This window comes from Pongo pygmaeus, chromosome 11 (assembly GCF_028885625.2).
Source record: "Pongo pygmaeus isolate AG05252 chromosome 11, NHGRI_mPonPyg2-v2.0_pri, whole genome shotgun sequence".
Classification (NCBI taxonomy): Eukaryota; Metazoa; Chordata; class Mammalia; order Primates; family Hominidae; genus Pongo; species Pongo pygmaeus.
The window spans coordinates 104,353,936-104,498,114 of NC_072384.2; the positions used below are offsets into that span (position 1 = coordinate 104,353,936).

The 144,179-nt window shown below is 40.2% G+C and overlaps 1 long non-coding RNA gene across 1 annotated transcript; it reads left to right on the forward strand.

Annotated features, from left to right (window-relative positions):
- The first annotated feature begins 35,458 nt into the window (after positions 1 to 35,458).
- Positions 35,459 to 118,057, forward strand: LOC134737759 (uncharacterized). Its single transcript, XR_010122975.1, has 3 exons — positions 35,459 to 35,547; positions 54,800 to 54,906; positions 117,938 to 118,057. It is a non-coding gene; the product is annotated as an uncharacterized LOC134737759 (long non-coding RNA).
- The last annotated feature ends 26,122 nt before the right edge of the window (positions 118,058 to 144,179 follow it).

Consider the following 144,179-nt stretch of genomic DNA (forward strand, 5'->3'; position numbering starts at 1 on the left):
ATAGATTTTACAAGTTCTCAGTTAATAAAAAAATGATTCAGGCCTCTAGCACAGGCCCCATTAAAGATGTTACCTTCTCACCTAAGCTTTGGTGTCACATGACTTCCACATAGCTACTATGAGTTGAGAGAGAGAAATGGAGGTGAGGAAATAAAGAAGTCAAGATTGAGAACTGCATCTAGGAAAAAAGTCTGGTAGACTATTAGACTATGAAATGACTGGCAGCAAATAGACCAGTAGTCTAATGATTTTTTTTTTTTTTTTTTTTTTTTGAGACAGAGTTTTGCTGTTTTGCCCAGGCTGGAGTGAAGTGGTGCAATCCTGGCTCACTGCAACCTCTGCCCCCCAAGCTCAAGTGATTCTCCTCCCTCAGCCTCCCGAGTAGCTGGGATTATAGGTGCCAACACCATGTCTGGTTAATTTTTGTATTTTTAGTAGAGATGGGGTTTTGCCATATTGGACAGGCTGGTCTCGAACTCCTGACCTCAGGTGATCTGCCTGCCTCAGTGTCCCAAAGTGCTGGGATTACAGGCATGAGCCACCATGCCCAGCCTGGGAAGTCTAATGAATTTTTTGAGGGAAGTGTATTGTCGAAGACAGCTTAAACTTAACCTCAAAAGCCTTTTGACTGTTCTGTAAGTCTTGAAGCAAACCCCTAGCAGAAAGCGTACTGTTAGAATCCACCCAGTTCTCGGGAAAGGCAGACACCTCAAAACCCACTTCAATGGAAAATAACATACAAGGAAAAATTTCCCAGAGGGAAGATTCAGGAGCCATTGAAGACAGTGGATAGGAAACTTCTTCCCCAGAACTGAATCTGAGTCTAAGCATGGAATTTGCCAATACCCAGGAGTTGAAATCCTGCTCACAGGATTCCATCATTGCTATGTGACCATGACTGCTTCTGTCCTTCAGTTGTCCTGCTCTCCCGTTGCCTATTGAGTGTGTGTGTATGCTTTGGGGGAGCGGGGACAGCAAATTACTTGTTTGTTTAGTTTGTAGGTTCTTGGGCTTGAAGAGTCATATCTAAACCTGAGAGAGAGGACTGTGTATTACCTATGGATCTCAATTTTGATGGAGAAGCAGTAGCTCTGGGGCTTGGGGTTATAGCCCTAGTGAAAGAACTGATTATGGTAGGCCTGTGGGAGGAAGAGTAAAACACATATATGCTGACTGGAATGACAGAGACAGCACTATGTTTATCCAAATTTTTCTTTTCTTTTCTTTTCTTTTTTTTTGGGATGGAGTCTCGCTGTGTCCCCCAGGCTGGAGTGCAATAGGGTGATCTTGGCTCACTACAAGCTCCACCTCCCGGGTTCAAGCCATTCTGCCTCAGCCTCCCAAGTAGCTGGGACTACAGGCGTCCGCCACCACATCTGGCTAATTTTTGGTATTTTTAGTAGAGATGGGGTTTCACCATGTTAGCCAGGATGGTCTCGATCTCCTGACCTCGTGATCCGCCTGCCTCGGCCCCCCAAAGTGCTGAGATTACAGGCGTGAGCCACCGCGCCCGGCCCCAGATTTTTCTATCCACTAACATAGACACCATTTCTAATCTTCCTTGCAGCTAGGTTGTGCTGCATGCCTTGAATTCTGACCAGGGGGCTATGAATGGAAGGTACACACACCACTTCCAACCTATCTCATTAAAACATCACTCTGGCCTCTCTGCAGATATTGAGGATCCAACAGGGGACTCCAAGGCCCTGGGGGTAGAGAAGCATCAAGGTGGGAGGTGCATGGGGCCCGAATCACCCCATAAAGGGTCTCCCACCAAGTGAAAACATCTGTATTGGATCTCCTATGTGTAAGAAGTAAACATTTACTGTGTTAAGCCAGTGAGATTTGGAGGTGTCTTTGTGACAACAACTAGTAAACTTACTAAACATAGAGGAGGAAAGTACAAAAATTATTAATATCAGGGAAAACAAAAAATTTTACAAGAAAAAATTGTAATCTTAGTATGCTATACAAAATAGATGTGAATAAAGCAAGTACAAATGATTGATTCAGCCAAAATTTCTGCTATAATTTATGGGGAGGATGAGGGAAAAAGGAAAGGAAGAGAAGACAGAGAGATGAAGAGAAAGTCTGTTTTGCAGGAAGAGAAAATATAACAGATTTAAATACTCATCTTCCTAAGTTGGAAATCAAAAGATATATCAAAAATGAAAAAACCCAGAAATAGCATGCTATTTAGAAATATAGAGATAAATACCAGAGCAAACACCTTAAAGAGTAGGAAGAGGAAATCAAGGGTGGAATCAGAGGCTGTGATTTTTTTTCGTTATAAGCTTTGTAGAACTATTTGTTAAAGCTCTGCATGACATAACTTTGATAAAAATCAAAATGAAATAAAAGAAAACAAAGTAAAACCTGACAAACGACTTCAAAGTAAAAGCCATTGAAATTGGAGAAAAGCAGTGGGCTGCAGTCCCCTAAAAACCAAGAAGAGAGTATATTTGGAGAAGCAGATGGTTATGGGAATGAAATGCTGTTGAGATGTTAACGAAGAGGAAAACTGAAAAGTGCTCATTGAATTGAGTGAGAGTCATTGGTGACCTCAGTGAGGGAAGCTTTAGTGGAGTAGTAGGGGTGGGAGCAAGGAGGTGAGAAAACGAAGGAGTATATTTGAAACTGCTTTGGAAAGAGCTGCACTTTATGTATATAATGTAATTTAGATTATTGATTTTCTAAGACTCATGAGCTGTTTCTGCATATGAACCTCACACTGGTGTGTAAAAAGGGAAAAGAAGATAAATGAGCTTGCTTAACATTACATGAATCTTCTCCCATACTTCTGGAACACAGGCTCAAAGGGGCTTGTGCAGTCCTGAATGCTTAACCAAGAACCTTGAGAGCAAAACCACCTGGAAATCTGGGTTTGAATGGTCACAAGACTTCAGGGATGAAGCTTCACTGGGTATTCCCATCTAGTGATTATTTCTTTCATTTTCTACTTAAGTGAAGGGAAGATGGAGCCACTTAGAATGCATTATCCTTAACAAATAAAATATGATTAGATACCAAAACATATCATCCACCTTCACAGTAATTAGTCCTTATGCGTATTAGCTCTGATTGCTTTTCATAGTAAAAAAGATTTTCTAATCACTTCCTAAATTTTACACACACATCAGAAGAACAGAAACTCAGGGGAATCCCTGCTTAACATGGAAAAAAAGAAAATTAAAAATTCAAAAGTAAGAAGAAAGTTTGCATATACTCACAAGGGAGAAAATAGAACATAAGCTATCTCATTATTATTATAAAATATGATACATTTCTGTGGGTTTATAACTCATAATTAAGGGCTACACTTTTTTTCATATAAAATAGCACTACTTCCCATTCTCAAGAACAGAAAAGGTAAAAAGGACTTTTTTTGTTGTTTTTTTTTAATTGATAAAGTCTCACTGTGTTGTCCAGACTGGTCTTGAACTGGCTTCAAGTGATCCTCCTGCCTCTGCTTCCCAAAGTGCTGGGATTATAAGTGTGAGCCATCATGCCCAGCCAGTACAAAGAATTTTTAAAAAGAAAGGAGAATGCATGTTTCAGTTAGCAAGAACATGAACATAATCTCTGGTTTAAAAGGTAGACTCTCAAGAAGAGAGAGCCTTATGCAAATGAGTTTGCAGAAGAAAGGCTATTTTGGAAACATAAGTGGAATCTGAATGTCTGTCTCTCCAGGTGGCCTGTTCCCTTGACATAAATCTACTTGCTTTGAGTAACTTGTCTTTTCATAGATAGCCTGAGAATTACTTTCTCTGGGAAAAATCTTACATTAGATATTCCCCTGGGATAAGTTCTCCATAAAATCTAGTGCAATCTGATTGAGCACACACTATGTGTTAGGAATGGTAAAAGGCACCTTACATACTTCCTTCTATTGAATTAGCCCAACAACCTAATGAGATAGGTGCCACCAGGCTCATTTTTCAGAGTTCACATTACTTTACCAAGGTCAAAGTATTTGTAAGTGGTAGAATCAGGATTCAAACCAGGCCCCACAGCTCTTAAGTCGGGACTTGGAAACTTCATGGGATAGTGTCCTCACTCCTGGGTTATCCCATTTGGTGTGTCTCTAATCCCCATTAGAAGCAGCAACTACTAACAACTAAACTCATCTGTTTTCCTTTTCTCCACTCCACTCAAACATATTTCTACATACCTCAAAATACTTCCTTTTATAAAAAGTTTAATATCAGGATATCCCTTCAGCCGCTGCCTCATTGGAGGTCCCATGTGATCTTCCATAAATGTGATCTCTCCTGTGTGTGTGTGTGTGTGTGTGTGAGAGAGAGAGAGAGAGAGAGAGAAAGAGAGAGAGAGAGGCAGAGACAGAGAGAGAAAGAGAGAGAGAATATCTACAGATGTAGGAGGTATAGTAGATTTAGACACACACAGATTCATACACAGAGAACTTGTGATGTCCAGCTCTTGCCTGCTTAACATTGTCTTCATACATATGCTGTAGATTAGCAGTTCCCAACCTTTTTGGTGTCAGGGACTGGTTTCCTGGAAGACAGTTTTTCCACAGCCATTGGGGTGGGGGAGGTGGAAGGGGCTGGCTTGGGATGAAACTGTTCCACCTCAGATCATCAGGCATTAGATTCTGATGAGGAATGCTCAGCCTAGATCCCTCACATGCTCAGTTCACAATAAGGTTCACACTCCTATGAGAATCTAATGCTGCTGGCCAATCTGAAAGGAGGTGGAGCTTAGGAGGTAATGCTGATCACCTCCTGCTGTGCCGTCCAGTTCCAACAGGCCACTGACCAGTACTGGTTCGTGGGCCAGGGGTTGGGGACCCCTGCTGTAGATTACCAGCCCCCTCAAGTCCCTGAGCTAATGAGAAGAGCCTCTTACTCTTCTCCCCAGAGCTCTCTCTGGTTGGCACACTCCCTGTACACCATCTTGCCTTCTGCTCACCTTTTCCTCCTCTGTGCTCTACCTCTAGACACAATGCACTCAAGACCTGGCATGTCTGCTACCTTGCCCAGCACCTTGCAGAGAATCTGTCCATGCAACTCTTGCCTTTCTGCCCCAGAGTTTGGGAGGGAGCCTGAAGCTAAGGAGGAAATACCAGAGTGCTCTCTGGAGCAAGTAAGAATCATTTTTTGGTCTCATCTCTCTCTCTTTTTTTTTTTTTTTTGAGACAGGGTCTCGTTCTGTCGCCCAGGCTGGAGTGCAGTGGCATGATTGTTCACTGCAGCCTCGATTCCCCAGGCTCAAGTGATCCTCCTGCCTCAGCCTCCCAAGTAACTGGGATTACAGGCATGCACCACCACACCCGGCTAATGTTTGTATTTTTTGTAGGGACCAGGTTTCATCATATTGTCCAGGTTGGTCTTGAACTCCTGAGCTCAGGCAATCTGCCTGCCTTGCCCTCTTAAAGTGCTGGGATTATAAGCATGAGACACCACATCTGGTTTCATCTCATTCTTTAATTTCAGCAGTACTGAAGCTCAGTCTTGAACCTTAGTCAGCTTTGCTGGGGCTCCACCCATCAACACAATCTTATGAGGCCTCTTTCTCTCACATTCTGTATTTAATTCCAGTACCCTCCATGCCACCTACTGGGTCCTGCTTCATCTTTGATGGATCATTCTTGAGCTAATGTGCTGTAATCCAACTGCCTTTGATTTTTCCACTATCCTAAAATTTGCCCCTACCACTAGATGAACATCTTGGATAGCAAAGCAAATTTGATATTAACATTAGTTAATGTTTAATGAGCTTCTATTCTAAGCATTTTACATCTATTATCTTAAAGTCCATACAACCCTATGTGGTAGGCTCTATTACTATCCCAATTACTTCATATTTTAATAATTATAATTACCCTAATATTTTATATTAATTTATTTAATCATTTGACAAATATTTGTTGAACACCTACTGTTTGAGGCATTGGGGAGACAGCAGCGAACAAACCATATAAAGTTCCTACTCTCATGGAGATTATCATTTAGTAATGGGATATAGACAGTTAACAAATAAACATGTATATATCATATGGAGTGCCAGGAAGTACAAAGAGAGGAGATGGAGCCTGCTGGGGGAACAGATGATGTCTTATTTAGGAGAGTTGGGGAACCCTCCCTCTCTAATAAGGTGACATCTGAGCAGAACTTTGAAGGAAGTGAGTTAGGATTGTAAATATTTAAAGAGGGTTCAAGGCAGAGGGAAGAGCTTCCTTGGTTTGTTCTAGGAATAGCAAGATGGCAGTGTGGCTGGAGTAGAACAAGTCCAAGGGATAAAGGGAGGAGTTGAGGTTACAGAAGTAGGAGGGGTCATCTGGTAGCGTCTTGTAGGTCACGGTGAGGATTTAGGGTTTGACGCTGAGTGAGATGATAAGTCATTGGGAAGAAAAAAAGAAAGTCAATGGGGCTGTTGGAGTAGGAGCCTTAGGATTAGAAAGAACACACTAGATATTCTGAGGAGAAGGGACTGTTAGGGGACAAGGGTAGGAAAGGAGGGACCATATGGGAGGTTACTGTAATAGTCCAGGTAACAGAGGGTGGGGACTAGGGTGGTGGACATAGGAGTGTTTGGAAGTGGTCAGATGGGAGATGTATTTGTAAGGCTGATCCAACAGGATTTAGCTGACATCATGGATGTGGGATGTGGCTCATGCCTGTAATTCTAGCACTTTGGGAGGCCAAGACAGTCAGATTGCCTGAGGTCAGGAGTCTGAGCAGCCTGGGCAACATGGTGAAACCCCATCTCTACTAAAATACAAAAAATTAGCCAAGCATGGCGGTGTGCACCTGTAATCCCAGCTACTCAGGAGGCTGAGACAGGAGAATCACTTGAACCCAGGAGGCGGAGGTTGCAGTGAGCCGAGATCTCGCCACTGCACTCCAGCCTGGGCGACAGAGCGAGACTCCAACTCAAAAAAAAAAAAAAAAAAAAAAAAAAGAAAGATGCATCAAGGATGACTCCAAGAGGCTTTTAGTGGAAGGAAATTTCCTTTTACTGAGTTGTGGGAGACTGGGTGAAGACCAAATTTAGGAAGGGGTTGGGAGGAATTGGAAATAAAGAGTTTAATTTGGGGCATGTTAACTTTGACATGTAGGTGGAGTTTCTGAGTAGGCAGCTGGATGTATGAGTCTGGAACCAAGACACAGAGAGTTTACATAACTTACCTAAGGTCACACAGCTAGTAGTAGGAGGGTGAGATATGAACCTAGGCCATCTAGTCATTGTGGTCTTGCTCTTAACTATTAACCACATCCTGCATCACAACCCTCCGCTTTCCTTTATGAAATGTTTTTGTGTTGTTGGGGACACTTCTTATGGGTCAGCCCTGTATTTTACCTCATTCCTGCAGTCCACATGGTCTCAGTTTTCTTGCTTCTCATTGCGGGTTTACTGTTGAGATCAGTTTACCTTCTAAAAATAAGTAGGATGATCTAATAATGGCTATATGCTGGAAAGAAAAAATTGTTACAGAAAAACGAAAATATCTCTTCTTCTACTCTTGGACCCTGGCTCAATTTGGTAGATCTGCAATAAGTACAATGAAGAAACAAAGGAATCTCTTAGGAAGTCATTGACTGACATTGACACCTTCCTTCCGCATTGCCTTAAAATTCTGTGTAATTGTATTTTTTCAATCCTGTTTTATTTGGGCTGAAATAAGTAGTACAGAAGACAATAGTATTCATAAGAAATATTAAGAACAGTGATCACGCTGTTTGGGGAGATAACCTTAGTGCTTACTTTTATGCCATGTATCCACTGTGATAAAAATACTGTGAATAGTGCTGTTACTAGCATATAACTATTCATACAGAAGATATTTAATAAATGAGTGACTCTTTCTTATGCTTTCCTATAACAGTGATTAAAACTCAATTTTCCTAGAGCTATTTTATCAAAGAATAGAACACTAGAGTGGGCAGAGACTTTAGAGTTCTTCCAGTCCAGGACCTACATACATATTGTAGATGAGAAAACTGAGGACAGTTGGTGGCCAGGCTGGGAGAAGAGCCCAGACTCCCTAAGCCATAGCCCCACTATGCTGAGGGGAATATAGATTGTCTTTTGGTTATTAGCTGGGCCTGCTGCTAGCCAGGCTTTGTTTCATGAACTCCTCTGTCTATTCCTTCACCAGGCTTAATGGCACTTCTGGATGTTCTCCCACCTCCACGTTGCTGAAACCTTGCCACATTCCCAAGCTGTGGCTTGTTTTGCGGCTGTTTCAAATTGGGACGCCATACAGAGAAGTAATACCTCTGAGCTGCCTTGTGCTTTTTCTCTGACCCGATCATGTGGACATCCCCCCTGGGTGTCCCAATCTGGGAGTTTCAATGAACTGCTCTCCCAATCCATCCAGCTCATTATGTCCTAAGTATTCAGAGGCTCAGCTTCGTTTCAGTCCATCAAGAGTTTATGTTCTATGAGAGAGTTTGAGATTGACTTCATCCCTATTACGCTCACTGTGAAAAAGTGCCAGTGGAAATAAAAGAGCTCATACATCTAAATGATTTAAATTAAGTAAAATAAAATTTTCCGTTCTTTTGAATTAGGCCATTAAAACTATAGCTTAGTCTAAGTACAGTATTAATGAGCAATATCGCAGGAGAGTATTAATTCTGCATTTCCTGACATAAAAATTTAAAACATGCAATTTTAGCTTTGCTTTAGGTAATATTTTGTATTCCCATGACTTTTATTTGGAAACCCCAGAAATTAGGGTAAAAATGGGATAGTTCAAAATCAGATGCACTGAATTCATATGTAAGTACATGCTACCTTCTCATCTCCATGTTATATTGCAGACTTGAACCAGATATAGGATCATGTGGCATTTCATACCATCAAAGCATTAGTGGTAAAGGTTTATGTGAAATAGACCTTTTAGACCTGTTGGTTTAATATATTCTGCATTCCCACCTTTAATAAAAGGATATTCTAATAAAGATAGGCAAGGGTACAAAGATTGGGACCCCTAGTGGTTAGATGGATAGCTTATTTGCAGCCCAATGCTAATGGGGTAGCGATGTTGAGGCAATACGCCATCCATGCAGCTGGGGCCACTCTTCTCGTCCTAAGTCGTGGTGCAGGCGCTTTGAGAAGTCTCATAGTTTTCCTTTGGCTTTAGACACTACAAATCACATCAAATCAGAGGTGTAGAATTATACGCCGAGGGCTTTTCAGCCACCAGAGCAACCCTGTCCGGCAATTGCTATCTTGGAACAATGGCCATGTCCTTAATCAGGCAATCCAATTAGCCACACACAAATTATGAAGTCGATGTACCTAAAGCAATTTGTCTGCAAAAAATTTAAAACCTCCCCTAAGAATTTGCAATCAAGGAAAACCCTTTTCTCCTTCATTTTTTTTTTTTAAATTGAAAGTTGGACACAGAACAGAATAAGGCAAACATTTCCAACGTTGAGTGTTACCTAAGAGACTCTAAAGTATCAGCCAAAATTTTGTTTGAGTAAGTTGTGAGTGAGAGAGGAACACAGAGGGTAAGATTGGTGGTTTAATTGCATCATGTTCCTTAACGAGAGAGGGCAAATATTGTATTTGATAAAAAAGACGATGTCTTATTTCCATTGTTATCTAGTCATGTAATGAAAGATTGCTTGTCATAGCCTGCAGCACTGTCAGTCACAAAGGAGCAAAGTTAACCCTCATTTTCCTGATCTTTGCAGCACTCAGCTTCTCTGAGAGTAAAAGAATAACTAGGAAGAAGCCTGTGTGGCAGACATTTGTGCTTTTTTAGTTTTCCATTTAGTCCATGCACAATAACCATTTGTGTATTGTTCTTGACCAGGCACAAATCACCTTATATTTAAAGATGTCTAAGAATTCTCAGGCTGGGCGTGGTTGCTCATGCCTGTAATCTCAACACTTTGGGAGGCTGAGGAGGGCGGATCACGAGGTCAGGAGTTTGAGACCAGCCTGGCCAACATGGTGAAACCTCGTCTCTACTAAAAATATAAAAATTAGCTGGGCATAGTGGCGCATGTCTTTAATCCCAGCTACTGAGGAGGCTGAGGCAGGAGAATTGCTTGAACCCAGGAGACAGAGGTTGCAGTGAGCCGAGATCGTGCCACTGCACTCCAGCCTGGGCAACAAGAGCGAGACTCTGTCTCGAAAAAAAGAATTATTTTGTACTCCAACTCTTTAGCAAAAAGGAAATCTGCTGCCTGTCTTACAGGGTTTTCTTGCTAGATATAGTTTTAGAGATGGAAGAGAGTTCCTAAAGTCAAATCCAAACTTCATTTCACACATGAAGATTCTGTGGCTCAGGAGGTAAAATGATGTGGTTAAGATTATACATCCAGTCATTAGAAGACTAGGGATTAAGTTTCAGGGTGCCTGACTCCATGGCCTGTGCTTTAATACTGCTGTGAACCAAACTGGACAGGAAAATTGGTCAGGGAGGAGGGCACAACTTCCAGGAGCCTGGATTTATAGACACCTGTGCATAGAAATGAAAACATTTCTATTTATGTCTTCCTTACGCTGAGCATTCATAGGTCCTCAACAACAAAACCCTTATGAGAGCTTTGGAATTTATTTTATAGTCAGATAAAGCATATAAATATGAGATTTTTTATAGGTTAGACCCAGATTAATCAAGTCCAGCATTCTCTCTCTCTGTGGAATACACCACAAATCACCACAGCTCCTCTTAATCATTTATGAATCTCTTATACATAGATTTTTTGAAATTAACTTTACTCTTGCTATATAAAGTATAACTGTCTTTTGCTGTACCTAAATATGTCCCTTGCAAATTCAGTCTGTGTCTCTTAGTACCCTAGAATTTAAGGCACAAATCAGTTTCCAACTTATCCACTACCACATTTACAGATTGAAGGTCCTAATATTTAAGTCTTTATGCAGTGGCCTCTCATTGCCAAATCGGTGTGACTGTCCTATTCTGAGCTATTTCTAGCTCCACTTTTCAAAGGATGGGGAAAATAAAATCAAGTGAAATGATGGCTTTTCCAAATTCTGCTGAAAGTCACTGGCAAAGCCAAGAACAAAGGCTTCTGATTCTCAATTAATTTCCACCTCCCAGTCACAAATGTCCTATTGTAAAAAATGTGCTTTTTGTTTGCTTGGCAATTTGCTAGTAAAGGAATCCAAGACAAAAATCCAAATGTCAATAACCTCAGTATTCAATGGCAGAGGTACAACTTCTGATATGAATGGAAATTCATTTTGGGATATGGTGGTAGACTATCAAAGCATGACTGAAAGGGGAATGTTTCTACTGATGTTGAAAGCCAGTGTGCGCACCTAATGATTGAGCAGGAAAATTCAAGAAGAGAGTGAAGACATCAGATCACTATTTTTCTATTGTTCAGGGTAGTGCCTTCGGTATGCAGTCATTGAAAGCCCTCCATTTTATGTGAGGAAATACATTTTTTTATTTCCCTCAATGTCTTAATATTGGTGCTGCTTCTATCCGAGTTGAGGAGGCTGGATATTCTACCAAATGAAATGTTGAGTGGCGATGAGAAAGGAAAAAAAAAAAAAGCAGTGTTGTTGCTGACAGGGATATTTTAAAAATCAACACAGTTCATATGTATTTATTAAGTGCCTACTATGTGCCAATTACCAAGCTAGGCTCTGGGGAAATAGAATGAGTAAAACGCAGATGCCACCTATGTTAGATAGGCTATTTGGTCACAAGTGGTCAAAAACCAACATAACTGGCTTGAGCAAAAACTCAGTTAAGTGGTTCACATAACGTAAAAATTCAGGCCATTGCTTGACCAGAGTTCAAACAATGTCACCAGGTCTCAACTTGTCTTTTCCACCTCTTAGCTCTGCCTTCTAACACGTCCACTCTATTTTAAAGGAAGGATTGTGTGTTGCAAGATGTCTTCATCGATCCAGCACATCCCACAGGGAAGGTGCAGAATTTCATGGTATCTTGTTGGCGAACACTGGGTCACATTCCCATACCGGGGGATGCAATGCTTTGATTGATTTTTTTTCTAGCTCCATCCAAACTCCATGGGCCCTACAGGAGGAGATTGTTCTTCAGAAGAAAATTAGGATACCATTACCATGGGATGAAAGGATGTTGAACAACCAATTTCTGTTCTACTTTCCTTGAAGAACATATGTTCTAGTGGAGATCAGTTAGTTATCATTTCCACCGCCCTGCTCTTGGGAAACTGTGAAGCATACAGGAGAGCAAAAAGGGTTATGGTAGCCAGGTGTGGTGGCTCACGCCTGTAATCCCAGCACCTTGGGAGGCTGAGGCAGGCAGATCACCTGAGGTCAGGGGTTCGAGACCAGCCTGACCAACATGGAGAAACCCTGTTTCTACTAAAAATACAAAATTATCTGGGCGTGGTGGTGGCTGCCTGTAATCCCAGCTACTTGGGAGCCTGAGGCAGGAGAATTGCTTGAACTTGGGAGGGGGATGTTGCAGTGAGCTGAGATAGTACCACTGCATTCCAGCCTGGGCAATAAGAGTGAAACTCTGTCTCAAAAAAAAAGAATAAAAAGGTTATGGTTATTAACAACTTAGAAAGATCCATCAGCAGATTGTCATCTGCTGACTGGAGACTCCCCCAAAGTGGACACACACACAAGATTGTGACGATCTTATATTTGTTTTAATCATCCCACCAAAATTAGCATTGTGTCCATTGAGTAATCATTGCTTTGTCCCTATGTATACAAACATTTCTTTTCCTGCCGTCTTTCACCTCCCTGACTTCTCATTTCTTCAAAAATATTCACATTTTATACTTTCCTCTGAACTTCTGCCTCTCCTTCCCATTCAGGTTTTAGTCATATTGCATACCTAAATTTTGCAGAGCAGAATTTTCAACAAATTAGAGTGCATTGTTTGTTCCCTTGTTTTAATTCTTGGGAACATTTTGGGAGACAGGCTATACAAAAGACCTGATGTGCCTCAAAGCTGTAATATATTATCAGGTTTGAAATGCTAATAAGAGTCTATAGAAAGAACACTTAATTTAAAAGAAATAGTGAGCTTAAGTAGAAAAAAAAGTAAATTTTGAAGAGATGTGAAAGGTATTCCCAAAAAAAGGGTTACAGTTTAATAATACTGGGACAGTCCATTATGGAAAATAAAGAAGTATTTAAGATTCAGCTGGGGAGGCTATAGACTCAATGTTATTTCCAATAATAAAAAACCCCATAGGGTTGTTAAACTAGCCTTGTAGAAGAGTGTCAGTGGCCTGGAGAACAATAGCAAGCACAGATGTGTGAAATACATACACAGCTCGCCACAGCAAGGCATCCAAAGTGGGTCACAGCACTGGAACCATTATTAAACATGTTAGGGGGTAGATTGGAACTCATTTTGGGGTTAATATAAACTTTTTTTTTGACCATCTTACTACTGTGGGGTGCTTTATAGACCTTGGCAGCAAGTTTTAATGTGTGGCTCATTAGAAGAAATGGAATGTTGGGATTTACTGGATAATACTTGAGAGAAATCTCTCCTGGGGAAACTTTGTGCTTTGCCCAGAAAGACAGTTCTTTGATAAGAATAAAAATAATAACTTGTTCCAGCACCTTCCTCCAGGACAATAATATTATCTTGATTTAAGTCATGCTTTTTTCTTTGTAGGAGCTCAAACTGAGTTTTATGTGGAACATTATTTCTGTTTATCATCACAAATTCCCTTTGAGGAAAGTAAGGGGTAGGTATTACTATTCCTATTTTAAAGCTGGGGAAACAGAAGCTCAGAGAAGGACAAATAAATCCCACTGCTTTAATATGCAGGTGATAGCTTAGTGCAAGTCCAAATATCTGTCATTAATCTAAAGAAGCTAAACCAGCTCCCCAAAGCTATATGATAATTCTTTTTCTTTCTCTCTCTGTCTCTCTTTTTTTTTTTTTTTTAGAGACAGGGTCTTCCTCTGTCACCCAGACTGGAATGCAGTGGCATGATCATAGCTCACTGCAGCCTCGAATTCCTGAGCTCAAAAGATCCTCCCACATCAACTTCCCAAAGTGCTGGGATTACAGGTGTGAACCACCACAGCTGACCTGTACGATTATTCTTAAGAGACTGCGCTCTAGTTCACAGGAGGCTCGAGAACCCTCTCCTGCTTTGGAGGCCATGCAAGAGAAATCTGAGCTATCTTTCAGTGTTGGATATGATGAGTTTGTGTCTAGTTTCCCAGCTGCGCATCTGTGGTTTTGGTCTGATTTGCAGGTTGGTTCCTTCTTTTTACCCAAGTGGGAGTATGTGCCCCAGTTTGGACTTTACCTTAGAACTCCAAACTCTTAGCTCTCTGATTTTTCATTTTTAAAATTAAGGAATAGGGAGGTTACCTCCTATTTGCACCCACTCCCTTCTCTCAACTCTCAGGGAGCCTTGTTGCCCTACTCTGTGATGCACCCACTGAAGATTTACCAGCTCCAGGTGTGAGTCAAATTGAAAACCATTCTCCCAGAACTAGGCCCACACCCTGTATGGCCTGACAGTCTTAGCAGAATCCCCTGCGGACCAAGCACACAACTCATGATTGCTATTAGGTCCTAAAGACACAACCAACAGAGTCCAATGCATCAGCAGTTCTCAATCTTGGTTGCTCTTGAGAATCACCTGTGGAGCTTAAGAAATATATTGAGGCCTAGGCCCTGTTCTCTAGTAATTGTAATTTAACTGGTCTGAGGTAAGGCTGAGGCCTTAGTAGTTTTGTAAATGCTCTCTAGGGTTGAGAGCCATGGACCTAAGTCCTGAATGTGATAGTCTGTATCTGTGCCATCACGAACAGTCCATCATCCTTTGTAAGTGCAAGGGAACATAATGAAATATAGAGCATTGTGGAGCTGGTCCTATGTAATGCACTCCACATACATTCCCTTATTGATTCTCATGATAACCCTGTGGGATAGTTACTTTTATGATCTTCATCTTTCAGATGAGGAAACCGAAGCATAGAGAGGTTGAACAAATTGCCTAAGATCACACCTCTAGAAGTGACCAAAAGTGACTCTTTGGCTCCGAAGCTGAGGTACGTTAGCCCCTACACTACAAAGTATTTGCAGCCACATAAGCTCTGTGTCTCTAAGTTACAACTTGTGTTGCTTCTGGTATTCTCAATTCAATAGTTGTAATCTCTCCAACTCCAGGCAGAAACAGCAAGAAGACACTAAAGCGAAGAAAACACTTAGGGAAAAATATTTTTTTATCTACATTACAGAAGCCGAGCTATACATGCCTCCAGCCTATCTCTAAAGAGGAACAGAGAGAACAAGACTCACTGACACTGTAAGTCCTGTTCTCCAGTGCAGCCTTTCACAGTACACTCCCAGTTTCAGGTCCTTCCTCAACCATAACTCACATGGTAAGAAATGGGAACCTTCATAGGAACAAATTCAATCTTCAAGACTGCATAGGATATTAGTTTCTGAGTTTTAATGTTTCTGTGGCATGCAGTACCTACTCAGAGCATCAAAAAGTATAAAGGTGGACCCTGGCTTTCACTAGCACCCTGACCCCAAGGATATATTTATTGTCCCATTTGACGGATAGGCAAGTGCAAGATGACAGTGGACTAGGTCATTGCCTGAAAAAGAACAAGTAAGGGGGGAAGAAATCTTAACCCAAGAGCTTTGAATCCATCTTCCTGCTAAACTGTTCCCTAGTCAATGTCAGATGACTGTATGCTGGAAGTTCAGGGATGGGGAAACCTTAAGATCATCTCTGTCAGGTACCTTCACCAACATTTGCATATGACACTTAGTTGAATTGGAAGTCAGGCTTCCAGGAAAAAGTGTAGCCTGACACTAAGAGTTGAAAGAGAGGGAGAGGGAGGGGATGGCCGGGGCACTAGGGCAGTTTATGGACTAATTATATTTAAATAAATATTTTTATTTTAATTTTTTAAATGTAGCATGGCCTCTTTCTTCTCCTGAAATACTGACCAGTACTTTCCCCTGTGCCCGACTCCTAATAGTTTTCCCCACTCCTAGCCCCAATGCCAAAATTTAGGATCCCAGGATATCCCCATTTTCTACAGCAGAAGAGCAGCTTTGTAACTAAGTAATGCTAACTCAGTAGGCTCAAAATACATGTAATCAGAAATGGACAGGTCTTACTGTCAAGGTTAGGGCAATCAAGTGTCCTGATTTGCCCCATTCTGTCAGTTTTACGATGGAAGATCCTGTTCCCAGGCAACATTTCTGTTCAGGGCAAACTGGGAGGGGTTGTTGTCACCCTGTACTGACAAGCTCCCTAATTTTATGGTGAGACTCCATAGTAGGAGAGAATACTTGCTGCAGTTTATTCATAAGTATTTGCAGCTTCCTTTTCTAGTTGTTATACAAATGCTCATTTGAAACTTGCTCTGATCCCAGAGGGGCTCCAGGGGTCAGGCCCTTCTGGCACATCTATGAATTAGGTGAGGAGAGAATGATTTTCTACAGCCAGTTTTGAGTCAGGGCTAATTTTCAAAATAGCCCATTCTCCTGCCTCCTGAGACATTTATGTAGCCGTCTGGTTTTCATGAATGCATTTGTGTTACCCAAGAGTGTAAACAGCCGTTAGTTCTCAGTGAACATGAGTTGTGAAAAACCTTGCATTGCGACTGCAGGAGATCGTGCTGCTATTCCAACTCTTCCTAATGTAATGCAGAAATTATTGTTGATATTTAGTGACAAGGTCTTTCCCGAGGAAGAATAAAGATCAGAAATCCCACTTTCCTCTTCAGCATCTTGCTTTCCTTTCCTTCCAAAATATGTAATTCCACAAAGGTAATTTTTAAAAATCTCTCTTCTGAGGCAAAAGGGCATTATTATATTTAAGAGTCAAAATGTAACCCATTGAAATCTGCTGTTTTCTGCTCAGAGAAAAAAAATATGGGTTAACCCAGAATTTATATTTGTATTTTAACAAAAATTTGGGTTTAGCCAGGCACGGGGGCTCATGCCTATAATCTCAGCACTTTGGGAGGCCAAGGCAGGCAGATCACTTGAGGTCAGGAGTTCGAGACCAGTCTGGCCAACATGGTGAGCCTCCCATCTCTACTAAGATACAAAAATTAGCTGGGCATGGTGGTACGCACCTGTAATCCCAGCTACGTGTGAGGCTGAGGCAGGAGAATCGCTTGAACCCGGGAGGCGGAGGTTGCAGTGAGCTGAGATCACGCCACTGTATCCCAGCTTGGGCAACAGAGTGAGACTCCATCTCAAAAAAAAAAAATGGGTTTATAAAGATCAACACTATTAAAGATAATTACTGAACATATTTCATTTTAATATAAATTTTTTCATTCATGGCTAACTTCTTCTTTCTTGTTTTGGGGGTAAGGTGTAATCAGTGTTTAATACTCACTCTTTCTTATGGGACTAGACTAAAGCAACACTTTTAAAAAAGACCATTACTGTTTCTACAACTTCATCCTCGATGTTCAAGTTACTCATTTTTAGTGTTGCTGAATGTTAAAAACAGATGTAAGAGCACTAAACATAAAGTTAAGGGTACAGGATGCAGAGGGGTGATACAGTTGAGTCATTTGAATAAGAGTCATTGAGCACTTACTGGGTACAATGTTCTGAGCTTGGGCTGCTCAAGATTATAGAGCTTGGAAAAATGTGTGTTCTTCCTTGTTTACCGAAGGCAGGAATAGCAATGATGCACCACCTAGGCTTTAGAGTGAAAGCCAATTTTGTTGTTGTTGTTGTGAAGTGATTTTATGTTTAGAATCTTATATTTTACTGTTAGGCACATTTAAAAATTAAGTCCCTTAAAATGTTTCCCTACTGTGAAAATTGGCTGGGACTAAGATACCCAGTTGAAGAACACAGCAGATTCAGGGCAGAGAGACAGTGCTGGCGTGCCACTTGATTCTGGCTCACCTCCGATTAGGCAATTAGTCGCACATTATTTGAGGACTCAATTTACTTTTACATTTTAAAGTTGTAAAATGCAAAATGATTTTTTTTTCACTTCTTAATTATGAGTAATAAAAATTTAAGGGAATATAAAGTTTAACTTGTCTGTTAATTGAGGGGAAAAAGCCATGCTAAATCAGTCAAGAACAGAATGGTCACTGAAGAAACTCAGAAGAAACTGCCCATGAGGATCCCGTTTGCTATTTTAATTAGCATCTGTCAATTAGAAGCAAATGACAGCAGGGAAGGAATCCTGATTAATAAAATCATCATCCCAATTTGAAAGAGAAGGTCAAATAGAACACAATGTCCCATTTGACATCGTTTTGAGGGTCTTATACACCTACATTTCTGGAATCCTCTTTTACAGCTCATGAGACCAGTCTGTTAATCTGACCACTCAATTAACTCTGGGTATAATTAACTGCCTGCATGGCCCTGACTGGTACTAAAGCTCACTGTCAGCAAGATTAGCCTCTGGCTCACGTGAGGAGGGTGACATGGTTTCCTCTCTTGCATACTGACTGAGGGATAGGAGGGAGGGGAGGTTATGAGTCCCTCCCTGATTCCCATGTCTCTAGAACACGGCTGTTCCTCTATGAATTTCTCCAGAGCATGCAGGGGACCTATGAGAATATTAGCTGGTTTGTGAACAAATTTCACAGTGCAGTAGGACCAATTTCAGCGACTAGTTTGGCAGCGAAACTATTCTAAGTCATAAAAGAAAGGCTTCTAAGCATAAGTGACATTTAGTCACTGAGAAGCAGCCAACCTAGTTTCCAACCACTCCTGTGAAATTAGTAAGCAGGGCATCTGTCTACATCTTAACAAACAAGGTGCAGATGCCAATCAGCGCTCAGCAAGGCTCTGTCAAATGCTGGCTGGTAAGCCGCTGCTTCCAAGGCCCTCCTTTCTCCAGGCTCAGCACAAAGTAGAATCTCAATTTACTGGCCAAATTTAAATTTTATAGATCCAAACTTTTGCTATTGAAGCAATGCTCTGGCTAGAGGACTTGATTTCAATGACAGTGGATTATGACAATAGCCTCAGCCTGCCTCTCACACACTCCTTGCCAGACCTCCCCACCACATACAACTTTTTCTTTTCTTTCTTTTTTTTTTTTAAATTTTACTTTAAGTTCTGGGATACATGTGCAGAATGTGCAGGTTTGTTACATGGGTATACATGTGCCATGGTGGTTTGCTGCACCCATCAACCCATCATCTAGGTTTTAAGCCTCGCATCATTAGGTATTTGTCCTAATGCTCTCCCTCCCCTTGCCTCCCACCCCCCAACAGGCCCCAGTGTGTGTTGTTCCCCTCCCTATATCCATATGTTGTCATTGTTCAACTCCCACTTATGAGTGAGAATATGAGGTGTTTGTTTTTCTGTTCCTACACATACACCTTTTTCTATGAAGGTAATGGGGAACAAGGAGGCTCACCAGCTGTAAAATAACATTAAAATAGGAACCATGTGAAAATATCCAGATGAATGATGAACCTAAGAAATCTGTTTTGAAATGTGAAGATAGAATTTACTCTAGTAGTAACTGATGGGAGAAATTGACATCATTTCTGAAAACTTCACAAATTCCAAGAGCTCAGTTGACTCAGGAAGCCTGGTGGGGCTAAGTCTAGAAGTAAGGGTATGAAAACCTAAGAAAGAAAACTGTTCTTCTCTAAAAATTTTCTCATAAGTACAGCAAAGTCTATTAGACTAATTTTTTAAAAAGTGGCAAAATTCACGTGACTGGTCCTGATCCTGGTTCCAAGCTTGCCAGCCACGGAACTCTGTGCTACTGCTTTCTACCCTGTAAAATAGTGGTGACACTAATAGTACCTACTCCATAAGCTTGCCAAGAGGACTCCATGGGGCAATACACATGAACCACTGAGCACAGTGCCTAGCTCATAGTAAGTACTCTGTAAATGTTAGCTATTACAGTATTTCAATCTGGGACACATGAAACCTTGTAAGGCCTGAAACCTAAAATTCAACACATATGGTGATGGTTGCACAACTGTGAATATATGGAAAACCATTGAAATTATTCATTCTAAATGGGTGGAATTGTATGGTATGTGAATTATATCTTAATAAATATGTTACAGGGGAAAAAAGCAGAGAAAGAGCTTTTCCTATTTCCTTCCTTCCTTCCTCCCTCCCTCCCTCCCTCCCTCCCTTCGTTCCTTCCTTCCTTCCTTCCTTCCTTCCTTCCTTCCTTGCTTCCTTCCTTCCTTCCTCCCTTTCTTCCTTGCTATCTCTTTCTTTCTCTCTCTTTCTCTCTCTCTCTCTCTTTCTCTCTTTCTCTCCTTCTTTCTGACAGAGTTTCCCGATGTCATCCCGGCTAGAGTGCAGTGGCGCCATCTTGGCTCACTGCAACCTCCTCCTCTTGGGCTCAAGTGATTCTCGTGCCTCAGCTTCCAGAGTAGCTGGAACTACAGGTGTGCATCACCACACCTGGTTAATTTTTTTGTATCTTTAGTAGAGATTGGGTTTTGCCATGTTGGCCAGGCTGGTCTGGAGCTCTTGGCCTCAAGTGACCCACCTGCCTCAGCCTCCCAAAATGCTGGGATTACAGCCGTGAGCCACCAGGTGTGGCCAGTTTTTCCTTTTTCTGATAAGAATTTTCTTCTTTGTCTGATATGAGGGTAGTACAATATGAATGACAGAGTTCTATTTCTTTACAGAGCAAATGTAGTTTTCCTAAATCTGAACTTTAGTGTTTCCTTCAGATGTGAGGGATACCCAAGATTGAAATATTTTGAACAACTAGGGTTTTAATTTGTGGAAATGAACAAATAAAGAAAGAATGGAATTGCAGAAATAAATAAGAGGGAGAGAGAGAACAGTCTATTAATTTGTAGCTTGCTATATAGCAAGGGAGTTAGTCACCGTCACTTGCATTTTGGTAGAGAGACTCACAGGCAGTCAGGGGAATGGAAAAGCTTTACAGTGAAAAAAGGGGCTTTAGGTATTGATGGGATTCAGGACACGCTACCCCAAAATATGGCACCTTGGCATTTGAGGGAACAGCAGAAGCAGGTCATGGAACCCAGGAGGGCCACTCTCACCTTCCTTTCATCCTTCTCCTGTGAAGCAAGTCATAGGACCCTAATTCAAGAGGGATCCTCCCCATACCTGGAGGAAAGGAACATCCTTATCTCTGAAGACACAGGGACACAGAGAAGAACCTGAATAAACAGGCCTTGCTAAGTCCCCCGACTCACCCCCTGCAGTGTATTACCATTAGAACAAACCCCTTTGTCCAATCATGCGTCTCTGTGACTATTCAACTCTTCATCAAACCTAAGCATAAAAATACATGTTTATCTGTTTCTTTGGGTTTTTATCTCTTTGTGAAGACTTTTGTGTCATATAAAACTTATATTAAATGAACTCGTATGGTTTTCTGTCTTTAATCTGTCTTTTGTTAAAAGAGTCTCAGCCATGAACCCAGCAATTTGGAGGAAAAGATATTTCTTTTCCCCTGGGGCAGGGGTCCTCAATCCCTGGGCCACAGATAGGTAGTAGTCTGTGGCCTGTTAGGAATTGGGCTGCACAGCAGGAAGTGAGCAGCAGGCGAGCAAGAGTGAGCAAAGCTTCACTGTATTTAAAGTCGCTCCCCATGGCTTGCATTACCACCTGAGCCCTGCCTACTGCCAGATCAGTGGCAGCATTAGATTCTCATAGGAGCATGAACTTTATTGTGAACTGTGCACGTGAGGGATCTAGGTTCCGCGCTCCTTATGAGAATCTAATGCCTGATGATCTGTCACTGTCTCCCATCACCCCCAGATGGGGCTTCCCAGATAGTTGCAGGAAAACAAGCTCGGAGCTCCCACTGATTCTATATTCTGGTGAGTTGTATAATTATTTCACTCTGTATTACAACGTAATAATATTAGAAATAAAGTGCACAATAAATGTAACGTGCTTAAATCATCCAGAAACCATCTTCCCACCTCCGGTCTGTGGAAAAATTGTCTTCCATGAAACTGGTTCCTGGTGCCAAAAAGGTTGGGAACCACTGCCCTAGGGTATGTTCTGATTGGAGGTCATTAGCATAGGGATGCAGGAGGCTGGCTAGCTAGAAGCAGAAAATTTTATTTTATTTGGTATGGAGATCATATTTGGCTTTCTTTGGTTGATCCTGAGTTGGAAGCAGAGGGAACCAAAAATAGGGCAGCTGGCAGTCAATGTGTCAGTCTTGATTTTTCTGGGCCAATTGTTGCAGAGATTAGGATTTCGCCTCCTGAAATGATGTCTGCAGAGGTTATGGGTCAGAGTTCTATTGGCATAGATGGTCTGGCTACTCTCCATTTATGTATTCAGTCTCTCAAAAACAGATCCCAGGCCAGGTGCGGTGGCTCATGCCTGTAATCCAGCACTATGGGAGGCAGAGGCAGGTGAATCACCTGAGGTCAGGAGTTTGAGACCAGCCTGACCAACATGGTGAAACCTCATCTCTATTAAAAATACAAAAATTAGCCAGGCATGGTGGCAGGTGCCTTTAATCCCAGCTTCTTGGGAGGATGAGGCAGGAGAATCACTTGAACCTGGGAGACAGAGGTTGCAGTGAGCCAAGATCATGCCATTGCACTACAGCCTGGGTGACAGAGCAAGAGTCCATCTCAAAAATAAACAAACAAACAAATAAATAAATAAATAAATAAATAAAACAAATAAAAAAACCAGATCCCATATTTGGCTAAGGATTCTTACTAAATAAGGATGAAATATCTTAGCTTAATTCTTTAACTATAACAGCTTTCTATAGTTCTCAAGAATAATAAGAGTTAATAAGGGTATTGATAGAGGAGGAGAATAGAACAAACAAAGAGAGAGATACATTTTAAAATCTAAGTGGTAATGGAAGGTTTTAAAGCCTGTCAGCTGCTCTGCCAGCCTGAGTGGCACAGGCTTTTCTCATTTGACTTCAAATTGAAGGTGGCCTCAATTCACCTTTTTCCCTCTCCCTTTTGGATTGCATGGCTTATGCCCACAGGAATGTCCAGAAGCTTACGCCAGGAAATGGACGTAATGGTCTTTGAGGATGTGGCTATGAAATTTACTTAGAAGGAGTAGGCTTTCCTGGCTCCCGCTCAAAGGAGCCCCTACAGAGATGTGATGCTGGAAAAATGCTGTAGGAATCTGGCCTCAGTAGATTGTGAGATTCAACTTAAAACCCATGAGTCAGTTGTTCAGCAGGATATTCATGAAGAAAAAAATTCCAATGAACAGAAAGTAGTAAGAATAACAAGGAATAACTCCTGGTTCTCCATTTTAGGAGAAAACTGGGAATATCATGTCATTAAAATTCAGCACAGAACAAGGAGAGACATTTGAGAAGTCATATGTAGATAGCATCTATAAAAGTAATGAATGTAATCAGTGTGGAAAAACCTTCAGGCATTTTCCAAACCTTAGTGTGCTGAAGAGAACCCCTGTTGGGGTCAAAGCCTATAAAAGTGTATGTGGAAAAGCCTTTACGGATCATTCCTCCCTTAAGAATCATGTCAGATCTCACCTACACACAAACTCTATCATTGTAAGGAATGTGGACAAGCCTGCTGTTGTCGCTCATATTTAAGGATTTCTCTAAGTAGTCACGATGGAGATAAATGCTATAAATGCAAGGAATGCTGGGAAGCCTACTGTTGCCCCGATCTTTTATGGCACATGTCAGAGGTCCATTGGAAAAGTGCAACATATATGTAAATAAAGAATATGGGGAAGGCTTTAGTCATTTTTTGTATGTGGCAGGCAGACTCTAAGATATCCCCCAAGGATCTCTGCTTCCTGGTATTTACATCGTTGGGTAATTGCCCTCCCTTGAGTTTTGGCTGGCCTAATAATTTGCCTGTAACCAGTAGAATATGGCAAAGGTGATAGGATTTCACTTTCATTATTTGGCTGCATAAGATTGTGACTTCCATCTTGCTAGCAGACTTTCTCTGATGCTGGCTTTGATGAAGCAAGCTTCCATGTTGGAGAGGTCCATTTGGCAAGCAACTGAAGGTGGCCTCTAGCCAACAGCTATCAAGGAACTAAGGTTCTCAGTCCAACTATCTGCAAGGAACTAAATCCTGCCAACAACCATGTGAGTTTATAAGCAGATTCTTCCTCAGTTGAGCTTGCAGATGAGACCCCAGCCCTGTGATATCTTGAGGCAGGCTTTGAGAGGCCATGAAGCAGAGGACCCAATAAGTCACGCTCAGACTCTTGACCCACAGAAACTGTGAGATAATAAAAATATGTTGTTTTAAGCTGATAAGTGTGTGGTCATTTTCTATGTGACAATAGGTAACTAATGCATAGTCCTTTCACAACAATTAAGGCTTCACAGTGGAGAGAAGGCTTATGAATGTAAAAATTGTAGAAAGATCCTTAATGAGTTTTTAAAATTTACAAGTGAGAACATACAATGGAGACAAACTGTCAAGCTTTAAGGAATATGACCAAGATTTTGTTTTGCTATTTACCTTGAGACATGTGAGAATTCACACTAGAGAAAACACACGAGGGAGAGCCTTCACTAATTGCTTATTTGTTGTTGTACATGTGAGAGGTCACACTGTAGATAAATCATGTGACTGTAGAGTTGAAATTTATCTATAAGTCATTTTCAAATCTTAGGTAACATGTGAGATCTCAGGCTATGGAGAGACCCTATAAATATGAAAAACATAGGAAAGTCTTTAGTTGTCCATTATTCCTAGGACATAGAGAGAACTCCACTAGAGAGAAAGCCTTCACACACAGCGTTTCACTTATTGTGTGCAAGAAAATGCCAACAGAAAAATCTTATAAAATAAAATCTTTTTAGACTACAAATATGGTGCAGTATATAATGCTCAGGTGAGGGGCACACCAAAATCTCACAAATTACCACTAAAAAACTTACTCATGTACACTTTGGGAGGTTGAGATGGGTGGCTCATGAGGTCAAGAGATCGAGACCATCCTGGCCAACATGATGAAATCCTGTCTCTACTAAAAATACAAAAATTAGCTGGGCGTGGTGGCACATGCCTGTAGTCCCCAGCTACTTGGGAGGCTGAGGCAGGAGAATCGCTTGAACCCGGGAGGCGGAGGTTGCAGTGAGCCAAGATTGCGCCACTGTACTCCAGCCTGGCGATAGAGTGAGACTCTGTCTCAAAAAAAAAACAAAAAACAAGAACTTACACATGATGTAACCAAATGCTACCTGTACCCCAATAACTTATGGAAAGATAAAATTAAAAAAAATTTAGGTACTCCAAAAAAAACACATATACCCCCCCAAATATGTACATATATTATGCATTAGTTTTTAAAGATGCTTTATTGTTAAAAATGCTAATGAAATGAGCATATACTGTTGGAAAAAATGGCACTAAGAGAGTTGACACAAGGTTGCCACAAACCTTCAATCTGTAGAAATCACAATATCTGTGAAGCACAATAAATTAAAGTACAATAAAACAAGGTATCCTGTACTCATAAAAAAAAAATCCTTTTAAAATATGGATTTCCTTTATCAATACTCATCCTTAAAAAAATTGATTCCTAGCTCATTAATTCCCACTTATGTTCCAATATAAAGAATAAGATGATAAATATCCCTTTAAGAACCTTTCAGCAGTAGCATATAAATTTTGATATTCAGTGTTTTGATTCTGTTTGGGTTATATAGAGATTATTTTATTTCTGTTAGAAAATCTTTTGAATTTACAGGTGATTGTGTGTTTTTTTCATTATCTCACTTTTTATGTTTTTTTCAGATTATAAAAGAATATTAATTTATTGTAGAAAATTTATTTTTAACATTGAATATAAAGTTAAATTCATTTGGCATCCCCCCATTGTTAATATTTTGGGTTATTTATTTTCAGCTTTCTTTCTGTGCAAAAGGAAAGGTTTTAAACAGGGGAAAAAAGCAAATATAGGGAGAATTCATTGAAAGGAAGGAAAGTCTTTTCTTTTATGAATAAAATAAATTATCCCTTGCAGATGATGGTGGTAAATGGTAATAGAGGGCAGAGACTGAATATGTACGGTGAGACACATGGACTGTGCTCCTAGAATACTAAAAAAATCACGTTTAGTTACGTTTCGCCTTGTGAAAGCAGTTTTGAATTTTTTTTTACTTATTTTAAGGCCTGGGATGGAAATATCATATCATTTTTCTTTCCCATCATTGTGGTTCCTGCATCAGCATAAACAACTTACCCTTGCTTAGCCCTTCAGAAACTATATTTCAGTCTAGGAAAGTGGAGCCCCAATCCCAAGTGTGGCAAATATCTGTTGTGCCTCCTCCTCAGCCAGTTAGGGACCTATTTTAGATGCACAGTCCTCTCCATGCTTTATAATTTAAAACAGATTATTTGCTTTTCCAAGTATAATAATGACAGAAAAATGCTAGTATGTTGGCAGTTACTATAGTAACCGGGAACAACTTAACTTCTTTTAAATGGGAAATGGACATTTACCTCTAAGTTTTTACCTCATTTTCGGAAGCCAAGATGCAGTCATATGCTTTGTAAAGATTCCACACCTGAATAGTATACCATAAGTTGTGTGTGTTTGTGTGTGAGTGTGTGTAATTTGTGCATGCATACATATGCATAAATATTAATACAAAATCCATATGAGACACCAATCATAGCTCATTTTTGAACTAAATTACTTTCTGACAGACATGTGAAATTAATTGAAATGCAAACAATATCCAAGAGATAGATTTAACACATGGCTTCTTTTTATTATGATTTTTTTTTAACTTACAGAAAACAGTTCTTTCTCTTAAAGGACTAAAGGATGCTTGATAACTTTGAGTCATGCAAATGCATTTCTTTCAGAGAAAAAGAATGAACTCTCATTAGTGAAATGACTGCCAATATTTACATTATTCTGGGCAGCCTGAACTGGAGCACGGAGGATAAGGGTGAATGGGAAGAAGTCAGGTATTTTTAATCAGGACCAAAATAAACATCAAGAGACAACCTGAAATGTGAGATAAATCTGATAGCCAAGTATGTCCAATCTGAACCATAGATGAACAGGTTGAGCACAGCAAAGTAATTTGGTTCTTGGAAAATGCACTTTGAAATAGACAGCTTTATAATGTAGAATGATTGAAAGACTTTGAAATTCCAGGCAAAGTCATAAAAATATTCCTGCTTTTAAAAAAATATTCCTGCGCAAATCTATCATGGCATTTTAAGGAGTGCTGACTCCATAAATTCTCACTTTTATCAACAGCACTTCAATAATGTTCAGAAAATAAACTTCACAGGAAAAGCTCGGGTGTTCAATTAGTGTTAAACGTTTTAGGGCAGAAACTGAGATAATGAAATTATGAGGACAACGGCAGCTTAACGTTTTGTGGCTCACAAGAGATTTATGCATTCCAATATAACCTCAAGCTACGCATATGGCATAATAAAAAAGAATGGATTCCTGACAGGGCAGGGAATTTGACTGTACTTGTCTTAATACTAGTTCTTTGTCTTAACGGAAAGACTAAAAAAACCCTGCCCCTAACTTACTTCCGGTACAAATTCAGGCTTTACTTCTCCCCAAACCCCCCACCATTATTACTCAGATGACATTTGAATGGAATATAGCTTCTTTCACAAGAATTATTTTCTTTTTAGTGCAAATTGCATTAGGCTCACAGTGGGTCCTATGGAAATTGCTGGTCTAAAAAAAAATCAGTAGAGAAATGCCTAGCCTCTGTACTAAACAAGGGCAAGTGCTCACCCTTGCACAAGATTTCTAGAACTTTAGTGGGAAGCTAAAACCGAATCAGTGGTGGTAACAGTCTGTGACAGCATCATCTGGCTGCCCTCTCACCCTGCTTGCTAGGCCCGGTGTGGATATATTTTTTTGGGGGGGTGGGTGTGGTCCATCTTGGAGTGCCCCTGTGGACCTTTTATGATTTCTCTCAAGGCCAATTAGGTTGGAGGACTGCTGGGAAAATTGCAAAGCCCTAGGAAACATTTCCATGTCTGACTATCAGGCATCCCCTAGTAGTCTGCAAAAATTCAAGAACTGCATGCAGCCAGATGACCAGAGGGCTTGTTCCTAGTGGACATCTGAAATGACTTAATAGAGTCCAAAATGATAATTTGGAAATGCTGGTTGACTTTTCTTTTGTTGGCTAAGTGTACTCTTCCAAGGTTAAGGGGTTGTGTCAATAAGCTAGGGTAGTGCCTTCGTTGTAGAAGATTACCCTTAGGTAGAAATTATCTCTTGATTACAGTGACCTTGTTAAAGTCTAGACTTCTCTTTTGAATAACTGTTACTATGCAAGATGAAGTTCACATTCATATATTGACATGCATGGTCCATCATCCAAGCACAAGTTCTTATAGGGGTAGAGGAATTAAAATTTACCAGAGGCAGGTTCTCTGAAATTCTACGTCGAATGAAGGTTTGGAGTCATGGAGACCTGGGTCTAGATCTGGCCTGCCACTTGATCTTGGGAAAGTTATTTAACTTCTTTGAGCTTCAGTGTCCTCTTCTATAAATGAGGATAATGGCTACTTAAAATGATGGTTGTGAGGGTTAAATAAGGTTGTATAAATAAAGTACTTAGCACAGTGGTTGGCACATAGTAAAAATTCAATAAATGACTTTTTTTTTTTTTGAAACAGAGTCTCGCTCTGTTGCCCAGGCCTGAGTGCAGTGGTGCAATCATAGCTCACTGCAGCTCCAAACTCCTCAGCTTAAGTGATCCTCCTGCTGTGCACCCCCTCAAAGTGCTGGAATTACAGGTGTGAGCCACTGCACCTAGCCTGCATCTTGTGTTGTGAAACTCAGTTGAAAGGGTAATCTGTAGAATCAGCAGCTGACAATGGTAATGCACATATCCCTAAAACTCTTCACTCTTCCTGGAAAGTGATGGTGGGGTACCTCCTCTACCTCTCCTGAGTTCTTTTTCTCCCCAGCAACTATGCATCCAGGATCCCACTTTTAGTGTCAGGCTTTTAATAAAGATAGGAAGAGGCATATAATGACAGACATGAACAGAATCTCAACAGACCATTTTGCTTCTAGAAATATAAAAGACAATAATAATGACTACCTTCCTATATGATAGGAAACCTAACTGCATTAAATCTCATGGAAGCTTCTCAACAACAGATGAGTCTCACTGTATCCCCATTTTACAGCTGAAGAAACTGAGGCATAGAGAGGTTATCAGGCAGCTCATGGAAAAATGTAGCACTCAATCCCAGGTTCACCTGAAAGCAAAACCCATTGTCTCAATCATGGTATAATGCTGCCTTGTAGCAATCTAGGTAGCTATCCATTTCCTTTTGAAATATCTTTTTTTTTTTTAGATGACGTCTCGCTCTGTCACCCAGGCTAGGGTGCAATGGCACTATCTTGGCTCACTGCAACCTCCCAGATTCAAGCCATTCTCCTGCCTCAGCCTCCCGTGTAACTGGGGCTACAGGTGCATGCCACCACACCCACCTAATTTTGTATTTTTGGTAGAGATGGGGTTTTGCCATGTTGGCCAGGCTGGTCTCTAACTCCTGACCTCAGGTGATCCACCTGCCTTGGCCTCCCAAAGTACTGGGATTACAGGCATGAGCTACCGCACCCGCCTCCTTCTGAAATATCTTTAAGGATGGGAGAGACAGCTTCAGTGTTTAGAAACCTTTACAATCAAGAAGTCTTCCTTGTATTTAGTTGTGATTTTCATCCCTATGTGGTTCATTTGTTTTGATAGGTAGTCTATAGAAATTGGAATGGTGAAAACTTAGTGTGTTCCTGATCATAGAAACTGTTTTCAATTACATGAAGTTTAAGCCACCTATTAGTCTCCTTTTCTATCAGTGAAATTATTCCCAATACTTCAGTATATAAGCAGAATGTAGGAAAATAGGTGGTACCTCGAAGGCAAGGAGGCCAAAGAAAGCCTCGAGAGAATAATTTTGACTCAATCCAGCAGGGGGCACCCTCGCGTCAGTGTGGGTAACCCTTAGGGTGTCCTGATCAGGGAGAAGCAAGCAGGTATTTGTATCTCCAGACCTGTCAGTCATTGGTTAAGGATTACCCCAATGGGGACATAAATTTCCAAGCACTTTGAGCTGTCCATGTGCACAAAGCAGCCTAAGTGCAGCCCCCAAAGAGATGCAGGTGCCGGCTATTGGGAGCTGGTGTGCTTAAAAATGGAAAGACACCTGAGGGGTTAGGGGCCAATTGGGGACAGCGCCTGCCATGCTGACTAATGCTGGGGTAGTAAAAGGATTTCCTCTTGATGTGGGCATTTCACATTCTGTTCGTACTACCCAGGGCTGCATTTACTTTCTCTCCTCTCAAGCAAGGAGAGAATCCTGCCTCTATTATAGAAACAGCAGAGTAGGGTTGGAAGACCATGAATTTTGTGGCAGAATCATTGGGTCATAATCTGGCACTTCCTAGCTGTGTGATCTTGGGCAAGTTGCTTCACATTCTGAGACCTCAATCTCCTCATCTGTTAATTAGTGATACAGCACTTACCAGATAGGTTTGTTTTAAGGATGAGTTACAGAATGTATATAAAGTGCCTAGCAGAGCCCAGCACATAGCAAATACACAGAAAACTTTCTTTTATTTCTATTGCCTTCTCCCCAAACTACCACAAAGGAAAACAGATAAGATGCTTCCTTTAAATAATCTCCAACACTGTCAAATTAGAGAACACCATTATTGAAGAGGCAGCTCCTGAGTGTCCCTACCAGAGATACATTACCCTGCATGGAAACAGTAAGTCACTGTTGAGCATATAGGTATAACATTTTTTTTTCTTGACTTGTGTCAAAATTGATCATTGAGCCTAAGATCAAAAGCACTTCCAAAAGGTCACCCATATTCCACAATGCTGCGGAATGCTCCTATGTGCAGGCAGACCAATTTTACAACATGGGCTGCAGACATACAAAGACTTGTCATTAGCTAAGAAGCTGCATACTGCCACATGCCAGGGCCTCCAACAATGGAGGTCTGCACGTGTCTTCCTCAAACCAGGAGCTGATTTTTCTTTCCCTTGATAGAGCATGGCTGTCAAGGCTGCTCATGAAGTGTTTTCTAATTTGAAAATAACAGCATGACCTCGTAACTGTTAGTAGCCTTATTGGTTAGCATCGGTAGAGAAAACACAAATGAAAATGTTACTTTGTAAGTGCCTGCCATGATCAAATGCAAGAAGAAAAGGGCTCCTACAGACTATAACCATTTCAGTGGCTGTTTACCCACTGGATCCAATCTTGACCAGAGGATCCATGGGCTCAGTTTTTATTGAGTCTAAAGTGCGTCCTGATCCCAACATACTCTTTCTGGAATAGATAAAAGGGACTTGCAAGTAATAGCTTTGTTTGGTCAAATCCAATAATTTTATGGTTAGAACATGTTAATTTCTGTCTTTGCTTTTTGTACATAAACTCATAATCTTGCACTGTATTCGCGCATAACACACACACACACACACACACACACACACCTCCTTTCCTCATTGCACATTCATTTTGTCCCTTCTATTTTACATGCACTACATGCAGGTCTTCCCGGGCACTTATCATATAAGTACATACATACATATGAATGAGTCCTGCAAAGCGATCCTCATTCTATCATTTTCTCCAAGTTGGGTAATCAGAATAGCCCCATGCTCTCATCTCACAAGTTGCCAGAAATTATGTTCACTTATGGCTCACTGTGGGGTCTCTAATCTTCCTCCGTGTGCACATGTTCCTCTCACTGATGATAATGGAAGTTATGAATGCGCGTTATGGGGAGAAAGAGCCCTGTGGATGCTCTCTCCCACATACAGATTGAAAGGCTGGACTGAAAACCAAAATATCACTTTACTGTTTATTTTTATCACACCAGTTTTTATTAACCAGATCTCATATGATGATGTCCAGGCATCTCACCAGCATGATTATGCTGATGGGGAACATGTGTAGCTAATCTCCTATCCTCTGATTCATAGACTGGGCTTGGGAAAGCTGGTATGTGGGCAAGACTTCTGAGCCTTCCACATCCACAGTGAATGTGGAATTGTAAAGATCAGTTTTAGATTATTTGCCCCACACTGGGATTTTCTCTGTAATTGATGAGGATCATAAGGGACTTTTTGCTGGAAAACTGCAAAGATCTCGATATGTCCTCAAAAAGCCTCTTGTACTTCCACAGTCCTGAGAGGAACAGTTTCCAAAAGGAAACTATAAAATATGTTCACTAACTTTTCCCTCTGAACGAATTTTAAAAATATTTTTTCACTCTGTCTCTCTCCCCTCAAAAGTTGAAGGAACACTTAAACAAGCTGAACTTTTTGTAGTAGAAAATTTGATCACTAACATGGTCTCAAGAGTATAGATTATTAAATCATTCAACCAATTAAAGAAAATCAATAACTTCTTGATTTACCTCTAAGTTCCCTAAACACTCACATCCCATAATACTACCATTATTCAAGCTACTAAGGACACTCTGTTTATTGCTTTTCAAGGAAGACACTTAAACAGCTGTGCATAATATGGAAAAAGATACCTTTCTAGTCAGGTGGGAGTTATTTGTATTTCTATCTCAATGTATGATTAAATATGATTAAAGATATTGTGTTGTAATAAGGTAACCTTGAAAAGTCACCTTGGGGGAAACTATAGCTGACAGATTCATTAGTTTAAACGTAGGAAGTGGATGCAGCTGGTAAGCTGAATCCAATGAATGAAAAATGGTTACATTGGTCACTTCAGCGGATGCAAGGCTTTGTGACAAATTCTGCATTTGTAACCAAGCACAGGGGTGAGGAGAGTGGTGGTGTGCAGCAGCTTCGGTGGGAAAACTAAGAAAATATTAATAGCAGAGTCAAAAGCCTAGAGAAGGACCTATGTGAGGGACTGAAGTGAATAACAGTTTAAGAGCAAGCCCAAGAATCAAGGCTCTCCTGGGCCCAAAGAGGGTAGAAGCCATGGATGAGCTGAGTATGCACTCATAGCACAGCAAACATTTACGGAGTGCTTATACTATGCACAGTACCTTGTCCAGGCGTTTTACATCAGCCTGTTTAATTCTTAAAATAACTCTTAGAGGTAGGTATTACTGGTTGTCATCCCTTTGTTCCAAGTGAGAAAACTGAGGTTTGGAGAAGATATGAAGAACTTTCCCAAGGTCACAGAGCTAATAATAGGCATTTGCATAGCTGATTCAAATTCAGGTAGGTTGATTTCAGGACCTTTCTTTTTACTACTCTGCAGTAGGACTTCATTGATTCAAAGGGATAAATGGCAGCACTAACTTGACTATATAGAAGCTCTAGAAATAAATCCTGTATAGGAACATAGCACAATAAGGCAGGGACAACATAATTTTGTGTGCCTTGGAATCATCTATTTTGCACATCAAGGTGTCAAAAGAGAGGCAGCCGTGATATACTAAGAAAGTTGGGCTTGTGCACTGTTCAGCTTACCCAGCATAGTGCCTGGCGTCAGCATGTTCTCATTTAGACACTTTTTTTTTTTTTTTTTTTTTTTTGGTGAGAGTTGCTATTCCTAAGTTTTTTTTTTTCTTTTATTATTATTATTATTATTATTATTATACTTAGGTTTTATGGTACATGTGCGCAATGTGCAGGTAAGTTACATATGTATTCAGTCTTGAGATCTCTTGGGGTCTGGCTCTGCCACTTTCCAGTTATAAAGACCATAACATCCACTTCCCAGAGTCGTATATAAAAGTGTCTAAATGTTATGGTCTTTATAACTGGAAAGTGGCAGAGCCAGACCCCAAGAGATCTCAAGACTGACTAGAGGGCCTTAGGGAACAACGACAGAAGGGCATATCTTGAGACCTGGCTACAGTAGCCTGAGTAAAGAAAGAGGTAATGTGGAGCCCACGTGTGAGACCCCGAAAGGAAGTCACTCTTCCCCCTTCAAGAGCAAGGGATCAAGGCATGACTAGGAAGGTGATCAGCAGATTCAGACTTCAGATCGTTGCCAACTTCTAGATCCTTTGAGCACTCTTCTTTTTTCAGGCTGTACTCATTACCTAGGTGGTTTCCTCTTTTTCCATGATTCATTGCTATCTCTATACTGATATCTACAAGATTTATATCTCTAGCCATAATCTTTCCCTTGCCTGCATAATGTCAACTTATATAAAATATATAATATGAAATGCCTAACAGGCATCTCAAAAATTTCCTCATCTAAAACTGGACTCCTGATTCTAATGTCCCCTACCCCAAACCTGTACCTTACTAGGTCTTCCCACTTTTGGTCACTAGTGCAACGTCCATCCAATTGCTCATTTCATAAACCTAGGCAGCTTCATCAGTTATTTTCATGTACCTCTCCACCTCCCATTCAGTCTGTTAGTAAGTTCTGTGAGATATGTCTTCAAAATACCATGTATCAGTGGTTGCCAAAATTGTCTGCATGTTGAAATCAGCTGGGGAGCCTTAAAAATTGATACCTGTGTCTCACTCTCAGTGACTGTGATTTTATTGGTCTGGGGTGTGGCTTGGGTTTTGGAAAATTTACAAAATCTCCACCCTAGTTGATTGTAATGTGCAGATAAGTTTGGTAACCATTGACGTATATCTCAAATCATTATACCATGTACTTCTTCATCTCTACTGCTTGAATAATTGCAGTACCTTCTAATTGATTTCTCAGTTTTTTCACTCTTTCCACCCACCATCCATTTTCTACATGGTTGCTGGAGTGAATTTTTAAAATAGGTCCTAGCAAGTCACCTCTCAGTTTAAAACATCCTAGGGACTTTTGTTGCAGTAAATTTTAAACCCTTTATGAAGCCCTCAAGGTGCTATAGGATTTGGTTCCTTTGTTCCCCTCTGACTGCAGCTTTTCCACCTGCTTTCATTCTTGCTCTACTATATCCACACCGGCCTTCTTTTTGGGTTCTCTAACATGCCAAGCTTATTCCCATTTCAGAGCTTTTGCATTTTTCTTCCTTCCATCTGAAGCCTCTTCTCCCAAGTTTTCACATTGCTAACTTCCTTGTCATTTAGATATCAGCCTGACTGTAATTTCCTCAGAAAAGCCTTACATAAAATAGTATCCTCCGTTCCCCTCATTTACTCTCATATTTTCCTCTTCATTTTCTTTATACCGCTGCGTTAACACATTTGTTCTCTCTCTCTGGGGTGTGTGTGTGTGTGTGTGTGTGGTGTGTGTGTGTGTGTGCTAGATCTACATCCCACTACTAAATTGGAAGCTTGATGAAAGCATAGCCTTTGTTTTTTTTTCTTTTTTGTTTATTTCTGTGTTGTCAGTATTTAGTACAGTTCCTGCCTTGTAGTGGTTTCTTATTAATATGTGTTGACCGACTATCTGAAGGACTGAATATATTATTCAGAAAGATCGCTCTGTCCTGGAGCTTATATCATTCAAGATTTGTGATTCAGACAATCATGCTAGGACATGGTGCTTGTGTCCATCAGTAGAAGGGCAAGTTAAGACCCCACATCTGATTTCTATGTTTTCTTTCTAGTGAGGAATGTCCTTAAATCTTTTATGGGACTCATGTGTGGGAACTGGTTAGGGAATAGATGAATAGAAAATTATAGGATGGGGGGGAGGAGCCAAGATGGCCGAATAGGAACAGCTCCGGTCTACAGCTCCCAGCGTGAGCGACGCAGAAGACGGGTGATTTCTGCATTTCCATCTGAGGTACCGTGTTCATCTCACTAGGGAGTGCCAGACAGTGGGCGCAGATCAGTGGGTGAGCGCACCGTGCGCCAGCCGAAGCGGGGGCGAGGCATTGCCTCACTCGGGAAGCGCAAGGGGTCAGGGAGTTCCCTTTCCAGGGGTGACAGACGGCACCTGGAAAATCGGGCCACTCCCACCCGAATACTGTGCTTTTCCGACGGGCTTAGGAAACGGTGCCCCAGGAGAGTATAGCCCGCACCTGGCTCAGAGGGTCCTACGCCCACAGAGTCTCGCTGATTGCTAGCACAGCAGTCTGAGATCAAACAGCAAGGCGGCAGCGAGGCTGGGGGAGGGGCGCCCGCCATTGCCCAGGCTCGCTTAGGTAAACAAAGCAGCCTGGAAGCTTGAACTGGGTGGAGCCCACCACAGCTCAAGGAGGCCTGCCTGCCTCTGTAGGCTCCACCTCTGGGGGCAGGGCACAGACAAAAAGACAGCAGTAACCTCTGCAGACTTAAATGTCCCTGTCTGACAGCTTTGAGGAGAGCAGTGGTTCTCCCAGCACGCAGCTGGAGATCTGAGAACGGGCTGACTGCCTCCTCAAGTGGGTCCCTGACCCCTGACCCCTGAGCAGCCTAACTGGGAGGTACCCCCCAGCAGGGGCAGACTGACACCTCACACGGCCGGCCAGGTACTCCAACAGACCTGCAGCTGAGGGTCCTGTCTGTTAGAAGGAAAACTAACAGAAAGGACATCCACACCAAAAACCCATCTGTACATCACCATCATCAAAGACCAAAAGTAGATAAAACCACAAAGATGGGGAAAAAACAGAGCAGAAAAACTGGAAACTCTAAAAAGCAGAGCGCCTCTCCTCCTCCAAAGGAACGCAGTTCCTCACCAGCAACGGAACAAAGCTGGACGGAGAATGACTTTGACGAGCTGAGAGAAGAAGGCTTCAGACGATCAAATTACTCCGAGCTACGGGAGGATATTCAAACCAAAGGCAAAGAAGTTGAAAACTTTGAAAAAAATTTAGAAGAATGTATAACTAGAATAACCAATACAGAGAAGTGCTTAAAGGAGCTGATGGAGCTGAAAACCAAGGCTCGAGAACTACTTGAAGAATGCAGAAGCCTCAGGAGCCGATGCGATCAAATGGAAGAAAGGGTATCAGCCCTGGAAGATGAAATGAATGAAATGAAGCGAGAAGGGAAGTTTAGAGAAAAAAAAATAAAAAGAAATGAGCAAAGCCTCCAAGAAATGTGGGACTATGTGAAAAGACCAAATCTACGTCTGATTGGTGTACCTGAAAGTGACGGGGAGAATGGAAACAAGTTGGAAAACACTCTGCAGGATATTATCCAGGAGAACTTCCCCAATCTAGCAAGGCAGGCCAACATTCAGATTCAGGAAATACAGAGAACGCCACAAAGATACTCCTCGAGAAGAGCAACTCCAAGACACATAATTGTCAGATTCAGCAAAGTTGAAATGAAGGAAAAAATGTTAAGGGCAGCCAGAGAGAAAGGTCGGGTTACCATCAAAGGGAAGCCCATCAGACTAACAGCGGATCTCTCGGCAGAAACCCTACAAGCCAGAAGAGAGTGGGGGCCAATATTCAACATTCTTAAAGAAAAGAATTTTCAACCCAGAATTTCATATCCTGCCAAACTAAGCTTCATAAGTGAAGGAGAAATAAAATACTTTACAGACAAGCAAATGCTGAGAGATTTTGTCACCACCAGGCCTGCCCTAAAAGAGCTCCTGAAGGAAGCGCTAAACATGGAAAGGCACAACCAGTACTAGCCACTGCAAAATCATACCGAAATGTAAAGACCATCGAGACTAGGAAGAGACTGCATCAACTAACGAGCAAAATAACCAGCTAACATCATAATGACAGGATCAAATTCACACATAACAATATTAACTTTAAATGTAAATGGACTAAATGCTCCAATTAAAAGACACAGACTGGCAAATTGGATAAAGACTCAAGACCCATCAGTGTGCTGTATTCAGGAAACCCATCTCACATGCAGAGACACACATAGGCTCAAAATAAAAGGATAGAGGAAGATCTACCAAGCAAATGGAAAACAAAAAAAGGCAGGGGTTGCAATCCTAGTCTCTGATAAAACGGACTTTAAACCAACAAAGATCAAAAGAGACAAAGAAGGCCATTACATAATGGTAAAGGGATTAATTCAACAAGAAGAGCTAACTATCCTAAATATATATGCACCCAATACAGGAGCACCCAGATTCATAAAGCAAGTCCTGAGTGACCTACAAAGAGACTTAGACTCCCACACATTCATAATGGGAGACTTTAACACCCCACTGTCAACATTAGACAGATCAACGAGACAGAAAGTCAACAAGGATACCCAGGAATTGAACTCAGCTCTGCACCAAATGGACCTAATAGACATCTACAGAACTCTCCACCCCAAATCAACAGAATATACATTTTTTTCAGCACCACACCACACCTATTCCAAAATTGACCATGTACTTGGAAGTAAAGCTCTCCTCAATAAATGTAAAAGAACAGAAATTATAACAAACTATCTCTCAGATCACAGTGCAATCAAGCTAGAACTCAGGATTAAGAATCTCACTCAAAACCGCTCAACTACATGGAAACTGAACAACCTGCTCCTGAATGACTACTGGGTACATAACGAAATGAAGGCAGAAATAAAGATGTTCTTTGAAACCAACGAGAACAAAGACACAACATACCAGAACCTCTGGGATGCATTCAAAGCAGTGTGTAGAGGGAAATTTATAGCACTAAATGCCCACAAGAGAAAGCAGGAAAGATCCAGAATTGACACCCTAACATCACAATTAAAAGAACTAGAAAAGCAAGAGCAAACACATTCAAAAGCTAGCAGAAGGCAAGAAATAACTAAAATCAGAGCAGAACTGAAGGAAATAGAGACACAAAAAACCCTTCAAAAAATAAATGAATCCAGGAGCTGGTTTTTTGAAAGGATCAACAAAATTGATAGACCGCTAGCAAGATTAATAAAGAAAAAAAGAGAGAAGAATCAAATAGATGCAATAAAAAATGATAAAGGGGATATCACCACCGATCCCACAGAAATACAAACTACCATCAGAGAATATTACAAACACCTCTATGCAAATAAACTAGAAAATCTAGAAGAAATGGATAAATTCCTCAACACATACACCCTCCCAAGACTAAACCAGGAAGAAGTTGAATCTCTGAATAGACCAATAACAGGAGCTGAAATTGTGGCAATAATCAATAGCTTACCAACCAAAAAAAGTCCAGGACCAGATGGGATCACAGCCGAATTCTACCAGAGGTACAAGGAGGAGCTGGTACCATTCCTTCTGAAACTATTCCAATCAATAAAAAAAGAGGTAATCTTCCCTAACTCATTTTATGAGGCCAGCATCATCCTGATACCAAAGCCTGGCAGAGACACAACAAAAAAAGAGAATTTTAGACCAATATCCTTGATGAACATTGATGCAAAAATCCTCAATAAAATTCTCACAAACAGAATCCAGCAGCACATCAAAAAGCTTATCCACCATGATTAAGTGGGCTTCATCCCTGGGATGCAAGGCTGGTTCAATATACGCAAATCAATAAATGTAATCCAGCATATAAACAGAACCAAAGACAAAAACCACATGATTATCTCAATAGATGCAGAAAAGGCCTTTGACAAAGTTCAACAACCTTCATGCTAAAAACTCTCAATAAATTAGGTATTGATGGGACGTATCTCAAAATAATAAGAGCTATCTATGACAAACCCACAGCCAATATCATACTGAATGGGCAAAAACTGGAAGCATTCCCTTTGAAAACTGGCACAAGACAGGGATGCCCTCTCTCACCACTTCTATTCAACATAGTGTTGGAAGTTCTGGCCAGGGCAATTAGGCAGGAGAAGGAAATCAAGGGTATTCAATTAGGAAAAGAGGAAGTCAAATTGTCCCTGTTTGCAGATGACATGATTGTATATCTAGAAAACCCCATTGTCTCAGCCCAAAATCTCCTTAAGCTGATAAGCAACTTCAGCAAAGTCTCAGGATACAAAATCAATGTACAAAAATCACAAGCATTCTTATACATCAATAACAGACAAACAGAGAGCCAAATCATGAGTGAACTCCCATTCACAATTGCTTCAAAGAGAATAAAATACCTAGGAATCCAACTTACAAGGGATGTGAAGGACCTCTTCAAGGAGAACTACAAACCACTGCTCAAGGAAATAAAAGAGGATACAAACAAATGGAAGAACATTCCATGCTCATGGGTAGGAAGAATCTATATCATGAAAATGGCCATACTGCCCAAGGTAATTTACAGATTCAATGCCATCCCCATCAAGTTACCAATGACTTTCTTCACAGAATTGGAAAAAACTACTTTAAAGTTCATATGGAACCAAAAAAGAGCCCGCATCGCCAAGTCAATCCTAAGCCAAAAGAACAAAGCTGGAGGCATCACACTACCTGACTTCAAACTATACTACAAGGCTACAGTAACCAAAACAGCATGGTACTGGTACCAAAACAGAGATATAGATCAATGGAACAGAACAGAGCCATCAGAAGTAATGCCACATATCTACAACTATCTGATCTTTGACAAACCTGACAAAAACAAGAAATGGGGAAAGGATTCCCTATTTCATAAATGGTGCTGGGAAAACTGGCTAGCCATATGTAGAAAGCTGAAACTGGATCCCTTCCTTACACCTTATACAAAAATCAATTCAAGATGGATTAAAGACTTAAATGTTAGACCTAAAACCATAAAAACCCTAGAAGAAAACCTAGGCAATACCATTCAGGACATAGGCATGGGCAAGGACTTCATGTCTAAAACACCAAAAGCAATGGCAACAAAAGCCAAAATTGACAAATGGGATCTAATTAAACTCAAGAGCTTCTGCACAGCAAAGGAAACTACCATCAGAGTGAACAGGCAACCTACAAAACGGGAGAAAATTTTCGCAACCTACTCATCTGACAAAGGGCTAATATCCAGAATCTACAATGAACTCCAACAAATTTACAAGAAAAAAACAAACAACCCCATCAAAAAGTGGGCGAAGGACATGAACAGACACTTCTCAAAAGAAGACATTTATGCAGCCAAAAAACACATGAAAAAATGCTCACCATCACTGGCCATCAGAGAAATGCAAATCAAAACCACAATGAGATACCATCTCACACCAGTTAGAATGGCAATCATTAAAAAGTCAGGAAACAACAGGTGCTGGAGAGGATGTGGAGAAATAGGAACACTTTTACACTGTTGGTGGGACTGTAAACTAGTTCAACCCTTGTGGAAGTCAGTGTGGCGATTCCTCAGGGATCTAGAACTAGAAATTCCATTTGACCCAGCCATCCCATTACTGGGTATATACCCAAAGGACTATAAATCATGCTGCTATAAAGACACATGCACACTTATGTTTATTGCAGCATTATTCACAATAGCAAAGACTTGGAACCAACCCAAATGTCCAACAATGATAGACTGGATTAAGAAAATATGGCACATATACACCATGGAATACTATGCAGCCATAAAAAATGATGAGTTCATGTCCTTTGTAGGGACATGGATGAAATTGGAAATCATCATTCTCAGTAAACTATCGCAAGAACAAAAAACCAAACACCGCATATTCTCACACATAGGTGGGAATTGAACAATGAGAACAAATGGACACAGGAAGGGGAACATCACACTTCGGGGACTGTTGTGGGGTGGGGGGAGGGGGGAGGGATAGCATTGGGAGATATACCTAATGCTAGATGACAAGTTGGTGGGTGCAGCGCACCAGCATGGCACATGTATACATATGTAACTTACTTGCACGTTGCGCACATGTACCATAGAGTCTAAAGTATAATAATAATAATAATAATAATGAAGGAAAAAAAAAGAAAATTATAGGATGTATTAGACAGAATAGTCTAGTTTTGCTGAGGTAACAAATAGCACCAACATTTCTAGTGGCTTAACACAATGAAAAGGTTCATTTCTGACTCACACGAAGTATGCTGTGGGTCTGGGCAACTCTACAGGAAGCTTTCCTCCTTCATATTGACAGCTCACCATTCCAGACTACTTTGCTTTTGAGACAGCTGCCTATCAACATGGCCACAAGAGAGAAGTTAGACAATTGCACACCAATTCTTAAGTACTTTTGTTTACATTGAATGGCCAAAACAAGTCATGAGACACTCCCAGAGGGGAGGAAAATTATAAATCTTGGTGAGTGAGTAGGCATGTCCACCACAGCAGGTACAGGTCAGGGTGGGGCAAAGAAAAGAAACAAGGAGGAAGCATTTGTAATGTATGAGCCTGGTGAAGTGCTGCAGTCTCCACTTCTGGTCAATGCTAGGAATGTAGTGGTGACACTGCATTTCCAAAACCAGATAAAAATAACAGAAACAAGAAGCTCTAGTAGAAATCCGGTTTGACAGCAGTCATTCCACATACCTCTCCATTAATTTTCACATTCCTTAGATTTCAGGCATTAAGATCGTAAATGCTCAATCCTTTAGAGAGCCAGTTAGCTTTGTGAAGGGAAGATATTTTAGTTAGCTTTGTGAAGGGAAGATATTTGCGGCCTCCTGACTTATAAATCCATTTTTCTACTCATTGGGTAACTGTACCAAGGTTTCCCCAAAAAGTATACTATGTATAGCAGAAAAACAAACCAAATAGACTCTTATCAGACTTCTCAGAAAAGTCCCAGACCTTAGTGGCCTCAAAATTGAATTATTACAATGTTTGTGATCAGGGTCTCCCTTGATCCAGCCGTTGATAATTCAGGATGCAGTTGAACCGTAACCTAATTGGCATGCCATATAAAGGTTGTTATATCTGTGTTTGAAGACTAAACTTACTGTCATCTTGCTCCAGGTGCAATTCAACTCAATAACTTTGATCTTTCAACTCACTTAATTTTATAGACTAGTTTCTTCCTTGGTCCTACTTAACTATTGAAATAAACAAAGGACCCTTGGCTGCCAATATTACCTGGAAACCTTAGGATGTACTTTAATCGAAATAAATGGCTTTGGAATCATGATTCTCAAACAGAAGTTTACATTTTCTGAGCATTCTCATGGCTCAGGGCAAAATTTTTCTGTCTCTTAGGTCCACATAATTTTTGCAATATCAGAAAATTTTCACTTGGTGACTTACTTTAAAGTTACTTGAAAGATATAGGCAAATGAAAAGAGAAGAAAATGATGACAGCTGATGGTTTCAAGACGATAAACTACTGTTTGGGTAGCATTAGCTTTGGCAGCCACAGAAATGTCATTTAGTGAATTAATTCACCTATTCAGTGCTGCCTTGAAAAGGAGCACAGTTTCCAGTATCCATTCTTCACCCCAGGAACACATTCCTTACCCAGCAAGATGAGCTACCCTGAGACAACCAACATCTTTTTGTATCTATAAAAGACTAGGTTGAACTATGATGTTGAGAATATTCTGTTCTACTTCAATATCTACCTGGATGTTTCAAAGACATAATAAACACTGCAGGATGCTTCTCATGTATATCCTACACATTTCCTATTTCCTATTGCAGTAAGCTGTGTTTCATTCATCCAAGTATCCCTTGTGCCTAATGCATTGTTTCATATATGTTTATGGAATGAATGAATGAATACAGATTTTGATGATATTGAAACTCCATGATATTATAACTTTATTCTGGAAATATTAATGGTGTTATTATAGTCATTTGCAGACTTGTAGAACAAGATGATCTAAAGTTAGTTTCCTGGCTTTTTTCTCAGTGGCCTCCTAACCCTTAAGTGCTTTTACATGCAATTGTTGTGTGGATCTGTAAATGCAGAGTATGCATACATTCCTGTATTTGTTTTATAGCTTCCTACTCAAGAGATAAACTGTATTTTCTCTGTAAGATACAGAAAATTCTCATACCGGTGTTGCATAGTGCCAAACACAGCAAGTATAGGTGCCCCATGTATTTTTCCCTGCTGAATGGTATATTTTGAAATGTGTTTAAAAAGAAATACATCTATAAATATGCATAAGTGTAAACTTTCTAAAGTCTAGTTTTTGTGTCTATATTTGTTTCTTTGTAATTTATGTGTGTGTATCATAATGTGCAATTCAATTAAAAATAAATAGTTGAGGAAATAAGAGAAATAAGAAAATAAGAGCAGTTAGGGGGGAAAAAAGATAACACTATCAAAGAGGCTGGGGCACAAACATATGTGATGAGGTACTACTAACTTGCTCCAAGCTCTTTAATAGGCAATGTATAAAGTGGAATTCAATCCTCCTACACTTTATAAGATAAAACTAGGTGCTCAGGAGTGGCCTAGCTATTCCTGGCACTGAAGCCTGAAAGAAACTTGTCACATAGGTCCTCAAAGAGGAGACATTGTGCAATCCAGTTGATAACACCTTCAACAACATCCTCATAGATGATACAGTGAGCTTCACAAGTCTGCTTCTGATAATGCCCCTCCTTTTAGGCTGGTGACATTGAACTTAATGTTAAAGCAATCCAACAGAGGACCAATTTGATGAGGTCTTAGGGAAACAGCTTTCTGACATCTAGCTTAATCTCAAGATAGATTTTTAAAGAGTCAGAGGCATGAGTGGACACCAGGACACTTCCATAAATTGTTTCTTCCAATTAAGCTTTGGGTAACTATTGGCTGACACTGAGTTCAAGGTGATACTGTTATTGATAGGGGGAATGACCTTGGGAGCCATGGACTCCTGAGATCGCGGGATATGTTGTAAAGATAGAGATGAATCAGACTCAGGGATTCTAGAAAACTTGCTGTTGGATGTCCTCCAGGGTCAAATATAACATGTGACTCAAATATAGCTCTATTTATGTAAAAAAAATTCTATGTGGAAAAGAACAGTCAATATAGTATCCACTGAATAACTTTTAAATTTCTTTTTTTTTTTTTTGTTTAGGCATATACACAAATCCTAAGTAGATGCACTGAAAATTATAGGAGATTAATTAGAAAAATGAAGATCTAAAAAGCCAGAATTTGGTAACTTACTTTTACTGATTCTGAGATCAAGATTACTTAGCTAAAACATGAATTCAGTCAGTAGATTCACAATAGAAGCCCAAAGATTTATAGTTGATGAAATAATCTAATCTCTGAAGCCATAACCCAGAAGAAAATTGTATTCTAAATGGGTAACATTCATTTTATTTTTTATTTTATTTCTTAGAGACAGGATCTCACTGCATTGCCCAGGCTGCAGTGGTGTGATTATGGTTCGTTGTAACCTCACACTCCTGGGCTCAAGCGGTCCTCCCACAAAGTGCTAAGATTACAGCTGAGACCCAGCAATGTGTAGCATTTAGAATACACTTTCAGAGCAGTTTATGTGCTTAACTAATAGAAGAATCCTGGGAAATATACCAGGATTGGATGACTACATAAGCAATTCAGCATCTATAGCATGCCCACTGAATGCGTTGTGATTGGGGGAATCACAAAGAGCAGACCAGTGGGGTCCATGACAATGGAGAGAGCATCAGTGTCATTTATACTGGCCTTGCTAAATCTACACAAAACTCTTCATAGTACTTACGATTTAAAAAATCTGTCCGATGGCACCACAGCAGGCTAATGTGGTGGCATGTTCTGAAGGCATTAATTTGCTTTTTTTCTCTTGCTAAATAGTGGAAAAAAGTGAATTTTAGTAATTAATAGGCACTTACCCTTCTTTCGTCATATTGTCAGCTTCAGTTGGTTTCTGTCTTGCCATTAACGTGTCTAATGCATATGTCAAGCGGAAGCCTGACATGCTAGTGGCAAACAGAATATTATGTAAAGGCGGCAATGTGTTAAAACAATTGAGCGAGCAAGCACTAAAGTTTGCTGCTCAGGCCATATGTTGTAGTGTTTAATTTCCCGTAGTGGAGAAACATGGTTGTCAGAGAAAAAGATGATGAATACATTTACTATGGGCAACTTATTACAATGAAGAATGACTTTCCAGAGGAAGGGAACAGAAGAATTAGGCTTGCATCGGGAGCATATGGGAGGCATTCAGACATAGGCAGGATAGCCAGGACTGCGTGTGCTTTCAAATGAAAGACATTTAATCAATGTATGTGGCTGGTGTTGACATATGGAAGTGAGAAATGGGTTTTGATTTGGAAGACAGGAAGAAGGTTAACGGTAGTACAGGTGGTTACAGAATGATTGATACTTTGAGTAACTAACAGAGAACGAAAATGTGACTTTTTTAGTTGGGCAACAGACTCCAGAGAACAATGTAATTTAGAAAAATACAGAACGTGAAATGATCCAGGGCAGGTCACCTGGCTACAACAAGAGCTGACAGACAGAACAAGCTGATGATCCTGTGGTGTGAGCCAATGGTGGTAAAAGCCGACATGCTGGGTAAGAAGCAGAGGCCAAGAGCTCTAATGGGACAAATCAGAAAGTGCTGAGGCTGTGGGAGAAAATTTATCCACACCCCACGGGAGATGATGATGGGAGACAATTTTCCCAGGCTTAACTTGGTACAACTTTGATTTGCTCACCTAGAGCAGACTTGGAGCATCCGAATTTCTAACTAAAGTTGGGGAAAACATCTGCTGATATCAAGGTCCTATGGAGGGGACCTGATAGACAAATAAACATTGTTTGTATGTTTTCCTCCCTACAACAATGATTTCTAGGTAAGCCTATGCACTCACTTTCTTTTCTTTAGTTCCAAAAATGCATAGGAGAGGTTTCTTCAATTACCGTTATGCAAGTGGTATTTAATCCCATCTTTCAGGGGTCAAAGGTTGGCTCGTGTACTTGGTAAAGCAACCTATGATTTAATATTTCAATCCTGCATTCTCCACTTGTTTTTAGTTACTTGGTTAGTGGGGATGGCCTTGGGGAGATAATGTTTCAGGAGAGGTGATTTTGATCACTAATGATTATTACAAAGTATATATAATGACCAGATCCTACTCAAAATACCATAAATACCTACAGTTAGGACTTGCTGTGTTCGCTAAGACATGATACTAAATTGGTGCCTCATAATGCTTCATTTAGAGTGGATTAGAGTAATGGGTTTAACAGTCAAAGGCAGCATGGTGGTGTTTTATAAACTGAAAGCACTTGCCAGACACTTGAAATGTTGATTTAGCTAACAAAATCTTTTTTTTTTTTTAACTTAAACTTCTCATGGGTCAAAGAAGTTAGAAGTCTCCCTTTGGATGTTTCAAGTATGAGACTTTAAAATAAATACTGAACCCAAGCAACTCTTTTCATACTAGTCTTTAACTGGTGTGAGGAGGTGTGAAGAGGTGAGCTGAGAGAACAGGGAGGGACTATTAAAAATGGAATATGGAGATTTTTGAAGTACTGGTATTTGCCTGCAAGTCAAAGAGTAGCCCATCTGATTCCATATTTTGTTTATGCTCTGTTAGTCCTTACATTTTTCTGAAAATTTAGTTTTAGACAAGGAGAGCCTATGAGTTGCAGATGGTATTGATTAAATTCTATGAGTCCAAATTGATCTAACATAAATTACCCTTGAAACCAAAGCATAAGAATGAGTGATTAAGGGAAATGCCAGAAATGAGGATAATTAAGTTAAACTACCAATTCTCTTACAATTGTGAACAAACAGTGCCTCAGTTTCCTGTATCAGAAAATGAATTGAACACTTCCCCTTCTCATCAAGTACTGTGAGGCTCAATTACTCCCTGAAATCTACTTGGAAATCTTCACACAAAAGGCATTATGGATGTGAAATGAAACGTTAGCATTCAATATCAGATAGTTCCCACTCTCTTTATTCCTTTTCAAGGATCTCCTCCTCTACTTTCCACAATATGCCTCTTGCTCTGACACCCTGGGTCCCTTAACTAATTCTGTAATGTCTAAAAACTGCACTTGCAGGTAAAGTGACAATAGACCGGGAGATGCCATCACACCCCCTGAAAAATGGTTTAAATCATTTCTTTTTTCTGAACACAGATGCACTCTTGGGAGTGTGATAGATGGTACAGAAAGTAGCAGGGCAAAACAATCACTGTTAGAGTTACCAAAATCTGTATGACCTAAAAATAGGCAATATGAGCTTCATAAATGGCAGAGGTGGGATCATTGTAATTGTTGAAGGTGCACAGGCTCTATGCACATCTGATTTGAGGGAGGAAAAATAAAGTGAGCCCAGTCCTTGTAGGGTCTGAGTACAGTGGGTTAAGCAGGGGGTGGTTAAGTGGAAAATTATTGGAGAGGAATAAGCGACCAGTATGTGAGATCTGATTTTCTGTTTTTCAAGAAAATATAGAAATATGGATTTTTATGTGAACTCCCTCAAATGTTAAATGTTGTTGACAATTTTTAAAAAATAAGATTGTTTGTCAAACAGAACATGTATGCAGGCCACGTGTGATCTCTGGATCATCAGTTTGCTACCTCTGATTTGAAAAATGTCTCAAGGCACAATAACGTACTTTTCAGATAGAGGCTCAGGACTGCATGGGCTCTCTTACCTCCTGGAACAAAAGATCTCTTTTTCATTGACTGTAGCTGAAATCCTCCCCATGTGTAGAATTGTCCTTAAGCCAGTTCAATAACAGTAATTCCTGGAGACCAACCACATGCCAGGCACTGTTGGGAATATAGAATGTGAATGACACAGGCCCTATCCTTAAACTGCTCACAGACTAGGAGGCAAGATTAGACAAATTCACTAATGCCCTCAACATAAGGAGGAATGGAATAAGTGCCAAGACAGCAGCACAGACCAAGTGCCCTGGGGCTCCAAGGAGGGAGTGAGCACAGACAGCTGTGGGTTTCAGGGAAGACAACTTCAGGGAGGGAACGCCTGAAATGAGCCATGAGGGTAGATGGGGTTTTGGCAGATGGAGATGCTGGAAGAGGGCATTTCTGGCAACTGCCTGAGCAAGGACATGAATGTGGGAGAGGCTGGGGCTTGGGAAGTATGCACAGGCTAGTTCGGCTGAAGTGTAAGATGAGTGTGGGAGATTTGTGGAGATAAAGCCTGGGCAAAACAGTGGGCTCCATATTGTGGAGGGCCTTGAATGCTCTGGTGGGGTCTATGCACCTGAGTGTAAATAATGAGGGGGAAATGAAGGAGGTTGAACTGGATAGACTTGGACCTTGTCAATTTCTATTTGCCTGAGTCCATCTATCTAAAGAAACTGACGACTTTCAGTTCTCCAGCATAATTAACTGCTGTCAAGTCTCTGGCTAATATAAGCCCAGGTGGGCTATATATCAGGAGTTCTTTCCCACCAGTGAGTGAGATCTAGAATTAGGTTTACTTTTGTAAATCTGGAATTCATGATGCCTAGGGCTTGTGCTCAGTCCACAAGATGGCATTTTCTCCCATGTTACTGATATACACTCAAGAACTAGAATTCAGCCTTGAACCCAACTAAGCCTGCCTAGAGCTCTAACCAAACCTTCTTCATGCTTGCTGACTTAATGATAGAGTGTGAGAGGAATGCACTGTGCTCTGTCTTATCTCAGAAACTAGCTGGAAAACCTTTCCAATCTGTGTGGACTATCCCTCAAAAAGCAGGACCTTCACCATCTGATTGGAATACTTAAGGCTGAGAGATTCCCACTACCGTGACATTCTCACTCGTGGATACTGCAGTTTGGGTGGCTGACTACTCTCTTTGGAGCCACATTCCTTACTTTCACATATTGTCCTCATCTTGCAAGATTTATAAATTGGTATTAATTTAAATAAAATTAAATTAAAAATACAATTCTTCCTTTGCACTAGCCACATTTGAGGTGCTCAATAGCCACAAGTGGTTAGCAGCTGCCTTATTGGACAACACAACTATAGGACATTTCTATCACTGCAGAAAGTTCTATCAGATAATCCTAAATACTCTGCTTTGTTTATTAACCGAATGGACTCACTCTTGAAACATGACAACGTGGCTATAGATGAACATGCATTCATGCACAAACCCACGCTGAGCTGATATAGCTTTACTGTCAGCTTTCATCTGCCTGAAATGGGGTAGCAGAATAGAGGAAGAAAGAAATACTATTTGAGGGACTGACATGCACACCAAGGAACAGATATTTGACTGGAAAAATTCAACAGAATGGAATGTAAACTAATAAAACTAAGGGAGAAAAGCAGAAAGGAAGGTAAAGTAGTGATACACTGTATAATTCTAGAGCATTAATAAAAATACATCAATATGAATCACAGGAAATTATTACAACCCCTGGATAAGCATCAACAAGGGCCGTATTTGAAATAGTTTCAAATTATAAGGTATTATACACAATAAAAGATATTGTGACACTCTGCAAAGAGGTGCCATTGAGAGAAACCAAAAATGCCTCCAGCCTGTCCACATCTTGTTTGCTCATAAAAATCAAGGATATTGAATTTTTGAACTCTATACCAATGGAAATTTAACATGCTCACACTTAAGATGCTGTCATAAGAGAGTGAAACTTGTTAATATGGGTCCTAGAGTACCTGCATGCTGTTTGGAGACCCCAGACTCCAAACAAAAGAGACCCTGGACTAGCAAGTAGACTTTGTGAAGCAAAGATCTAGTTGGTCGTGTTCTCTAAGTATCCCTAGAATTTAGTACAGTGCCTATTATACAGAACATTGTAAACAAATGTTTGTTAAATGAATGAAGAAAAGGACAAATGAGTAAAGTAAGACTCTGAGCGGCCCCATGTTAATCTGGAGCCTTCACCTTTATCCTAAGATAGTGGTGACTTGTTAGCCTCCTTAGAGTCAAGCATGGGACTCAATTACTTATTCTTTGATTAAAAATATATACAATTTTTGAAAAGATTATATATTCACATGGTTCTAAATATGCATATAGACATAAAGTGAGATATCTTAGATTACTCTACCCTATACCCCTAGTTCCAATGCCCATCTCTTACTAGTAACCACTGTATTTAGTTTCTTATAAATTCTTCCAGTTTTTTAAATGGGTATAAGAATAAATATAAACTCATGTTCTTATTTTCCCTCTTTTTATGTAAAAGGTAGCTTACTTGACATATTGTTCTGCATTTTGCCTTTTTTCTTTCTTTGTTTCTTTGTTTCTTTTTTTTTTTTTTGAGACAAATTTTGCTCTGTCGCCCAAGCTGGAGTGCAGTGATGTGATCTTGGCTCACTGCAACCTCCGCCTCCTGGGTTCAAGTGATTCTCCTGCCTTAGCCTCCCGAGTAGCTGGGATTACAGGCACCCGCCATTATGCCCTGCTTTTTTTTTTTTTTTTTGTATTTTAGTAGAGACGGGGTTTCGCTATGTTGGCCAGGTTGGTCTTGAACTCCTGACCTCGTGATCCACCCCTCCTTGGCCTCCCACAGTACTGGGATTACAGGCGTGGGCCCCTGCGTTCAGCCCGCATTTTGCCTTTTTTCATTCAACATCTCTTGAGTATCTTTCCTCATTGCTATGGAGGCAGCTCACTCTTTTATTTTATTTTTTTAACTTTTGTAGTATTCTGTTGTATCAATGTATCATAATTTACGTAAACTTTATTTTAGCAATGTACTGGATTGAACAATGTAGGTTATTTCAAATTTTTGATCTTGCAAACAATACTGCTGTAAATACCTTAAACATATGTCCTTTCATTCATTTGCAAGTACATTTGTAACATAAATTTCCAAAAGTAAAATTGCTGGGGTGAAAGATATATGCATTTGTAATTTTGATGGATTTTGCTAAATTGCTCTCCATATGGGGTTATGCTAACATATACTCTCACAAGCAACGTACGAGAGAGCGTTTCTTACAGCCTCGTCAGTGGTGTGTATTATCAGACTTTTGGATTTTTGCCAACCTGATAGGAGAAAAATGGTATCTCAATATAGTTCTAATTTGCATACATTTTATTATGAGTGAAGTCGAGCATCTTTCCAAATGTTTAAGAGCTATTTGTATTTCATTTTGTGTGAACTATGTGTTTATATCTTTTGCCTAGTTTTTCCTATTAGCTTGTTAGGCTCTCAATTTTGTACTTGTAGAAACATTTATTTTTTTATTTTTATTATTTTTGTAGAGCCAGGGTCTTGCCATGTTTCCCAGCCTGGTCTTGAACTCCTGGCCTCAAGCATTCCTCCTGCCTCAACCTTCCAAAGTGCTGGGATTACAAGTGTGAGCCACTGTACCTGGCTGAAAGTTTTTATCTATAAATAGACATTAGCCATTTGTTTATACATGATTTGCAAATTTTTTTTTTAGTTCATTGGGTTTTCTATCTTTTGCATTTGCTTATGAGTGTGTGTGTGTGTGTGTGTGTGTGTTTGTCACACAGAAGTTTTAATTTTTATGTATTTGGGTTTATCAACATTTCCTTTCATGGTTTCTAAATTTTGAATCAATTTTTAAAAATATTTCCATTCCAAGAATTAAAATTTTACCATGTTTGTTTAGTAATTTTATGGTTTTATTTATACCATCTAAATTTTTGATCCATTTAGAATTTATCATTGTGTAGGATGGGAGGTAAAGATTCAACTTTATTTTTTCCAGATGCCTACCCTTCTGTCTCAACACCATTTATCAGATAGGCCATTGTTTCCCCTCTGGTTTGAGGTGCCATAATGTATACCAAATTTAGGAATGGTGATTGTTGAATTGAGTAGATATTGACAAACATTTTACTCGAACATTTTACTTGCCTGTCGTGAAAACTGTTGGGGCTGCTTTGATAGGACAGGGAAGAACTTCTGTGTCTTCTAGCTTTGCTACATATCTCCAGTAGGCCCTCTTCTGGCTCCATAAACTATGGACAAGAAAGGCAAAGTTCCTTTCATATAAACTTATGAGGGTTTAAGGTCTCTGTAGTCAATGCTTCTTGCACTCCAGATTATGGCAGGAGTACAGGCTGTACATTCTTAAAGAGATTACAGGAGCAGACATTCTAGATTCATGTGCTATGATTTAAATGTGTTCCCCAAAGTTCATGTAATCTCCAATGAGAAATGTAATCTCCAATAAAAAGTGATTAGCTCATGAGGGTAAAGCCCTCATGAATGGATTAATGCTGTTATTTCAAGAGAGGGTTCATTATTGCAGGACTGGGTTCCTTATGAAAGGGCAAGTTCAGCCTCTTTTTCTCTCTCTCTCACCCAGGATGACATAAATAACTACTCCCGACATTTGGTCCTTCCGTCATCTTTGATCATGTCATTATGAAATTTGCCCTAGCAATGAGCAAGTCTTAACTTTCTCATTAGAAGAGCTCATACTATATTTGAAAATGATGCCTTCTGCTATGTTATGATGCAGCAAGAAGACCCTTACCGGATGCAGCTCCTTGATCTTGGACTTCCCAGCCTCCAGAAGCAAGAACCAAGTAATTTTCTGTTAATTATAAATTACCTAGTCTCTGGTGTTCTGTGATGGCAGCACAATAAAATGGACTAAGACAAATAGAAATAGAAAATAGTCTTTGATGGTAAACTGCTTTGCCCAAGTGTTTCCTTTATCTGAAAAAGGAGGAAACTGAAGTAGGTGCACTCTAAGATCCCTGTAAGTGCTGACATTCCACAAATGGTAAGCAGAACAGTCTGATATGAACATTTCAGCCTCACGTCAAGAGGGCTGGATTGTATTCCACACTCAGTCACTGGCTCCACTACATAAATCGTGCCCTCCAATGAGGTCAGCACCAGGGCTCTGTGTGTAAATCTGAGAAGCGGACCGACCACTTGTGAAATGGCTAGAGAATGGGAGCACAGATATAGAAAGATTTATGATGTAGCAAGAGATTTGCAAGACTATGAGGGAATGAGAGAAAGCATGTATGCACTCTCTCATTGTAATTTCTAAGCCTGTAATAATCCATCTATCTGCAAACTTTTGAACCTGTCCTATTGCCCTCCTAGGGCTTATATACTTTGACATTTTCAAATATAGTATGAACTCTTCTAATGTGAAAGCAAAGACTCTTGCTCATTGCCAGGGCAAATTTCAAGATGACATGATCAAAGATGGTGGAAGGACAAAATGTTGGGAGTAGTTATTTACATCATTCTGGATAAAGAGCCCCATGGGTACCATATCAAAAGCTCCGTTTATGACATTCAAAAAAACCTAGCCAACTAGCAGCAGGAGGTGTTGGATGGGCTGGCAAACATTCTTTTTTTTATGTAGATGCTAAAAGCATCACAGATTTAAATCATAGATCGGAATAACATATCTAAGAATGGCTGGAAGGCAAACATATTTGAGTTTAAACAATATGCATTAAAAATACGAATAACCATCTTCCTGTATTAATCACATCAAATGATTTTGTTTTTCTACACTATGCAGATGTCTCTTGCTAAGCAAAGTAACACATTTCTATTTCAAGGCTATTAACAGTGGAGCAGCTGTACACTACCAGAGAATTTTTAGAAATCATAATGAAATTAAACAGCAGATACAAAAAGAAAAAAAAGATGCCTTCTTTAGAGCTGTGCTGGTTGATGGCATTATCTTATTAAATATATATTTCAAGTACATGATACATTTCCATAGAGTGATATTAGATCAGTAAATTGTAACTCATTAGGACAGAACCTCGAGGTTCACAAAAAATCCCCACATTAAGAGAACAAAGTGCTTTCATCTAAAGGATCAAGACAACCATTTATTCATATAGTATGACTCTCTGTTAAATGTGTAGAAGATGTTCTGTAGGTGAAGCACCAATTGATGCTTAAGAGTGCACTATGAATATAGTGCTCCAATAGCAGCATCAGTTAATAGCATTTACTGAATAACCATTGTGTACCAAATGGCATTCAGCATTCAGCTCTGGAAGTTAAGTGTCTGTGTTTTACCCATTACTTCCAGTAAGGGAAATGGAGTGTTTTTGTTTTGTTTTGTTTGAGAGAGAATATCAAAAACTGAGATGTATATATCAAAACATAATATATGTATCCATTTCACAGTTCTTACTCTTTTTACTCTTTTTATTCCTGCTGTTTTGAACTATAATTGTATATATTTATGATTTACAACATGATGATTTGGTATGCATATATATTGTAAAATGATGAGCACGATCAATTTAGTTAACACATCCATCACCTCACACGGTTACCATTTTTTTCTGTGTGGTGAGAACACTTAAGGTCTACTCTTTTAAAACATTTCAAGTATAAAATATAATATTATTAACTATAGTCACGATGCTTTATATTAAATCCCCAGAATTTACCTTTATTTATTTATTTTTTAGGTGTGGGATCTCACTCTGTCACCCACGCTGGAGTGCAGTGGCAGATCATAACTCACTGCAGCCTCCAACTCCTGGACTCAAGCGATCCTCCCGCCTCAGCATCCCAAGTAGGTGGGATTATATGCATAAGCCCCGATGCCCAGCTCAGAATTTATTTATCTTTTAACTGAAAGCTTGTACCCCTTGAGCAACATCTCCCCATTTCCTCCACCTCCAGCCCCTGGAAATCACCATTCTATTCTCTGTTTTTATGAGAGTAACAGTTTTAGAGTTTATATATAAATGAAATCATGCAGTATGTGTCTTTCTCTGCCTGGTTTATTTCACTTAGCATAATGCACTTCAGGTTTATCCATGTTATCACAAATGGCAGAATTTTCTTCTTTTTTACGGCTGAGTAACATTCTATTGTGTGTGTGCATATATTTTTACCTTCCATTGTGTATATACATTATATATGTGCATATGTATATATATACATATATGTGTGTATAAACACACACACTGCATTTCTTTTACCCATTTATCAATTGAAAAACTTTGGTTGTTCTCATGTCTTAACTATTTTGAATAATACTGCAATGAACAGGGGAATGCAGATATTTCTTTGAGATGCTGATTTTATATCCTTCAGATATGTATCTCAAGAGAAGTGGCATTGCTGGATGATATAGTGGTTCTATTTTTAACTTTTGAGTAGCCTGCATATTGTTTTCCATAATGGCTCTGCCAATTTACATTTCTACCAGCAGAACACAAGGGTTCCCTTTACTTCACATCCTCACCAACACTTGTTATTTCTTGTCTTTTTGATAATAGCAATTCTGACATGTATAAGGTGATATCTCATTGCGGTTTTGATTTGCATTTACCTGAGGATTAGTGATGTTGAGCAGCTTTTCATGTGTCTGTTAGCCATTGTATGTCTTCTTTGGGAAAATGTTTATTCAAGTCCATTGCCCTGTTTTTTGTTTTTGTTTTTGTTTTTGTTTTTTTGAGATGGAGTCTCCCTCTGTCACCCAGGCTGGAGTGCAATGGTGCAACCTTGGCTCACTGCAACTTCTGCTTCCCGGGTTCAAGCAATTCTCCTGCCTCAGCCTCCTGAGTAGCTGGGATTACATGTGCCTGCTGCCATGCCCAGATAATTTTTATATTTTTAGTAGAGATGGGGTTTCACCATGTTGGTCAGGCTGGTCTTGAACTCCTGTCCTCAAGTGAATTATTACTAATTCAAGGCCCACCTCGGCCTCCCAAAGTGCTGTGATTACAGGCATGAGCTACTGTGCCCGGCCTTCTATTGCCCATTTTTTAATTGAATTGTTAGTTTTTTATTTATTTTTTGCTGTTGAGTTGTATGAGTTTCTTATATATTTTGGATATTAACCTCTTATCAGATACACAGGTTTGCAAATATTTTATCCCATTCCATAGGTTACCTTTTTATTTTATTGTTTCCTTTGCTGTGCAGTAGCTTTTTAGTTTGATGTAGTCACACTTGTTTACTTTTGCTTTTGTTGCCTGTGCTTTTGCTTTTGGTATCATACTCACCCAAAAAAATAATTGCCAAGACTAATGTCAAGAAGCTTTTATCTTATGTTGTCTTCCAGGAGTTTTATGGATTCAGGTATTACATTCAAGTCTTTAATCCAGTTCAAGTTAATTTTTGTAAGTGGTGTAAGATAGGGATCCAATTACATTCTTTTTTATGTGGATATCCTGTTTTTCCCAACACTAATTATGGAAGAGATTATTCTTTCTTGATTACATATTCTTGGTGCCCTTGTCAAATATTTGTTGACCATATATGTATGGATATAGTTCTAGGCTCTCAATTCTGTTCTTTTGTTCTATGTGTCTGCTTTTACACCAGTGTCAAACTGTTTTGATTACTAAAGCTTTGTAATATAGTTTGAAATCAGGAAGCATGTTGCTTCCAGCTCTGTTCTTTCCAAAGATTGCTTTGACTTTTTCACGTATTTTATTGTTTCATATAAATTTTAGTACTGTTTTTTCTATTTCTGTGAAAAAATGCCATTGAAATTTTGATAGGTATCACATTGAATCTATGGATTGCTTTGGCATGTGTAAATATTTTAACAATATAGATTCTTCCAATCCATGAACACAGGACACCTTTTCATTTATTTGTGTCACCTTCAATTTCTTTCATTAGTGCTTTATAGTTTTTAGTACATAGATCTTTCTTCTCCTTGGTTAAATTTATTTCTAAGTAGTTTTTGATATGATTGTAAGGGGAATTGTTTTATTTCTTTATTCAGATATTTTATTGTTAGTGTAGAGAAATGCAATGTATTCTTTGTATGTTGATTTTGTATCCTGCAACTTTACTAAATTAGTTTGAACATTTTTGATGCAATCTTTAGGGTTTTAAAAAAATACATAAGATTATGTCATCTGCAAACAAGGACAATTTCCCTTCTTCCTTTCTGATTTGGATGACTTTTATTTCTTTTTCTTGCCTAATTGCTCTGGCTAGGACTTCAAGGTACCTTGTTGAATAGAAGTGCAAAGAGTAGCATCCTTGTCTTCCTTCCTTTCTTTCTAATCTCAAAGGAAAAGCTTTTACTTTTCACCATAATATGGTGAGATCTGTGGGTTTGTCATATGTAGCCTTTGTTATAATGAGGTGTATTCCATCTATACCCAATTTGTTGAAAGTTTTTTATCATAAAAGAAGATTGAGTGTTGTTAAATGCTTTTTCTACCTCTATTGAGATGATAATATGATTTTTATCCTTCACTTTGTTGATGTGTTATATCACATTTATTGATTTGTGAAGCCATCCTTGCATCCCAGGGATAAAGTCCACTTACTCATGGTGAATTATGCTTTTAATGTGCTGCTGCATTTGGCTTGCTAATATTTTGTTGAAAATCGTTTCATCTATGTTTTTCAGTGATATTGGTCTGTAATATTCTTTTCTTGTACTGTCCTTGTCTGGCTTTGTTATCAGGGTAAACCTGGTTACATAAAATGAGTTTTGAAGTGTTCCCTCCTCTTCAATTTTTTTAGAAGAGTTTGAGAAGAATTGGCATTAATTATTTAAATGTTGGGTAAAATTTAGCAGAAAAGCCATCAGGTCTTTGATTTTCTTTTATGGGATACTTTTTATTACTAACTCATTCTCCTTACTTGTTATGGAACTGTCCAAATTTTCTAGTTCTTCATGATTCAGTCTTGCTAGGTGTATGTGTCTATGAATTTATCTATTTCTTCTGAATTGTCCAATTTGTTGGTCTATAATTGTTCCTAGTAGTCCCGTGTGACCCTTTGTATTTCTGTATCAGTTGTAATATCTCAACTTTTACTTCTGATTTTATTTGAGACTTTTCTCTTTTTATCTTAGTCTAGCTGAAGTTTTGTTGATTTTATATATGTCTTCAAAAAACTAACTCTTAATTTTGTTGCTGTTTTCTATTGGTTTCCTATTCCTTATTATTTTATTTATTTATGCTCTAATATTTATTATTTCTGTTCTTCCACTAACTTTGGGCTTAGTTTGTTCTTTTTCTAGTTTTTTGAGATTTAAGTTTGGTTGTTTATTTGAGATCTTTCTTTTTTTCTTAATGTAGGCATTTATTGCTATAATATTCCCTCTTATAATTACTTTTGCCACACCCCATAGTTTTGGTATGTTGTATTTTCATTTTCATTTGTCTCAAGATTTTTTTTGTTTCCCTTTTGATTTCTTCTTTGACCCATGGGATGTTCATGAATATGTTGTTTAATTTCCATGTATTTGCAAATTTTCCAATTTTCTTCCTTATTGATTTCTGGTTTCATACCATAGTGCTTAGAAATGACACTAGATATGATTTCAGTCACTTTGGGTTTAAGAACACAGATAGGTTGAAAGTATAGGCATGGACAAAGTCTCTACTCTTATTGTATTGCTGTTTATTTCTCGTCTCAGTTCTGTTAATATTCACTTTATATATTAGGTGCTCCAAAGTTAAATGCATAAATATTTACAATTGTTATATTTTCTTGATGAATTAACACCTTTATCATTATATAGTAATCTTCTTTGTTTCTTGTAACAGTTTAAAAATATTTACTTATCTTTAATTGACAAAAATTGTATATATTTATTGTGTACAACACTTTTGAAGTATGTGGATAGACATTGTAAAATGATTAGATAGGATTTATCAACATATGCATTACCTCACGTACTTATCTTTTAAAATGCAAGAACATTTTTAATATACTCTTAATGATTTTCAAAAATACAATACATTTCTAACTATGGTCACCATGTTGTACAAGAGATTTATTGAACTTAATCCTCATGTCTAACTAAAGATTTGTATCCTTTAACCAACATCTCCCCGAACATCTCCCAGACAGTTTCCCCTGGTACCTACCATTCTACTCTCTGATTCTATGAGTTCAACTTTTTTTAGATTTCACAATAAGTGAGATCATATGGCATTTGTGTTTCTTGTAACAGTTTTTTTTCCTAAAATCTATTTTGTCTAATATAAGTATAGACTTTGTCCATGGCTTACTTTCAACCTGTGTTCTTAAACCTGAAGTGAGCCCCCTGTAGGCAGCATAAAATTAAATCTTTTTTTTCTCCACTGTCATTTTAGTCTTTTGATTGAGGAATTCAATCCATTTACATTTAAAGTAATTATTCATAGGTAAAAACGTATTGCCATTTTGTGAATCGTTTTGTGACTGTTTTTTAGTTCTTTTTTTCCTTTTTTCCTCTCTTTCTGCCTTCCTTTATGATTTGATGACTTTCTGTGGTGGTATGCTTTGATTCTTTTCTCTTAGTCTTCTGTGTATCCACTGTAGGTGTTGCTATTACCATGAGATTTACATAAAACATCTTATAGTTATAACATTATATTTTAAGCAGATATAGCTTGAGTATATGTAAAAACTATACTTTTACTTCCCACCTCACAGTATAGATTATTGATGTTATAATTTACATTTTTATGTCTGTATTCACTAACAAATTGTTATAATTATAATTATTGTTAAGTGATTTATTTTTTAACTATTATAGTAGAGTTGAAAATGATTGCCAGGTATTTGGCAGCACTTTGGCAGGACGAGGTAGACAGATCACTTGTGCTCAGGAGTTGGAGACCAGCCTGGGCAACATGGCAAAACCCTGTCTCTAAAAAAAATACAAAAAATTAGATGGGTATAGTCCCAGCTGCATGGGAGGCTGAGGTGGGAGGATCGCTTGGGAGGCAGAGGTTGCAGTAAGCCAAGGTTGCACCACTGCCCTCCAGCCTGGATGACAGAGTGAAACTGTCTAAAAAAAAAAAATAGAAAATAGTTTCTATGCCACCAATACAATATAATTCCAAATTTGACTATATATTTACTTTTACCAATGATGTTTATACATTTACATCTGTTTATGTTGTTAATTAATGTTCTTTCATTTCAGCTTGAAGAACTCCCTTTAGTATTTCTTGTATGGCAGATATTGTAGTGATGAACTCCCTCGACTTTTGTTTGCTGAAGTTTCTTCTTGATTTCCGAAGGACAATTTTTTTCTCGCTATAGTATTCTTAGACGAAAATTTTTTTTCTTTCAATATTTTGAATTTATCATTTAATTCTCTCCTGGCCTGCAGGGTTGAGAAATTCACTGATAATTTTTTGGAGGCTCCCTCATTATGTGATGAGTTGCTTTTCTCTGGCTGCTTTCCAAATCCTTTATATTTGACTTTTGTCAGTTTTGATAGACCTATTCAGTTTTAACCTATTTGGGAACTTTCGGCCCTAATGGATCTGGATGTCCATTTCTTTCTCCAAATTTGGAAGTTTTCAGTCACGATTTCTTTAAATAGACTTTCTGTCCCTTTCTCTATAACTTCCCCTTCTGGACCTCAAAAATGTGTATAGCCAGATGCAGTGGCTCATGCCTGTAATCCTAGCACTTTGGGAGGCTGAGGCGGGTGGATCACTTGAGGCCAGGAGTTCTAGACCAGCCTGGTCAACATGGTGAAACTCAGTCTCCATTAAAATACGAAGATTAGCCAGGTGTGGTGAGGGTACTTGTAATCCTAGCTACTTGGGAGGCTGAGGCAGGAGAATCATTTGAACCTGGGGAAGGCAGAGGTTGCAGTGAGCCAAGATCATGCCACTGCACTCCAGCCTGGGCAACAGAGCAAGACTCAATCTCCAAACAAAACAAAACAAAACAAAACAAAACAAAACAAAACAAAACGCATATAATATTAACTTGATGATGTCCTATAAATTATGTAGGCTTTCTTCACTTCTTTTCATTATTTTCTTTTTGCTCTCCTGACTGGATAATTTCCAATGACTTCTTAAATTTCACCGACTCTTTCTTCTGCTTCATCAAGTCTATCGAAGCTCTCTATTGAATTTTAGTCATTGCTTTAGGATTTATTTTTGATTTTTTGATGCTTTCTAGTTGTTCATCTGTGTTTTCTTATAGTTCAGTGAACTCCTTTCTGAGCATTATTCTGAATTCTTTGTCAGTCAGTTCATGCATCTTCATTTACTTAGCATCAGTTATTGGAGATTTATTAGTTTCCTTTGGTGGTGTTATGTTTCCCTGATTCATCATAATTGGTGTATCCTTACATGGGTGTCTGCATTTGAGGAAGCAGTCACCTCTTCCAGCCTTGACAGGTTTGCTTCAGCAGAGAAGGACCTTCACTAGTCAGCCCAACCTGGAGTTCTGAATGAACCAACCGATAGTGTCTGAAGGTAGGGAAGGCTTGCTGCTAAGGTTGAGCAAAGTAACTGTCCCATGCTTTGAGGTCTGGTGGTACTACTGGCTGGGCCCCACAGTCAGGTGGGTCCACTAGATGGACTTCATGTTACAGCTGGACTCAGGGAGAGATACTGGATTGCATCTTCAATTTCCCCTGGTCAGGTGGTGCTTCAGTCTATGTTTCCCAGCCAGATGGTGCCACTGGCTTGGCTCCATATTGAGGTGGGGTCTCAGGCTGTGCTCTGTGATTGGGTGGGGCTGCACGCTGTGCGTAGCAGTTGGTTGGGATCACTTACTGTGTTCCACAGTTGGATGGAGCTTCTGCCTTGGCCCCCTGGGCAGGCAAAACCACAGGTTGGGCTCTGCAGCCAGGTGAGGCTGCTGGCTTGATTCCCTGACTGCGTGGGACTTCCGGCTGCACTGTGTGGCCAAACTGAACCACTGGCTCAGGACCCCAGCTGGGCAGAACTGCTGACCATGCTCCCTGGCTAGTTGGGGCCACTGGCTTGGTTTTGCAGGTGGGTGGGCTCTCTGGTCAGTCAAGGTCACCATCTGGGATGCAGTGCCACCACCAAGATCAATGTACTGGTTACTATGAGTCATGCCCTCCTTCTCTGTCCCGAGCTAATCCCAGGTGGTCTATCCCTGCCGATTTCTGCAGTGCTCTCCATAAGGTGAGATAGAAGTGGGCCTCCTGGCAAGTGCCTCTGAATGTTGAAGAAGCTGAATATCTATCTTGGACTCTCTTTTTCCCACTGGGGAAACCAGAGGCCCAAGAGAACCCTATTGATGTGGCACTGTGCTAGCCTGAGAGAGGGATGACATGGTCAAGGTGAGACTGTTTCTCTTATTCTTTTAATGTGGGTTTTCTGTTTTGTACTCCAAAAGGGTGCTTTGGGCCTCATCCTTGGGTTCTGAAATTTTCACAAAGGCATTCTTGTATGTGGATGGTTGTTAGTCATATTTCTGTGAAGGGGACTAAAGCTGAGCATCTTCTATTCTGCCATTTTGCTCCTACTGTTTCTTCATAATGGGTACATGAGGCACATCAAACTTAAATAGAAACAATGACAATTGTTGATTATTTTGCCTTTGGAAAATACTATTTTGATGAGAAAAAATAGTTTCTTATTTACCATATGCTAATATTGGTCACGTTAGCTCCAGGAAAGCAAGGTAATATGTTGAATATTCTGATATTATAGATGGGATAAAACAGACAAAAAGCTAAGAAATGAATGAAAACATACTAGTTATGTTGGTGACTATGAATTTTTGTGCCATTTTTGTTATACTGGAGACATATTTTTAACTCTCTTATTTATACTATGTACCACCATTTGGTTCTTATAAAGCACAACTCAAAACTTCTTCAAAGCCTTACAACATGCCACAGAATAATGTGTCACTGTTGCATTGCTTATGAATGTTGAACACCTTGCAAAGGTTTTTATTTTAGAGAAATATTAGTCTTCAATTTCACATACCTGAAGTTAAAATGAATCACCCAATTTATTTCTCTTTTGACCTTATGATATATGTTGAATATTCACTAAAAAATCTCACTGGAGTTAAGCACACTTGCTTTATACAAAGCAAAAGTAAGACACATCTAACGGAGCTGTGTGAGAGAGCCCCTTGTTGGTGGGTTCTTTGCTCTTGCAAAGCTTTGGTCAGCAAAACCAACCCATGTAGTAGACACCAACCAAAGAAACTATCCCATAGCCTCACTTTATAGCAGGAGTAGAAGAGAATGCATCTATATTTTTGGTTTTGTTGTTGTTCTTGTTCTGAGATGGAGTTTCACTCTTGTTGCCCAGGCTGGAGTGCAATGGCGCGATCTTAGCTCACTGCAACCACCACTTCCCGGGTTCAAGCGATTCTCCTGCCTCAGCCTCCCAAGTAGCTGGAATTACAGGCGTGTGCCACCATGCCCAGCTAATTTTTGTGTTTTTAGTAGAGACAGGTTTCTTCCATGTTGGCCAGGCTGATCTCGAACTCATGACCTCAGGTGGGCCGCCTGCCTCAGCCTCCCAAAATGCTGGGATTACCAGCATGAGCCACCGAGCCTGGCCTTGCATCTATATTTTCAATGTCAGTTTTCCCCTATTCCTAAGTCTCCAACTAAAAAGCTAAATACATAACTAATATACTGGGATACCATATCATTTCTTTATTCAGGAGATGTTGGTATTGAGGACAGGAACAGAAGGAAATCACATAAAATCACTACTTCAAACTGGGTCCTCTGAGGAAATCAAAACAGGACAATCCATTTCCATGGATTCCCAACTTCCAAAAGTATTCTAATTCTCCCAGACATGGCTTTCTTATTTAAATTAAAGGTTCAGGTTCCTGTCTTCTTTTCCTGCCTAACTCCAGAAAACTTCTAAGGGAGCAAAGCAATAGAGGGCTCCAATTATCTCTAGCACACTCTGGGAGCCTTTATAAGGGCAAAATACAATTTGTTCTACAGCAAAGCACCTCCAACACATGGTCTCTAAGAGAACTTTGATCATGTGCCTTCAATTTTTTTTTTTTTTTTTTTTTTGCCTATCAGAAATATTCTATATTTCTTTTTTCCTGCAGAGTCAACACATAATATTAAGCAGCCTGTCTGCAGTATCTAATTAACTAACTGACTGCAGATCACTTACAACATAAAATATTAAATCATCCAAAAAACTAATATTCTCCACACCTCATAAATTAAAATAAGCAAGAGACTGAAATGAAATAAAACCCTGATGCATATCATTCTGGGTCTTTGCCCCCCAAAGAGGCTCTATTCCTTGAAGCATTTAACCATTTCAAAGAAAAAAAATATATATGCACACACACAGAGAGACATGCACACATACACATATATCAAGCAATTTCAAAATGCTTTCTAGCGCCAGTTCATACTTCATCACAGCAACTCTAACTTGAGACCTCAGCCTGTACTTCTCTTGATCTTTTGCTTCACAAATCATTTTAAGTTCAGATATGGAGCTCATCAGTTATGTGTCTTTTCATTATAATTGCAATGCAGTCTTGGAGCTCAGTTCTGTTCCCATTGGCTCAATGGTCATCATTTATCTGCTTTGTATATTTAGGACATTATTTAACAGAAGCAGCAATCTGTTTGAAGAATTCAAGGGCCATTTGATATTAACACAGAGAATGATTAATCGAAGAGCATTTGGTCCTAAAGCATCAAGAGGAGCTGAGGTCATTAGCAGGGCAAAACCAGGAAGCAAGCTTTGACTAAGAAAATGAGATGGGCCAATACTTTGAGGATTTAAAATATAAATAAATAAGAAGGTTATGGTCATTCATTTCTGGAGCTTTTACTTTAAAGGATGACTGCTTTAAGAGATCTGAAAAAATATTACATTATTTCTTAAGATAGAGATTATTTTCTTTACAGTGAAATATGAAACTATTTGCATCTAGGTAATAACCCACCAGTGTCTCTAGTAATAATTATTTCTTAATACTGGAATATTTCAATTATTTCATATTGTAAATGAGAAATATCCATAGATGCAGAGCTGAGCACTGGATATGAGACAGAGCCGGACTAATTAAAACTGTTACCCTAGTGAGACTTCTCTGGTGCTCCAAGGTAAGGCCTTCTCTGCCAAAGAGACAGCGGTTTAATGTAATTATCCATTCCAAATTAGTTCAATTTTCTACATTGTTTTGGCAGTCATATCCATCAAGCATTTGCCCCATTGTATATTAGGGAAAATGGGAATGAACACCCCAAAAACAATAAGAAAAAGCAATTATCTTAAATGTGGCTTTCCCCCTAAATGTATCCTGAATCACTATATTTGTTTTTATTGCTGTTGTGACTAATTGCCACAAACTTCGGCTTAAAACCACACACATTTATTATTCCACAGTTCTACAGATTAGAAGTTCTCCATATATCTCAGTGGGCTAGGATCAAGGTGTCATTAGGGTGCCATTAGGAGATTCCAGGACAAGCCCTGCCTCTTTTCCTGCCTCTAGAGGTTGCCCACTTTCTTGGCTCATGGCCCCTTATTCTATCTTCAAAGCTGGCAAGATCAGGCCAAGACCTTCTCACAGTGCCATCTCTCTGGCCGTCTCTTCCAATTCCCTCTTCTACTTTTACAGGGACCCTTGTGATTACATTGGACCCACCTAATAATCCAGGAAAATCTCTCTATTTAGAGGTCAGTGGATTAACAACCTTAATTACATCTGTACATCTGCAATCTTAATTCACCTTTGCTACATAACTTACCATGTCCACAGGTTCTGAAGATTAGAATGTAGACTACTTTAGGGGAGGAAGGGTGGGCATTACTCTGCATACTAAACCAGGATTGGGGTGTATTTTATTTAAGATGTGATCCCAGGAAGGACTATGAGGGAATTAAGAAGTGGCACAGGGAAGGAAGAAAAGCAAATAAAAGGTGTGTTATGAACAAGCTACCGTTGCAGGCAATTGGCGTTCAGATCTTCTGGGAACCATTAAGCGAATGTGTGGAACATGTCTTAGAATTGTACCCTGAGTAGTGAGAAAGCTAGGGTATTTATCCACCTACTTCCATTTTTTATTACTTCAAGGTGTTCCAGGGGTATTAACTCTCTCATTGCAGTTACCTCTTTCACAGTGTTAGAAAAGATAACTGCAAGTAGATCTAATTTGCATCATTCTTACAGGACTTCATCCCAGAAGATAATATCCAGGTATTAAACTTATTAGATACTTTGGCATTAGTTGGGTCATATGGATATCCTTGAACCAATCAGCATGGACAGAGGGATCACCTGTCACAATTGGCTAGGCCTGAAATTTGTCCCATCAAGCACGTGATGAATGGCCCCAGTAGCATCGCATGGGATGGAGGTAGAACAGTTCTCCAAGGGAAAAATGAGAGAAACAACAATCAGTGGTTTCTGGAAGAATGAAAAAATCTATAGAGGGCCCACAGAGGCCAATATCAAAGAACAGGCTTTGGGGTTCACCACTGCAGCAAGCCCCTCCAGCACACAGAGGTCCCAGCTCATAATCACAAGTCTGAAAAGACATGGAACATGGTGAAGGAAAGGAAGAAAGCAAAACCACCAGAGACCTACATTATCACAACTCCAGGGCTGGGATTCCCTGGAGTGAGAAAAGCCAGGCCGTGGACCATTCTTGATATCCTGCTTTAAACTGGATTCTAGAAGTTTACAGAGTGAAATTGCCCCAGAAGATGGTTATATAAAAGAAAAAGACTCGAGAAAGGGCAAGAAAAGAATGAGTCATGGAAAAGAAAGAAAAAAATAAGCAAAAGATACATTAGCACAAGGATACATTAAGGGAAATAAAAAGAAGCATAAACGGTGGAAATTTAGGACAACTTGGAATAGAAACAAGTTTTTGAAAAGTAGAAGTTGGGCATAAAATTAGTAGGACATCATAGAATAATTGCATCAGTTAGAGATAAGTCTAGTATTTTGATGAGTGGGTACTTGTTAGGCTTTGTATTAAATATCTATCTATCTATCTATCTATCTATCTATCTATCTATCTATCTATCTATCATCTTCTAATCTGGACCTTCCAGGGTTAGAGCTTGTCTTTGGATGATAATGCAACTAAAATTCAAATTTGACTCCTAGTGCTTTGGAAAAATGTCTTTTATTTTGTAAACATTTTTGAAAAAGTTGCAAAGGGGAAATTTTATGTTATAACACAACAAAAAGACTCCTAAAAAATTCTTCTTTACCCATTTCTCTTCCTAAAGCTCCATACTTTCCCTCAGTTGCTCTGTCTCCGCCATTGCACCCACGCCACTCTCCGCCCCCAACTTTCAGTCGCTATGGGACCACTACTTAGTATTTCACATCTTCTCCCACTTTTCAGATTTTGTTTTCCTCCCTATATAGCTCCTTGCCCTTAATTCACTCAGTTGAACCCGGAGCCAAGCAGCAGTATACAGAAGCCTCTCAGGAAGGCAGAGAGGAGAGACTCCCATACTTACACCATCACACGCTTGGCTCTGCCCCTCATGTATTCTCTCGCTTAATTCCAACAACAAACTGAGAAGGTAGGTGTGATACCCATCATTCAATAGATGAGGCAACTGAGGTTTAAACCCAAAGCTGGCTGATTCCAAAGTCTGTGCTCTTAAGTACACTATGCTATATATCAGTGGTTCTCAGACTTTTTGGCATGAATTAAAAGTCATTGAGGGATATTTTTCAAATATGAGGATTCCAAGTTCCTACCCTAGAGTTTCTAATTTTGTTGTATTTCAGTGGGGCTCAGGAATCTGTGTGTTTAACCAGCATTTAGGTGACTCCAGTGCAGATAATTCTAATGCAGGTCAGACCCAGAACACACCTTGAAAAACACTGCTAATAAATCCTTCTATGGGGAAGATCACTGGGAATTGATGTAAGACTGAACTATCATATGCATACAGGGTTATATTTTTAAAGTATAGCATGTGCTACTACTTCCACAGACATATGGATTTTATGTGTTTGAATTCTACATAACCACTGTGGTCTCTATTGGTTTTGGGCACAGTGCATTAGTAAACATAATATTATTTAAACCTTTCACACTATGAGAAAAGAATTCAGTCTCTTTGCTATGATTCAGAAATAATATAAAGGCGTATCCTATGGTGTTTCAGGTTTAGAAGCCATTATAAAAAGCCATTTGTGGTCTCTGATAGTAACTTTAACTAAGAACAGTGCTTCTTCTCTAGTGGAAATTTTTGGGGGAAAAAAGAGAAAATGAAAGAAAGTGCAGCTAAGTTACAACCTTCAGAGGTTAATTGCTCAGAATGATTTTGTTTCTAAGTTGATATTCATTTGGGGAAATTATTCATCTTTTGATGGCAGCGTAGGGTCATCCTCTCTCAGAAACAGAGATAGGTGGTTCCAGAGGGTTCTCGGAGTTGACTCAAAGTGAACAGGAAGACCCTTGGCAAGGCTGAAGCTGGAGGTTGCTGGAGTGAGGAGGGTCTTGAGAGGAAAACTCCCTAAGTCACAATTTTGCCTTTGTCTTCATTCAGCCTTCTCTGGGCTTTGGGTGGGAAACAAGTAGGACTGACTGTTCATAGGGCTGCCTTCCGTTAAGGCTGCGAACAGACCAGTGAGGGGCTCTGATTCTTTTTTGTCTCCAACATTTACCCTTTACTTTGATGAATCCTTCTTCCTCACTGACCCCCACACTGCCTGCCGCCATGACAGTAATGGAGTGTTATGGGTAAAGACTTTGGAGCCAGACATGTGGGTTTAAATCTTTAGTTCCTACTCTATAACACAGAAGTGGTAACTCATTGGATTTCTGTGAAAAACTAAATATATGTCAAGTCCTTAGCAGAGTGTCCAAAATATTGAAAATGGCTCCATGAATGTTAGCTATAATAACGTTAAATTATAACTTAAATTAAAATTTGCTATATGACATTAAATGCTGCACAATGTGTGATCTTTATTCAATACATACCTGAGGAACACCTATCCTGGCCAGATTCTGGAGCCCAACAGTGAATTAGTCAGACATGTCCCTGCCCCGGGAAACTTACGTTCTAGGGAGGAAAACAGATATTAATAAAATACTGAGCACATTTTGGTAAGTTAATATTCTCCCCAATTGATAAGGAAACAGGAGCTCAAAGAAGTTAAGGAACTTGGCAAAAATTCAAGCCCTGTATACAGCAAATCAGAGATTAGAATACAATTCTGCCTTACTCCCTAATTCATATTTCATCTACCACCATGTGGCTTCAGCAATAGAGGATTTATCTTCTGTAGGTTTAAATGCCTTCCCCATCTCTACCACCACGAAAGGGCCTAATTGCATTCTTTATACTGTGTGTGTAAACAATTTCTCACAGACTGGGAGCTGAGAAAATTAGGATTTATTTAATGTTTGGGAAATGTAAAGGTAAAGAGAAACCTTTGATTCAGGTGATCAAAATTAAAAAAACAACAACAACAAAATTAAATTTAAAAAAAACAACAACAAAAATCAGAGACTGGGGAGGAGCAAAGGTCTTAAAACATTCATCAGGTATTTTTAGTTACAGCTCAGAAAGCCATAAAGAAAAAGTTATAAATAAAAGTGCTTGATCCTGCAGAGTACTCATTTACTAGGAAGACGCTATATTATGCAAGCATACTTGAATGCTATTCAGTGAAACAGGTGGAAATAAGCTTTGACATATATCACAGCACATGGCTAAATCTGGTGTGGAAAAACCCCACAGCATTACCATCACAATGAAATAAATTATTCTTTTTATTTTTTCAGTTTTCCTGATTTAAGCCTTATAGTTGTTTCTGTGAAGTTTTACAACTTTCTTCTGTAACCAACCCTTCTAAGGAAGTTGAGGATTTCTTCTCTCTGTTTTTCCCTCATCATCTTCTAATGATAACATAGAGGTCAAAATTAAAATGGTAAAAAGGAGGTAAGAAGAGAAAGTAGGAGATGAGTAGAATATGCGAGAATGAACTAATGAACTACATCAAAAGGGTGAGGCTGAAGACACTTCCATTCACCCAGTCTTCCAAAGCTATTTGTTTGTTTGTTTTTTGATACAGAATCTTGCTCTGTTGCCCAGGCTGGAGTTCAGTGGCACGATCTCAGCTCACTATAACCTTCACCTCCCAGATTCAAGCGATTCTTGTGCCTTGGCCTCCCGAGTAGCTGGGATTACAGGCATGTACCACCATTCCCCACTAATTTTTGTATTTTTAGTAGAGATGGGATTTCACCAGGTTGGTCAGGTTGGTCTCAAACTCCTAACCTCAAATGATCCTCTCATCTCAGCCTCCCAAAGTGCTGGCGTTACAGGCATGAGCCACTGCCTGGCCTCCAAAGCCATTTGTTTTGTTTTGTTTGTTTTGCTAAACAAAGAATTTAGCCAAAAGGACCAGAATATAACAGCCGAATCTAATTTTTTTTTTTTTAAATACTAGTAACAAATCAATAGCTCTTATTAGGAAAGTCGATAAATGTCAGCCAGGCTCACAGTGACCAGGACAGAGTTAATGAGCTTACTGTCCATCCAAAGGGTCATCCAGAGCCTTACTGTGCTCACACTCAGCTCTATATGCGAGGTGCTTGACAGACAACATCTGGTTAGTTAAAATAAATAATTTTAATTTCTTATAGATTTAATTAGAGACTGGGTCTCGCTATGTTGCCCAGGCTGTTCTCGAACTCCTGGCCTCAAGTGATCCTCTCATCTCAGCCTCCCAAAGTCCTGACATTACAGAGATGAGCCACCGTACCTGGCTATTACTTAAATAGTAAATTCATTTGGCATTGCCATTTGGTGCTGATGACCCTCTTCAGAGTCTCCCCACTATCTGCCAAGTTTCCAGACGAAGTCACAGTCTCAAGGGCATACCCTGAAGAGGCTGTTTATTTGGTACAGATCTTGTGTATTTTTAATCACAACAATTTTCCTTTTATAAAGAAATCTCATTTGACCTCTAAATAGGCCATCATAGATTTTATATGTTCTCTGAATTTCTTCTTGGGTTGGGATCCCAATAGTCTTCATCAAGCGTGGGTTTCAGTCTTCCTAGGTACATCTTTTTTTTTTTTTTTTTTTTTTTTTCAGAAGAGGGTTTACTAATTTTATCAGGTTCTTAAAGAGGTCTGGGAACAAAATAAGGTGAAGGATTATTGGTTTTCCAGTCTCTAATTCTTACCTGTTACCTCTAAGTCCACTCACTATCTTGATCCTTAACTGCTTCCCGTCTTGGAAGCATCTTTGGTCCTTATAGGTTAGTACAGGTTTTTTTCTAGATTTCTGATCACCACCACTCAGAAAATATTTATAAATTATATGCTGAAAGATCTGCAGAATCTTGCAAGCTTTAGAAAACTATAGAATGAAATACTTGAATGCTGTATTCTTTTCTCATGTCTGATGAAGATACCTGTGCCATGTATTTTTTAAAATCAAAGTTAAGCCTGCGCAGTTGGGTTCAATTTAGCTACACGAATTGTTCTAACCCTCATGTTGAAGTCAAATGCTTTCTTCAATGCATTTTTTTTCCTGATAAATAATAAAATTGTGTATATTTTGTAATAGCTAGAAAAGATTTGAAATGTTCTCAACACAAAGAAATGATAAATATTTAAGGTTTGGATATCCTAAATGCCCTGATTTGATCATTACACTTTGTATGCATGTATGAAAGTATCACATGTACACCAAAAATATGTACAATTATTATTTATCAATTAAAATTATTTTATAAGAAGGCAACGAGGTCTTCTTATTTTTCCTTGAAGCCTCAGTATTGACTATGACCACTGAGAAAGCCAAAATCCCCACTCATTCACGGAATGTGAGGGTGGGACCAACCCCCCTGAGAATTTCCCTAATCTTCCTCCAGGTGTCAGCACAGGCCCACTCATCTTCCCTCCCACCCCACCCCCTCCTGTCCATTCATAAAGTGGAGGGTGATTTGTGGTCTGCCTCACTGTGATTGTAGAGGAAAACAGCCATCTTTGCTTGTCTCTGCACTAGATTTGTTTTTCTAATTTCTTTTTACTTGAAGGTTTACCAGCTGCTTTATTACCAGAGCGAGGCTTCCTTGCAGTCTCTTTTCTTTTTTCTCTCCCCCTCTGCTCCCCTCCTTTTTGTTCCTAGAGACAATCAGTGTCTCTGGTCCCAGCTGCCACTGCTGATTTTTCATTACAGTTTAATTTAAAACTGGGATTGGAATGGAAATGTCTTTTTGCCATTTGGGGTTTGTGAGGCCTGTGGTTTTATTGCCAAAGGCACAAATGTTAGTTACTACTGTTTTTCCAGAGTTTGCTGGGGAGGGTGAAGGGGTGTAGGAGAGTAGGAGGGAAGAAAGACAGACTGACCTAGTGGAAGTGGGAGGGAAACTGGAGGGGGAAATCCCTGTTTCGGAATGCAACTTTATTCTGCGAATTGTTTCGTTTGATGTTTTGAAGAATAGGAGTTGGGTCACGAAGAGGGAGAAATCGCGTAGGATCTCCCCAAATGTGTGTTTATGTAGGTTAAATATTTATCAGCCCTGGAAATGAGGTGGCTGAGGGAGGGATGATCACACAGACACAATTTGGAACTAGCACGAATGTAGAGAAAATGGTTTTCTTTTTTAAGTAATAGTAACATCTCTGGCTGATTCACTTGACCACAGCCGTAAATGGGAATACCCAAGGAAGGACTAAATGGTTATCTAACCTCAGAAGAAACAAGCCCTACATGTTTCTATGCTCTCACCTAAAAGGAGACATCAGGCATCTATCTGCACTAGCTTCTGTGTTCTCTCTCCTTTTATATTTCTTGGACTCAAGTCCTAGGATTTATTTACAAGCCTCCCTCCTGTCGTATCCCAGTCCAGCTACCCAATTAATGTTTCCTATAATCTCTTAGAAGGTTCTTAGTGAATGATTGTTTTGATTAGATTAAAACTAAACAGTCTGCTAAAATTGATGATGTTTTTACCTATCTAAGTGTAAAATTAAGAAGGAAGGACATTCTTATTTGAGAGTAATCATGCAGCAGGCAGTGGAGAGAAGCTGAGGTATTTGCACGCCTTGATTTCAATATTTAGCACTGACATTGGAGGCAGTTGTTTCCTGGTTGGGGAGGAATCTACAGAAACCAGAATGTCTTATCTGTCTTGCTAAAACCAATTACTGTCTCCTGTCCCAGCAAGAATCCCGCTCCTCCCGGATACACCAGTTTTGGATGTCAAACCGAATGCTCCATTATCTCTACAGATCACGCTGACTCTTCACACTGTGGAACATTTCAACCTCCTCCCCAACTGGCCTCAGGCGGCTGTCGGACTGGTGAACTTGTCTGGGGTAGACACATCTCCCTGTCACGGAGCAGCCCAAAGACTCAGCGTGCTTTGCGGGTGCTTAAGGCCTTGTGCTGCCAGTCTGCACATTTTGTGTGCTCTTGGTTAATTGGGACATTTTATCCAAAAGCACATTTCTGCCAGGCTTCCTCTCCTGCAGACTCACCCCCATCCACTCCTTCCCCACCTGTCTAGGGTATTCTGTTTCCCTGCTGCAGGGCGGAGGGCAGTGGTCCGGGAGACCCACAATCATCCCCAGTTTCCAAAACTGTTGTGGTTGCCTTTGCAGTTCACACGGACATTCTAGTGGTTGGAATTTTCTCACAGAAGACATTCTACTAACAACAGTGGAGATAGTTCTCATTTCTCTAGTTCAGAGTTCATAGCACACAAAGGGGGAAAGAGAATAATAATAATGGAAACCATTTTAACCCCACCAGCTGCCCCGCCTCCATCACAACAACAAAAACAAGAACAACAACGACAACTCCCTCACTCTGTGCCCTGTGTGGTTAACTCCAACACAACCACAGCCCCCATGCCGGAAGCTGTGTGTGGCTGAACGTCCCGATGTGATACTGAAATATGTGTAGAGGAAATGCCTCTTCTGACCCCTCAGTGAAGCTTGAAACTTGAAGGAGCTGATTGACATTTGAAGAAAACAGCTATTTTTGTGTGTGTGCAATTTTCCTGGATGAAGAAAATTGTCCAGCTCTCCCCCTCCATTGCTCAGCCCTCCCCCAGAGGCTACATCTCATACCAAGCAGTGGGCTGGCTCTAAGGGCAGGTCTGCTTGTGCTGTGAGGACACAGGTGACATCTTTAAGGACCTTCTTTCCTGATCCAGTATACCACATGTTGTGGTCAGCTCCCTGTAAGGCAGATATTGCAGCCACCTTTTCTTTCCAGGTTTACCAAAATAAATGCAGGGGAAACTATGGATGGAGCATTTGTTGCCCTGTTTGACAGGAAAGTGGCTGTTTGATCTTCCTTTGTGCTATGGGAATCTTCAGAAATCTCTTGGAAAATCTCATAAACCTATGTTAGTGGCCACATATGGGATCCATTAACTCCTCATTTCTGCGTGTTCTTAGCAAATTTTTGTCTGGTGACAACATAAAAACTTTGGAGTGTTTTTGTTTTGCTTCACACCACAGAGAACTCTGTTGACTGGCTTTAGTTTTGAGAAAATATTTAGCAAAAAGCAGACTGTGGTTGGAGTGAAATAATTAATTCTAAGTAAAGCTTGGTGGAACATTTGGTTCATGAGGAAGTAGGGGGACATTTTTCTTCTTTGGGTTTCAGGGGGATTCCAGACTTGCCAGTGTTCTGGGAAGACGTCTCCTTTTCTGATGAAATTGAATAAGAAATCCGGGCTTTCTTCCTATCTCCAACTATGTGTATGGTGTGATTTTGGAATAGTGGAGTGGTCTCTCTTAGTTTCTCAATGTTTGTTTTCTAAATAGAGGACAAAACAGCAACATACTCTTTTGCAAGACATGCCAATATCCCTAGATAAAAAGGTGTTAAATAATGACATCATACCGGTATTTGGAACTAAAATTACTCGTGTATGACAAAAACCAGATTGGAGGATGTTTACTCAAAGAAGACAGAGAGAAATTTAGAAGAAAATTGGCTTTTATTTTTCTGTTTTAAGTAATTAATAAATGAAACACAACAATCTGCGATTTCACCCACAGGCAGCATCAGGGGACATCAAACATTGCCTTTGAAGTGGGCCCCCAGTAGGGAGGACCCCACTGTTCAGGCTACTTTATAGTGGTAATATACTGTCTGGAAAAAACAGATGCCAAGAAATTGTGCAGATTGTATCTCTGAGCATCTGAAACCCTAAAACTTCAGGGGGCCAAGGAAGGTCCCAGCCCTTTGATTTTTTTTCTCTTAAAAAAAAAAATTGGCCTAAAGTATTAAATTGAAACGGGCACTTCATTTCTTTCCTTCATTTCTCCCTTCACCTCAGGAGACCTACGTTAAATTCCACTTAGATCACAGCTAGATGTGGGTTTGATGGTCTCAAGCCACCTTTTAACTGTACGTTCGTCCCATAAATAGAAGATGAATAAAGATGTCAAACTTCATCCATATGATATTCTGACACACGTGGCTCTCTCTGTTAAAGAGGAGCTCAGATGAAGATGGGCTACAATGGATTCTACAGAGCAGAGAACTGCAACAAACCACAGTGAATTTGCACACATAAACAAGAGCAGTGTGGATTATGAGACGGTAGTTGGCAGAGATTCACTTGTCAATGTCGTTCTGAATGGATGTTTGCAGAAGGACAGCAATTGGGCTGGTGAATTCAGTGTGGGCCACTTTCCTAAAGCCATCATCATCAAACTTTGTGTTTAAATGTCTGTTTTCCAGGGCAAGCCAAGTAAGGCCTATGCTTAAAACAAGGTGTTTTGAAACCAGATTTAGTTCTTCATGTTCTGAGTAAAGATACAGGGATACTAATTTGGGGATTATGCTATTAAGATTTATACATTTATCTGTGTCCTAACTAGGCAAAGAACCAAATCTAACAACTGGAAAGCAAGAAATATACTGCCAAATATTGGTAATTTCTTCCCTGGAATACTCATGGCTATTTTTAGTTTGTTAATGTAAAAAGCAGTGAGATGAAAAGTGAAGTGATCTGTTTCCAGAAGAAAAAACAGTCAAATCTTCATTAATAATTCCTGTAGAACGCTCCATGGGCCTTTATCTGACAGCCTGACAAGCTGAACTAAACAACAGAGACTGTAGGAATGTAAAAGACATAATCTTAACACCAAACCTTCTGAAGATTTGGCTGTCATTTTACATTAAAGGCAAAGGGTAAAAACCTCCATTGAACAGACAGAGCTTGCAGCATGATTATAGTGCTAAAATTTAGTGGGGAAGAAAAGGCTGACATCAGAGTTAGTAAATGGTGGTGTTGCAGAGTATTGAACAACTAAGCTTTCTTTGCATGACTAGCTGGAGGTTTTTGAGTGTGACGGATATGACGCAGGTATGATGAGATGTAATTTAATGATTTTTAGGCCTGGTGACAAATCTTCATTATCAATAAAGACCGTGTAACAAGTGTTGAGCTATAACCATTGCATAAAAACTAACTCAAGAGTCCAGACTCTGCTTATATTTCCATATAGTGATTTATACTTCCCAATGTCTTTACATATTATAGTGTCTCATTGAATCATGACAATGCTATGAGGCAGTTAGTGTAAACATTATTATGCTCTTCTACAAATGAGGAGCTCAGTCAGAAGTACAAAAGGACTTGTCCAGGGTTAATTACCTGGTAAATATCTGGGTTGAGATTAGATCCAGTTTTTCTGCCTTTGTACCTGTGCTTTTGCTCTCTCTCTCTCTCTCTCTTTCTCTCTCTCTCTCCATATATATATATATACACACACACATATATACACATATATATACACACACATATATATACACATGTATATACACATATATACATATATACACATATATATATAAAATACAATATATTTTAATTTTATCTTTATTTTTTAGAGACAGGGTCTTGCTCTGTTGCCTAGGCTGGAATACAGTGATGTGATCATACCTCACTGCAATCTTGAACTCCTGGACTCAAGCAATCCTCACCATTCAGTCTACCAAGTAGCCGGACTACAGGCATGAATCATCACATCCAGCCAGGGTTTTTTTTTTTTAATTTTTATTTTTTACGGAGGCAGGGGCTTGTTATGTTGCACAGGCTGGTCTTGAGCTCCTGGCCTCAAGTGATCCTCCTGCCTCAGACTCCCAGAGAGCTAGGATGAAAACTGTGAGCCATCATGCCTGGCCTTAATATATTTTAAAAATAAAAACAAGTGTGAGCTGCAAAAGTTGAACAGATCAGTGTCTATCCAGGCAAAGATTTGCAGAAAAGAGTTAGAGTTAGCAAGAACAGATATAAAGGCAATGAGCAAGGGCTACGGGGAACACATTTATGTTGCAGCTCCTCGAAGTTGCGGGTCTTATTGTCCATCATGTGAGCAAAATTAAGGCAGCAAATTTTCTGTTACTGTGGTGTGGCTACTTTTCCTAAGATCACATGATAATTCATAATTAATAATACACTAACAGTAACTCACACTTCTAAAGTACTTATTTTATGTCAGGCTGTATTCTAAGCCCTGTATTGTACATCGATTCATTTACTTCCTATGAGGTAGGTTTTAATATTATTCCCATTTTATTGACAAGGGACCTATAACTTTATCTGCCAGAATTTTTAGCTGGGAATCATTCTGCAATAAGGTTAAGAGGTATTACAGAAGTCTATTTGGGCCAGCCTTTAAAATAGTGCACATAATATCTCAGGCTGCAGAGAGAGAGAGAGATGAGAGGAAAGAGAGAGAGAAAGATGGTGGGGGTGGTGAAGGCTGGGAAGGCATCTCTCTCTCTCCTCATTCTCTCTCTCACTTTATCAATATTTCCTGAGCACACCCTGTCAATGCTCCCTTTGTTAATAACCTTCCAGTTCTTTCAGAGCAAAGGTTGGCCTGCAGCTTTCTCCCCTTCCTGCTGCCTGTCAGGAGAGGAAATCGCAGCTTTCAGAGGGACCTGACACAGGGGGAACTGGATAGCACCAAGGGGTCAAGGGTAAGAATTCAGGGAACAGTGAGAAATCCCAGATAGTGTCCAGCCGGGGCTAGGCAGGAAAGGCTCTGTCACATGTGCTCCTCCTGTTTGCTGTCTTTGGTTCCTGCAGGAAAGAAAATCACAGCAGATTTTGCGTGACCATGGTGCACACTTAGCCATCCAAACTGCTAGAGAACAATCGAGGGCTTTAGGGGAGGCGTTATCTGAGACTGCGGTTTTGCCAATTTCCTGTGTATAAATAAGCCAGGAAATTTAACTGAAATGATGTGGTATTGGTTAGATAACATAGATTTATGTAAAATTCATTATCAGATCCTATTGATCTAATAACCTAAATGGCAAATCACACTGTGAGTAGTGGCAATGGGGTAGGGAAAACACGTTATGAGAAGAGCACATTATGAAACCTCGCTTTGCGATCATCCAGCAGATTCCCTTCAGTGCATCTCAGTTGAAACTGAACTTCTGACCCCATTAAGAATGGGGTACAATGCATGCACCTTTCCTCCATCTGTCTTGGCTGCTTCTGCTCTGCCTCGAGGACTTGGCTTTTGACAAGAACACACTTCTTCACAGAGGTCAGTGTGTCCTGATGTCAATCTCCTTCAGCACATTTTGCTCAGGGTTCAGGTCTCCCGAGTTATGAAAGGACGATCAGATACAGGCAACAAAATGACAGACCAGGAGGTCACTGGTTAAAGGGCTGGCATTGATTGTTTTGCTAGTGATGTTTCTAATTCCCATTAACTTTCACTAAGAATTATGTGTACGGAGCATGAGGAGGAGGCACGCTTATTAACTGAGTGTTACTCTCCCACTGGCAGTGAATACTACCATTTATTAATGAAGCTGCAAGCTCTCAAAACATATAATTGTAAAGATCATAGAATTTTAAACCTAGAATGGGCATTAGAGATCATTTAGTCAACTCCCTCACTTTGAAGAAGAGGAAACAGGTCCTGGGAGGCTAATCACTTACTCCAGGAAGGTCATCTAGTTGGTGGCAGAGTCAGGGCTCCACCCATACCCCACCCCCACCTATGCCACACTGACAAATTAGCAAGTTTTAAATAGCTTCTAACACATTCGGAGCCAGAGTGTGAAGTTCAGTCTGTACTGCATATGGGTGCATATGGAATTTGAGGCATATTTAGTGGCCAGAGGCTATGGGCAGGTTATCTTTTAAAAATGCAAATTGCTATGTACTAAATAAAATGAGTATAAGTTTGAGGAAGTTCGTTCAGCTGGAGCTAATAGGCCATTCCAAGGGAATGGGTCCAATTTCCATAAGGGCCAATTAGCTTCATACAATGGAAAAAAAAAAAAAGACTGTTTCCTAGACTTGGACTGTACCCCAAACTCAGCCCGCCCTGTCCCTGGGGAAACCAGGTGAGAGAGTGAGAATGACACAGCACAAATTCCCCTCCCCTGCTGGAAAAACAACTCAAGGCGTTTCTCAGTGGAATCACCTTCCTACATTCAGGACAGATGTTTTGGAAAAAGTTGTATTAAGGCTGAAAGATGGGGCTTCCTTGGAGCACATTTTCACACCCATTCTCCTCCCTTCTTTATGAAATGATGGTGACAGGGATTTTTACTGGAGTTTTGCAGATTAGCATCAAAGACCCAGAGAGGTAAAGTTATATTTTTTCACCCAGGCCCAGGCAGTGAGAGAGAGCATTGATTCAGGAGCTGGACCCAAGTCATCCGGACTTTTCACTGAACTAGATGATACAGCTTACCACAGGCACAGAGCTATTGCTTTCCCAACACAAAGAGGAAAAATGAAGGCATTCTGAGCTTCATTGATGTACGGAGTGTTTGCCCAGCTAGAAAGCCTGCTTCTTCTCCGTGATTGGGCCAAAAATAAAAAAAAAGAAACATGTGGTCACAATTCAACTGCAGTTTTCCTTGGCAAAATATAAACAGGCCCAAATGAGAAGTCTCCTGTAGTGCTGCCTGAAACCGCCCTGGCCCTATTTGATGAGTCCAAAATCAGCGACACATTGATGAGGATGGGGGAGGAAAGAGTGAGCACAGCAGAGAAAGGAAACTTTAAAATACACAAGTGAAGGCACAGCACATACTACTTTCATGTCTGTCTGGCCCTTTTTGGTTAATGATTGCTTATTTCAGGCCATGCCTGTTTGTACAATGGTGACCTAGTTTATCCAGATTGGCTTTATCCTTTACAGAAATAACTAAAAATTTGTCAGTATCAAATGTAAAGCAGTCAAAAAGAGGCACCCAGTGTCTACAGATGTTAAGTGGAGCCAAGCAACTAAGTCGTAACCTTAGACACTTTACAACGTTCTCCCAGATAAAGCAGATTTTAAGCACCATAACTGAGATTGCTCCTCATTTTAACTATATTGTCTTTTGACAACATGAACACATTAACTATTGTTCAAAAAGATTTTTATACATCACTACACAATTCAGCCAGCACTTAGATTGAATTCTATTTAATCCAAGAATTCCTGGCCATAATGCAGAGAGTTTGGGCAGCTTCTCTTTTACTCTTACCTAAGGTATTTTATTAAATGCTTATGGTTTCTGTGAAATTTATATTCATAACTGAACAGAAAGCAGCCAAGACAAGCAAGAACAGCTTCTCAATGGACATTCTTTTTCCTGGCGTCTCATATCCATTTGGGTGGGAGTTCCACAACAGGCTAGCAAGTTTTTCTCTTTGGGCCTGTACCAGAGGGCTGATCTCATCTGATTGTTCAGTGCTAGCATGGTAATGTTGGGAATTATAATTGAGAACCTACTGACAATCAGGTTATTGTTTGATCTAAGCTGAGATGGTAACAGAAAGGTCAAAGTTGTTGGAAGAGGTGCAGGTATCATTTGGTCTAGCCCTCAATTCTTTCCAGTCTCTCTTCCATACCTCTATTTATAGGAAATGCACTTTTCCGTGAGGAAGCCCATTCTAGTTTTGGCCACTTCTAATTGTGATAAAGTTGTTCTTTAAAGTAAGTGAAACAGGAAATTTTCCCTGACCCCTTGGGACACCTCGCTTACTCAGCCTGCAGCTGTTAACCCCTCACGGGAGGGGGAGCACTCAGGTGAGTGGGTGCAGGAGCCAGGACAAGTGTTTCTGGGCACCGGCAGGAGCAGAACTCTGTGCAGCCTCACAGCAGCTTCTGGAGCCCCAGATGGCATATGTTACAGTGCTCTTTTAGCTTTGCCATCCATGGATAGCTTAAGTGTTAAACAACTCAACTGTCCACATCCGTGGCTCCCAAGCTCTTGTTTGGCATCCAAGAAGAATCAGGTCACATGAACGAATTGGAGAGTAGTGAATACAGAGGATTTTATTGCTGATGAAAGTGGCTTTCAGTGGGAAGGGGAGCTGGAAAGGGGGTGGAGCAGGCAGGTGGTCTTCCCCTGGAATCTGGCCATCCCTGGCCAGGCTCTTCTCCAAAGTCCCACTGTCAAGCCATCCTTCTGAAGTCAAGCTGCTTCTTCTCTTCTCTCCTTCTCTGCTGCTCCTGTGCCAGTGGAGCCTGGGGTTTTTATGGGTATGGGATGGGGGATGGGGTGGGCCAGGGTGGTTTTGGAAAAGGCAACATTTGAGTGGGAAAATGGGGATGTTCTCACTTTGGGCCACGGCTCTAGGCTTGAGGGTGGGGCTTCGCCAGGGACCCCTTCTTTTTCCGCCTAGAATTTATCTGCCTCCTGTTCCCATCATAAGGAGATACTGGCTTCTTACGTAACTTTGAACCACTGGTCCTGGTCTGCCCCCTAGAACCAAAAAACACAAGTTCAATCCCTGTTCTATCTTGTAGATATTATGTATTAAAATCCAGCTATCTTTAACTTATGAATTTATTCAGTTTGCAGCTTATAGTGTCTATAGTGTCTTATTCAAAGTTGAATAGACCCGTATCTTCCCATAAGGGGTCTTCAGTCCATTTGTGTTCATGTCTCTTCTTCAATCTAAAATCTCTCAGTTCTCTCAACTTTTTATAAAACACAGAAACTTCTGTAATTTGGTTCTCCTCCTCTAGACTTCACAAGGAAAATATTATTACTAATGATAGTTATTGAGGATCCACTGCATATTTGGTCCTGGACTGGGTTCTATAATAGTCCTAACTATTCTGCAAGGTTAGTATTAGGTGAGTATTAGTCCTAACTATCCTGCAAGGCCTGTATTAGCCATGAGGAACTGCGTGGCTCACAAAGTAAGTGATCTTGGTTCACACAGCTAGTATGCGTTAGGTGGGATATCTGAACAAAGGTTCACCCCCAAACCTCCAGTTTGACTGTGTGTGTGTGTGTGTGTGTGTGTGTGTGTGTGTGTGTGTGTTTAAGGGGTAGCAACTGGAATTGAAGATAGTGCATTGTCTCTGCCTTGTTCATAGTAGAGAAGACCATCTCCCTTATATATGAAAGCAAATAGCTCTTAGTAGTAACACTTTCTTTTGGGTACTTCACTACATCACATAAAATATAGTAAAGTACATTGATATCCCACATGAAATGTATTTCTTATCATAAAATTTTTGAAAGGATTTTAAAACAATCTTTTGAAAAAAATTTTATCAAGACTAACTCAGTTAATTTATGATTGGCAATGATTTCTTGGCAGGCATCGTGCATACTCAGAAATTCTTATAAAATGAGAAAATCTAACCTACAAATTGTTTTCAAATGTAATGAAATTTTTATGAACACTAAATATAACAAATAATGAAGTTGACATCATGTTACATTTTGTAGATGTTTAATTAAACATTTATTAATTTCAATCTATCAGTTTTATATTTTAGAAACGGTAAATCTTTTGAGGTCTTAAAACATTTTTATAAGCCTTTGAAAGGAACACAGGCTGTAAGTGCTGTGTGATTAGAGACTAAATAACACCGAGTCTTTCACATTATTTGGCTGAGACAGAAAAGCCACTACATCTATGGTGTGGCTTAAGATGGTGACCACTGCTTCTTTTGGAGGCCATATTATTGACTTTCCTTTTCCTCCTGCGGCCCTGTCAGCCTACCTTCCTCATTCTGGAAACTGGATAAAAGGGTCCTCTATTGGACAAAGTTTCGTGTGTCTTTCAGCTTCTCTTTGTTACTGGAAAGGGGTCCCCATTCAGACCCCAGAAGAGGGTTCTTGGATCTTGTACAAGAAAGAATTCTGGGTGAGTCCACAGAGTAAAGTGAAAGCAAGTTTATTAAGAAAGGAATAAAAGAATGGCTATTCCATAGGCAGAGCAGCCCTGAGGGCTGCTGGTTGCCCATTTTTATGGTTATTTCTTTATTATATGCTAAACAAGGGGTAGATTATTCATGCCTTCCCTTTTTAGACCATATAAGGTAAATTCCTGATGTTGTCATGGCATTTGTAAACTGTCATGGAACTGTTGGGAATGTAGCAGTGAGGATGACCAGAGGTCAGTCTCATCAACATCTTGGATTTGGTGGGTTTTAGCTGGCTTCTTTACTGCAACCTATTTTATCAGCATTTTTTTTTTGAGACAGAGTCTTGCTCTGTTGCCCAGGCTGGAGTGCAGTGGCGTGATCTCGGCTCACTGCACCCTTTGCCTCCTGGGTTCCAGTTCCAGTGATTCTCCTGCCTCAGCCTCCTGAGTAGCTGGGATTATAGGCGCATGCCACCACGCCCGGTTATTTTTTGTATTTTTAGTAGAGATGGGGTTTCACCAAGTTGGCTAGGCTGGTCTCGAACTCCTGACCTCAGGTGATCTGCGAGCCTTGGCCTCCCAAAGTGCTGGGATTAGAGGCATGAGCCATTGTGCCCGGCCAGTAAGGTCTTTATGACCTGTATCTTGTGTTGACCTCCTATTTCATCCTGTGACTAAGAATGCCTTAACCTCCTGGGAATGCAGTCAAGCAGGTCTCAGCCTTATTTTACCCAGGCCTATTCAAGATGGAGTCACTCTTGTTCAAATGCCTCTGACACCTTGATTACCTCTATCTTTGTCTTTCTTGGCCAGCCCCCCCAATCCATGCTGACTTGTTCCTTTACTTCTAATCTTGGTTGAAAAGTCACCATGATGTGTCTGGTTTCATGAGTTGCCACCAAGGGGCTGGACAATGCAACCTGAAAGTGAGAGCGACGTCATTTCAATCTTGCCCAGTAGGAAACAAGAGAAAGCAAAGAGCCAGATAAATTCTCCATCCCTTCTCCCTTCTTGCTTCTCTTCTGGAGAAGTCTTGTTTGACTTCTGAAGCAGGGCCAATGTAGAAATGCATAACACTGTGTATTCCTTTTCCTTATAACCCTTTTTCCTTCACTCCCAAACACCCTGGGTTTTTGTACTTTAATTCTTGCCTCTAGCTTTACCTTCTAGAGAACCCAGTTGAGAGAAAGCTAAGCACCAAGCTGTCATTCACAGATTTTGCATCAAGTAGCTTTCCTTGACCTGTTCTTTAAACTGTGTCCTGGCTGCCTTTGTAGCCACTGACTTTTGCTTTTGGTTCTCCTGTTGGTTTTTATTTTCAGCTCATCCTTGGATATCACATTCCATAAAGTAGATCTAGAAAATATTGAACTTCCTATTGACTATACAGACTGCTAAGCCTAGGCCACTCTTGCCTTGCCTATGTACGTTTAGATTTGCTAGCACAATTGCAAGATCTTTTATTTGTCCCTGTTAAATCTGATCAGTTTAGTCAGCTCATTATTGCTCTCACCTGTCAAAAACATTTAGACTCCAGATATAGTCATTTTCCATATTCCTCAACAGTCATCCACAAATTTGATGAGACTTTTCATTTTTCCTTCATTCATTTATGTTAGTTTATACAAGTCATGGTGGATAAGAGAACCAGAGAACCTGTAGAAATCTTCAAAGCCCTCATTCTCAGCTTTTAAGCATATTTGTTTGTTTACTAATTCAATTGTCCTTTGCCTACAGGTAACTCATAGACATTCTACAAACATGTATTCAATGAGTGCCTAGTTGTGTCTATGTGTCTCTTGTTGGGACACAAAGATAAAGGAGATGTTAAAGAATTTTTATTGGCGAGGATTTCTTTTCTTTAAAGGAAGATAGGTCTGTGGTAGAGATATTGCCAAAGAAACCTGCCGTTTGGCCACCCCTCAAATCACATGGAGTCGGTAGCTACCTGTATCTTCTCTATGAAACGCTGACTCTCATCAGGAAAAAAGAGATGCAGTTTAAGAATGCTCTAAGAAATTAGATAAACTAGTGAAAGAATCACTTTCTCCTGCTGAAAATTGAGTTTACAAAGAAGGTGTGAATTTAGAAACTAAAATAGCCTCCTTCCTAAGCACCTACTAGTGTTGATGAAAATTCTTTGCCAATTCACAAAGTCCTATCATGGTTGCAAATTACTCTGTCACAATAATTGTTCCCTGTTAACTTTTCAGGCAAGAGTGAGAGGTTTGTTGAATGGCAAGAAGAGCATCTGGCATTTCTGGTTTCATATCTGGAATTTCAGCAAATGTCACATACACATTTATTATAAGAAAAAAGGAAAAAATCAATGGGGAAAGAAAACTTAGAGCAAAACCATTGGAAAATAATAGTACCTATGTACTCTCAGGAGTATGTCAGAACTTTTCTTAAATTCATTGTTAGCATTTAAAAATGAACTCTAATCATACTCTGAGACAAGTATTTCTTCTAAGGAATTGGTGCAAACTGCCATGAGTAGTAGAAACAGGAAGAAATACAAATCTCTGAAAACAAATGAGAAATAAAACACATAGATTCAATCACCTGGATAATTTAGATACTATGGTGAAACACATGGAGAGAAACACAAGCCAAGACATACTGCGACACACAAGTAAGTCAATGGTGACAGTCAAGGCAGCAGGTGAATCAATTCCAAAGAGTGCCATTGGTTAGAGTTTACCAGGAGACCAACTGAGCCAGATGGGAGGAAGCTTGCTGTTGTTTTTTGTTTTGTTTTGTTTTGTTTTTGTCATTTAAAGGACTCTAATCTTCCAGAAGAGACTCTCTCCCCTTTTATTTGTCTCTTTCCTCTTACTTCAGTGGGTTCAGTCTTATAGAATATTGCTAATTTGAATACTTGTTAGAAGCAGGAAACCTGAGCTACACAGGGCTCATTAGGAATCTGTTAGACATGGAAAGCTCGAGTTCACCTGATGCTGTCTTGGATCATGACAGATCCAAGCTGGAGAGACCAGCCTAAGTCAGACCTGGGGCAGGTGGAGGAGGTTGTGTGTCTGGTCTGGGCAGCTGCCTGGTAGCCTCCTGGCTGTGGCCTCCCGGGTGGCAGCCTGGCAGCATTTGCCACCACAGGGAGCCAAAGGGGAGGGGAAGAGGAAAAATTACAGTTTGCAACTCAAATAAATCCCCAAGGATTTATGACTTAATCTTAGTGCAGTATCACTGAAAGAAACACAATCCAGTTAACTGAAAGTAATTTAAAAAGCAATTTTAATCTTTACTTGTTCTCTCAAGGAACATTAAAAGGGATCCAATTCATAATCTACAGCAATATGTGGGAAAATCCCCTTTCTTCTCCCTTTCAATTCTTTTACACACACAACACCCCATACACCGGGTTTCCAGAGCTTCTCTTTCCCTAAACCCGTCACTCAACCCTCCAGCCTCCGTAACTCCCAGAAACAACACCTGCACAGACTCTTTCTTCTTTCCCTGGGGCCACCAAAACACACCTGTCTGTGCTGTTCTAAGAATGCTGGAGACCCTGCAATTCCCTCTGAAGGCAGCACAAAGACCCCACTTCCCACTCAGGTCTCTCACCGACTCTCCCTGCTCTTTTTGTTCCTTTGTAGCATTTCCAGACAAAATACAGGATACCCATTTCAACTTGAATTTTAGATAAATGATGAATAATTTTTTAGTATAAGTATTTCAAAGTAACATGTCTTATATTTTTATTTTCTAAATCTGGCAACCATATCATTTTTGAGATTATTATTCACCAAAACTTTTTTTTCACTTAAAGAGAAACAAATAACACACTTTTGAAAAGATACTTTTAGAAGTATTTGGTAGGAAACTGAAATGGCCTGGAATTTCCACTAACTGAGACAGGAAATATTATTTTTTGCTGTTATTGTGGAGCTGAGCCACTTTGTCCAGCTTCCCCCATTAGAAAATGCTTGGCCAACATTAATTTACATGTATAAATTAAATATGTTTACATACTTTCTGTCTAGAAGTTTAGGATTTGCCTACCTTAATACTTAGTATACAATAGATGGTACAAAATAGATCTTTTTGAGTGTCATTAAAAGATGCCTGTGTTATCTAAAAAAAAAAGTACCCCAAACACATATGGATACAATCAGTTACGCGTTAAATTTTATGAGACTGTGAGTTTTCTCTTAATATAATACTGATGTATTTATTCTAAAGATGTTGCGCCAAACATATTGGAGTCCTCTCAAGCCGCTTCCAGACCTCTTTATGGGCCACACACAAGAATCACTCTTCTTGCTTTATGGTCTCTCTTTGTTTTGTCCTTAGACTGTATGACCCAGCTGGATCTCCCGCTTCACCCACCCTGCTTGGTTCTAAATGACTTTTGGCTATCTCCAAAAGGTCACATCTATCCTCTAAGGATGAAGATTCACAACCATTGATAATACACTGACATCTCAATTAACGGATCCCCTGAGAGCAAAGCTCTTTCATAAGAAAGTGCCTGTATTAAAAATGAGATTAACTCCTTATAAATCGTACACAATGGAGTGGGCCGGTGTACTAAATGCACGAAAATGCTTTCTGAAAGAGCTTATCTTTGCCTCTGTTTGGCTCAAAGCAAAAAAGTACTGATTCTACTCCAAACTGCAAGTCAACTTGCTCCCCTACTCTCTGTTGGGTACCTTTCTGCACCCCTGACTCAGTGGCAATCCCCTCCTCTCCAACTTAGCATACCTCATGCCTTCTCCACACTTTAGGACTGTGAAGAATTGACACTCATCGATTCATTACCTGATTATACTTTACTGGAAATTCATTGATTCAAAAATACTTATTGAAAGTAAGTTTCAGTCAATGTATTACTTTAACCAACAACTTGACATATGGTTGGTATTAAAATCTTTGTTCCTGGATACAGGAGAGCCAAGAATCATTAGGTGGATATATTTTAGGAGATGAGAGTGCATCTGAAATTACTGTCTACTACTGAGTGATCATCTAGATTTGGGAGGGCAAAGAGAGGGGCCAAGTATTATCTTTTATATTCAAATGATTCCTGTTGTTTTGCAGAGAAAGTGGAGGTTGGCCCAGGTTAAGGTTGCTGGAAGTCTATTTCTCAGAGCAACTGGGTGTAGAGCAGCCTGTGAGAGACTTTATAATTATATTCTCTGAGGACTTCTCCTACCACTCTTTACTGTTGAAGAAAGTAAATCCAACAGGGTGGAAGGCAAAATGAAGAAAGCATATAGATTTTGGTAAATTTGCCTTTCATTAGTAAAAACGACAAAGCAGTAGCTGGTTCTTCAAATCCAGTAAAGTTTTCTTCCTAATTTACATCCCTGACATCATTAAAGGCAATCATATAATACCTTAATATCAATACAGTATATTCATACTCTTTTAAATATTTCTTAACCAAATTTGGAACAATGATCTGGAAGATTCAGTATGTAATTACCTTGATTTTTTTTCTTTTATAAAAGTAAACTTCTAGCTTGTATATTGCAGAGAACATCCAGCATTTAAAGGTTCTGGAAAGTGACATATGGGGGTGATGGTAGATGCTTAAATATGGTTCATTTTTCTACATTCAGAGAGAAGTGGAGGTGTTCCTGCCTTATTCATGTCTCTCTCTAGGCCATAAAAGCAGAAATAAGCAAAATGATGATGAATTGTGATGACGAATAATAATAATGCAAAATAGCAATACCTGTCTTCAGATTGTGAAAGCAGTTTCTTAGCCTTTTTGTATGCAGATGAAGAGGTGGATTTTTATAGCAAATCTGCCTTCAGACCTAGAGGCCCTCCTACACCACACACCCATTTCCAAACACAGGCTCACACTTAGGAATTGAGAGGGTGACTTAAAAATTAGGATGTCAGAAATGGGACAAAACTGGTTTTGTACCAAAAAAATTTCCTGATCATTCTGATGGGACATATTTATATAATTGTTCATAACAGGCATTTTTTGAGTGTGAAAAATGATCTGTGTTGAAATTGTAGAAAACAGAACAACTGGTCATAAATGACTATTTCCTGATGAATAGAAATGAAATAGAAATGAAAAAGCACACATCTATGAACAGAATGAATGACAACATCTTTATCCTGAAGGCAAGAAAGAAATGACAATGCTCAAATATCAGTTATACGTCAGGTTTCCGCAAAATCTTAATTTTCATTCAATTCCAAGCCACTTGTTAATTCAGGTCTCTTTAGAACTTCTAGGAGATATATTCTGTAACAACTTCTTCAAAAGTTCTCTCTTTTCTGATGTATTGGTTTTCTTCAAAAGTTCTCTCTTTTCTGATGTATAGTTTGAAGGTGGCTGAGAAAAATATCTTGTCCTTCATAGTCATTGGTTCAAAACTTCTTTCTCTGAAGATTTCATCTATAGGATTTCTAATTTTTGCCTCCAAAGGATTTGCATTCAATTGGAAACTGTGATCTTATGCTTAATAAACAAGAGAACACCCTGAAGATGATTCTAGAAAATTCCAGCATGTATGAAAATTATCATCAAGGTGGCAGGATTTTGGATCAAAGTGGCACTATTTAGACTCTTTAACTGATATTCAAAACAATGAGAAAAAATTTCTGTGGGCCTTGTGGCTAAATTGACCTTCCAATTTTAGAACTGTAAAATATGCTGAGAGATGATATCTGATATAATGACTACACTAAAAAAGAAGCTTTGTAAGTTAATAACTGACTTTAATTCTAAATAGGTGTCTAAGGAAAGGAAGGAATGGTTGAAGGGTACATTCCCTGTAGACTGGGGATTATAATATTTTTTTCTAAGGAAAAAGTACTAAGGTTTTAAATATAGATTTTAGACATGCTAATATTTGTACTAGGAAGAGGGTGGGTGAACTTGAATTGAAATAATACCTGAAGCAAGAAGACCAAAAAGGCAGCATAATGAGAAGTAAGACAGTTTTGAAGAAATTAGACAAAACTGCAAGAGAACTTTTGCAAGGATTCAAGGAGAAAGTATACAGACCAGCAAAAAAAGTGAGGAGGCTGGATTATGTAAGGCAGCTGACTGGAGAGCTATGGCCACAGGCAAAGAAAAGCTAATTGAAGGAAAAGAAGATTATAGGGAACAATAGAACTGTAATATTGGCCATAGTGCAGCTGGGTATGGCTTGCATACCTTAAGATCATTTCCCACAATAGTAAGGTGGTTTTCTTGTTTATTTTCTGTTACCAAATAGTGTCCAGAGTAGGTGTCATGTGGCTGATATGGTTTGGCTGTGTCCCCACCCAAGTCTCATCTTGAACTGTAGCCCCCATAATCCCCACATGCCGTGGGAATACCTGGTGGGAGGTAATTGAATCATGGCAATGGGTCTTTCCCATGCTGTTCTCATGATAGTGAGTAAGTCTCATGAGATCTGATGGCTTTATAAAGGGCAGTTCCCCTGCACTTGCTCCCCTGCCTGCTGCCATGTAAAATGTGCCTTTGCTCCTCCTTGCCTTCTGCCATGATTGTGAGGCCTCCCTGGCCATGTGGAACTGTGAGCCCAGTAAACCTCTTTTTCTTTATAAATTACCCAGTCTCAGGTATATCTTCATTAGCTGTGTGAGAACGAACTAAAACAGTGGCCAACCAGTGAAGTCTGAAAGGTATAAAGGACAGGTCCTAGGTGTGTAGTAATATTAGATATTTACTGCAGGTAGACCATGAAGAAATGTTCACACTGGGAGTTATCTTGAGCCTCTGATAACTCTAATATCCTGTAAGGAAGTCCAGTTTCTCTGGTGTTGGCCCCACCTCTGATTTGCCACATGGCCTTGTCCAAGGTGCTTAAGTCCTTTATGGTCGTGGTTTCCTTGTCTGTGAAATATGAAGTGGTTTCAAACTATGCTCACAGAGGCCTAGAGCCCTGAGAAGGTGGCCTTTTGTGGCTAATAGGTGGTAAGTTGGAGCAGGCTCCATTGTTGACCCTTCTCTAACCAAATGTAATTCATTTTGTATTTTGTAGGTCCAAATACAATTTCCTTTTATAAATTCCCTCTGCTTTAAAAAGATTTGAAAACTACTATTAAGCAGAGAGCCTGTAAAAGCTCCTTTTAAGTTATGCATTTATACAACTCTATGTCATTCTTTTCCACAAAACTTTTTTTTTTTTTTTTTTGAGATGGGGTCTCTTTCTGTCTCCCAAACTGGAGGGCAGTGGCGTGATCTCGGCTCACTGCAGCCTCCACCTCCTGAGTTCAAGCTATCCTCCTGTCTTAGCCTCCTGGGTAGCTGGGATTACTGGCATGTGCCACCATGCCTGGCTAATTTTTATATTTTTACTAGAGACGGGGTTTCACCATGTTGACCAGGCTGGTCTCGAACTCCTGACCTCAGGTGATCTGCCTGCCTTGGCCTCCCAAAGTGCTGGGATTACAGGCGTGAGCCATTGTACCCAGTCCACAAAACATTTATTGATGCCACGTGTGCCAAAACGAACACTGATATGAGGGGAAGCATCAGGGATCCATTGCCTCAAAAATGCCAGTAACAACCACAAAACTTGGTGGCATACAACAATAGGCATTTATTGCTTGTGTGTCTGCATGTGGGTGATTTAGGCTGGGGGCTGGGAGGGCAGGGTGGTGCTCAGGACTTGGATGGCAGTCAACTGGGGTCTCACCCATTTGAACTTAGCTCCAGATGTGCTGGCTGTTGGCTAGGCAACTCAGCCCTCCTTCATGTATCTCTCATGTTCCCCCAGCAGGCTAGCCTGGTCATATTCTCACAGTGATGGCACGAGGTAAGAAGAGGGGGCAAAAAACACAAGAGCTTTTTCAAGATTTTTGAGTCTGTGCTTGCATCAAGTTTGTTATTGTTCTAATGGCCAAAACAAGCTGTATGGTCTAGCCCAAAGTCAGTGTGGGAAGGCACTTCCAAAGGGTGCAGATACAGGAGCCATGAAAAACAGGGCCATTAATACATTCAGTTTACCATGGGGAAATCCTAAGTCTTAGTTTCTCATAAAAGTGGCCAAATAGCTTGGACTACAGAATCGAGGTTGGTCACTGATAAACAAAAAGAGATGATAGCCTGGTTGATCAGAACAGAATAAATAAATATTGCTGGCCAGCCTTTAAGCAGGAGAGTATGTGAGTATGAAGGAAATTACTCCTTCAATGAACCCCAAACCTTAGATTTTTCTCTAAATCACTCTTCGAAGCTTTCCAAGGTTTTCTTCTAGGTACCAATCAGGTCACATCATTCATGCATTTAATATTTGAGAAAGCAAATGCCCATGGAAAGCATATGAAGAGTGAGAATGATTTCAATAATGCCATGAGATTTGCAAACCTCAGAGTGTGTGTGAGATAGTATACTCCTTTCCCCTCAGAGTGTAAAACTGCAGTCTGCAAAATACAAGCCCACTGAATCAAATAAATGCTGAACCAAATAAATGGTGACTTATACCAATGCAGGGGGAAGTCTGTCCATGTTTGAATAAGAAGTTTGATTATGAACACTTTTGGCCTCACCTGCTGATTTTAGAATCTTGTTGAAGATAAAATTCTACCCAGCACCCCTGATAACAAACTTTTGGATTGAAGTTGGGAGACACTGTAGACATGTCACGGGCCTTCCATCAGGTCAGCACTGGGCATAGTTCTTTCCCACACCTCTCTGTGAAGCCTGCCCCGCCCTTGGAGGTGAACACCAGGACCTTCATGCCCAGTAATTCCTGTAAGCTGAATTTGAAATGTGGCCCCAGACTGAGCAGAGTTTCAGTGGGTGACACTGGATGATCTTTTACAAGATTTAATAAAAAACCCAAAGCCAAACACAAATGGTTCTGATGCTCACCTTGCCAATAACTTCAACCTAAATAACTTAACAGGTCAATTTGGGCTCACTGTCAAAAAATGGATCAAGAGCAATATTACAAAGATTGAAGAGAAGGCATGTATGCTGCTCCGGCATTGTTTTAGATAGTGCATAAATAGAAGTAGTTATTTCTCTAGATGGGCATCTGTCAAGCCTTCTCCCCAAGAAATGGCATTTGGGGTGTCACATCCAATTCCAGAGATGTCAGTTGACAGCCTTTAAAATGTTCTTGGGATAACCCCTCTGGATAAGAAAAGCATGTCCTAGGCACTGTGACGAGTATGACCTTGTCATAGACATACACAAAAGCAGCCCTCGACAACAGCATCCATTTCTGCTCCTCTTTAGAGTGCTGAGTGACAACTGTGGTCAGATGAAGGTGGAAAGGGAACAAAAACATGAAACACCGTGATTACCAATACATTTTTTTCCTTGTCTCAGGGCGAAAAATTACACCATTATGTCATTTTCATGGTGTGCTCATCAACAGGAGTGAAAACCTCATTTGTCATCTTTTGGTCTGATAGAAAATCAGAGTTTAGAGAATTCAGCTAGGCTGTCAGCATTCTTTGCTGTCAACAAGAACAGCTGAAGGAAGGCAGCAGGAACACAGGGCCAATGAGAGCTGCTGGGCCCAGATGCTGACGCCGACTGTGGAAAGCCACGGAAGGCTCTTCGGTTCCTCAGCGTTCCAATCCAATTTGTGGAAACTGTTTATCAGGTTTCCATGCAGACAGGGTGTAAATATGTCACTGAAATCTGCAAATACAATAATGAAAACTGATATTTGTAATTGTATCTGTGTGGTCGTACTGACTCAAAACTAAATGGATTTCCAACCTAATATTGCCAAACCAATCCTTGAAAAATGTGAGGCCCATTACAGTGGAAGAGTGGCATCACTTTGCACATCCTGACGCGATAGGGACATCTCTGTCATTTTGCATGATTGAAATATTCTGCTTGTCTCCTGGATTTGCCTTGCCGCAGTTTTAAACCCATCTTTTGTGCTGGAAAAGTAGATGCCATCTTCCTTCCATTGGCTCCACTCTGGAGAACAGGGGCTGTGCCATCCCAAAGAGAGGGATCCAGATGGACACTGCATCTTCCCTCGGGTGGCCTCCATGAAGCCCTCTCTTATTGTAAAGGGTTCAAAGCCTCATTCTGTCACTTACCGTCAAATGACAGGAATCTTTGTAAATCCCCACTGCCTCCTGTCCTCAGCTCAACACAGTGCCACAATCCCAGAAATATCATTCTAGCATTTAAGTCACTGAAACACATTTAAATCTTTACTATGCACTCTTAAATGGGTAGATGGGAGAACACTCTCTCAATAAGTCACACCTTACGAACCACCCATCTTTTCTCTCTCTCTCTCTCTTTCAATATTTCCATCACCAGTTATCTTTTCCCATCGCACATTCCTCAGAACTCTTCCTTCATCTTGGCCCACACAGATTCTCTCTTCTCCTTTCTTTTATTCTCTCGGACTCAGCTCTTTATTTTGTAGAGTAACGTGGCTTCTCAATTCCTGTTCCCCACATTTTGTGACACAGAAGACCCTGGATGCCTGAGGAAGGAAGACTCCCTTTCCCCTCGGGTTGGGCGGAAAGGACTGGGAGAATCACAAAAATTTAGCGATTGAACCCAGGAGGCGGAGCTTGCAGTGAACCAAGATGGGGCCATTGCACTACAGCCTGGGCAATAGAAAGAGACTCCATCTCAAAAAAAAAAAAAAAAAAAAGTAACTTAGTTTCTTTTTCCAAAGTCCTCATTACACTCCTGAGCCTCAGTTTCCTCATCTGAAGAGTGGGTATCATAGCAATAAGTCCCATATCTCAGGGTTATTGCCAGGCATCAGTGAAAGCAGGGTATGAGCCCCCACCACCAACCTCGCCCCCGGGATAGAGCATGTGCAGAATTGTACAGTTCAGCTTCTCTATTCCTTATTCCAGTGACATTTCAAAAATATCCATCTTTTATTATGCTGACTCTTTCTGTGATAAAGATTTGTTATAGTTGCACTTGCTTAGGGTGATTTTCTGATGTAGTGTATATTATTTCATATCTAGCATTTTGATGGGAGGAACAGTATTCTGCCTATTTTGCTATCCCCTATAGTATTCATCAAAATGCTTTCAATATATTTAGTACTCAATAAATGTTCACCAAACTGCATCACTGGATTTTGATATGAACCAGATCTCAACCCACTTCTTAGACATAATGTCACATCTGGCAGGACTTACGGCCACTTTAGAAACCTCAGGAAATGATTGGGTATAGATAATAAGAAAACTGCTTGAAATGACAACACAGCCCATTGATTGAGATTTAGCATTATTCCCTTGGGGGAAAATACTTGACTTTAGTTATTTTCCAGCAATAAATGTACCTATTGTTTCTAGGTATATAATGCTATAGTGAAATTTGGCAAAGATTTCTGTGATAGCTTATAAAATATAAATGATTCAGATAAGAAGAAAATTGTAATTCCCTTTAGAAGAAGTTTCTGTCCAGCATAGTTATTTGTTCCTTTTCGATAAAGTTAAACTTTGACGTTACTTTTACCCATGCAGCTCTACCCTCCTGTTAAAACCTCACAGTTCCCAGGTAAACAAACGATTCTGATTCATGAGTCTTGTTTGAGAATAGCAGAGACTTTCAGAGTTTTGTGAGATTAGTCCTTTGTTGTCCAAATCTATAATATGCTAGTTTTTCTCTTTGTATATGGAAAAGCGTGCTTTGGCAAACTTCATTACAACTTAAATATGTTACTATTCTGTACTGGTTTTTCCTTCTCTCTAACCTCCTCAGTAGAAGGCAAGTTTTAAGTATTCAGAATCTTTTTACTTCCTGTCTTTTCAAGCAATTCTCATATTATTTTTAGTTTGCTTGTTTTTAAGCAATTAAATGGTGACTCTGAAAAGCATGCAGCACTGTCACATCTGGAAATTCAGATGTAACCATCACAGGGAAAATTTCATTTCCCTGGAGTCATTTTTGCCTCTTTTGTTAGAGAGTGCAAGTTTGCAAGCAGACAGAAGAAGACATGGAGAGGGAAAAGAGAGGCAACCCCTCCACACTCCACCTTGGTCTGTGCCCTTGAAAATGAGGTTGAAATAGTCAACCCTTGCAAAGTCTCTAAAGCAAGTTGGGAGATGCTTCTAGAAATGTAAATGAAGATTTACTTTCTCATGGGCCTCTCTTCCCTATTATTCTTCACTCATCCCACCAGAAATAAAAAGTAATGTTAAGACTTCTAATTTCCATGATGATCTCTCTGTCTAGAAAAATGATCCTATGGCTGGGTGCAGTGACTCACGCCTGTAATCCCAGCGCTTTGGGAGGCCAAGGTGGGTGGATACCTTGAGGTCAAGGAGTGTGAGACTAGCCTGGCCAACATGGGGAAACCCTGTCTTTACTAAAAATACAAGAAATTAGCTGGGTGTGGCGGTGCACACCTGTAATCCCAGTTACTTGGGAGGCTGAGGGAAGAGAATCACTTGAACCCGGGAGGCGGAGGTTGTAGTGAGCCGTGATTGCTCCATTGCCACTGCATTCCAGCCTGGGTGACAGAGTGAGACTGTCTCAAAACAAACAAACAAACAAAGAAAAAATCCTATGTAAATGAAACAGTATTTCATGTCATTTACATGTATTTTTTTCTGATTATGCAAGTGATAACATGGTCAAGATAAAAAAATTATGAAATACAGAAGAAAACCACTGAAATCACAGTATCCAGAATCAGTCACTAACTTTAACATAGCTCCTCATGTGTTGTGTGTGCATGTATGTACACACTTGCATATACTTAGCTTTTAATTTCACTAAATTTTCACCTTCATACAAACAAATGAGAAAACTGCTTGAAATTACATTTCCATGTTTTCCCTACTACTCCTAATTGTGCGAAAGAGAAACATTTTTATATACTGGATGCAAAGTGAGCATTGAAGGCATATTTTCAGAGAACTAGTAATTTTGGAGCTTCTCACGGCCAGAATTTTTGAATGGTAAGAAACAAAAAAAGAACAGAAGGCAGCAAAGGGTAGAGAAAATGGTTGAATAATCAGCTGTGTTGTTGAAGTGGGTAGAGAAAGGAAAGCTTGTGCCTATCACATCTGAGCTTTATTCAAAAGAAAGTGGTCTCCGCTTGATGGGCAGGATGCCAGAATGCTATAATAAAGGAGCTATGTAGGGCTGCAACATGGTACTCTGGAAATACATTTTCCAATTAGTCGTAAGTGTTTATTCATCAAGGCAGACCACAATGCTTTTGGTAACTCAGTTGTACAAGCAGCTGTAATTGGCAATTGAGAAGCATCAGTGCAAATGTTTTGATGCCTAATCCTGAAATTGTTCATGCTCCACATTTCCATGGAATGGTCCCTCTGTCCTGGAGTGGTGTCGGCAGAGTGCCCGTGACTACAGGTTTGGGCCCTTTATAATCATCAAGCATCAAATTAAGTCCATCCTACAGATCTTGCCCTTTTTCCTAATCTTGCCCTTTTTCCTGAATGATTTGAGGAAGAGAAGTTGAAATGGATTGAAAAGTGTTCTTTCAGCAAGTTTGGTGGATATTTTAACTCTAACGGGAGACTTGAGAGGATGGCCAACCATGGCCAGGTGCGGTGACTCAAACCTATAATCCCGGCAATTTGGGAGGCCGAGACGGGCGGATCACTTGCAATCAGGAGTTCCAGATCAGCCTGGCCAACGTGGTGAAATCCTGTCTCTACAAAAAAATACAAAAATCATCCGGGCATGGTGGCGCATGCCTGTAATCCCAGCTACTTGGGAGGCTGAGGTAGGAGAATCACTTGAACCTGGGAGGCAGAGGTTGCAGTGAGCTGAGATCGTGCCATTGCACTCCAGCCTGGGCAACAAGAGTGAAACTCCATCTCCAAAAAAAAAACAAAAAAAGAGAGAGAGAGAGAGGATGGCCAACCTAAGCATATTTTTCCAGATCTTCAGGAATAAAACAGAAGAAAAGAGTTAGTATCAGAAGCCCTCGCTCCTTCCACATTTCAACAAGAAGCTCAGTTGGGCGTGCCATGAAGCCTGGACTGTGGGAGCCCCTATGGCCCACTCCTGATAGCTCTCTTTTGGTAATGTATTACATTGGCCTTCTGGCCATTAATCTAGAACAAGTTTCAAGCTGGATAAGAAAGCTCTAGTGAAAAGAAGAATCCCACAGGATATGTCCTGACCTTTAAAAAGAAAACCATCAGGACTGACAGGCTTTCACGTTTAAAAACAAAATTTTTTTTTTCACTTCTCAGTAGCATAGAGCTGCAAATGATCACTTAAAAGGGTCTCCCCCTTTTATTCTCCAAAGTTTTCAGGTACTTAGTGTGAGAGCCTTGTGACAATTAAATCAATTTCCACTGGAGTCCCCAGAGGTGGGACTTCTACAGCTTCCTCAAGGAGACATCTTAGACTAATAAGGAACCAGCAATTTATCTGAGAGGATGCTGCAAAGTAGAAAAATAGAATTTCAGGTCAAGGAAAAACTTTGTAGCAGAATTACCCCTTCCCACAGACTGAAAATTCAAGCTTATAAGACAATACAGTCTTATTTATAATGGGAAGAGGAGTGCAGCTGAAATTAGGCTTTGAAAATAGCTTTCTGATAGCACTATTTGACTCTTGAAAAAAGAGCTGTTATTAAAAAGAAATCTACTTCATTCTCCCTCCAAGTTTAAAATGTACTTTTCATTTCCAGAGGTAAAAAGGAACTCGCTGATTTTGGTATGTAAAACTCATGGTACATAAACAGTTATAGATAACAATAACCTAAACATTCCATTTACAGTATAAAAGCAAAAGTAAATCACCACTCAACTACCCCTTGCCTATGTTTAATTCTGGTAATTAAAATGTGACGCTCCTTTGAGACCACAGACCACTTTTACAATCCACAACATCCAAGCATGACCCAACCAAGCATCCACTGCCTGTCTTCATCAATAGACAGCCGAATCTATCAGGGAAAGGCCATTTGATCCCCTTCCACGGGCATTATGGAGCACCTTTTGTCTGCAGAACTCAAGGCCAAAAGATTAGAAGGCGAGGCACAGAGCATGCATTCCACCTGAACTAGCTGGGAGCTGATTGGAAGATCCAGAGCCACCTGCCCGGGTCACCAGGCTACCTTCCTGTGATGCATCATAGGGTCTGCGTTGGGCAGGTCTCAGTGCAAGCAGGGGGTTCGCTGAGCACATACAGGCATCGCAGGTGGTCTGAGCATCAAACGTCACAGAGAATCCAGTGGGCAAAGTTGGGGAGTGGCAAGAGAAGGATGGAGAAAGCTGAGGCCCTAGCAGTTAGGGAAGGTTCCCAGAGGCTGCTAGTCTGAAGACTCCTGGGACCTCCTGATGTCTTTTAAGCCCACACATGGTGGCCCAGTGACTGATTTAGCACTGCTGTGTTTCACTAGCTCTGCTGGGCTTCAAGAGTCATCAATTCAGGCCAGTCATTCAGTGTCTGTGGTTAGGGTTATGTTCTTTGCATGCACTGGGTTGCAAACAGCCAAGCAGGGCTGGCTTCATCGCCATTTAACCTGTGCGTTTGCACGGGAAGGACTCTTGATTTAATGTTCTCCTGTTACCATCTTGAAATCCTTATTCATTTTTGTAAAAGGGTCCTCACATTTTCATTTTTCACAGGGCTTGCAAATTACGTAGCCAGTTGCAGCATCTCAGGCTAACATTTCATCTGTCCCACCTAGAAATTGACTATCCCCTCCTCATGGGGGTCGGTGAGGGTGTGGTAATTGCTAGATTTAAATAAAGCTGGAGCTCTTCTTGAAATACAGAGAGTAACTGTCAAAAACTGGTGCAGGGTTTTCTGGAGATGGGGCTGGGACCATCATGCCGAATAGGCAAAAACAAATGAAAGCTGCTCATCGTGATAATTGGGACCCATTGACTGGAAGGTCAAGACAGGTGCTTTGCTAATTAATTGGGTAAATGTTGTTGTTCCTTTTTTCCCCTTCCATGTGGATTAGACTGTACTCTGCAGGAAAAAAAAAATCAAGGCTTGTCCTTAGAAGGTGAGTTTACTTTAATAAGTCAACTAATAGGTGGTCGGAAGACCTGTAGCTTGTGGGAATACTGAAAAGGGATTAAGGGTACACATGGAGCCCCAGCCCTAGAACGAGAGCCATCCCCAACAAGCCACAAAACTGTAGGGCAGTCGCAACAATACCACAAGGATAAACTTAGGGCAAAATTCAGAAGAGAAATTGTGGTAACAGACTTGGGACATTGTTCAGGAGGCAGGACCTAGTGGTTGAGAACTTTTAAAAGGTGGCTTCCTTGATGAGATTGGAGGGAAAGTCCAAGTTAACTGAAACATCATTCTTTATCATTCCTGTGCTGTAATCCGTTTCTAAAACAGACCTGGCTATTCATCGGATGGCTTACATCTAACCCTTTTCTACCTTTTTGACTTTAACCTATTTATGGAGATTGTGATACATAGCTTGCATCCTTCCCAGGACTATTTGAAGAGTGATAAGAGATAATGCAGGTGACAGCACTTTGCCAGCTGAAAAGCACTAGACAAAGGTGAGGCTCCAGCATCACACAACCTGCAACCCTACTTGCTGAGACCAGGAGAGGCCTGGGCCAGGAGATGCTCTGTCCCCAGAAGAGCATGTGCACTTCAAGGAGGCAGGTGTGCTGATTCCATTCCAGGAGTTGATTATGTGTCCTCTAGAGGCCCTTGACATTTTCCAGCTCTACTTTGGAGGTGGTAGATTACTAGGAAATTTGTGTTCCTCCCCATGCAGATTCCCTCTTGCTCCCCAGAGCTCTTCCTCCCTGGTTTTGCCTCAGTGTGATTACTCACTAATCCCTTTCCCCTCTCACTTTTGACCAGACCCATATGTTGAACTCCAGAATGACTTGTGGATGGAGGCTTGAACTTGGAGCATTTGGTTGGAAAGCCACTCAAGGCTTTGACCATGAGGGATTTTCCAGGTTTCCAAATATATCCTCTTGTACCATCAAAATGTCTTAGGTCAGATCATTTCCATATTGTGGTTCCGTATGTGTGTGTTGGTTGTATTTAGCAGGGGAAAAAAAAGGTCATGGGCCAAAAACCCATTTGAGTTTGTTTGGATGAGTAAGAAATGATGGGAATTCAGAGTGCACAAGATTATAAATATTACAGAGGTTATTCAAAATCTCATTTATTTTTAGTCTGACTGCCTCTTTACCCTACATATTTAAATTCCATTTGCAGCCACCGACCCTGATACTCTTAAAGAAAATAACAACAAACAAGCTACTGCTAAGGGAAATGTAAATTGGTTTGTTTGTTTCTTTACACTCCTGGGCAGTGGAAACATAAGCAATTGTTATTCCAAGGGTCTTATTGACTATACAAAATCTTTGTCTTTCTTAGGAGTTACTTTAAAGGTTAACCACTTTCCAAAGAATTCTTTGTGTCTTGAAACCAATTTTATGCTCCTTTTGTCCAGCTACAAAGTTCTTTAAAACTTGTTAAACTTTCCCACACGATCACATTTGCACTCACTTAGAAAATGGAGAAAACAGTTTGCTTTGGGAAAATTTGTTTGTTGCTCTTCTTTGACATTTACAAAGTCCTCATAGTGTGCTGGGAGCTGCAGCGCAGCTTCTAGAAGCTGCCCTTGGAAGCATTTGTGTTCAAGGGGACAAGGGACCAAGCTTCTGAGGTTCTCGCTCGGGGTTGGAGTAGGGCACAAATAACAGCAGTGATGATGGCAGGAGGAATCTATGCTCAAGATGTGGCCCCATGCTCATCCCACCAAATTCCCAGGCCCCAAGGCCCTTCTTCCTTGGATAATTTTTTCCAGCTGCTTGTTTTATGCACTCAGAAATGTTCCTTCTCATGTACATTCTCATTCTCCTTCTACTCACTTTTTACTGTAAATGATTGTTTATTGTGTACAAGCCAAGATGGCGTGCTCTGGGAATGTCTTCCAATACTACTATCAAAGAGAAATAATACAATGTCCAGTGCCCTCGAATGAAGTGCAGGACAACAATGAGCAATATCTCAGCAACAAAGATGTCTTCTACTTTCCCCCTGGGATGAGAAATATCATGCCTAAAATCCACAACCTCAACTAACAAAAAATTCAGTATTTTCATACACATAAACTACCCAGGTTTTAAAATGATTTTTTAAAGTATGGAATCACTCAATAGACACTTAAAATGCGATTTGATTTACAGAAATTTCATTCAAGAATTTGTGAAAAGAAAGTACATTTGTGTCACAATATTTCCATTTGCATACAAGTCTCCCACTAGGTAGTTAACAAGCATGTGTCAACCACCAATAAGAGTTGAGAGCTCAGATTCGGGTTTGCCTTTTTAAAACATTGTTTCTCAACAATTCAAAAGGAGTTCTCGTCTGCCTTGCACAATGGAGACCCTTTCTATTAAATCATAATATAGGCACTTCTTTCCCTCTAATGATTTATCAAACATTTTTTTTAGAGATCCAGAATGAGTCTCTTTGGGCATACTGTCTGTTTCATAATAAGCTGTATTTGTTCCCAGTGTATCACTGCTCAATGATACAAACTGCCATTGTAATTATAGCCCATATAGGCTGTAATTGTTCAACAAAGGGTGATTCAATGAGGTCAAAACAGAATTTGAAAGCCGTTATAGCAAAGCAGGTTGGGCTGATGATGGTGCACTAGTAACTCATTGCCCTACTAATTGGAAGGCACAGATGTGGCTATAGAACCAGAAGCTCTCTTGGCCTGGGTGAGAGACAAGCTGACATAATCAGCCAGGGCTTGTGAAGATGCACGGGGCTGATGCCAGAGGACCCGCATGCCAAGAAGACGCCCCGATGTCAGCTCCTGGCTATGCCATGATCCTTATTTCCATCTGGACTTCAAATATCAATGTGGAAACCCAACCAAGGTTTTGATTCCTCGTGACCTAAAGAAGTGCTAGTTCCCTTACAAAGGCAAGTAGAGATGTACCACCAATGTTAAGTCTCCAAAAATAGCCACTGAAAGATATAAACTCTCACCACACAATTTGTTAAAATTTAATATGCATGACTGATAGGCATGTGTGTCCCCTCCAAATCTCTTGTTGACATATAATCCCCAATGTGGGAGGTGGGGCCTGGTGGGAGGTGTTTGAGACATGGGAGCAGATCCCTCACGGAAGGCGTGGTGCCTTTCCCACGGTAATGTGTTACTGTGATATCTGATTGTTAAAAACAGTCTGGGACCTCCTTCGTCTCTCTCTTGCTCCCTCTCTTGCTATATGACATGCCTGCTCCCCCTCTGCCTCCTGCCATGAGTAAAAGCTTCCTAAGGCCCTCACCAGAAGTAGATGCTGGCACCATGCTTCCTGAACAGCCTGCAGAAGCGTGAGCCAAATAAACCTCTTTTCTTTATAAATTACCCAGCCTTAGGTATTTCTTTATAGCAACACAATGATCATCTTAACTATATCAATTAGGATGCATTTGGCTTCTTTTTAATTCTCTTGGAACCTCAATCCTAAGCACCAAGTCTTCATGTGATCATGTCCTAAGGCAAGAAGAAGGAGGGTAAGAAGACAGCAAGAATCTATTTCCCACAGCTCTTTCCCCCATGTGTCATTGGCTGGAATTGGGTCACATGTTCACTGGTACACCAGTCACTGGAAAGGGAAAAAGACTTCTGTGGTAGACTTAGGTTAGTCATTGCTCATCTTGAGAGGCAGAAGCTGGGAAGAGGGGACCTCTCTTTCCCAGAAAATACAGCTGACACTATCTGAATGTAATTAGGGTACTAACTTTTATCCAGTCCCAACAGGATACAAAAGAACAATCAAAGCTACGGAAAACATTGCCTCCTAAACTAAACTGAAGCCATGTAGCCTGGTGGATGAATGGTAACTTGGAGAGATGTTGCTCTGGGCTGCTTTGTCCAATGACTCACTCCCTGCTATGTATCCTTGGGCAGACCTGGATCTAAGCCCCAGTCTGAGCTTCTCTCAAAGGAGAATAGTGTCATTTACCACCTCCTGGCCTCACAGTTGGGTTGCGTGATGATTAAAAGAAGCCCCCAAAAGACCTGTGAATTTCTCAGCTTAAAGTATGATGTGCTGACTTTTCTTTGGATGACAAATGTCAAATTGCTGAGCAGAAAATCAGCATTGGCGTGCCTCTCAAAGTGGCTTGGAGTCCATAAGATCCAAGTATGGAGCCCTCTGTTGACAATTCTGATTTGACTCCTCTGGACTCTCAGCCTCCTTTTCCCAGCTTTTCTCTGCCGCACTTGGACTCTCATTCCTGCTCCATATCCCACCTCCCCCCAAAGCTAGAAGCACCAAGAGTTTGAGTAATAGGTCAAGGGTAAAAGCAAGAGTGTGATGAAGGAGTTGAGGAATAAGGGAAAGGGGAGAGCTAAAAAGATCTACTTTGGTTTCCTTTGGCAAATATCAAATCCTGTTTAAACCCACTATTGTAACACTTCAGCTAGATCATTAAATGCTTATATGGTGCCTAAGAATGGTACGTTGTAGTCTCTTGATAGCAGGGTTCCACGTGTTTAGGGTTTCAAGCTAATATATCTTGATTTCCAAAGCCACCCCTTCTGATGGTGGTGTGGACGCTGGTGCAGCTATGTCCAAACAGAGCAGAGAGTGCCCAGGCAAGCTGTTCTATTTTGGACATGCCAGTCCTTGTTTTTTAGACATTCTACTTAAAGACACAAACTAGTGCAAACACAGACCCATTGCTGTTAGATTTATTTTTATCTGTTTTCAAAAACAAATGAAAGTGGCCTTCATTTAAAGATATAGAGAGTAGAAGTTTTGAAAAGAAAGAGAGCTTATAAATAATTTAAAAGAAAGATATATCAAATGGTGATTCTGAAAGGAAATAGAATGAGTATGAAATTCCACAGCTTTAGACAAATGAAAACCCGATAGGTTATATAATTCTCTGTATGTAATTTTTTTGTTGTTGCTTTCATTTTTTCTTCCTCTCTCTCTATATATGTTTCTTTGAAAGACACATTTAAGGTGGAAAGTTAAACTAATAGCTGCTATTAAATTCAAAAAGAAATGTCATCATGTATTTTATCTTAAATTCTTCTTAGAATAAAGTAAAGTACTTGAGTAATTAGTTGGTCAATCATGTTGCTTCTTACAGAAGAGTCATTGTGGAACGTCAAAGAAGAAAATATCTTTAGCTCTGGTTTTGTAGAAGATATAATATTGTTTCTTAAATTAAATGCTTCTTAAAGTAAATCTTTTAAAAAGCAAATGGCGTATTACCTTATTCTGGTAAGCTAAGAGAAAAAGGGAACTACAAAATTTATAAATCATTTCTGTTTGCTGTCCCCAAAGCTTCTTGTTCATCTATAAAATTTCCCAGTCTGCCTTTGGACATTGTGTTCCTTAGTTAGCCAGATCAGACAGCGCTCCTTTCTTCCTTTGTAAGCAACACTCCTATGGCAGATTTTGCTAGGGAGCCTCTTCTTCAGCCATGGGAATCGACACAGTGTAATGGAAAGAAGAGGCTCTGAAACCAGATGGGCACAGGTTCAAATCCTGTTCCTGCCACTTACAGCAGGACCCTTGGGCAGGTTGCTAAGCTTTCCTTAGCCTCAGTTCTGTCTAAAGTCAAATAGGGGTCAAATAGGGGTAATAGTACCTGCTGGCCTCCTCCACCTCAGCCACCACACCAAGTCTTGTTTATCAGGCCCCTCTCAATAGACACACATCTGCCCTCCCGCTGCCATTCCTTCCTCGCTCTATTGAATTCAGCCCACCATTTTCTCTCACTGGAATTACCACATAGCCTTCCCTCCAATCTCTGCTTCGGTTCTCGCCCTCCCCCATCCATCCTCCACATTGTGTCAAAGTGAGCTTGCTAAAACACAACTGAATTGTGTTACTCCTTCTCCACTGTATATTCTTTACTGACTTGGTAAAGACCCATTGTCATGACCCTGGGACCAGGTCCAAGCCCCTTCATATGTACCAGAAAGCCCTTCTCCATCTGGCCCTGCCTATTCTGCCTGGCTCTCTCACCAACCCCAACTCACTCCAGGTTCAGCCACATTGACTTCTCCTTTTCAGGGAACCTGTCAGAGTCTGTTTCCAAATGGAGGCTTTGCTTAGATTTCTGTCTGTCTAGAACACCGCTTCTCCCTGGTCCTCTGCTGAAGTCTCACCATTCTTACACCCTGCTCAGATATGTCACTTTCTTCAGAAGACCTACCTTGTGGTTCCCTACCACCTTCCCCACCGCTGCCCCCAAGGTCCGTGAGAGAGTTTTTCTCCTGTGAGTTTCCTTAGCACCTTGCACTGTCATGAGCTTATTTACCTCTTGTCTCTCCCACTAGCCGTGGGCTCCATGAGGGAGAAACAAGGTTTTCCACATTTTGACATCTTCAGGGCTCGGCTCAGTTGCCTCATAGAAATTGCTTTAAAAATATAAACTAAATGAAAACATGAGTTGATGAATGTATTTCAGGGTTTTTGTGTGGATTAAATGAGATAAAATAGAAAAATTACTGGAAATATTGCATTCAGTCAATAAATGATAATCATTATTACTATTACTATTGCTACTATTGTTATTAATACTATTGCATAATATTGTACTGCTTTTAGATACGATTGTGTCTTCTGCCTATTGCAACACATGAGCAAATGTCTCGAGGGCTTTGGACACTTTTCACTCCAGATATATGATGAAAACTGCTATAGGCGCTGGTTTTGTTAGGTCTTTGAAAAATTGTGCCCCTACCTCCAGTTCCTTTATTTTCTGGTTTGAGTGCCTCTTGCAACCTTTTAGAAATAAGTGGGTTTATTCATTGTAACATGCACTTTTGCCAGTTGGTTTTCTTCTATGTAACCCCTTGCGTCCCTATTCAACAGAGGCTAGTAATTACCATAGCAACCGCAGCATGTGGTGTCTATGCGCTCTCAGAAACAAAGCACACGCTTTAAAAAAATTGCACACACACGCACACATTAATTTGTAACGTGAAATTCTGTTTCATGGTGTTTATGAAGGGGAACCATGCCTCCCAGTAAACCGATTCAGCTTCCTCACTAGACCCAGGGCTCAAACTGCCATTCCTTCTTCCCCCCGCCCCCGACCCCATGGCACTCCCTAAGCACATATTGATTCATTTTAAAAATGAAATTTTCGTGCAATAGGAAAAAAGTATGGAAAGGATTCAGTTTCAGTGGGAAGGTACAAAGGTCAGTGAGTGGGTGCACAGCCCCGTATAGCAGTTGTTCCTGTCTGAGTGATGATTATACTACCAAGGGGATTCATTAAAATGGAGCCTATTGCTGTTACACTGAATGAGGCGCTCCATAAATTCTTCTGTGAGCTTGTCAGGGGCTAAGTCCATATGTAATGCTTAAATACAGCGCCTGCATCTGCATGCTGGGGTTTGCACCCCAACCCTCCTCTGCCTCCCCAAATGCTGGGTGTAGCACATACTCACTCCAGCCCAGTCAAGAACCCAGGGCCTGAAATCCTGTGCGTAACGCAGAAATTGAGAATTCCCATTCCCGTGTTTCCAGCAAGACATGAGGTTTTAGAATGTGACAGAATCATGAGGTCTCTGGTTCTGGGTCCCAACCTAGAGGAAAGCAGGAGGGGACCAAGAAGGCTTTGGTTACATGAAAGGAAAATATCTTGGACCCCCCAAATCACTAAGCTGAAAGGAAAATTCAAGATGGAAACTGCTCCGGGCAAACCTGCCTCCCATTCTATTCAAAGTCATCCCTCTGGTCACTGAGATAGCTGCATATTCTGATGGCCTCCTTGGGAAAAGCTTATCAGAAACTCAAAAGAATGCAACCATTGGTCTCTCACCTACCTGTGACCTGGAAGCCCCCCTCCTCTGCTTTGAGTTTTCCCTGCCTTTCTGGACAGAACCGATGTACTACTTACATATGTTTACCGATGTCTCATGTCTCCCTAAAACGTATAAAATCAAGCAGTTCCCCGACCACCTTGGGCACATGTCATCAGGACTTCCTGAGGCTGTGTCACGGGCGCGCAGGGCACGCATCCTCAACCTTAGCAAAATAAACTTCATAAATTAAATGAGACCAGTCTCAGATTTTCTGGGTTTACAGTTAGAGCAGTTTCAGGTTGTGTGTTATTGTGACCTCTCCACACCATCCACTTAAAAAAGAGGGTGGAAGCATGTGTCAGGGAGTGTTCAGGGTACGGATGACTCTTGGTGTCATTAGTCATGAGCACAGGCAGGTGACAGAGGGTGAACTCTTTCTGGTCAGACTTCTTAGGTCACCTGAAGAGAGAAGAAAGCCTGAGGAGAAACCCTGCTTCAACCAGACCTTTTTTTTCAGTTGTTGTTTAAACCCAGTCAGTGGGAAGCCTCTTTATGAGTTCTGTAGTTGAAACTCTGAGTTTTTTTCTTTTTTTTAATTGCTTTGGTCTAAGGAAAAAAATCATACATTCTAGTGAGAGGCTTCGCAGGGCCCCTGAACTGTCTGAAATTTTCTGTTCTGCAAGCAATTTGGTTAGGCGGCCTTCTCGAATACCAGGGCATTCTCTCTCAGAAAATGGAGCTCAACAAGAACTGAGGGCAGGCCAGGGCAGGAGTGGGTTGACAGCTGTGTGCTATTCAGCTTTTACCAAGTATTGGGTGAAATGCACTAAACTGAAACGGGAATTCCTGGTTGCTATTTCCCTGCTTGGCTGGAGGAGGTACTGACACAGCTATCTGATATTGAAACGAGAATTCACAATTTTTATTGACAACTTGGAAAAGTCAACTGGAGACACACAGTTCTCTTGGAAGCCACTTCCTTTCACCTTCGTGGCCCGGTGTCTCCAAAACCAGGTGAGGATGAGGTTTCTCTTTGTCCACGTGGGGACACGGTCTCTCCCGCCCCTCCGGTGGCCCTTGTAGAAGATAGCCACTAGAGGGCGCCTTTCGTCCAGCCATGGCTCCAAGCGCTAAACCTGCTTCACAGGAGAGCACATTAAGCTGGGAAGCAGGGAAGTCAGTGACGTCGTGAATTATTATGCACAGTTCATTTCCTTATAATTTAACTCTCAGAGTAACAAAAGCATAATGTATAGCCTAGTTTTCGGGTCTGATTTACAACAATTTAAACTAAAAGATGATTTCTGCCTCACCCACCCCCTTCTAATCACTTCTGCTGGTATCAGCAACGGAGAATTTTGTATTTCATCACGCGCTGCGTCCTCCTAGGGACACAGATCTGAGAAGACGAAATTTTAAAACAGGGTTCCTGCAGCACAGCTGGATGCAAATTTTCACTTTCTGCTTCAAATTTCATTATGGCCTTGCTAGTTAAAAAACAAAAGAAGAAACAAAACTTTATGCCTTTATTATGGTTGTTTGGTTAGTATCCCTCACTACTTTTAAACACCCGGAAGTCCAAATGGGGTAAAACACTTTTGTTCCCAAAGGGCTTATGGAGTCAGTTTCAAACCCAGAGGTAAAAGGAGTGAGCTTGCCGCCCCTCCCCCGCCCCTCTCCCCAGTGGTTCCCTCTGACCCACCCTCCAGCGGCTGACCCTTTTTTTCCTTCTCCCCAGCCCTTCCCTGTAGATTTCAGCCTACTTTGAAGTCTCCTTCCTCTGGCTCCTTGAGCACTTACTGACTCTACCAGCAATTTAGCATTGTGTATCTATTGTCTCGTTCACTAATTGCTTCATATGTGTATTTTTTCTTCTCCCCAAGGAAAACGAAATAACATTTTTTTGAGTGCCTACTTTGTGTAAGGCTCTTGGCTAAGGGTATTGCCTGTGATTTCCTTTAATCTTTTAAGCAACCCTATGCCTTAGATGCAATTGATTTCATTTTACAGATGAGGACACTGAGTCAGAGAAGCTAAATCACTTACACAAGGTTACATTACAAATAAAAGGCAGGATTGAAATGCAGGTACCTCCTTCTGTTATATCATTCTGATATCCACTTTGATTGTAAACAAGGTGAGTGTCTCACCCTTCCACACTTTCAACACCAAGCAGAATGATAGGTTGATATAAAAGGAGAGAAGAAATCATTCACTGAGGTGCTCAAAATTGTTTCCATCTGTTGATTAGGGTTGGCAAATGAGTAATCAAGTGGCACCCATAAGAGAACAATGGTTTTTTTTAAAATAAATATCTGGTGCCTCCCAGAACAACTCTCAGGGCACTGGGCTGCTACAAAAGCATTCAAGCAGGAAGATAAAGCCCCGGAATAAAGTCAGCGAGGAGACGGTCTCTAAAGACCCGGTGGAACCTATAAACTAGGATGCTGGTACTCATCTCCGGTTGACTCTGCACTTTAGGAAGGAAGGGAAATTGGGGGCAGAGGAATGTTGATTCCTAACCTCTGAGACCACACTAGTAAAACATATGGAACCGATAAGGAAATTATCACAGTCCCTAAAGAGTGGTTTTAAGAACTCAGAATTTCATTGCATTTGGGGACTAAAAACACAAAAAAGGAAGCATCTTGGGGTTTCATGTTTATCTTATTTTTGAATTAAATGTTTTTCCAGCTTTACTGAGGTATACTTGACAATAAAAACATATATATTTACAGTATAAAGGTGATGTTTTGGTATATGTATACATTGTTTAATAATCACCACAATCAAGCTAATTAACATATTCATCACCTGGCATACTTACCATTTTTTTGTGTGTGGCGAGAACATTTAAGATCTATTAGAAATTTTCAAGTATACATTATTTTTAAACTGAAATTTTATTTTATTTTATTTATTTATTTATTTATTTATTTATTTATTTTTGAGACACAGTCTTGCTCTGTCACCCAGGCTTGAGTGCAGTGGTAAAATCTCAGCTCACTGCTACCTCCGCCTCCCAGGTTCAAGTGATTCTCCTGCCTCAACCTCCCTAGTAGCTGAGATTATAGGCGCCCACCGTCACACCTGGCTAATTTTTGTATTTTCAGTAAAGATGAGGTTTTACCATTTGGGCAAGGCTGGTCTCGAACTCCTGACCTCAAGTTATCCGCCCGTCCTGACCTCCCAAAGTGCTAGGATTACGGGCTTGAGCCACCGTGCCTGGCCAAGTATACATTATTATTAACTATAGACACCGTGCTGTATGACAGATCTCCAGAACTTCTTTATCCTAACTGAAACTTTGTACCTTTTGACCAATGACTCCTCATTTCCTCCCCACCTCCCAACCCCTGGCAACCACCTCCCTGCTTCTATGCGTTTGACTTTTTTAGATGCCACATATAAGTGAGATCCTGCAATATTTTCCTTTCTGTGCTGGCTTATTTCACCTGGCACAGTACCCTGCAGCTTTATCTATGTTGTTATAAATGTCGGAATTTCCTTCTTTTATAAGGCTGAATAGTATTCCACTGTGTGTGTGCACATGTGTGTATCATATTTTCTTTATCCATTCATCTGTTTATAGACACTTAAGTTGAGTCCATACCTTGGCTATTGTGAGTAGTACTGAGATAAACATGGGATTACAGACATCTCTTTGAAATACTGATTTCATTTCCTTTAGACTGATACCCAGAAGTGGAATTGCTAGATCATATGGTAGTTCTGTTTTCAAAATTTTGAGGAGCCCTCCCATATTGTTTTTCACAATGGCTATATGAATTTACAGTCCTGCCAACAATGTACACAGCTTCCCATTTCTCCACTCCCGTGCCAACACTTATCTTTTGTCTTTTTGATAATAGCCATTCTACCTGGTGTTGAGGTAATATCTCATTGCATATCAGTTTGCATTTCTCTGATGATAAGTGATATTGGGCATTTTTTCATATACGTGTTAACCATTTGTATGTCTTCTTTTGAAAAATGTCTATTCAGGTCCTTTACATATTTTAAAATAGGGTTGTTTCAGTCATTTAAGTTCCTTATCTATTGTGGATATTAACTCCTTATCAGATATGTGGTTTTCAAATACTCTTTCCCATTCCATAGGCTGCCTCTTTACTCTGTTGATTGTTTCTCTTGCTGGGCAGAAGCTTTTTAAGTTGCAGGATACAAAATTAATATGTAAAAATTAGTAGCATTTCATATACTACCAATGAATGATCTGAAAGATAAATCTAAAAAATCTCATTTGCAATAGTATAAAAAATATTCAGAAATAAATTTAACCAAGGAGGTAAAAGATCTGTACACTGACCAGTATAAGACATTAATAAAGGAAATGAAGAAGACACAAATAAATGGAAAGTTATCCTGTGTTCATGGATTGAAAGAACTAATATCGTTAAAATGTTCACATTACCCAATCTGTAACAATCTACAGATTCATGCTGTCCCTATCAAAATTCCAATGGCATCTTTCACAGAAATTTTCCTAAAATTCATATGGAACTAAAAGAGACCCCCCAAAGAGCCAAAGCAATCTTGAGCAAAAAGAACAAAGCTGGGAAGCATCACAATACCTGATTTCAAAATATACAACAAAGTTATAGTAAGCAAAATGGCATGGTACCAGCATAAAAATAGACTCATAGACAAATAGAAGAAAATAGAGAGCCGAGAAATAAATCTCTGCATTTATGGCCAATTGATCTTCAACAAGAACACCAATAAGACACAATAGGGAGATGATAGTTTCTTCAATAAATGTTGTTGGGAAGATCGGATATCCATGAAGAAGAATAAAATTGAACCTTTATCTCACACCATATAGAAAAACCAACTCAAAATTAATTAAAGACTTATATGTAAGACCTGAAACAATAAACGACCAGAAGAAAAGATAGGGCAAATGCTTCTTGATATTAGTCTGTGCAATGATGTTTTGGATATGACCCCAAAAGCACAGGCAACAAAAGCAAAAGTAGCCAAGTAGAATAGCATCAAACACATCTTGGGGGTTTTGACTGTTAAGATTGCCAAGAAGCTAACTAATGCCTAACTTTAAGGGTATCCCAAGAGCTGCATGATCACAGCACTCTGCCCAGCTTTGACATGAATCCTTGGATCTTTGTGCCATTTTTAAGTGGAAAGTTCAGGATGGAGGAGAAGGAAAAGTGCTGAGATCCGACAAGCTTCATTTCTGCTTCTGCCTCTGCTTCTTATCCGTTCTGTGACCTTGAGTCTATGACTACACTTCTCTGGGTCAATTTTCTCATATTTAGAATGGGAATAATGAATAGTACCTACTCCTTAAAGTCAGCTTGAGGATGAAATCAAATAAAGCGTGGGCAACATGGATTTAGGAAAAACCTGGGGCTGGGATTTAGCAAGACTGTCATGAGGAAAACCCCTCAACTTTACCTACCCACTGAGGTAGATGCCATAGCTTATCAGTTCTAAGACACCATGGGCTGTAAGATATGACATGGCTTTATGCATTACCAAGAATGAAAACCGAAACAAAAACAAAACAACTCTACCAATTAAACTCTGCATTTCATTGATTATAGGATATATCCCAATATTAAAAATGCTAAAATGGGGAAAATTATCTTAAGAAAAAATTCATTTAAAAGTGAATGAACTATGGTACTTGCTAAAAAGCTTCTAAGGTGACTGGGTGCGGTTGCTCATGCCTGTAATCCCAGCACTTTGGGAGGCCGAGGTGGGCGAATCACGAGGTCAGGAGATCGAGACCATCCTGGCTAACATGGTGAAACCCCGTCTCTGCTAAAAATACAAAAAATTAGCCGGGCGTGGTGGCGGGTGCCTGTAGTCCCAGCTACTCTGGAGGCTGAGGCAGGAGAATGGCGTGAACCCAGGAGGTGGAGGTTGCAGTGAGCCGAGATCGTGCCACTGCACTCCAGCCTGAGCGAGAGAGCAAGACTCCATCTCCAAAAAAAAAAAAAAAAAAAAAGCCTCTAAGGCAAGTAGCTATGGAGTTATGGAGTGGTTTCCACAACAAAGGTTGTAATGAACACATCTGATCAACTGGGAGGGAAGGATGGGATGAGAGGTTGACAGAAATCGAATTGTAAGTCAGGGACTGGGCATGGGGTGGGGGGCTCTGGGAGCTCTTGCTATAAAATGTATTTTAAGGGAAGAAAAAGTCAGAATCTGTAATGAACTTGAGGGTCAGAGGGATCTGCTAATTTTAAGAACAGCAACATCGTGGCTGTTTCTTGAATTCACTCTGATGCAATCACTCTAGAGCAATGTGGGCATTCTTAGGAGGAAAGGATACAGGAGAAAAAGAGGAGCAGGCTCACCAACTCAGGGGATTTGGGCTCAGCCATTTGCCAAGGACCCTCGATCAGGCTAATGCAGGCAAGAGGGTGATGTCTTCCATCTGCTTTCATGCTAGACTGCAGCCGGCAGGGACTCTTGAGGATAGAGAGTGATGATGCTGCAGCCACTTGCTGTCCATCCACAGGTCCCTAGCAGCAGTGGGCAGGAGCAGTAGAGGTGACTGATGACTGGTACTGCAGAGGCCAGGGTGCTTCAGGGAGCAGCAGCCAGAAGGGCATTCAAGCAGCAGCAACTGGCAGCCTGAGGCAGCAGAGGGAAGCTGCGGCAGGGCTGATGCCTGAGTGCACAGGTGACACCTTCCAGGGCCTCCCTGCAATACCTGGCAGGAGGAAGAGACCTTGAAAGTAAGCTGGAAATCCTACATATGCTGATGGGGCGAGGAACCAGAGAGCCCAGAGCGATTAGGTTAATGGGATCTGATTTATATTCACAAGCGGCTGAGGCTTGGGATCCTTCCCGTAACCTGTTAGACACCTACTGCTGAGTAAATAGTAAGTTCCCTTTTCTTCCCTTCCTTTCTCTAGAAGGCTTGTATTTGGGGACCTTATCCTAATTTATCAATGCGATATTAAGACTCAGTCCATCTATGATCATGTTTTTCCTAAGCTTTATTAAGCAACAACAGAGTCAAGTTGTGTTTAAAAAGATCTCCCAAGGTGCCAATTCAAACAAAATGCTTTCTTCCCAGTGTTGCTTCTCTCAGCTCTGTTATAAGCCAATGTGAATCCAAATGGATGAGGTTCTGGAAGGCATACCAGGCTCACTCTTGTCTCAGGGCTGGTGCACCTGCTTTCACCCTGTTGGTGGGAAGAACGTTCCAGGGAGTTTGTGTGTCTTATTCTTTTGAGTCTTTGTTCAAAGGTCACTTTCTTAGTGAGATCTACCCGACCACCTTAATTAAAATTGCAGCCGCCCACCAGTCCCACGTCCCTCCTGTGCGTGCTTTTATTCCCCATCATATTCATGACCACCAATGCACGTTTTAATAATAATTTGTTTATTGTTTGCCTCCTCCAGTAGAAGGACAGAGATTTTTTTTCAGTCCTGTTTATTCACATATCTCAGAGCCTGGAGGGGTGCCTGACATGTGAAAGCCCTCAAATATTTGTGTGAATGCCATGAAAATGTCCCACCTCTCATTATTATTTCTGCCATTTGACATTGGTTGGGTTGAAAGTGGGATTTTATTTTCTTAGCATCTTTCTTAATATATCTAAGAATTCTTTCTTGCTACATTTAACTCTGGATAAAGGAAAAAGTATGCATAAAAGAATAACAAAAATGCCATATAGAAAAGCAAATGAAGGCTCACAAAGCCAGCATGTGGCAACAAAACCAAAGGAAGATTATTCAGTCCCAGAAAGCTAAAGGCTCCATACCAAGTGATAATATAATGATAACAATAATAATAGTAATAGTGATAGCTGCTGGCGGGTACCACCTGCAATCCAGGGCTTCATTTCCCAGACATGTAATTAGTATCATAGAATTGTCTTTCAGGAGCTTAGAATTCCTGTGACCTCATTGGGGCAGGGGGTGGGAAACTACAAGGAAACTGACATGAAGATACATAATAACAGGAAGTAGGAGTGGCAAAAGGAAAAGGAGGAGGAGAAAGAGAAGGAAAGTAAAAGGGAACAGGCCAATATCCCCAGCTGCCCCCACCCCCTACCCACCCAGAACACTCATTTCACGGTCTCCACTGTTTCTGCCCTCTGTTCCAGCATCAACCTCGGCTCAGGTGGGATTCTTTTCCTTTAATATGTCAAATGTTTAAAATCATCTGCAACATCCCTTTGGAGGAATTAATGACAAATAAGGCATCTTAAAAAATTGCTTAAGATACCCTTCTATAATGGTTTAAAAGTGTGAGTATCCCAGCTCAAGCATAGCCCGCAAAGCTTCTGAATACCACAGGATAAAGGAGCTCCTAGGGCTCCTTGGAGGAAAAACTGCATCAGCAGGTTTGGAAACTCAGCCTTAAGACCCTGGTACAAAGGTGAACAGGGAATTAGGGGCGAAGTGAATCTGGGAACTCAGCCTCAATGGTTTGTGGCACACATGAGCTGACAGTCACTCTGACTTCCTTCCGGCACATTGAGCAAAGCTGAAAGCATCCACTCACTTGGAGGAATATACCAGGAAGCTAGGCACGACAACTAAAATGCCACCCTGTCCATTTTCAATCCAAATGAAACAACGGTCAGGATTTGGAACTGAGAAACCACAGTGATGAATCAAAGAGCCAAGAGAGAAAGACTCTAAACTTCTGTTTAAAAAGGGTTTGTCCTCAGGAGGAACAGAGTGACATAGATTAGTGCCACTGCTTTAGTTTCAGATGGAGAAATTATGCCAGGAGGGAGAGTTGCTGTGATTTGCTTCATATTACACAGGTGGAGCAGAGTTTTTAATAATTACTGGCTGACAGCAGCTGTGTTTTTAACACCATAGCAACAATCAACTCCTAGTTTATTCTGAGTTGATAAAATTATCCAGGCCACAAAGACATTATTAAAAATAAAAATGTCTATTCCATGGATTTAAGGCAGCGCTTCTCAAATTTTACTGTGCTTTGGAGTCAACAGGGGCTGCCAACTAAAAATGCAGATGCCATAGACTTAACCCCTGAGATTCTAGATCATAATATTTGAGAGTGAAGTCCCAGAAATCTGTACTGCTAACAAGCTCCCTAAATGACTCACAAGTGGGAAGTTCACAAACCATCCTTTGAGAGATACTGCAAACCAGGTGTGGTGGCTCACGCCCATAATCCTAGAACTTTGAGCGGTTGAGGCGGGAGCATTGCTTGAGCCCAGTAGTTCAAGACCAGCCGGGACAGCAAAATGAGACCCCGTCTCTACAAAAACATTTTAAAAACTAGCCAGGAGTTGTGGCACGCACCTGTGTTCCCAGCTATTTGGGAGGCTGAGGCAGGAGGATCGCTTGAGCCCAGGAGATCTAGGCTTTAGTGAGCCATGATCATATCACTGCACTCCAGCCCGGGTGACAGAGTGAGACCATGTCTCAAAAAATGAGAGAAAAAGCGAGATACTGCATTAGATCATGCCTAAGAGTTGAGTTGTTAGTCTAGTGCCTTCCCCAAGCGGCACCAGGGACAGACTCCAGATCTGCACTGGCTACTATGGAAGCCACCAGTCACATGTGGCTACTGAGCACCAGGAATGTCCACACTGAGATGTGCTGTAAGTATTAAACACACTGGATTGCAATATCAGTATATATATTAGAAACAGTGCAAAATATCTCATTTAAAATGTTTATATTGATTTTATGTTGAAATAATAATATTCTGGCTATAGTGTGCTACATAAAATATATTACTAAAGTTAATTTTACTGGTTTCTTTTCATATTTTAATGTAGCTGCTAGAAGATCTACAGTTATATATAAGACTCGCACTATATTTTAGAGCTACTCTAGATACAGGTGTTTCTGGTTATAGAACAGCTCATAAAAACTTTCCAGACAAGAAGTATTTCCAGTTTTATTCTCCTTCGTCTTATCTATACCCTTAAAAGAAATGGAGGTAATGGAGGCTAGTCTAGCCCGATAGCAGAGGTTGAAAACAGGTAGCTTTTTAGATCAATAAAGCCCATAGAGATGTTTCACCTGCAAAATGTTGGCCTACGCAACGTGTTCCAAAAATCTCTTCAACATTTAAAAAAACTAAATGGTTGAATACATCTTTTTTATTTCTAGCATCTGCTGAAAAAATCAGAAGATTCAGCAATACTGAGCCCACCACCCCAAATGAAAAAAATCCTCCTGGCTCCAGGATGAAGTAACTGCTTCATCAGAAGCCCTTCAGAAGAACACACAGGTATGAGCAAAATATTCAAATTCTGTCATGAAACTTTTGTCATAAAAGAACCACAGCTTTCTATGTATCTTTCCATTTTATTGTCATTGTTCTATTTGTTTTCATGAAAGTATGTTTGTCAAGGTAGGAGGTAGGAGGATAGAACATATGTTATCTTGTACTTTGTTGGCTTGATTTATAACTTTGCAATATTTAGACATAGGATAGATGGACTTTTGTTTCTACTCTTGATGCAGACTCAGTAAAGTTAGGAGCAAGCCTAGTGCCGAGCACCTAAATGAAGATCAATAAATACTTGTTGACTGACTGGTGTGGAACTGGAACAAGGGCAAGAGGATTTTTAAAAAATGATGTTTAAGAATTTTGAATTCCTGTACACCCCCTTGCTTAGTTGTCAGCTTGAGTCTCAGGGTAATCTCAGTGAAATTCCCTGGCTGGGATGAACGGGGCAGCTGGCTAGTTGTGAGACAACAGGTAATGTCTCATTCATGCTAGCAAAAATCACGTGACTACATCCCCCACGTCAAACCTCCCTAGTTGGGGGTCTCATTGCCAAGCCCATGGAATTCTGCCTACCACTTTAAGAAGTTGCTTATTTGAGCGTACTAATTATTTTTTATTTCACACTCATAAACTTAGGAAGCTCCTGGCCCTGTTGACTCGAGAGAACGTCAAAACTGACTTTGTGTTTTTTGAAATCCTTCTCTCTATAAATCACAATAGGAAACTCTGTATTATCATTTGATAGTTAACAAATATGTATTTAGTGAATATGCTGTGTTGCGTGTTGTACTAGGCTCCATGCAAGGGATTGGGAAATAGAAAATATGATAAAGTAGGAGAACTGGTATTTTGGAAGATCTTCTTATCCCTCTCCTTTGTTGGGGAAGACCATTGAATCAAACTATGCAATGACATACAGCCATTTACATTTATCATCACCCTCACCATTCTGTGGTTCTGCTGGGGCAGCTCTGTCTCGACTGTGGGACTGAGTCAGCTGGGGTGGCTCCGATCCACAGGGGTTCATTCTGGGGTCCAGGCTGAAGGAGCAGCCGCTTCTCATGACCCATCCTTCTCATGGCAATGATAGGGAGAGAGAGCCAGGCCCATCATGCAGGCTGACTTTAAGCCTTTGCTTGTGTCACTCCTGTTGATAGGCCATTGGCCAAAGCAGATTGCATGGCCAAGCCCACGTTGGGATGAAAAGAAAAGTGAATGTTTGCAGAAATTAAATCCAAATGATCCCAACTCCCCTAGAGTGAGTCCCGGGGTGTGCAGGGCACTCCATCTCCCACTTCAGAGGTTAAAGAGGCAAGGCATCTCTTTTCTCTGGACCCTGCCCTGGCTCGGCCAACTGAACAATTCAGAAGTAATGACTCAAAGAGGTAAGAGAGATCACTCACTTGGCAAAAGTAGAATCAAATGAGCAGAGCCAGGTGCAGTGGCTCATTCCTGTAATCCCAGCATTTTGGAAGGCTGAGGCGGGTGGATTACTTGAGGTCAGGAGTTTGAGACCAGCCTGGCCAACATGATGAAACCCTGTCTCTACTAAAATTACAAAAATTAGCTGGGCGTGGTGTAGCATACCTGTAATCCCAGCTGCTTGGGAGGCTGAGGCAGGAGAATTGCTTGAACCTGGGAGGTGGATGTTGCAGTGAACCGAGATCACACCACTGCACTCCAGCCTGGGTGACAGAGTGAGACTGTCTAGGAAAAAAAAAAAAAAATCAAATGAGCAGGGCAGTCATGTCCTGTCATAGTAGCTTTCTCAGCAGATTATCCCTGGGGCAGGGCCTTGGCTATGTTCTCATTTGCCTAATATTCCCTAGGCCCATCTGGTTTTCTGAGCCTGGTTCTGCAGCCTTCAAGATAATTCTAGTATTGATCCAGTCAACTGCGTACTCCTTGCTAGGCAGAGATAGTTCTTGTTATTTCTCACCAAGACAGTTTACTGGTGTCAGTGGGCACAATATTTTACCCTTGAAAAAATTCTGTCGATTGAAGAACTAACATTCTCAAATAAAACTCTTGTACATGTATCATGCAATAGTTCAGGAAGTGAGAGTACGAGACTTAGGGTCTCATAGCTATGATCTCAAATCTCAACTTTGGCAGTTCTTGCTACATGACCTTTTGTATATGATTTAACTTCTCCAAGCTTTTGTTTCCTCAGCTGTAAACAGAAACAACACTACCTACCTCACCAGCCTCTGCACAATAACAGCATGCTTAAATCTCCTAGCATAGCACCTAGTATGGTATAGATCTTTAATAACTAGTATTTGTGACTTTTATTGTGGTAAGGGGTTGTTGAGGGCAGATCCTGAAGGCATCCTGAAGGAAAGGAACTTTGGGTAAAGTCTTAAAAAAAAGTGGAGTCACAGACTAATGAAAGGAAATAGAGCATTCCAGAAAAAAATATGTGTGTAAAAGTCAAAGTAGAATGGCAGGACTGGACATGCTGTATGTGAAAGATATGAAGGAGACTGGCATGGCTATTTAGAGGGGGTATATCTGCATGGGAAAGAAAAAAGGTTGTGAAGCAAGAGAGGATCCGATGCTAGATGGAGGCCTCTGAATAGGAGACAAGGTTTAAATGTGATGATGTGGTCATAGTGAGCCCTTATGGATTTTTAGGCTGGCGGAGAATGCATATATGTGCAGAAGGAGAGGTTATACCTATTTTACAAATATTCTGGGGGTTGTGTGGGATGGCTTAGGATGGAAATGGAGTCCAGTTAGAAAGCAATGGCTGTAAATCTCATACAGAGTGATGAAAATCTGGACTTGGGTAGTGGCTGTGGAAGTAGAACTCTACGAACAAACCCATCTGAGGAATACAGGAGGCCCAGTGACTGTTTGGAAGCAAGGATGGGAGGAATCTGGGGTCACTGCTTCATTTGGAAAGTGACTGAATTAATAGAGAGAATAAATAATTGCTTCTTTTTTGTTGCTACATAATTTACATACCATACATTTCACTATTTTACAGTGTACAGTGCAGTGGGTTTTAGTATATTGACGAGTTTGTGCAACCATCACCACTATCTAATTCCAGAACATTTTCATCATGCCAAAAGGAAACCCCATATCCGTTAGCAGTCACTCCCTTTCCCGTGCCTCTAGAGCCCTTTGCAGTCACTAATCTACATTCTGTCTCTATGGATTTGCCTATTCTAGAGATTTCATATAAATGGAAATCTTATAACATGTAGCCTTTTGTGTTTGATTTCCCTCATTTACCATAATGATTTCATGGTTTATCCATGTTCTAGTATGTATCAGTACTTTGTTCCTTTTTTGTGGCTGAATAATATTTCATTGTGTGGATGTACCACATTTTATTTATCTGTTCATCAGTTGATGGACATTTGAATTGTTCTAACTTTTTGACTATTATAAATAATGCTGCTATGAACATTTGCCTACAGGTTTTTGTATAAACCTATGTTTCCAATTCTCTTGGGTGTGTACCCAGGAGTGAAATTGCTAGGCCATATGGTAATTCCATGTTTAACCACTGAAGAACCGCCAAGCTGTCTTCCATAGCAGCGACACCATTTTATATTCCCACGAGTAATGTAGGAAGGTTCTAATTAGACCACATTCTTACCAACCTTTGTTATTTTTTGCTTGTTCTTTTGTCTTTATGGTCATTTTAGTGGATGTAAGTTAAATTGTCATTTTAAGTTGCATTTCCTTTAGGACTAATGATGCTGGTTATTTATTTATTTAGAGACGGAGTCTCGCTCTGTTGTCCAGGCTGGAGTGCAGTGGCGTGATCTCGGCTCACTGTAACCTCCGCCTCCTGGGTTCAAGTGATCCTCCTGCCTCAGCCTCCTGAGTAGCTGGGATTACAGGGGCCTGCCACCATGCCCAGCTAATTTTTGTATTTTTAGTAGAGACGGTGTTTCACCATGTTGGCCAGGCTGGTCTCGAACTCCTGACCTCAGGTGATTCACCTGCCTTGGCCTCCCAAAATGCTGGGATTACAGGCTGATTATCTTTTTATGTGCTTACTGGCCATTTGTATATCCTCTTTGGAGAAATTCCTGTTCAAATCCTTTGCCCATAATAGTGAGATTTTTGCCACGTCCTGTGATTTATGCTAAGACCATCTCCACAAAATGCCATTTTTGATAGCTCTTTAGGGTATAATTGAATCAGAATATTCTGTGAATCAGAATATTCTGAGGTTTCCAAGATTTTAAGAAACTACAGTGATGCCTCTTTTATTCTGTTTGGTCTGCAAGTATATGATCAAGAAATTTAAGCTGCACTAGGGAGCTATTTCTCTACTCATTCCATCTCCCTCATTATTGTTCAAGTTCCATGAATGTAATTGATATTAACACTTTGGATTTGTATTTTTTAACCTTCTTTTATCTGATATCAAGGACAAACCAAATACAGTTCTTTACAAAAGTTAATTAATTTAGCTTTACTTGAACCTTCTCCCAAATGGAGCTTGGTACTTCCAAATTAGCAATATAGAAATAAACTACACAAGTATATTTTTGAGTAGCTGTAAATTAAAGGGGTTGGACTAAATTATTTCAGAACTTTTCTTTCAGCTTTAACATTCCATGATTCTAACATAGTTGGTTGGTACCTGAGAGGGGATGTGAACACAAGAGTGCTAACTTAAGCCCCCTTCCTTGGTCAAGATGCCATTCTTCTCTGATGAAGTAACATTTGCAAAATAAATCTTAACTGGTCCCTTGGAGCCTGAGAACTCTGGAAATGTAAGAACTACTTCATGGAAGGAGAGGTTCAGAAACTAACGTATGCACTTATGAGAGTGGCCATAGTCATTATTTTGTGGATGACCTGTACTTATAGATAAAAGTCATGGTTTAAAAATGCAAAACAGATGGTAGTTAGGCAGTGGGGTGAAATTATTCCTTGGAAACCATGGGATTTGGACTGAGACATTTTTGAAAAGTCCAAAATGTTAACGGAAACTTCAACATTAGGTTAAGGAGAAGTATGCAGAAAATATTATCCATTTGCACTCTGCTTCCATCTAGCTATTAGAATGGGATCGAATCAACCTGAAAATAGAATCAGGAGGAAATAGAAGCCAGCATAGTGCTATGAGTTGGAGATAAAATGAGTTTCAGAATCATGGAAAAGTTTGTGTGCCTTCAAAGCTAGACTTGTTCTGCTTTCAATACATTTCAGGTTTTCTGCTGGAACTATTTGAGAGAGAAGGGCTAAAGAGAATGAGTCGTTGGAATTTGAATTTGCTGCATGCTTTCTGCTTAGCACTTTCCTAAGATCTTTGGGTGATTTGAACCCTGAGCTAAAGGAGCTTAAAACTATTCCTATATGAGACCGGGCGCGGTGGCTCACACCTGTAATCCCAGCACTTTGGGAGGCCAAGGCGGGTGGATCACGAGGTCAGGAAATCGAGACCATCCTGGCCAACATGGTGAAACCCCGTCTCTACTAAAAATACAAAAATTAGCCAGGTGTGGTGGCGGGTGCCTGTAGTCCCAGCTACTCGGGAGGCTGAGGCAGGAGAATGGCATGAACCTGGGAGGCAGAGCTTGCAGTGAACTGAGATCGCACCACTGGCACTCTAGCCTGGGTGACAGAGCAAGACTCCATCTCAAAAAAAAAAAAAAAACTATTCCTATATGAAACATTTTAGCTATACAATAAAGCAGTGTGTGTGATTGAATGTTAAAATGTAAATTGGTTAGATGCAGTGGCTCACGCCTGTAATCTCAACACTTTGGGGGGCTGAGGTGGGAGGATTGTTTGAGGCCAGGAGTTTGAGACCAACCTGGGCAACATAGCAAGACCCCCATCTGTACTACTAATACAAACTTAGCTATTTGGGAAGCTGAGGTGGGATGACTCCTTGACCCCAGGAATTGGAGGTTACAGTGAGCTCTGATTGTGCAACTGCACTCCAGCCTGAGTGGCAGAGTGAGACCCTGTCTCTTAAAAGAAAAGGTAAAAAAAAAAAAAATTATATGAACTATGTGTTATAGGAAGTCAGAGTACAGTGATCAATCCAGGTCAGAGAAATCAGGCTCAGGAAGTACATCCAAGACTAGGTTACCAGACATGGACATGAAGAATGAATGGAATTCAGAGAAGGGATGTGGAGAAAAGAGGGCAGGACTTGGAGGAGTAAAGATTTGGTAGTAGGGATGGTCATGATGTGACCAGGGGTATAGAAAATAGTCTCAGACTGGGGTGGAATGTCTCATCAAAAGTGAGAAGGCTATAGTGCTAATGACCTCAGGGGTGATATCTCATTAGGCTCTGAATGTGAAATGTAAAAGCTCTTGTTATTCAAAGACTAAAGTAGCAAGGAACTGTTTGCTAGATATCCACCCTAAAAAGGACAAAGACTGTAGCGGGATGAATAACCTAGAAAGAATCTGCATTACAAATATTTTACAAGTCCAGTTTCAACTCTTGCCTTTGTCTAATTCCTTGATAAATTCATGCTGTTACAGCATATGCTTGGAAGAAACACAGAACAGAATGTAAAAATTAAAAAAAAAAACCTTAAAGTCATCAAATTAATTCTTCTTATTATATATTGGAGAACTGAAGAGTCAAAGTAAATAAATGGCTTGCTCAAGGTCACACAGCTGGTAAGTGGCAGGGGCCAGGTCTCTAAGACCTTGGCTTCTGTGCCACAGAAAATGCATTGTTTAAGCTTCAACCCTGATTTTCAGATATCATGATCTTGCCAGGTCTGGTCAAGGATTTGTTCTATTTCTTTCTGATATCTTGGTGGGCAAAATATCATTGTATATAAAATATCCTAGAACCCTGTCCCTCAAAGTATGGTTCATAAAACAACTGCATCAAAATGTTCCTGTACCCGATCTCCAAAATATTATGTAACGATTGCTGGAGTTAGAGCTGAAGAATCTGCATCTTAATCAAGAATCTGGGTGATTTTATATGTTGAAGTTTGAGAATCACTGTTCTAAAGCAAAACTGATTTCATCCACAATGTTTTCTTTTGTTTTTGAGCCTCAGGTAGATCATATAGCAAAAATGATTTAAATAGTCACCAGTTTGTTATTTATATGGGCCGAAGAAGTAGGGATTCTGCATTTTTAGTGTTAATGCATAATACTCATGTATTTAATCACTGGAATCCTATGGGGGAGAATATAAAAATGTGAATTATTTTTTACTCACACAGCTGCAGGCTGAAAGAGGACACATGTCTGAAATATATGTGAGTGTGAGTGTGTGTATATATGTGCCTGTGTGTTTGTGTTTACATTATGGCATAGACCATACCCAGTGAAGAAATTGAATTGATAATCCATGATCTCCATGTATTCCACAAGTCCCTGATCCAGATGCTTTTACAGGTGAGAGTTACCATATTTTCAAATAAGAGATAATCTTTGGCTTATATATGTTGTTTCAGAAAGAAAAAAGCTATCTAAATTTTATGGATTTAATATAACTATGACTTGAAAATTGGATAAGAAAAGTACAAGAAAAGTAGAATCATTTCACTTATAAATAGATGCAAAGATCTTAAATAAAATGTTAATTAACCAAATGGAATCAAATCCCCAAAATATATTATGATCAAGAGGCATTTATTCTGGGAGTAAAAAGATAGTTTAACATCAGAAATTCACCACAATTAATAGACAAAGGAAGAAAAACCATTGATTATCTCAATAGCTATAGATAAAGCATTTTATATAGTTCAATATGGTGATAAAGCCTGATGACAGTGATTAATCCTGGGCAGAGGAATCAGGTTGGATTGGTGGGTGTGTGTTTATAGTGTATGTACAAATATAAATATGTTTATATAACGTATATTGATCAGACTTATTTACAATATAATCATTCAGTAAACCAGGACTAAAATGAAATATTCTTAATTTGATGAAGGCTACATACCAAAAACCTACAATAAACATTATATTAACAGAAACATCTGGCCAGATGCTGTGGCTTACACTTGCAATCCCAGCACTTTGGGAGGCTGAGGCTGGTGAATTGCCTGAGGTCCAGAGATCAAGACTAGCCTGGCCAACATGGTGAAACCCCGTCTCTACTAAAAACACAAAGGCATGATGGCGCACGCCTGTAATCCCAGCTACTTGAGAGGCTGAGGCATGGCAATTGCTTGAATCTGGGGGGGCGGAGGTTGCAGTGAGCTGAGATGGCACCACTGCACACCAGCCTGGGCCACAGAGTGAGATGCTGTCTCAAAAAAAAAAAAAAAAAAAAAAAGGAAAGAAAAATCTCTGGGTTTATCCCAATTAATATTAGGTACAAAATAAACGTATCTATTATTATCACTACTGGCTGACATAGTGCTGGATGTTCTGGCCAATTATCTCAGCTAAGAAAAAAGAAAGTTTTTGAAAAGAAGAGGTAAAATAATAATATTTTACTGATAATATGTTTGTCTCCATTGAAAATTCAATCAAATTGAACTAATAAACTATTACAAGTGTTAAGAGTTCAGCAAAGCTGATGGGCATGAAATTATCTAACCAAATCAATAATGTTTCTACCAACAAGAATAAATTAGAAAATATCATAAAAAATGAAATATTCACAGTAACATTAGAAGTTGATAAACTATGACGTGCAGGACAAATGTGGCCTGCTAAAATGAGGATTTATCAGAACACAGCCATGTCCATTTGCTTACATAAATGCAAGTAAGTGAGGAAGAAAACCACATAGAAAAATGAACAAAGAAGATAAGTAGTCAACTCACAGAAGGAGAGGCCCTAATTACTAATTAGTAAGGAAGGAGATGCTCAGATTACATTGGTAATCAGCTAGCTTTAATTTAAAACAGGAAAAAAATAACGCTAGGATGGCAAAAATTTTAAAATATGAGTAATAGCAAGTGTTGGTGAGGACATAGGGAGATAATTCATTGCTGAGGGGTGGGATGGATATAAATTTGTACAGCCACTCTGCACAGCTGGTGGTATCTGCTGAATTAAAATATGTGTATATCCTATAATCTAGTGATCCTCATCTGATATATATATATATATATATATCTCCTAATCTGATATATATCCTAATCTGCTATATATATATATATCCTAATCTGCTATATATATATATATATATCCTAATCTGCTATATATATATATATATATCAACATGGGTTGATACTAAAACATGGTGATGAGTAAGAAATGCTGGGAACAGAATAAAATGTATACCATAATACCATTTCTATAAATTGAAAATTTATATACATAGAAAACAACATTAAAATTTTATAAGAATAAGTATGTGTATAAGAACATATATCAGATACATTTGGGTACGTGTGGTGTGGAGGGGGGAAAATAGAAGTGTGGAAATGTGGAGCGGGGAGAGGAAATGAAATAATAAAGTTGGCAAAAAGCCTATTACTAACTGACAATATTCTGTGAACTGGAGAGTGGAATACATTTAACTGTACCCCGGTGTACAGTCTGTTCTCACATTGCTATAAAGGAATACCTGAGACTGGCTAATTTATAAAGAAAAGAGGTTTAATTGGCTCAGAGTTCCACGGGCTGTACAGAAAACATGGCTGGGAGGCCACAGGAAACTTACAATCATGGCAGAAGGTGAAGGGGAAGCAGGCACGTCTTACATGGCTGGAACCAGAGGAGAGAAGGGGGAGGTGCCACACACTTTTAAACAGCCAGGTCTCACAAGAACTCACTCAGTATCACGAGAAGAGCACCACAGGGTGAAATCCTCCACCATGGCCAAATCACCTCCCACCAGGCCCCAACTCCAACACTGGAGATTACAATTTGACATGAGATTTGGGTGGGGCTACAGACCCCAACCACATCACCCAGGTTAAGAAAAAAACCGTAACGGCAAACTTTTAACCAAATTTAAAAATAAGGAGATTAGCAATGATCATAAAATGCACATTTGTTATTGAAAACTCATCGTCCATGTATATATATATATACTTACAGAATTTTTCTTCTTTTGTGGCTATTTCTTAGCTCAGTCGCAAAACTGTGTTTATGGGCATTTGGGAGGAATTGAAGGTTGAGAGGGTTTTGCTCTGCTGTTGCTCAGAATGTAATATCCGATGAGGCTATCTGTGTGGCTATCAGCAACATTAGTCCTCCGGTGAATCAGAATGCTATGGGATATGGATTAGCATTTAAATGTAATGAAATCATACCCAATACTGCTGTGGATGAGAAGCTGAAGCTATTTATTCCTAGTCTCCAGCTCAGACTTGTATCATACCAACTGAGAATTTCTTTTTTATTCCTATGATTCTAACAGTGTCAGACACACATTTGGCATTTTTTAAATGTTGAAAGAATACTAGTTGAATGAATGAGTAAAAACAAAACAAAATAAATTATCCACCTTGCCTCAATGAGACTTGAAAATGTGTAATGTATTAATGAAAATTCCACCAATAACATATGCAATAATTGCAAACCTTGGAAAACTTGAAAAAATATTTAATAAACAAATCTTCCTTTTCTTAGATAAAGAAAAGAAATTTTTTTTTGGTAGAAAGCATCTTGCACATCCCTTTATGGGGTCCATCTGTCCTCTTGTTTCATGACAGGCAACACACCAGATGATGGCTTAAGCTCAAGTGCTATGACTGGAATTATTGGACTGAGGGAGAGATGTCAGCTAACCCAAGGATAAAATGACAGAGAATAAGGAGAACAGTAGTGAGCAAACAAGGATTAGAAAAGTTCTTTCAAAGCTATTGAGCAAGAAGGGAATGTCATTCTTAGCATCAGGAGAGCATGCCTGGGCACTCAACCTCAGCTAGGAGAAGGCTGCTGTACCTTCTCAATATCTAAGGTCAAATGGAACTTAAGCCAATGGAACGGGCATTTTCGAGTATATCTATGGGCTAAGTGCTTTTCAGATGCTATCTTCTTTAATCCTTACAAGATTATGAGGTGGCTGAGGCAGTTTTTCCTGTCTTTATTTCAGATGGGATGGCTTAAGGCTCATAGATCTTAAGCGTCTTGCCAAGGTCATGTCAGTAGTGGAAGTAAAATATGAACCCACAATTGTTTTGCTCCAAAGTACTGGCTATGCCCATAAAATCACAGTCTCTTTTTTAACCTAAACTGAGAGTGAAGGCAGATGAAGGAGAAAATATAAATGTATAGCTAGAAGAGAAAGATCTGAGTCCAAATGGGCTGGCCTCAGGTGATGGGAGCTTGAAAATATTCAGAAGTGATGATGCCATTAAATAATGCTTATTTCCTAAATTGGAGTAGCATTGGAATGCGTCTACTCTATGTGCCAAGAGCTATCTGTTTGTGCATAATTTTTAACATTTGCATATCATCAAAAACTTTTCATAGTGCCTGTTAGGTATAAGATACTCTATGAGTTACTGGGCTAGGGGTGGTAGCAGAAGCTGGGAAAGGATTTAGAGAAAACTTTCTCACTCTCAAGAGGTTTGAAAAGTAACTGGAAAGACAGAACAGGTAAAAAGTGGACAATATTAGCCAGATGTGGTGGTGTGCACCTGTAATCCCAGCTGCCCAGGAGGCTGAGGCAGAAGAATCGCTGGAACCCAGGAGGCAGAGGCTACAATGAGCCAAGATTGTGTCACTGCACTCCAGCCTGGGCTACAGAGCAAGACTCTGTCTCAAAAAAAAAAAAAAAAAAAAAAAAAATAGGAAACAATACAAGGTACACTGGTGGAATAGACAAGGGTCATGGGAAGACAGAGGCAAAGATGAGAGCTACAGAGTGGTTAGTAGAAGAAAATTATAAGGAGATAGCGAGATTTAAGAAAGGACATAAAAATGAGGAAGGTTTAAATCAGTGTTTCTCAAGTATGGTCAGAAGACTCCTGGGGGTTCCTGGAGACCATTTCAAGAAGTCTTGGAGATCAAAACTATTTTTATAACAATTTAAGATTACCTTTCTCCCTGTGTTCACCTTTGTATTGATAGCACAAAATGATGTGGATAAAACTGCAATGGCACCACGCTGTGTAGGTAGTGTATAAGTTTTCTTCACTGTTTCACAGTGATAGTTTTAAAAGAATTGTAATTTCACTTAAGAAACTCCTTGGTAGAAAAGTAAAAGAATTTTATTAGCTCTCAACTCTCGAGAACAGATCTTTTCATACTGTATACTGTGTGATAAAGTGGGAAGTATACAAAAAGCACTTTTGCTATGTAATGAAGGATTGTCATCTTGAGTTGTAAGCTGAAATAGGTGCTTTTGTTTTCTTGTATAACACCATATTTTTTCTTGAAAGAATGACAAATAAACAAGCTACGGCTATTCAGGCTTGGATATTTGGCAGACATTTTCTGGAAAATGAAGAAAGTAAGCCTTTCACTTAAAGGAAAACAACTGATAGTATTTGTTGCCAAAAAAAACAACTGGGGGGAACAGCTTTCCAATACCAATACTTAGAGTTCCATTAGAGTTTTCTGATAAGCCAGGTAATGATATTAATTAATACAATATATATGCGATATATATTATATATATATATACATATATATTCATATAGTATATAGCCTGTTGAGTCTGGTTTCTTTCACTTAGCAAAATGCTTTTGAAATTCATTCACACTGTCGATTTTGTGGGTTGCTCTTTTTTTTGGCTGGATAGCATTTCATTGTATGGACATACCACAGTTTTCTCATTTGTTCATCAGTTAAGGATATCAGCGTTGTTTCCAGCTTGGGGCAATTATGAACAAACATTTACATACAGGTTTTTGTGTGAACATACACTTTCATTTCTTTTGGGTAAATACCTAGGAGTTTCACTTTACAATATGCTTTAGATATTTGAAGAAGAAAAAGGAAATATTCTAGATCAGGAGTCTGTAACTCCCGGGCCATGGACTAGTACTGGTCTGTGGCCTGTTAGGAACCAGGCTGCACAGCAGGAGGTGAGCAGCGAGTGAGTGAGTGAAGCTTCATCTGTATTTACAGCCGCTCCCCATAACTTACATTACTGCCTGGCTCTGCCTCCTGTCAGATCATCAGTGGCATTAGATTCTTATAGGAGCGTGAACCCTATTGTGAACTGTGCATGTGAGGGATCTAGGTTGTGCGCTCCTTATAGAATCTAATGCTTGATGAACTCTCACTGTCTTCCATCACCCCCAGATGAGAACATCTAGTTGCAGGAAAACAAGCTTAGAGCTCCCACTGATTCTACATTATGGCGAGTTGTATAATTATTTAATTATATATTATAATAATAATAGAAATAAAGTGCACAATAAATGTAATGTGCTTGAATCATCCCCAAACAATCCTCACCCCCGGTTCTGTGGAAAATTGTCTTCCATGGAACTGGTCCCTGGTCCCAGAAAGGTTGGGAACTGCTGTTCTAGACAGAGACAAAATATAGGTAAGCTGCTCTGCCATTTTGCTCCCATTTGTTCCCTTTATTTGGTTATTTCATAGCTGAACTATCATCATCTCTATCTTAGTCCTCTCCTCTGCAAGTGCCCACCATTGATCAAGTAGACATGTAAGAGATGTTTTAACTACAATGCTGCCATGCTCATAAATGCAGGATTTTTCATAGAGATTCTGGGGCCTGGTAAATAAGCCAGTTTAATTGTTGCAAAAGCCTTGTGAAATAGTGGGAGGTGATCCTGTTTTGGAGCCAGCTTGTTGAGAGCTCTGAGTGCCAAACTAAGGAATAACTATTTCTTAGTAATGGATTAGAATTAAAGACCCTCCAGAAAGAATAAGTACTTCTTACTCTTATTAACAAAATCATCATTTAAAAATACACTCATAATTAATACTTACTATAGACAGTTTGAAAATTTAGAGTTAAAAAAAGTCCTTTACCGAATAAACCACTGTTACTTTTTGGTTATTTTCATCTGATTTTTTTAATCCTTATTTTTACATAATTGTGATCAGATTCTTGATATTATTTTACTCATTTTTCACTAATATTCTATTATAACAGTTTTCTTCTTATAAAAATCTTCAGAAACACAATATCCCATCATATAGCTCTAACATAATTTACTTGGTTATTTTTTGATTATTTCTTGGTAACTTCTTGAGAATTTGTGTTTAAAAATTGTTTGTTTCTATTTTACTACTAGTATAAATAATGCTGTGGATGAACATCTTCCTTTGTAAAACGTTTTTTTTTTAATTGGATTATTTCTTTCTTCATATTCCCAATGACAAAATCACACTTGAAGCTTCAAAAAATGTATAAAATTATGAAGAGTAATGTCTTCAATGACACTGGGAAAAGTTTAATTTTCTTTCTCTTTTCCCTGAGTTTCGTAGCATTGGACACCTATCATCTGCGGATTTCTGCAGGCTTGGAAAGAAAGGATTCAAAACAAATGTAGCTTGAGGTTCAGATTTTGAGTATCCACTTAAGCAAATATTGATTGCCTATTCTACCCAGCATTGTGCTAGGCATTGGGATGTTATGGGTCATAAAATTAGCTGGTTCCTAGTGAGGAGCCAGACCTTCTCAGGGCTGTGCAGAGATGGTGTTATTTCATCCTCACACCAAGCTATCATGCATGTAGTATTGTTAACCCCACTTTATAGATGAAATAGAGGCACAGAGAGATGAACTGACTTGTCCAAGTCCATGTAGTTTGTAAGTGGCAGGGCCAGGGTTTCAACCCAGCATGGTTGCACTGCACTATTCTTCCCTCAAGAAAACTTGTGGTCAGAGGAAGAAAAGGTCCACAGCATCTGGTGTTCCAGGGAATCTCTTCCCTGCCGGGGCTTACATTCCAACAGCAGGTCTGTGGGGGGCATAAGAGACCAACGGTCCCTGCACTTAAGCTGCTAATACTGGAGGAATCTCAGTACTGATTACACCATCAGGGTGCTTCTATATAAAGTAAATTAAACAAATCCTGGTCACTGGAATGCTTTGCTGGTAACATTTATGTGCAATACTTTTAAATGTACTTATGCTTTTAAAACACACCCACAGGAAAACAATGAAGTCTGAAGTGCAGACAAAAGGTGAAGAAAACCTGCATTCTTAAGAAAAAAAAAGGTTAGACTGGACCTGACCACCATTTTCCAAATGGTTTTTGTGTAAGAGTTTCATAAGTCAGCCAAGTTTAAGGCATTCTGCATTCTTAACCTTCCTTTTAGAGATTCACTAGGCAAATTAATTAATTTAAGGCTCTGAGAAGTCCTGCAGTGAAGCAACCTGTTCAAATTTATTTGGTCTAGAATTTTTCAAACTTCTTTATGCCCAGGACATTTTTCTCAGATGACCCCTATTTGTAACCCACACACTCAGGGGAAAATGTTGGACCAGACTTAGTGCTGATTGGACAGGAATTCTCCTCAAGTTGCTTCTGAGAACAGAAGCCACGGACCATTAGTCGGACGGGTCCTACAAGTGCTGGAGGAAGCTGGCAGGACTCTGGTGGCGCTGTGTTTTCTCCTTCATCATATCTCACCAATGGGGTAAAACAGAGTAGTGAAACATGACAATTCCCACCGAACAGGCTGATTCTCACATTCTGTCTCATTTCCCTTATGCTTTTGAAAACTCTGGAGGCCAAAGGAGCCATACTTACAAAGCAGTGGGAGGCCCCTTTTCCACATTTCATATGACGCCTGGTTCGAGCGTGTCGTGTTACAGGGAACACCTGCTGTCTATTCTGTGGCCTGGGCTGTTCAGCCAACTGGCCCAGCTGGTCCCCTCTCCCAGCCTAGCCATTTCAGGGTAGTGTGATGAAGGCTTTGACTCAGCCTCCAAACTGTCTTCTACCTTCCCCCAGTCCCCTCTGGCTATTGTGTGGATGGAGGTGGTGATTGAATTAACAAAGCTGTTAAAAGCCAAAAGGAACACATGGAAAAGGAACCTGAGCCCCCAACAGCAGCTTCATTTGCTCTCTACTCTGGAGCAAAGATGTGAGCTGCACTTAGATGCTACCTGGTGATTATAGAATTAGCGGGGCTTTGCTCCTCAATGCCTGTCACTCACTGTCATTGAAAAGAGGTCTGAACCAGGGGAGCTGCTGAGAAGCTAGGGACGATCCACAGCCCTGTAATGATGAGACTAATTCCAAAAAGGTCAGAACTCCTTAATTAAACATTAATCAACCATCTTGTAAATGATGATCATTCCATCCAGGATGGGAGGAAGAACAGTCTGAAGGCCAAGGGCAGTAGCCCTGAGTCCTCTTGAAGCCGAATAGGTTTTGAGGATAAGTGTTGGTAAAAGCAAATATCTTTACCCTCCTTTACTTAGGAGGAAGAAAATCAGGAGTAGGAGGGTTTTTTTTTTATGCTTTTAAGTACAAAACAACATCATTTTCTATGACTTTCCTTTTACCTTGAATAACCATGTTAGAGGGCCAGTTACAGGATAGTCCAAACCTGCAGACATTCCTCCCCTCTTACCCTTTCTAAGTGCATGCCTTTATAACAATACTTGAATTTGCAGAGCCCACTTCAGTTTATAAAACACTTTAGTTTGCATCGTTGTATCTGCTCCTTACAGCAACTTCACAAGACAGGTTTAACCCATTATTGAGATGAGCAAACTGAGACTCAGAGACATTCAATTTTCAGTAGCAGAGGGAATACTCACACCAAAATTTTTTGGTCCAAAATGCAGTGCACTTTGCACATACAATGTTTTCTATGAGAGTAGATCTCAGGCTCCTGAACCATCAGGGCCTCTTAGTCAATAATCAGGGCTTCGTCATCCTGCTTCCTCCAGCTCCACTCTGCCGTGACTTTTACTCTCTAGGGTTCTTCATTGCAAATCTCCCAATTACAAATAAATAAAACAAACCCACAAAAATCCCAATACCCTCTGAAATTTCAGAGACTTTAGAAATACATTGAAAGACACACATAGACGCACAGGGTTCCTTTCATATGGAAAAGTATGCATATGTAGGGATTAGTCTGCATGAAAAAGCGTATCTTATTCACTGGATCACTTAAGTCTCATGCTTTTTTATAAAGGCTTTGAACCATCTTTGGCATGTATTAATTTTTTTAAAGCATTGCTGATGAGCTGAAATCAAGCTGATGGTAAATTTATAGAAGCTTTCATTATGCAACTGGTCTTGGTCATCCTTCTGGGCAAAGTGGATTTCTTTGTAGTCCTGCATTGTGTGCACCACCAGTCTGCAAACTCCAGGCAGGACACGTTGGCAACAGCCTCCTCTTCCAATCCTCATTTTCTCTCCTTCCTGGGGTGTGAGCTCCCCAAGGTGTGATTAATCCATCTATTGATCGCCTCCTGCCATAGCGAGGGTGAGATATGGCTAGCAATTGGTGCCAGGCTGCCTATGTGACTGGACTGCTAAGCCGAGGTGAGAACAGACAAGTGCTAGCCGGTGCTTTTCAACCTTGCAGACAGGGAGGGGGCAATAATAGCCACGCTTCCCACACGCCTTGCTAAATGATCCCTCTCATCAAAATGCAGCTGATTCCTTTTCAAATGAATTATAATGTATATTCCCTGCTCTCTCAATTGGCTTCACAAAGGTCCAATAAAAGTTTATGGGCAAAGGGAAAGAAGATGAAAAGAGGAGTAAGAAGACAGAAACCTCCTGGAAATAAAGCCAAACAAGAATGTGCTGTTTTGATTAAAGCATTCTGGGCAGATAGAATGGATGACCAAAAGCATACCAGCAGAGGGGATTAGAAGAATAAGAAAGAAGTTACCTTAATATTCAGAGGCACCGTGGTGAAGATAAGCCGAGGGAATAGACAAAGACTAGAGAGAAAACCTACCTGCAAATGAGGAGGGTATATTGAGAAATATGGGCACTACACTCATTCCCAAGGCTAGTTTTGGCCAGTAAACTGAGGAACAAAAATTAGGCCAAGCAAGAATTGGGAACACTTTTTTTCCTCTCCTCTTCTGCCCAAGAGAAGGTCAAGCATGCCTACCCTCGGCTGTAGATGCCACATTTTCTTTCATTCTGCCACATATGTTTAAAAGAACCTCTCATCCACAGAATCAGGCCACTCTCTCCATTTCAGGAATTTCTACCATATGCAGGAAGTCACCTGGGATTATGGAGGACCTTCCATTTCTTGTGGAATTGATTTTCAATGCACCCAGCCAGAACACAAGCAAGTTGAAAAGTTGATCAGCTGTCTAAAACCTAGTGCCCTTCTGCATTAGGGAGAGTGGCAGTGTAAATTCAAAGACAGTGAGACCCTCCGCATAGTAGCTCCCACATCTGACTCATGTTGATTTTCCTGCTTGTCTGTTCCAGATGTGCACAAAGCCCAAGGAATATCCACAGACATTTGGGAGAGACAGAATTTGTAGTTTGCAAGGAAACAGATGATTAGAATACGGTAATTTGGTAGGATCAAAATTGTATGGTAAGATCTTTAGCTTGGGATGAGGTAGGGGCTGAACCCAGTCACAGTATCCAGACCTGGTGACTCTTTCTCAAGGTTCCTGGAAGAATGACGGACGAACTGAAATCTGAAGGATGGAGAGAAGTTTGCTATGTTACAAAGGAGGCAATTGGAAGAGAAATAAGAGAGTGGGTGGAGAAGACCTGAGATGATTCTACATGGAGGGACCGTCATCACACAGACCTAGAGGTGAGGGAAAGCAGGGCATATTCAGGTACCTATAAACTATCAAACATGACCAGAGCTTTGTGTGTGTGTGTGTGTGTGTGTGTGTGTGTGTGTAAGACAGCTACAAGCCCTGAGGCTGAAGAATCAAATCAGGGCCTCGTAGGAAGTATTAAAGTGTTTAGACTTAATTCTGAGGGCAATCGCAGAGCCACAGAAGAATTTAAATAGGGCAGTGATGTGATCAGTGTTGAGGGTGTAGAGAATGGATTAGGAAGGGGTCATCTTGAAAGCAGGGAGACCCATTAGGAGAGGATCGCCCTAAACCAGGTGGCCTGTCTCAGGGTAACAGTGGGGATGGGGTGAAAGTAAGAAAGGAAGCCAAGATGATTTCCAGGGAGAAACCAAGTCCATTGAGAATTTATATAGAGAATATATATTTTATTATAAATGGGTTCCAGGAAGAGCTCAATACTTCATAGAGGTCCAAGAAATTGTTAACAAAAAAAGGTTAAGTGAACACTTACTCTTTTTTATCCTTATTGTGGGAGTTCCACAATTCCAGGAGATAAGAAAACAACAGATATGCTAGGTTTATATTCCACTTGGAAAATAGTCCCAGAGCATAGAAGGAAAAGCTCTGTAAAATCCAAAAGGAAAATGGACCTATGAGCCACGTGCAAAGAACTGGTCATGCCAGACTGACTCAAATAAAGTTATTTCAGTAGTGGTGTTCTCCCAACCACCAGGCAATGAAGGCAAAGTTGCATGTTTTTGGAGATGAGCAAACCATTTCCCTCAAAACCAGTGTTTCAATATTTTGCTTGGCATCAAAATCCAATTGGATTGGAGAAGAATGTGGTTTGGAAATAGGCTGAGAATTAAATGAAATTGTCCATGAGAAATGCCAGTGTTTTCAAATATGGGGCATGGTCTCTGATAGAAATATTATTTCTTAGTGTCTTTATTCATAAATTGAGAAGAGGAATTTACTTATTGATGGAAATTGCAGATGCTTCTAAATTAGGCAGCATTGTCAACACCTGACAGAACACAATGTCCTCAAAGAGGTTAGAAATGAGGGGCAGGAAATAATAAAACTAGGTTAAATTTGGCTAGATGGAAACTACATCTGGGGAAAAATAATTCAAAAAGCAGATATTCATTGGGCCAAAGAAATCTGGGCCACACTGGTGCCAGAGAAGACCCAGGTGCAATACCGGATGGCAAATTAGGTAGGAGTTTAAAATATGCTAAGGCAACCCAGAACCCATTCAATCCTGGCCTGCCTCATCTGATAAAGAAACCTCATCCTATCAAAGGAAAAGATCTGGCCTGCCTCAGCCTTCCCTGTTTGCAGGCCATTCAAAAAGGAAATTTAATCCACTCATTGCCTTGGTTTCAGTTATTCAGATAAAACAAAAATCATCTACCGGAACTATAAGACTTCTACCATTATACCAAGTTCATAGTTAATGGTTTTTAGCTAAAGAAATAAAGCCACAGTGACATGCATATAGAAGCTTCATTTATAGTAGCTTAAGAGGTGTCACTGCTGTTCTTTCATTATTCTCCCATTATTGTCTCATTCGAACAGTCTTCCAGGTAAGTGGCCAGCAAGTCGTATGGTCTATCTCTGTTTTACATATTAAGCAGCTGGGGCATTGTTGCTAAGGGCATTCAAGAATGCCAGTCACTGGTCTCTCTGGTGCTTTGTTCATTACAAGGACATCTTTCTTCTAATTGATTTCGGTTTTTGAGAGGCTTTAAAGGGAATTACAGAGTTGTCATCAATGCCGCCACAGGTCTAAGGGGCATTTTTGGATGACTCAATGGGCAGGTTAGTATGCAGCTTAAGGCACCAATGTTTAAAACTTAATTGGTATATAAATAATCTTCATGGTAAACATCAGAACTTTGCTAGACACTCTTAGTTTAAGTTTCATTATTAATACTATTGTGAGTTATAAAAGGAAATATGGATGGGAAATAATCATCATAATTTCAATGCTAAAGATTTTTTAAGGCCTGTATACAGTCTACCTGTATGCAGAAACCTTGAAAAAAAGGAAGGCAGAAGATAGAAGTAAATGCTATCATTGCAAAGAAAATTATTTCCTTCTTTCCTCAAGGTACTTTTATGATTTATCAGGCACACTCGGAGGATGTAAATGCTTCTAGAGCAAAATCACATGATTTTACCCAACTGTAATGGCTCAATTTTAAACAAACCTATTGGCCATGTACATGCCTGGGCAGAGCCAAGGGCCGTTACGAATGTGCATGCTCAGAAGCTCTTCCCAGAACTATGATTGCATTTTGACCTTGACTAGAGTCCCAGTACTGTGGTTTAGTGGGACTTTGTTTACTGTCAGATTCATTTCAGTCCCATTGTGTGAGAGACCACTCATTATTGCAATTAAAGTAAGGGATAGTTTGTGATTTGGGTTTTAGTAAGGGATGGTAAATTTTATAGCGTATATAATTTGGAACATGTCTGTGTTTCAGCCCATATGTGGCTATCTGCCCGGGTGCTTATTATTATGCTTATCTACAAATGACCAGATGGCCTTGCCCAAATGTAGAGAACCATTTAGTGCCATTTTAAACCATTAAGGCTATTAACCCTGACAGGAGATAATCCTGTGCCCAAAGGGAACTAGTTTTGCTGTCCTTCAAAGTCATCAAATGTAATTAAATGCCATATTGAGGAGTAGGCATTAATGGATTAAGGGGACAAGACTGTCAACCAGTTCTGGGTCAACCAAGGCAGAGAGAATATAGGAATAGCTCAGAAAGAGAGGTGTATTAGGTAAAGTACCGGCTAAGCTGCTGTAACAAAAAATACCCAAAATATTATGGCTCAAAAAAAGATAGTTTATTTCCCTCTAAGACAAAACAAAACAAAACAGAGGTAGGGCAAAGGCCCAAGACAGGCAGCTCTGTCCCTTAAGATCAACCGGAGACCCATATGCCTTCTATCTCATTGCTCTGACATCCATTATAGTATTTTCCTCACCCTCATGGTTGAAGCTATCTCACCAACACGTCTGTATTCCAGTCATCTTTAAGGAGAAAAGAGAAAAAAAGGAGGGCAAGCTAACGTATTTTGAGGAATTGATGATAATATTGTACACATCACTTCTGTTTACAGTTCCACTGGTTAAGAACTTATTTGATCATCACTAGCTGCAGGGGAGACTGGAAAACATAGTCACCAATTGGATGGCCATGTGTTCTGCTCAACTCAGTAGTGGGAGATGTTATACTTCTCAAAGTAAGGATGAGAGAATGGATGCTGAAGTTGTAGTCTCTGCCACAGTTTTGTTCTAGAATATATAAAAACCAGAGATAAGAATTGGGCAACTACCATTTTAAGGAGTAAGGAGGTCTGAGAAATCTCACAGCTGAGAAAAGATGGCGGCTGGTCAATGCCATGCAAGTGGGACCCGAGAGTATACTACATCCTAGAAATTGAAAGATGCCTTGTGTACATTAAACCACTTAATTTTCACAGCAACTCTATAAATAGTGTATTTGTACAGATCCTCCAAGAAGAAGATACCAACACAGGATTAAACATGAAAGAAACTTATTAGGGGAAGTGTCCATGAGAGAAAATGAGACCAGAGTCAGGGGAGTCTAGGGGAGTAGATCTTACGCTGAATGAAGGAGAGAAGGTAGCAAAGAAGGAAGCAACAAAGTTCTAAGCAGAGCTTGGAAAGGCCGTCAGGGAGTTAGTTTTCATGTCAGGTTCCCCAATCAGAGACCCACATCTTCTGTGTCTTATCTTAGGCCTTAGTCACCTACATCCTGTAAGTCTCAGTTATAGGTTGAGAGAAGTCCATGTGAAGTGTGGCTTCAGTGTGAAGGTGGTGAACAAGTTCAGAGAGCAGCAGCTGGGACCACAGGTCAATTATGCTCTCTGCATAAGAGATCTGAATGGCATATTTTTTCATGTCTATCACAGAGAGGATTTCCTTCCTTCCTTCCTTCCTTCCCTCCCTCCCTTCCTCTCTCCCTCCTCCTGAAAAGGTTAACACATATGTCCAAATTTAACAGCTGGTAAATGGCAGAGATGGAATTGAGCGCACAGCCTATCTTTAAACTAATCAACACACACACTGCCTGCTAAGCTATTGGGTGCACACAGTACATAGTTTTCAGAGGTCAAATCAAACTGGTCAGATGAACATAGTGTATATGGCATCCCCGAACCAAGACCTTAAAGGTGAGGAAACTCCTCCCTTGGACTGCCTGCTGGGGCAAGAACCAATGCCAGGGCCCCTGGTCCTGGAGGTGAGGGTGAGGGTGGAGGGCGTCATAGAGGAATCTGTCATTTACACAGGATCCCTATAGCTCCTGCCTGAAGCAGCTTTGGAAGACAAAAATCACAGTCACAGCACCAAGCCCTAAGCCTTGGATCAATCTTTTCTCCTTTCTAAGCCCTCCTTGTATCCTAAACCACTCCTGAAGTGAGTTGTTTGGGGTCTGTCAGAAATAAACAGGAGTTCTTTTACTCGAATGAGGCAGGTTGGGCTTAACCCAACCTATGCCTCCGTGTGAATTGGATAAAGGCAACCCCCGGGGGCAGAAACAGAAGCTCCAGGGTGAGTGGTTTGGCAATCAGAGAGCAGGCTGGGTTTTAAATTCTATTCATCCTCTTCATCAAATTCTGCAGGGCACAGCCATACAAAGTAGCCCTGGTTAGGGTTCTGTGAGCCATCAGGCTTAGAAGTCAACAGAAACCCCAAACTCTTAGCATGGAAACTAAGAAATGCCTGCATCCTGGAGACTTTCAGGGCCGGAGTGTCCACAGTGAGCTGTCCCGGGTATCTGAGCAGCCTGCCCTCTGATACTCTCATGCTGTACCCAGCGTAGCCATTTTCTTTCTGTCTTACAGCTATCTGGGCTCCCCCTACCTCCACCCCCATCCCCCAGCTCTTCAATCCTGTCCCTACTTCCTTATTGGCTAATGACTCAACTGGTCCCTGAGCATGTTTTCAATATCTTCATTGCACAGATTTTAATTGAGCAACAACTAGGTTTTGGAAATGAAGAGATGAACACAATTTAGACTCTCTCCTCAACAGTTCAGTTAAGTGAGGAATCTGCTGTAATAGAATTTGACTTACACAAGGAGTATAGAGAAGGGACATATCCTTATGGTTGAGCAAGTCATGGGAGGTCCCAATGAAGGTTGAATATAAGTCAACTAGGTGAGGAAATGAGGAGGAAGATCATTCCAGAGAGGGGGAATAGCATGTGCAAAGGCCCAGAGGTATCCAAAGCTGCATGCATTCAGAGAGCTAGAATGACTTAAGCTCAGGCTGTGTGCAGCAGAAGTGGGAGATAAGTTGGAAAGGTAGGAGAGAGGCAAGGTCCCGAAAGGAATTTGGACTTTGTCCTGAGGGTGCCGGGAAGCCACTGAGGGGCTCTAAACTGGGAATGGATATGCCAAAGTTGTGTTTTAAAAACGATGGCTTATGCTACAGCCTCTTTGGGCTGAATCCTTTGCTACTTGGGCCCACTGGCCCCACTTACCATGAGAGATGATACAATTAGCAGGCTGAAATGAGTATTAGAAGGCTCAGAAGTAGGAGACATTCTTGGTCCTGAGGCAAGATTGCCTGTCCCTGAATATCTCAACTTCTGATGGACTGGTTCTGTAGGTTGTTTAGCCTAAACCCAGGTAACATTGGATCTATTGCTAAAAGCCATTTTCTACTCTCACTGATTTTGAATGATTTAGTTGATTCTCTCAATTTCAAAAGAGTCTTGCCCAACAGTATACATTGCTAGACCAAGCACACTTTAACGTGCATACATTTTGATTGATTGCAAAGTACTTTAATATACATTAGCTCATCGAATCCTTACAAAATGATTGTAAGGTCAGTAGTAATTCATATTATCCACTCCCATTTGATAGATAAAGGTACAGAAGAATGGGTTAAATGACATGTCCACAGTTACAAACCAGTAAAAGGACAAGCAAAAACTTGAAAACAGGTTGACTCCAAAGCCAATGCTTTTGCCACTATAGAGTGCTATCTCTAAAATAATTTATTCATGTTCTAATTCATTTCATCCTGCACTTCAAGCCTTCTTTAAAAATAAAAAAAATGCAGACAAGGGAGTATATAGATAGACTAAAAAAGCAAGGCAGGAGAAAAGTGAAAATAGTAGCCACAGGTTCCTACATAGTAATTAAAATTAGTGTGCAAATTGGGCTCTGAGCTTCCAGGCAGCTAAAGCAAAAGAGGAAAAATGTGATTCATATTGTCCATAAAGAAAAGACTTGCTATATCTCAAGAGAAGCAAACCCTTTCTTGGCACTCAGATATGAGAGAATTTTCTCCTGTAAATCTTTTATATTGAGGATATTGAATGATGCTGTCTATAAATTCCTCAAAAACATTCCTGCCAAGGGGGCAGAGATGGAGATGCATGGCTATTTCTTATAGATGCTCCCAATGAGTACGAAGAGCAAAAACCAACCCTGCTTTTTACAATTTACCTCATTTGTGCCATTTTTCAGCCATAGGTGTGTTGATGTGTGGTTTTTGAAAGATGAATATTTAAGCGATTGCTTTGGGAAAAGAGAAATTCCTGCCTACAGTTGTAGGAGTACGGGAGGCCACAGAAGTTTCTCCCCTTGGGAAACTCTACAGAAACTTCTCCCCAGTTTTTCAAAGCTCATCTTGACTGGCTCCCTCCTGGGATATGTACCTAAGGCAAAACTCAATACCAAAGAAATCTATGTGCCTTCATTTACCACTTTACCTCAGAGGATAAAGATAAATTTTATTAAGATGAACTTCTAATGCAAATTCTCTCAAAAGGGATGCAGACAGCTTTTCTCCACAAAACTACCAATTGGTGACAACTGCAGCAACGCACACATTACATGATGCTCCTCAACTTCCATCTGGAAGAAGTCATTTCAGTACTCCTGAGCCTGTCCAGAAAGGGATCACTGGAGCATACACTCCTTCAAAGGGCTACCAGATTTGAGAACAGAAAAACCCCAAAGGCTCAACATTTTGTTGCTCTTGTAGTTTTTCCCTGTCAGAACTAAGACACTGTCTACATTATTTCCATAAAGCTGTTGGCTCAGCTCTTCCCTAGTCCTGGTTGGCTCAGAGAATCCAGGTCTCCTTTCCTCTTTACAGACAATGCCCTCCTCCTGGATGGCCACGACAATGGAGCTTGATGATTTAATCACGCTTACACCAGGCTGCCTAGTAGACAGCTGGCTAGGACTAGGATGCAATCTGTGGCTGTGGAGCAGAGCCAAGTTCACTGTGGTTGAACCCATGACCTGAGCCTCCTGGGCATGAACTCTAAATCAGTTGTCACATTTATGACAAGACTGTTATGTGTAACAATCATAATAATAATAGTGAGAGTTTGCATTGATAGAGCACTTCCTACGTGTCAGTCTCTTGCTGAATGTTTTTATGGGGATTATCTCCTATGAGTCTCTCAACTCCCTGTGAAGAATGCCTATCATCTTTCCATTTTACACACAGGGAAATAGAAGCTTAGAGAGTCTAAGACTTTCCCAAGGGCACATAGC